This window comes from Enoplosus armatus, chromosome 22 (assembly GCF_043641665.1).
Source record: "Enoplosus armatus isolate fEnoArm2 chromosome 22, fEnoArm2.hap1, whole genome shotgun sequence".
Taxonomy (NCBI): Eukaryota; Metazoa; Chordata; class Actinopteri; order Centrarchiformes; family Enoplosidae; genus Enoplosus; species Enoplosus armatus.
In genome coordinates this window covers 15,319,871-15,446,200 of record NC_092201.1, presented here as the reverse complement: position 1 = coordinate 15,446,200, position 126,330 = coordinate 15,319,871, and the positions used below count along the sequence as shown (strand labels likewise).

Below are 126,330 nucleotides of genomic sequence, written 5' to 3'. Positions count from 1 at the left end.
GATGATAGGGTTAGAGCACACCTGTGTTATTAGAGTAAATGATAAAGAGCAGCTTTAGCAACCGCCTCCCCACTCACTGGCATGCTGAAGGACATTGTGGTGTTAGGCATGGCAGAGGTCACAGCAGCATCACTGCGCAGCGGTAACATTTTGTTTATCCAAATCCGATCTCTAAACATCTGATGTTCCCGCATCTGGTTTGCATCCGTTGCTATAGGTAACGACGCCACCCATAACTGTATGGCACACCCAGTTCTTGAATTTGCACTTCTTTCAGTGTCTTGTTTCCCCCTGCAAGATGAGCAGGCAGGGCTTTCGAAGGAAGACAGGAGGGAGCGATCGGAATCGTAGCGGGAGGGTGGTGGGTAAGTGCAGGGTTGAAACCAGTTGAAACCAGTTGAAGCGGGTAATCCAAATTTGCCAAGATAATGGTGGATCAACCAAAGATACAGTTTCTCTTCTTACAAAATGGACATTGTTGCTGCTATTGTTTGTATGCTTGGGCTGTTTACTTGGGTTTGAATGGAGCAGTTTCCTCAGGGAATAAGACTAAGAGACAAGCTTAACTCAAATAACTCTTTTTTGTCTTTTCCCTAAATTTTGTACCAAATGATCTCGTCTTCATTATTATTATTATTATTATCTGTCCAGGAAATGTGTTCCACGTCTGTGTTCCAAGATCATGACGTGAAAGTTCAGTCTTGACCTTGGAAATAGTCTCTGTACCGGCTTATTCAAGAGCGTTCGACCGCATCTCGCGGTTTACCCAGTTGTCATGGAGATGGCCATCATTTTGACGATGACTCCAAACTCCATCCACCAATGAGGACTGTGAGATGGGGTTGAAAGCTGTGGTATTTTTCAGTCAACCCAAAATCACTGTCGGGGGAGGAAACAAGTCAGACGAAGCAAAGAAGGAAACAACAAGTTAAAAGATAAATAGTTTATGTGAATCTCTCACATAGCATTTACCTTTACTCTATACACATTGTGATATACAGTATGTCATCTCATTTTTTTCTCTTTTTTTTTGTACAATTTGACATAATGTTGTTTTTTTTTCAGCATGCACTTTAGAATGCCAACAAAAGGCTCCACAAATACAGACTTCAAACTAGAATTTTCCTCACAGTAAAACATACAAAACATGAACTAGGATCAAAAGCCTGACAGTTTTGAGGACACGATGGAGAAGCACAGCATCGGACTACCAGGACTTTCACGGGTAAGAGCAATGTACTCAACAGTTAAGACACGAAAATACATGTTCTGGATTCAAAAAAATAAACACCTTATTTCATTTTTTTTTTTTTTTTTTTTCTTCAAGTCACAACGTCATCCTAAAAATACACAAAGAACGGTACCCCTTTGTCAGTCCAAAGAGTAAAGCAGCGTGTGTACTACACGAGGAGGATTGTGGGTACAGGGTGACACTTGACAGCGAGCTAACAACTGTGCAGGTCGCAACCAACATGACGCACAAACCTGCCAGTCCTTCTCCATCAGCCTGTGGAGCTGCGTTTTCTCTCCCTTTCCCTTGTCTGTTTAACGGGCTGCTGAAATCACAGTGTGGATCGGCGCTTTTTGTTTTCGGGTGCTTATTGCAAATCCGATCTGATTGTTTGGGTACGTGGGATTGCTACTGTGCAGATGCAGCCATTCTAGAAGTCCCACATTAAAACTTGGTTGCTTCTGCTACACTTTTGCTCCGGGGAAAAGTTTGGAAGAATCAAGTTATGCAGTTTTTTTTTTTTTTGTTGTTGTTGTTGTAGCTACCAGGAGTTCTGAGGAATAGTCTGGTGAGAATAATTTGGTTTGTAAAGAGACAAACATCTGCAGCACGGTAGTTGCATGTTAAATGCCATCCGGAGGAGGAGGACGGTGGGGGTGGGGGTGGGGGTGAGGGGGGGACTTCTACAACGGCCACTGCATCACAGGGGAACTCTGTCTCATTCATGTTTGTGCTAAAACTAACTGGAAGAGTGACAGCATCAAGTCCACTCATCGGTATCCGCTGACCTGGCCTTTCAAACTGCAGATCAGAACACACACACACACACACACACACACACACACACACGTATTGACACACAGCAGAGCAATTAACCTACTGAAAATTACCAAGGGAAACAAAAGCAGAGATGACCATAATGTCACATTTATTCAACTTAGCACGTTTGTCTCTCTGTACTGTATATACTGTATGTAGAATTTCACATATGAATACACTCCATTTTTAGAACACAAAGTGCCTCAACTGATACATCTTAATACACTTATTGCGAGGAGGGATACCACAGCAAGAAAAGTGATTGACGTCGAGTGTCGCGGCGCAACGTCACCAACCGACCACCTTGTTACCTGACTCGCCGTCGAAAGACAGATGTGTGGACGGAGCCGCCTGGCCCAGATGTGCTGTGTCGCTGTCTTATTTACAGGAGCGATATCTATACAGTAGATAGTCTCTTTTAAGGACGTGTCCAGTTTGCTTTGCTCTCCTTTTCTTTTCTTCCCCCCCCCCCCCCTCCTCTGTTCCAAAAGCAGGAAAACAAAAAGAGAAATCAGGGAAAGGTAAATGCTTATCAGAGTCCTTTTGATCAGTAAGTTCCTCTCCTGCTCGCTGAGCCATTGGCTGGGCAGCTGTCAGTCAATGGTTTTTTTTTGTTTTTTTTTGCGCGCCTCCTCGTCCGTATTGTCCTGTCGGAGCGGCCTTATGGCTCCAAATGGGGTCCTCTCCCACTGCAATAGGTCCTCATACTGATGACTTATCCCACCGTCATTCACATAGGAAATGAATTGTCTAAATAAAATATAAACACATCTCTAAATATCAGAAATGCATAATCTGTCTTTGTTGAGCAATTACGTCAGGAGAACCCGCCATGCACAGACTTGTCTATATGCACAAAGAAATGAACATAGTACAAATCTATGGTGCTCTTTCAGCATATATCCAGAATTATAAAAGCTCCATTGTATATTGCAGTGGTTTCAGTGGGGGTGATTCAATAATTTGGCGTGCAGACAAACAGAAATGTCTGCAAGGGCTCTCCTTTTTAATTGTCTGACTTTTTTGCCGAGCCATATGTAAGATGCATCTAGCTGCGAGCCAGTTGCTAAGCAACCATTGCTACTGGTATAGACATACTGTAGGGATGGGTGAGGCACATCACTGCGTGGTTATGTCTGCCCGTCCCACACCTGTTGGTGCACGGAGGCAATTTATGTCTGTCGCGGGGAGAAAAAGGTGAATGAATAACAAAAGCAAAGGCGGCTTCAGCTTAATATGAGATTTGATATGAGACACTCGGAAGTGTTCTAAGGGAGCTCAGGTTAGTCTGCCTGGTCTGAGAGCAGTTAATAGCCCTTGCTGATGGCTGACATGAAGAGAAACTGTGCAGTTAAAAGGGTTTGAATCATGCAGATCTGGTTTCACGTGATGCAAAATGCAAGTTTAGTTTGTCATTTTTTTCCCACACTAATTACACACATGTCTCAATATTAACGTGGCATCTATCCACAGATTAAAATGCTACAAGCAGCACCTTTTAATGGTGCCATCAGGGTGCGACCACGTACAGGCGTCTCTTCCTCGGATTATTGAATAACCCCCACTTTTACACACGAACACAGGTCTTAGATTCGTGACCAAAAGGTGTGCGAAACCGGTAAAGACAACCTCTTTGCAGTTATCTGCGAGTAAACAACCAGAGACACAACAGCTTTGGTGGCATTCCATCAAAAGACAAGAAACCATAAAGGAGGTGGGGGAGAAAGTTAATCGGAGAATAGCAGCAGACAAGCAAAGACCCACATGCAGAGAGAAACGAACACCCAGTTGGCATTCTTTTTTTTTTTAAGTCTCTTAAGTGGATTGTTGGTGAAGCCAATGGCAAAATGAGACACAAAACAAACTGAGTGTACCCTCCCAACCCCAACATAATAACATTAAATCAAAAAATACTCCTTCATATACAGTATATCTATATATATATATATATAGATATATATACACCCATATTTCCTTCAGCTCTCCTCGATGCCTGCCTCGTCCCTTCTCCCCTCGCCACATTGCTTGCAGACGATGGTTACAGGATGATCCATGCACAAACATGAGCAGGCCCAGCAGCGGGTGAAGAACGACAGACTGTACATGTGCTTGTGTGAGCCGGAGCGCGGTCCTGAAAGACGAAATCTTACGACATCCGGACACCCACCCCTCCCTCCCTCCCTCCCTCCCTCCCGTCTCCATCCCAAAAATAAAGTAGCAACCCAAAGACATAGTCACAGCCGTATGAGGTTAAAATGAAGTGACATCTCTCTTTCTTTTTTTGGAAGCACGTTTTTTTTTTTTTTTTTTTTTTTTTCTCCAAGGTATCTAAATATAGCAACATCTAATATCCCTGATTATTAATTTGTCCTTTATTAAATGTTATGGCTGCTACTTCTGAAGCCACCAGTCAGAGTTCTTTTATTGCAAGTCTCAAAGTATGGCAATATCAAACTAAAAGGAACTACTGACTAGTTACTTAAGGATGTTTGCTAAGCACATGTACCTTCAAGGAAAAGGGGGAAGTGGGGGAGTTGCTCAGGTTGCCCAAGCCACTAACATTAGTCTTAGCTACAAAGTTAAGTACTTATCCACTAGTCACGATATCTAGAACAGAGTTCAGATGTAATAGCAAAGGGAGGTGGTTTCTTTGCAGGTAGGGTGTGGGGTGGTTTAGGCCAAAGTGGCCCAGGGCTTGACGTCTCACAGGATGGAGGGGATGGGGGAGCGAGAGCGCCGCAGCGGGCAGGGCGATCCGTAGGGCGAGGCCACAGGAGACAACCTCAGGGCGTTACCAGCCAAGCCCGCTATGTTGTTTAAGCTCCGGGATTTCTCATAGCCTTCAGATGAGTGGGGCGACAAGAGAGGTGGTGGTGGTGGTGGTGGTGGTGGTGGAAGTGGTGGTGGTGGTTGTGGTTGTGCAGGAACAGGACATGAACACACACAGGCAGGCAGGCAGGCAGGCAGGCAGGCACGCAGGCAACGATCCGAGTCCGAGCCAGCCGAGTGAACCGAGACAAGACAGGAGACAGGAGTGAGACAGAGCAACAACAACATACTGTATGGTGAGTGCATGCTCAGCACACCTCCTGACAATGACAATAAGGCAGACTGGAGTCTTAGATAGGCAAGTGTTTCGAGCTGGAGCTGCTCTATACGGAGAAATAACCTCCGTGGATGAGTTAACCCAGTGGGTAGAGCCAAAGAACCGCAGTCTTTCTGGCTTAAGATGCATCCATCTACACTGGAAACTGGAAACTGGAAACCCTATCTGACCCGAAACAAAGTAAATAAGTAATCTCACACACTTGGGGGGGGGGGGGTGCTATCATTAAAATAATAAGGATATCAAATAACAGTTAGCTATTTTACTCTTAGCTCTAAAAGACGGCTGCTTAATTAGGAAACAAGACTGTAATTATGGGCAGCCAAAGGCGGAAAGTCTCCTGCTTCAGCCTTCTAGTTGTAAGTCTGAGTCAAGCTATGACTCACTCATCATTCAGCAAAGATGTCAACAAAGCGGTGGCAAAGTGGCTGCAAAGCAAACATCACTGGCAGTTATATTTAAATCAAATCCATTATTAATTCTGATTCAGTCACTTCAGATAATCACAAAGGAGCTGCACACCATTGTGTTACATAAACAAGTGGAACCTGCTCAGAAGAAGTTTTTTTTTTAGTTGTAATTATTTGACATTAGTCGCACCAAAATGTCTCTGTTTGCCATTTAGTTTGGTGCGATGCAGTGGTTATGAATGGAACTGTAATAATGAAATCACTGCTGTCATTTCTATTTTGAACCATTTCTGTTGCCATCGAGCTAACAATGGTTCTCTGGCTCCACCCGCTCACTCAGCTAATCCGACTGCTGCACCCTCCGCGGCGACTTCGCCTTTGAGGAATGCCTACAGCGTGTGATTACGGTTCCAGTCTGCCAGAGTTGAGTGTGGGACCATGTTAGTCAAATAAGTTAGCCGGGAAGAATAGAATCATAAATTAGCATTCATCCATCTCAAGGCACCATCGTTAGTATTTTCTCTCACAGGACATTTTTCAAAGACTATAATAAATGGTTTAGGAATGCTTATATTCACATTAAGGAACATAGTTCAAATACATACGACAGTCATACTGGTGAAGACTACCAACATGCACATTATGAATCAAATATCACAGACTGTTTATGCGTGTGTAAAATCAGGTTGTAGCCTGCTGATGATGATGAGGATGATCAAAAAGACTTTCATCATTAATGCTTCGATTATCTGTGCAGATTCACGCGTTGCAGCAGAGCTCAAACTTCTAAAAAAAAAAAAAAAAAAAAAAAATGCAGCACGTGATGCAACGCTGGCAAATTTGCATTGGGTCACTTGGTGCAAAACAAACAAGCAAACCAAAGCAGCCAGATCGCTGACAGAGCATGTCAGTCGGCTGGCGTAAACACTGATGAGGAGCAGCTAATGGAAACGTGGCCTCATTACCATGCTGCATACGGCGCCGCTTGTTTCACCGAGGGGAAGGGTGTAAATTAAACCGGCACTGTTTCAGAACCGGCCGAGCCAGGCAGAACAAAGCGCGGCCTGGGTCTACGCCAACAGGTAGCGGGGGACTAGAAAGGACCCAATGTTTTATGCATTAGCGCCAGTGTGGCGGCAACTGCAACCCGCCGGCTGAAGCAGCGGAGGCGGAGGCACAGCTGCTCGGCCGCCTACGTTGAAAAGACGAGACTGGCGAGGTGCCCTGCTGGGAGAGAGACCACCGTGGTGGACTGCCTTGGAGGATCTGGACCACATGTACAGTGGTTTAGCCTGCTAGTCCGTCTCAACACCCAGCGTGAAAACCATTAACAAGTTATTTTAATCTTGCCCTACAGTGCATTTTAGAACAACAAATAAAGCTGGATGATGTATGATCTCATTCGAATTTTTATGAAATGGGAGCTGAAATTCAATTTAACAAAATCCTGAATTTAGTGTGGCACCCTGATATGATAGCATTGATTTGCCTGCTGTAGAGTGACTGTCTTGCACCTGTTCTCTTGATGCCGTCCCTACCAAACTTTTCAAATTGATCTTTCATTGCTTTTTAAATGACATAGAAAATATTATTAATAGCTCCCTTGCGTGATCTCACTGCTGCCTTTGACACTGTTGATGATGACATTTTAATTTGAAGGCTTGATGTTTCAGTCGGTTTAGCAGGTCCTTTTCTTAACTTTCATCCTACCAAAAGGATAGATGTTTTTGTGTTTCATTAGGTAGTTTTAAAATCTGCTGAAACAACATTTTTCTCTGGGGTTCCACAAGGGTCAGTCCTCGGGCCACTGCTCTTCAATCTATACATGCAATATATCCCACCATTCACGTGCAGATGACACACAGTTTTACATTTCACTTTCCTCTGGTGATCTCGGTCCTGTTAACAAACTAGTAAACTGTAAACTGATGTCCAGGAACACAGACAAGACTGAGATACTCATAGTTGGTCCTAAAAGTCAGAGACAGAAAATGTATTCACGCTTAGCATCGCTGTCTCCGAAACACAGTGAGCAAGTCAGAAACCTTGACATTACTTTGGATTCTGATCTCAATTTAGAAAATGACGTTACCAATATCACCAGAACGGCGTTTTATCACTTAAACTTAGAGCATTCATGTCTCAAACTGACCCTCAGAAACTGGTTCACGCATTCATCTCAAGCTGGTTAGCCTACTGTAACGCTTTATTTGCAGGATTACCCAAACAATCAGTCGGACGACTACAGCTCATTCAGAACGCAGCAGCCGGAGTCCTTATACGTACAAGAAAATGTGAATATATCACTCCAGCCCTGACATCACTTCATTGGCTCCCAGTACAACACAGAATCACCCTCAAAATCCTGCTAAAAGTCTATAAAGCACTTTATGGGTTGGTTCCTCAGTATATTTCTGACTTGCTCACTGAATATAACCCGATCAGGCCTCTTAAGTCATCAGGTTTAGGTCTTCTAGCTCCAGTACCCAGAGTTAGATCCAGGTCCGGACAGGGTGCCTTTAGTTACTGCGGTCCTGCTCTCTGGAACAAGCTGCCTGCTGACTTGAGGTGACTTGTTTCTTGTACAGTTGGTTACATGTGCAGCTATGTGATAGGGCAGGGATTATATAACATTGAGAGCAGGACAGTTCAGATAGTCTCCTGGAGAGGCAGTTAACTTCTAATAGGAGGCAATTAGCCGAGATTTAACGCTTCCACATTAGAGTGCAGATTAACACAACATTAATGCCTCAAGATGCTCAAGATAAAATGGAGGACTTAATCTTACAAAAATGCTTTAGGCCTCAGTATTATATTGGTACGGTCGAGTGTTTTACAGAACTATTGTCTTTCATGATTTTGCTGCAGTGAACACCTATCGAATCAGCTGCAGTGTGGCCTCATTTCCACTGTGAGAGCTGCTCCGATTACACATTTTAGTTCATGACCTTTCCTGCCTTTGAAATCACGCGGAACAGCAGCGAGGCTTTCTGGAAATTCAGCAGATGTGAACTTCATGATGACCTTTAGCTTGGGTCAAAGTGTTTGGAAGGTCAAGCCCTTTGACGGAGTCTGACCTTTCCACCGATGCACTGCTACAAGACTGAAGGCGATGATTGACAGGCAAATCATCTGGACAAATCTGTTAATGACATTTCTCATTGGAAACAATATACACTGTTTGGATTTGCCAAAGTCATCTATTAGTCTTCATCCTCAAAACTACTTTTCTCATGTAAAAGTGAAGCATATTGTTGAAAATACTAACAATAAAGCATAATTCTAACCTAACTTATTGTGTATTTCTTTAGTAAACATCTGAATGGCGTTATCATCATGTCCCTTACATGTTTCAGAGTTAGCATGTGGCTTTCAAATGTATATTTAACAGCCTTTCGCAGGTCTCTAGTTTTTATCCGAGTCAGATGGAAAGATTAAAAAGTCCACCAGAAAAGGAGTTTTCAACCGATTCACAGTTAGTCAGTTAGCTCGCTGACAATCAGTCGGCAAATTCAATTAAATTGTGGCCGGTGGAAAATGAGAATCCTGCTTTTGTCTGAATTCAAGGACCCATTTTTGTTGTTTGAAATAAATAAAAAAAAAAAAAATAAAAGCTTTAGCTATTGTAACAAAGAGGGGCAGGGCTTAGCGAAGGGTCAGTAGGCTACATTTATATATATATATATATATATATATATATATATATATATATATATATATATTTACTTGTAAATGAATCCACTATGTTAGCTGGTGTTTTTTTAGCAGCAAATGAAGCAGCAGCAAATGTTAGCCTGTTACAATGTTACAAATGAAGAAGCCAAAATGTTTGTGAGCTGATGGATTAAAACCTTTTACTTTGACCATTTTAATTCCTCCGAGATATGTGAAATATCTGCCGGCGTATCATCACCTTAGGGGCAGATAATACACTGGGCAATTATATTTGGGAGCTGCAGATGGGCAATGAACCTGGCAACAGCCAAAAAAAAAAAAGTGAGACACGGGGTCAGACATTTATTCAAGTGTTTCCAGGCAACAGGAAAACATGAATAAATTGTGAAGAAAGCAACAGTTCTGAGTCAGCCGCATGGACACTGTTGCGCCTCAGAATTGCCAAAACAAAGTTGTGCTGCTGAGAGCCACAACAGCAGATCCACAGGTTACGTTACCTGAGCTGACTAGGCCTGAACAAACAGCCTTCCCCCTTCCAGGGATGTTGGTGTCCCAGTCACTATAGGATACGGATCAGCCGATGAGGATTTTGACTGATCTTTTTCTTAAAGCAAGTCGTGCTCTGACATCTGTATTGTTATGGTAAAACATATCTGAAATATGAACTGCTGACTGTGTGTTAATTCAATGAATATTTCACACATACTGAAAAATAGAACGCGTGGTCGCAGGAAATCCCTTCGAGATGAAACCTAACCCAGACGTGTAAGTGATGACTAATGAATCCTAAATGCAGTACTAATGCACAACAGCAAGCGTGGATTCCAGAATGATTCTCTAAGACAAGAAAACATTGCACGGCTTTTGAAAGACTCTACTTTTATAAAAATGACTTTATTCAAAGTTCAATTAAATCGCACTGAAAAGCACGAGCACGCGCAGTTACCTGTTTTTCGTAGCCCTCCGTCTGCAGGGCAGCTGTAGTCACTGGCAGCGAGCAGGAAGCACGTCCCCCCACTCCGGTGGTCCTGTTCCCGGGTGCTGGACCTTCGCATGGGAACCCTCTCCTCTGGAGACATGGTCAGGTCACTGCCTCCGCTGCAGTCTGCTGACAGAACTGTGAGAAAAGAAGCAAGTTGGAGATCTGCAATATTCTGACTGGCCTTCTTTTTTTTTCTTTTTAATACTGGTTCCAGTAATAAATTTAACATCCAGTTCATAAAATGTATAATATTCTGACATAAAGGGTTTTCAGCTTTCAATCCTGAGTTTATAACAGTACAATCAGTGATAATAATAATAAAAAAAAAAGCCATAGGCAATGAATTTACCACACCATTAAAGCTTCATAGTGGCATCAGTAATTCCATCATTTTCAACAGAGATACTACTGAATAATTACATAATCTGACAGTGATAAAAAAAAATGTCGTCTTAGATACAAGTCGATGGGGAACTAGTCAGTTACTGTTCCTGTTCAGTGACAGCCACCTTTCTTTGCGTCTTTCGCGTAATATTTCCACAATGACTTGATGGCTTGATTACACGACTGTTGCGTTGTAACAGCGTTGATTTCTTCCTTATCTACTACACAGATCCTGCTTTAAAAGGAGAAGTAGCGTTCATTCAGCATGCCACCAAGACCAAGGAGGAAGCTTAAACTGCTAATGTGCCATTTTGACACACATCACATCACGTAATATTGTCCTTTTTTATTTGCACCGGCTAAAAATTCAAAGAAAGAAAACTAACATTAACTAAACGCAAATGTGTTCAATTAAATTAAATCCAATCCGACGTAAATCCAAAACACCTTAAATGATTTATTACGCACAAAATATGTAATATTTCACTATTTCCAAACAATACTTTTCTGTCAAAAGAGAGCTTACATTAAATCTACCTCTCTGATGCTTCTCTGTAATAACATTATAAAGAGTACGGTCGTGATGAATGAATGGGAAATGTACTTCCCAGTGGTATATTCTCAGTGATATACAGTATAAGCAGAGAGGGGGGGGGGGGGGGGCTTGTGGATGAGGGAATAGGGGAGTTTTCAGGGTGGGGTGGGGGTGGGGGTGTTGGTGTTGGTGTGTCAGGGGAATCGCAGTCACGACGAACATCAAACAGCCCTCCACATAAAAAGCCTGCGCCACATGTCTGAAGCGCCGTCGTGCAGGTCGAAGGTCAGACGGTGTGCAGCGCCACTGGATAAGAAGGACATTAGTTGTGTTCGAAATCACACACTATCACACTATTCATACTAATCATGGCGTCAAATCCACTATGTTGTTACGGTTGCCGAGCTATCGTCGGACAATCGCTGTTTGGGGAGTAGTTCAGGGGACTGTCAGTTAGGGATTGTGTGTGATTATTAATGCCAAAAGCATCAAATAGATCAGCATAATACAGCAATAATCATAATGTAATGTCCATACCAAAATGAATTTCTGCTGTCAACAACTAAAAAGTACATTTCTTTGGGTTATAAATGGGGTAAATGATAAAGGTTTAATATTAGTTACACGCAGCATGTATTAAATGGAACCTTTCACATTGAAACATAAAGCAAGCGAGTCAATCTTGAGGACACTGAAGAGGAAAGTAACCCAGCAGACTGTGTGTTTCATATGACCTCTAAGGAAATCACACAGGTGACTAAACCGCATTGACTCTGCTGGTGCATTCAGTTGAGGCATTCTCTTTTTATTATTCTATGATTCGGAGACTTAATAAACAAATAGACTGTGAAGAGCACAGAGCGCACCTACCCTCAGGAATGTCTGCTCTAGAAATCAAAGAGAGTCAGTATATGGAGGTTGACAGGGAGCTTGATTAATTTCCATCAATATCAGATGTGTAAGAGCAAATTACTGACACGCGCCCAGAGGGAAAAACAGCCACCCACGATCTGAACAGGAGATGAACTATCCTCACTGGAAGAAAGGACTTGGACACAAGGACTTCTTATCAGCGTGAGCTATTTCACACAACCATCTCCTACTCTCAAAATCTTTTGCATTGCCTTCCTTATCACTGTGGCAACCAGAGATGAAGGCTGCAAGGCAAAAGAGTTCAGTCTTCTGTGAGGGAGCTGCTGGGGTGCTCGTGAGTCTCCAGGGGAAAGGTTTCTAGTCTCGGGGGGGGGGGGGATCTGTCAAATGAACAATGCTTTCTACCGGAGAATGAGGTGGATTCCTGGAGTCTCGCTGCTGTCACTACATAAATAGCACCATTTGGTGTAACTTGAACGTTACTTCTGAGGGGTGGTTGCTCATGACTTTGTCCCCCATATGGCCTTGGTCTGGCCATATGATCTTACCTGAGCGGTTGCGTTCTAGTACCCTGCTCCCTTTGACGTGGCACAGGTCACCTTGAGTGCTGTTGCAGGTGGTGTTGAGATCAGCTTTGCAGTAGGTTGGGGACCCTCCCTGTACTACCTGAGGGATGTGTTTCTTCCTCTTCTTGGGCAGCTTCTGCTTGGCCATGGCCAGGGAGTAGTACATTCCAAAGTTATTGACGATAACAGGCACGGGCATGGCTATCGTCAGCACACCTGCCAAGGCGCACAATGCGCCCACAACCATGCCTGACCAGGTCTCTGGATACATGTCGCCATAGCCCAGTGTCGTCATGGTTACCACGGCCCACCAGAAGCCGATGGGGATGTTCTTGAACTTGGTGTGAAGGCTAGCAGTGGGGTCATTGGGCTTAGCGCCTATTCGTTCGGCGTAGTAGATCATGGTGGCAAAAATTAACACTCCCAACGCTAGGAAGATGATGAGCAGCAGGAATTCATTGGTGCTGGCCCGTAACGTGTGGCCCAGCACCCTTAGCCCCACGAAATGACGCGTGAGCTTGAAGATACGCAGGATACGAACAAAGCGCACCACCCTGAGGAAACCCAACACATCCTTTGCAGCCTTCGAAGAAAGGCCACTCAGCCCTACCTCCAAGTAGAAAGGCAGGATAGCCACAAAGTCGATGATGTTGAGAACGCTCTTAATAAACTCCAACTTGACCGGGCAAAAGGTCACACGCACCAGGAACTCGATGGTGAACCAAAACACGCAAACGCCCTCCACGTAGGTGAGCGCAGGGTCAGTTTCGATCTCGTACTGGGGGCCAGAGTCCGGCACGCTGCTGTTCCGCGTCTGCTCCGTCTTGTTGATGATGGTGTTGAAAGCCTCATGGGTCTCCAAGCAGAAGGTGGTGATGGAGACCAGGATGAAGAACAAAGATGCAAAGGCAATAAACTACAGGAGAGGAAAAGAGAAACACACGTTATATTTCAAATCGTTTGAACCTCGAGAGTGAGCTCAGACAAGTTTAATTAACTTGCATCAATTTTGAATGGACTCCAGAGAGAGGAGCAATCTATTAGCAAGAGCAACAAATAAACACAGACCTCCCCGTCGCTCCTGGTGGGAATGTAGCACGGGAATGCAGATGCAGTGAGATTTAATTTACTGCCAAACATACCATCGCTAGTAAAACAAGGCGAAAGTGGTTAAACCAACCGAGCAAACACAAGACTTCAGAATCAGTGGGGAATTGGGAAATGGCGTTTATTTCTGAGGGTTCAATTTATGTTGTGCTTTTGCATTTTGTACATTTGTGTAAATCTCTTACTGTGTCTTATTGCCAAGTCATGCCACGTCTCCATGTAAAAAAAAAAAGTTGTGAGTGTTTTTAAACCACGCATTTAAGTAGCAGCGATAGCAATGCAAACATGAAGAACTGCATGTAGATCAGTGTAGAGTAGTTCCCAAACTGTTTGGCATGTGACTCCGAGCCTGTAAGTTCGTAGGAGGGGTCTATCTGATCATTTGAAGGACAACTAAAAAAGACAAAGTAAGTGGAAGGAGGATTAACATCCCACATCCTGGCGAGCCGATATTGGTTCTTACAAATTATTACGGACCTTGAAAGCATCACTAAATGATTTCAAAACCATTAATAAGCCATTACTTACAACCTCCGTATAGTTTTCAAGAGTTACGTGTTAGGCATGACAAACTAATCTTGACTCATGGTTCACTTACTAGCCTTTTCCGGAGCTTTTAGTAACATGTCGAGGTCTTTAACACGGCTATAGTTCGCTCGGTTGTCATGGAGATGGCTCAGTTGTCATCACATGACGTGATGTGGTGTTTGGCAGCAGATATGAGTGGCCTTCTTGATCCCTGAAGGCCAACTCCGTCCGCAAAGGAAGGAACATTCACGCTGTACTTCTCGGGTATTCATTAATCCACAGAGTCGTGTATTGATTGAGTGGCAGTTGAACAATTACGTCCAATCAATCAAAATTCAATCAAAACTCTGTGACTGGCACAACCCCACCTTTGAGATGGAAGTTTGGGAGGCAGAGTGACAAAACCTTTTCAAGCAAATGTGCCGATGCTCCCCGGCAGGACGCAGACAGTTCTCGCCATTACTAGGAACACTGTGTCACCTCCAACACTGTCTGCGATCATTTGTTTTGCGAGTCTCAAAATAGAACACAACACAGGCGTTGTAACGTTTCCAAATGAAAGCCATCTTTTCGCACTCGCCCCCCCCCCCCCCTCGTGTCGGGTGTGACTGTGTCAAAAGGCAGAGATAGCGACATATGTACTGCCAACATAAATGGAACGCATTGAAATGGGAACTTTTTTTATTAGGACACAATATATTTGCCAGCGTTTAGGCGAGGTAATAGGGCAAAGGCAAGGTGACATCATTGAGTGTTCGATTTGTTCAAATGTTATTGGCAACAAGGGAAAGCACATGAGAGTGGCAGGTCAGCGGCACAAAGAAAAACATTTACAGTTTTGGCGCTTTGACAATAACACTGGAAACACAGCATCCAGAACGCCTCGATATGACGCACGACCACCTATGCCTGTTATTGAATGAAATTCCTATTCCAAAACGGCAACTCTGATCTTCGCTTGGCAAAACGATAGCGACGGTGATACGCTGCAGCTGAATCTGTATGGCAACAGTATTAGACGATGAGTCACATCCAGATTTTATTTTGCTGTTTTATTTTTTTCTCCCCCCGCTACACAGATCTGGTTTTGTTTTGGTCTTCTCCTGCAAAGTGTTTATCGAGCCACCTGTCAGAAGCAGAGCTCGCATCCAGCTTTTCCGCTGCCCTGGAAGAAGCTCGGGGTGATTTTTTTGCAAACATCCGCGGCTTTCTCCGAGAGCTAGACGGAGCAGATTTCCACACACACACACACACACGCAGCCTACTATGCTCCTTCTCCACCTTCCTCCCACAATCCATCCACCAGTGCGCTCTGCCTACTGAGCTCTAAAGAAGCCGTTTCACACCCTGCCTTGCTTTTGGATCGCATGACTCACACACTCTCAAAATATCATTGCCACTATTTGGGTCGCCCTGCTCTCCTGAACCGTGCGTGCGCACTCACTCCACACTGCCGTTGGCGTGCGCTCTCGTCACACATTCTACACATTTCTTTATCGTCCTAGAAGTGAAGGTTTGTCCTGCTCATTCACTGGCATGTTGTTTTGTTTTGTTTTTTGAAAGGCCCAGCATGTCGCAACATCTTGACGGATCTTCGCCCGACATTTGCAGCATACAATAACACTGAACATGTTTTCAGTCTCTTTGCAGCACTGTAAGCCATCTTCCTGTTCACAAAATGCTCACAATCACCTCTACTTCCAGCCAAAAGGTTTGGCCCTGCTTTGTATGTGCCTTTTAAACACTGACCTTGTAATTTTCTTTCATATTATCCCTCAGACGCATTATGTCCGCTTGCGCTTACGTACAGAGGTGATGTACTGAAAGTTAGGTTTTCGGGTTGCTGTTAATGCAGAAACTCCTCTCTGTACTGGTCTAGGTTGTAGGCGGAAATAAACAAGACACAACGTTTCTGCCGTTGACCTCACTTGTAGACCTGTGCAGTACAGTGTACTGTATGTTAAGGACTTTTTTACTTTTATTTTTTTTTTTTTTTACAGCTTTTGCTAAGAAATATGAGCATGAGATGCTGTGGAACCTGTCACATGTCGAAAGTCAACAAAAAGCCACTGAATTATATGAAATCTGAAAAATGTAACCTTTTTTTTTTTATTTGACTTTAACAGCTTGTTGTCTTTCAGAAGAAATGATGGATTGCAAATTTGCAGATTTAGAATCACAAGCTAACAAATAACTGGCAAGGGTTTAATAACTGCGCAGCACTTTTCCACACCCATACCGTGGAGGTGATCATCTAACTAATACTCTTTCAGCGGTAGTATGTAGTATGGATTTTTCTGTAAGCTCTGATATTTCCAAGCTGGTGCTAGCTAACATGAAAGTGCCTCAAAAAGTCAAACGAATGTGGATGTCTCAGAGCCAAAGTCCGTCACACAGGGTAATCAAACCCAAATGTAACGGCTACAGTGCATGGTTTCCGACCCTTGCACAACCAACTCTGCAGTAAAAACACCTCGAGTTGTGCTATTGCTGTCAGGTTGTAAACATGGGAGTCTTTCTCATCTCCTCCATCCATTCTAAATGTACACGCAGCAGCACCAACATTTGTCTAGTTACTGACTAAGAATAGAAAAGCTTAACGCGCCACATAACAGTAACTGTTGACAGCTTTGATTCAAGTATTAGAGTTTTTTTTAGGGTGTCCCCCCCCCCCCCCCCCCACAGCAATCCTCGTCCTACTCCTCACTTCTGACTTTCTGTCCGTCTCGCCCCCTCTCTGTCGGCTGGAACGAGCAGCAGGACTACCTGAGCCGTTTCCTGAGGCTGCTCGGATGCTGTGCCAACTAATGACAACTGCCGTCTCGTGCTGGGGCTGTAATTTTGTCGCGCTCACGTCTGCAGAGCGAGCGATGTATCATCCTCCCCGCCGCACGCCGGCCTGTAACTGCTGGATCATGTCACATTAAACAGGCCAGACGCCAAACGCACATGCACACACATGCACACACATGCACACTGGCATGCGGGTGCACACACACTGATACGCCTGTTTATACACGCACGCGCGCAGCCTCACAAGGTTATTTGTGATAGACATTAAAAATGCAAAGGTGATTGCAACAGGCACATGCCTCTCGACATCCTGACTTCCAGCACACACACACACACACACACACACACACACACACACACACTCTGCATGCTAAATAAGTCCTGCACTTCTATGGATCGCTCTTTGAAGGCACCACGCAGCGCGGGGCGGATGTAGCACAGACAGTCCATCTCTGAACAATGCAGATCTAATTTAGCCCGAGGACTCGCCCCGCTTTTCGCCCATCGTTTTCATTACGTTCAAGGCAAGGTGGCTGGCGCAGAGGTCAAGCCTGTGACTCTCAAGATGAGGTGAAGTCTTTCAAAAGAAAGAAAAGAAGAAAGAAAGAAAGAAAGAAAGAAAGAAAGAAAGAAAGAACCTAATGTATGATGGACCACGGCCTTATGGTTAGATGTCCGGGTGTTCAAAGGACAGGGAACAGCCAAAAAAAAAAACGCCTACTTTTTCTCTGAAGCATAATTTCCATGAAACCTAAAGAAGAAATTCAACCTATAAGTTGCTCATGGACGCATCTGTGTCGATCCCATCCATGCCAGTCGACACGTTTTTTCTCGGAATGAATTCTGGCACTGACGCAGGAAGACGGCGTCCACGGTCTTAATCCCACCCACAAACCTCTGATTAGCTCAAATGTTTTTCCAACTGGGGAAACGGTCGCCAATCAGCACAACAGCAGACCTGTTTGATCCGTTAAAAAAAATAAAATAAAATCAGAGCTGTGGGTGAGGTCTGGAACCAGGCTAAGCGGATGATCCCTAATGATTTTGGTGACCCCCCCCCCCCCCCGATGTTTCATTGACCCGAACTTTAATCCATGGATTTCTATTAAAAAAAAAAAAAAATGCAGAGGATATTTAAGATCCCCAGAGGATGAATTCTGCTTTATCGACCCCCCTGACTTTTCCTCCTGTGCTATCATTAGACCAACATTTCCACAACTCTAACAGAGATTATCTCTAATTAGCAGATTGCCATGAAATTTGTTGAGCGTGTTCATGTTCCCAAGATTATAAACCCCTCGGATTTCAATGGCAGCATCACTTTTTCTCCAGTGCGGCCTTGAGGGCAGAATGTACATTTTTAGCACACTACTGGGAAGAACAACAAACTAGTCAGAGGAGGTTTGTTCTGTTCAGCACATTTGTATTGCAGACCGAAATGAACATTTCAGTCTCCATGGGCAACTAACAAGGCATTATACTTTAGTGTTGCTTTAAGTCAGACTGAAATATCAAGGATCTTTTTTTCTTCTCCCCCTTACAAGAAACCATTTGCTATTCTTCATTGTTATTCACTATAAACAACAACTGGCTAGATGATTCACAGCAAACACAATGAACATAAAACCCTTCATTTTGTTTTGCCAGTTTCTCCTTTCAGCATTGTTTCATTGTGCCCGAGTTGAATGTTTTCATATCGGTGCTGCATCACATTAAGCTCAGATTCCCATCAGTCACTCGGAGACAGAGGGAGAGCTGGAAGTCTCCTCCAGGAAAGGATCAATCATGAACATGTTTCCCTACGCGCGTTATTGTCACATCCAGGCTGTGTTGGTCCTCGTTAGCGAGGAAAAACTGGGTGGAATGATGGCACATGGCGTGCATTTCAAAATAGCCTGGAAATGAAAAGTAGATGTTGACGGCAATAAAGACGACACAACTCTAAATGACTGTGATAATCTTTAAATGCTGCTTTCATAAGCTCCATGTTTTTAACTAACAGGCTCTGTGTGTCTTCCTGGATGTACTGTACAAACGGAGGGATTTATTAGGACTTAGCAGATTCAGTCAGCAGCTCCATCGCCACCGCCAAACACTGATGGGATGCGATCGCTGTCACAGTCCTGAAGCAGGGAGGCCCTTCTCACAAGATGCCTCTGCCACTCCCTGGAACTGTCCGCGGCCGAGGGAAGAGACGAGGAAAATGCCAGATCAAACGGCTTCGATCACTCGATCCCCACGGAGGATTACATCTGCCATTTGGCCCGGAGCCGCCCGAGCCGGCCGGGCCAGGGCGCTGACACTGGGGCTATGCAGCCTCAGGTTGTAAACAGTAACTGATACACCGGCATTGGACGTCACATTAGAACGCTAATGGAAACCTTGCAGGTTACAGCGGGCGAACCAGCCTGTCGACAATCGGCGATAAATCAGCTGTGACGAACCTGCAGCCTCTGGTCTGTTCATGTACGCTTTATTTTGTACAGCAGATTATACAATGTATTCCATAAATAGATGGAAAAAAAGAAAAAAGATTTTGAGTATAAAACCCCCAAAACACAATATAATCCAATATCATCTTAACATGGACACACGAGGTAATAATGTCATGACACAGCAGGCAAAAGCAATGTGACATCAAAATATTACTGCAGAGATCCGGGTATTTTGCCAACCCGGAACTGGATCCAAAGAACCGGCTGAACCCAATCCTTCTCTAGCCACAAGTCCAGCTGTTTAATACCTAACCTTAAACTACTTCAACTTGATATAACGTGTGCCCAGTTAGTGGGAATCAAACTAATTCATCCCGGTGTCTGACCGGCAGCGTAACGGTGACGCTTTCCTCTCACCCCCCCCCTCCCCCCACCTGATTGTGCCTCACTGAGGAGTTTGCAACCACTTTCCTACGTGTAAAAACTCGCAATCCCAGACATTGCGATGTGCAGCTCTAAATAATTACCGCAAAGCGAATGTGCAACATTCCACCTGCCACCTGCTGAGCTGAAATTTGCAGTTAAAAAGTTCAGTAGCAACAAGTTTTTCGAAACACAGCGTATGTATTTTTTTGGAATTTTGAACCAAGCCTTAATATAGTTTGGACACAGTCTTTGGGAATAGAGATACTGAGTTTTGAAATCTTGGGGATGTATATTATAGTAAGGGAAATTAGCTGCCAAGCTGGAGAGTGATTTGCCTAAATGAATCTTAAATTGAAACCTACCAGTATTTGAAATATTCTGTGGTAAATCCTGGTAGCTCTAGCACTCTCTCAGAAAGCTAAAAACAGAACGACCCTCGTGGGTCACACATTTTTCCGTACATCCCTTCATCTGTTGGCACAGCAACACGTTGGATGGGCAAATCTTGGCACCCTCCCGCTGCAAAATCCCCCTCGCACGCACAACCAGGCAGCCCACCACTCTGCTCAGGCTCTGCCTCAGAAACCACCCTGCCGGCTCGGCCAATCGGAGTGCTCGCTGCCCCCCCCCCCCCCTCCTCGGGACTGCCACCATCTGTTTGACACTGTGAGTGGAGGCTGTCGCTCCGATCCTGGCCTGAGACCGCCTTCCACCGCCTCTGTAAGCCGCTGTGACATCACCAAGCTAAGGGGACCCCGGAGGTGCTCTCAAACACACACACACACACACACACACACACACACGTCTACACACTGTCATAATTAAACCTGTGGGGTTTGGGGGTTTGGGCTCGTATGTGGTTAGCCTTCTGTTTCTGCATGATTGCCCGGGTATAATTTCAATCTGTGCTCGGGGCTTTTTTCACTGAGTCCACACATGATGTCTGCAGACGTGTTAAACTGCACGTCCACACGACTGCAGCCAACTGCAGCACACATGTAACACTGTGGAAGGTAAACCCACCTTCAGCCTGTTTACCCAGATTTTTTAGACCAGTTAAAAGCCACTTGCTTTGACTGGTGTTTATTCCCCTCCAGCTCTTTAATTCATCCTTATATGGGGAGACTGACCCCTGACCAACGGCTGCACGGCAACTGGACCAAAACGTATGCATTAACAACTTATTGCAATTCACAGTATAACTGCAGACTGGGTGGATTGTTGTAAAAACCCTTGACTAATGAATTAGTAATAATAATAATAATAATAGCAGGCTTAATAATTGCAGACTCCTTGACTTTTGCTGCTGGTTTCTGAGAAAGTAAGAAACCAGTGGCCCTTTATTAGTGACCTACTAACAAATGTAACTGCAGACTTATTAGAAAGTGAGAAATGGTTTATTAACGTCTATAGATTTTCCATTCTTAATAATGATTTATAACTAATTTGCAACGCATTAGTAAATGATTTATTAGCCATTAATAAACGCTGCACTAACCAATATTTTTTATATCAAATGACTGCGCGTAACGTGAAATTCAACACAAAACGTGACCCTAAATGAATGTTGCCCTGAGCGTTGATTTGTTTGCTAGGTAACTTTGCCAAAACAATGTCATAAGGTGATAATGTGACGATATTAGGGGGGGGGGGGGGGGGGGCTTACTCTGCTGCCCCCCAGTGGCCAAACAAATCAATGAATGGAGGTTTAAGCTGTTAGCTACAATTTAAAAGATGACAAAGGGTTCATATTTTCATAACGCAACACGTTCTGCATCCATGTCAGCTTGTGTCAAATGATGTAAGTGACACTGAGACAAGGTCGTCCAAGGGGAATAAAACAAACATTCTTCACTGTAAAGATGAATTGCTTCATGCTGCTAAAGGGTAGCCCTTATTTGAAATGACCACGACATCACTGGATGTATGCGCAGGGAGAAGGATGCGCGCAGCCAGAGCTGTCCTCTATTTCCGTCTATGTCTCTCTCTCTCCCACAGACTCAGAGCTCGGCTCCAGCTGGAAGCAGAGACCCCCGGCAAGAGACATCCCTCCGTCTGTTGCTCTGTGTCTGTCACTCAGTACTGGTGTGTCTCTTCAAAGCGAGCACCCCCCACCACCACCACCACCACCACCACCACCAACCCACCTTACTGACAACACACCAGGGAGCGACACTGATCACCTAGTTAATGACAGGAGCATCACTCTCTCCCTCCCTCCCTCCCTCCCTTCCTCCATTTCTTCATGCTGCCTAGTAACCAATGAACCAGGGCTTGTAAACAAAAGTCAAATAGACTCCACGGCTGATTGCTTATGAGCTTTGGCAACCTATGATCCCACCAGGTTAGAGGGTTTTTGGCAGCTGGATGGAGTCAGAAAAAAACACAACAACCCCTGATTCCCTCCAGCTCTGCTAACTTTAGCAGCTAACTTCATTTTGGACAAATCTGCAAGAGGCTTCGTGTCCCATACGTTGCGAGGAAAGTCAGTGTTGAGTCGGGAACAGTGAGCGTGGAGCGAGTCCAACTTCCGTGAAGGGGACCGGCTCATGTCCCTCACACTTGTTGTTGTTTAGATCAACAACCACAGTGTTTCCTGGATCTTCGCCAAGTGCTTTAGAGTCCTAACCTTAACCCGACCTTAACCACTGAATGTGTCATTGAATGTCACTTGGGGTTTTGTCCTGTATCAACGTCTGTCTCCAGGAGAGGACGGGAACGAGGCGTGTGTGACAACCGTGGGAGCGATGCCGACCGCGTGGTCGAGGGGGGCCAACCGCTTCGACATTAAAAACGAAGTGATCCAAACTTCAACCGACCTTAAACTGAGACAACGAGCTTCTTTCGTCAAGCGTCCCTGATCAGAATGCATCGTGTTCACTGGCCTGTCTCCTGGACGTCACCATTTATAGACTACTATTTTGAAAAAGCAAATCAGTTAAGGGAGAAAGCGTAATGGGGCAACATCATTCAGAAACTTTCTTGTGAGGCCACCCTCCACTCCGACCACCTCCCAAAAAAAAAAACCTTCCAGCATGCAAGCTCCCCCTCTGTCACCTGCACACTTCTCTGACAGGGAGAGGTGAGGAAAGCCACACACACACACACACACACACACACACACACACACACACTCACACACATTGTATTAATAGGTTTAAATCCCTGGGGCCACCACTACATGCAGCATCCACACACACCACTGTGTAAATGACAGGTTTGGGTGTCAGTCACACAGGAAAATAACATCTTCTCCACCGACAGAGGCATCAGTATCCCAGAATGCAATGCAGCAAGACATGCTGGGTTGAAACACTGGCTCTATTTGAAACCGCCTACTACATACTACAGACAAACGCGCGCTGCTTTTTTTTTTTTTATAGTTGCATCCAGTATTAAATCGATTTATTTGGCAGCATGCTCTGCCAGGGAAACCGGCTAAACGAGGCCTTGAGGATCTAACATGGGTGAAGATTCAGTACCTGGGTCGCTTATTTCTCACCTCAAATTTGTTTCCGAAAAACAGATTTTCGGTGGACTGTTGAGGTGACATAAGTGGGACACAGCATGCGAGGCAGACCGGTCCGACGCATACTGGAGATTTTTTTTTTTTTCCCTCATCAGTACGACATCCGGGGTGTTTTTGACATCCTGCACGTTTTGCTTTTGTTTGCATACTGCGTACTGCATACTACATTCTGGCCAAATCAGTACGCACTGCTAGTATAGTAGGCGGCTTCCAATACAACCCCGTGAATCTGGAAGTCACGACTGGTTCTTTCTCGCTCTCTCTCTCTCTTTTTTTTTTTTTTTTGCTCTTTCACTAACTCAGCCTGCTGTCATGTAGACAGTAACAGAATAAGGAAGTCAATAACAGCACTTTTTTTTTTTTGTTTTGTTTTTCTTATTCACTTCTTTGACCTTTTTAGTGTGAATGAAGGGGGAAGTGGATGACAAGTCCTTATGTTTATTCATGCTGTTTTCTGCTGCTGCTGCTGCTCTCGTTGTAATTCACTCTGGATAGGACAGCCTGCTAAATACATACAATACAAACAAAGTGCATCGAGGAGGGGAGGATAGAAGACTCTCCTCTCGGTGTATCATCATATCTTGGGCATTGTAAAGGCTAACGTGCAGTATATGCTGTCGGAATCTTGAACCACTGAATTTAGTCTCTCGTCTGCAGAGCGTGCGTGTTCGAAATGATGGACCTCCTAACAGGTCCCGCGGGCTTCCTGAACCTTTTGATGACTGTCTTCTTCAGAGCCCGGGCCATTAGTTATATACACATCCAGCATATCTGCTCAGACATGCTGTGTGATAACTGAGCCAGCCTGTAGGAGGAGAACGGTGCATGCTGGGAAACAGACATGATGTCTGTATTTGCAAGTTCTGTCACATTGAGCTCCCCGTTCTAAAATTAAACAGTGGTTAAATCAACATTATGCAGCGTAGTTAGCTGAGTGGCTCATTTAAAGACCATCGTAGCGCATACATAATTAAACCGCCAAGTAATTGATTTCCATCTCAGCCTTATTCTATAGAGACAAGGCTGGATGATATTTCTTTTATTAAATAAAGCAGGGATAAAAATAAAGCGTGTGCCTGGGAGGACAGTGATGAGTCCCAGGGAATATCAGAGAGGGAAGACAGGGAAGGAGGCTAGTAATGAATTGCCCTACATTACAATGAAGTCCCCAAACAAAAGCATGTTTTTGTCGTACTCAGGGCTGCACTTTTTCTCTTGATCAGCCGCCACCATGGTAACGGCACCTTTTCCTTTCTTTTTTTGGGGGGTTTTTGTGACAGCTCCAGATGGTGAATCGCAAAGGGGAAGAAAAAAAACTGGGATGCGGAGGAGGCAGCGGAGGGGAAAATGAACGGTTGTGCTCGCTGGCAGGAAAAAGGGTTTCCCCCTCTTCCTCACTCCCTATCTCCCTTTCCCTTAACATGATGGGAAAAAAAAAAATCAGCTTTTTTTTTTGTTGTTGTTGCTGTTTTTAGTGCAGACAGATGACAAAACACGAGCGGGGTTTGCTGTCACTCACTTAACTCAAGGGATGGGTTTCAATAAATTGTTGTCGCCGCTAATTTAGAATCAACAGCTGACAAAGGAGCGGGCGTCGCCGAAAAACAGATGCCTGACTCCGAACCAAAGAATGAACAAAAACACAGAAGCGTTTCCACATGACAGGAGGACTGTCATGGACCCCCCCCCCCCCCCCCCCCCCCCCGCCCCCCGCTCACACACACACACAACTTCCTCCCCATCCTCATTATACGGCTCGCTGTGACATGACAGCCAGCTCACTCGGGGAACCCTTCTAAACCCATAGCTTTCGGGCAACCAACCAGATGCCGGGGCTAAAAATAGCCTATCAAAAATTACCAGGCGTTCCAATTTGAATAATTCATTGTCACTTTAAGTCGGTGAAGTCGGCGTTGGAGGGGAGGAGGGTGGGGAGCTGAGGTACAGACGGATGAATCCCTGCCAGCCACTGTCGTCTCCATTTACACAGAGACTCAAAGGGTCGAGAGAGAGAGAGGCAGATTTAAAAGTCCTGCTCCCCATTTTGCACGCTCCGACGCAGGAAGTGGAGATGTCACTGATACCCAAACAACATGGTAACGAATTGGTTGGCGGAAAAGGAGAACAATGTGTATTATGGAAGAAGAGGTGCTGGTGACTGCAAAGATCTTCTATTATCAATGGCTTGAGCAAAACGCACATCAGTCAGCTTTATCAGGCTCATGACTTATTGCTATTTATTAGGGTTTGGGTACCGTAGCTATGGGCAAGATTTTGGTCATGATATTGCTTGCTTTCTTTAAAGGGCCACTTGACTGATTTTACATAAAGGTCAGTTTGCTAGTCAAGAGGAGCCATACTCAGCTTGTGAAAACAGCTCTGGAGGAGCTGAGAAAAGAACTGCGAGGACGTCATTTACAACAGAAAGCCTGAGTTACGTAACTCGTAATCGTAGTCCAATCAAGTTGGTGTGGTGAGAAGTGCAGGATCCAGAGTTTTTGGAGTTTACTGGGGACAAAAGTCAGGAAACAAAGTCAATTCTCAAATAGTGGCCGGGGCCTTTATTTACCTCAAATGGTGCGAGCTAGTTCAGCAGCACTGCGATTCACATGTGACATGTCAATTTGGCGGTCCATTCGAGCTGTAAAAAAGGTCCCATTTCCCATCTCTCCCTCTGCCTGTCAGTGCCACTGCGGCCCTGCGTCAGTATTGCAGCCCGTTCGTTCAGCCCCACCACCACCACCACACCAGCATCCACCTGCTGGCTCCGGCTTGGGAGGTTAAGATATTTGCTCATCGCCCCCCAATGTCTCTATGTAAACACAATGAGTGATAAGTTTGGAGGCTAGACGCCAAACTCCAACACTGTTGTAGCTATTGCCATGCTGTTTTGCCCTACAGTTTGGCTGGGACATTACAAATGAGTAATCCAGAATCATATTTTCATGGTTTGTTTCAATTATTAAAATTGTTTTAAATGCTGTCCTCTTACTGCCCAGCTGTTCAAATCCAGATGACAGATTCTTTTCTATAGTTGCACTCACACAAAATAAAACTTAAGAAGGAGTGATGTGATAATTTTTGCCCTGGATCAGTCTTTGGTCAAGATTGTTTGGCTATAAGCAGCCTGAGAGGAAGCCTGCAGCCATGACTCAGGGCTGATTGAAGACCACAGACTCTGCATTTTGGGGTGTATTCATGTACAGATGACGCCCCTAAAAAGATGCTCTGTTTTTTTTGGTTAAAAGGTTAATTGTTGACAAGAATAGTAGCTTAAATGTTTTTATATGAAACATTACAACATTATTTATCAGGTCTCTATCAAGAAAGCTATAGATGATAATAAAGCATCAATAGTACAGCAATTACAGTTTGGTTTTTCTTGTATTCTGCCATTATCATGGGAAGCCTGATCTCTTGTGTGGGCAGTGTTTTGGGGCAACAAAGACACGCAACGTTCCTACTAACCATCCAGAAAGAGGGTCTGAAATATCGGTTTCCTCTCACCACCATGGGCCCTGTGTCATTAAATAGTCCCTCAGCTGCCGTTGCCTGTCAAAGCTGCCCCAAAAACATGCCTGGTAGAAAACAAAGAGCATAAGACGAGGATGAAAGTGAGCAGCGGGCCGACAGCATGTGAGCGCTCATCGTAACATCACTCAAAATAAAACAAAGGCTGCGTTCAACCTCTCCAGTCAGACAAAAATACTCCTGCTTGAAGAAACCCGGGGAGACTGTGATACTAAATATAACCAACACGCCTCCCTCTCGCTGCCTCTCTCTTTCATCTGTTCATCTGCCCATCAATATCTTGTGTCATCGACTCATGAAAGCTGATGTTCATGTGAGCACGTGTGCGGTACCGCAGCGCCAATATTAGCGGTGACTGCGCTGGTGTCGTTCAGTGAGACTCCATCCATTAGCGGCGTCACCAGGACATGACAGGACTGAGCGGAGGGCTGGTTAGCAGGCATTCAGGATGGACTTCTGAAACTGACAATAAGTTAGCATTAATGCAGTTTACTCTTCTATCTATCCTTCCCTAGCTCATTGTATTTTTCCACCTTCAACGTGGAAATATCTGAGTGAGATTTTGAGTGTCACACACTCTATGCATCCATTCCGAATCCCTCCGCTACTCAACTTCCAACTTGAATGTGAGGGAAACGAGGAGTCAATAAGAGTCAATATGGGACGATCCCGTATTATATGGGACGGGTGGCAACCCTGCCATTTCCTTTTTTTTCCCCTTTGGTCTTGACACACGTTTCATAATCTGTTAGCCATTTTCCTCACCACCGATTGTCTTCTTCAACGCGCCTAAATTGTATTTGTTTCTAAATTCTATCTTAATGATCTAATAATAGTTCCTAGTTGTAGTTTTGAATGTCTGATAACCATTTTGCTCAACTTTTGTTTTGTTTTGGGGATTTGAGGGTTCAGACCTCATTTTGGAATAAAACTTGTAGAAACTCTTTTGAATGGAAAGAATCAAATTGCTGTAAATGTGGGACGTTTTTTCTGTTGGACTGCACCGACATCTGAAACTTTGACAGCTTTTTAGCTCTCCTCTTTCCTAAACGTCACAGTGGGATTGTAGCATCCATCCATTGCCCCAAAGCCACCCCACTCTCTAAAAGAAAGTTGCCACTATGCAAATCATAGCTTATCTTAATAGCCCAAAAAGATGCCATTACACACACCCATTTCCCAGTGAGGACACTGACTGCCCATATTCCAAATAAACGATGCACTCCTTTGATTCCGCGTTCAAATCCCGCTCCCAAATCCTCGGAGACTAAATGTGACATTAATCACATTTCAAGGCTGGGAAACATCTGAGAGTCCGACATGATAATCTGAAACGGAGACGGATCAGAAAGACAAAGCTCCAATGGAAGACGAGTAGCCTCATTTGACTTAACAGCCTTGATGTTTCAGTGGCCCACAACGCGTTTGATTCGGAGTGGCACAGAGCGCCCGGGGGCCCGGCTGCCTCTTAAGTTGAGGAAGCACGGTCTGACAACAGGGTCTAGAGCTGTTGTATCGGCTGAGGTGGAGAAAGGCGGACGTGCTGAAGGTGTGCGAAACAGAATGGTTTAGTTATTTCACATTTGTCTAATGTGTGTTACTCAACACCTACTGCCTCCGTCAGGAAAAATATTGACGAGTTGAACATCCAGGTGGCTCAGACACACGCTGTGAAAATCAGACATCCAAGGGGATTGTTTTTGGCATTAAATCCCATCTTTCACTACTTTGGCTACCTCATGGAAGCAAAACAAACACAGTGACAGAACATAGCAAGTGTCTCAAAACATGACATGAAAGACGCAATATGTCTTAAAACGCAGAGAGGGAAAACAGAGATTTACTATCATCGGAGAATTACGTGTCTGAAGCATAGACTGTATAACAGAAGTGGATGTTTGCCACAGAGACGTCCCCCCTTGGTTTGTGCACTACCGTTTCGAAGCCTCGAGGTTGGCATTTTTGCCGCTGCCATCTTGTTTTTTTTGGAAGCAGAAGTGACCATGTTTGGACGAGAGGGTGGAGTTGGGGATCTGAGAACCCAAAGACAATACGCACACCTACCTATACCGGAAACTTGACTACCTGGCTCCTGGCTACACCGTGCGAAGTAGCTGCTAGCTAAGTTAGCTTGTAAATGTACTTACGACTCCTTTTCTATTAGTGCAACTCTCTGTATCGTCAGAAATTTGAACTTTTGTTCTGTGGGCCCAAAAACCTGAAGCCCAAGAACTATTTTGGCCCATTAAGCAACTTTCATAGGAATGAATAGGCCCTTAATACACCCGTGAATGCAGCCAATGCCTTGCATTAGCTTCGGGAACTGGGGGGGGGGGGTTCTGCTCAGTAACGTCGGGCCGTAAAGACATGGGTATGAGCCATGGGCTGGGGTCTTGGGCCTGCACAGAACTCTAACTTGCTTAATACTTACACTTGACATTTCAAGTCAAGGCCTGACTTGGACAACACGAGTAACATGAGCCAACTTTGACTACTGAGAGCAATCACAGGCTAAAACATGCAAAGCCACCGGTGAGGCCCTTTAAGGCGCCAACGTTTGCACAAGTGAGACCTGTTTTTTTGGCCTCTCTGGATTCCAGACTTTGTGCCCAACACTTTGCGAGCGCGTGTCGGTCCATGTGACGGGCGTTTGGAAAGGAACACACTGCACAGTAGCGTATCCAGCTCGGTAAAACGCACAGATTGGAGCGCTTCTTCCTCCTGTCATCCATTTGTAGATAAGTGGAGAGGAACATATGATTTGTGTATGTGCCCGTGTGAACGTGTGTGTCCCTGTGTGTATTTGCCTCCGTGCTGGAGTGTAAAAATTGATGTCAGTATCCGGGCTTTTTTTTTTTTTCTTCTTTCTTTTCCTCCGTTGTGATTAAAAGCCTAGTTGGCAGGCATTTGCTCAGCCCTCCCAAGATTTCCTGAATACATGAATACATTATTGTCATTTAAAAGAAACAAACATGCAATTATATGGAGAGCAGGAATAAAGGAGAGTAACAAGCCCAGGCAAACCGCTATACGTACTCCCTCCGTGTGTGACCGAGAGCACACACGAAGACTCTCAACACAAACGCACCACCTCCTGCTGACTTCCGCAGCCCTTCCCTTCAATCGCAACCAGCTAAAAACAACATGTACCTTCTCCAATAAATGCGCCTATTATCTGTCACTTTGCTATTCTCGGTGTTCTGACGGGCTTCCTGCTCCAGATTTCGTCGGCTTAATTCAGCCAAAAGCTGCACCGAAATGGGTCACACACACACACACACACACAAACAAACACACACACAAATAGCTGGGCTGGCAGGGTCCGAAGCAGAGCAGTCTGGGTGCAAAGTCCTCCTCCCTCGCCGTGGCGCAGGTTGTACCAGACTATTGAAATTCAAACCCAATGTGAGCTACACGCATGTATGCCAAGTCGGCCTGTTCGCCCCCAGGCTCTGATAAATAAACTATGGGGTGAGACCTCTCGCACAGTGGTTCAAGGTCAAAGCTGATGCCTCTGGAACGGCGGTGCAATTTTATGCGGTCTGGACTTTTCAGTCTGCACTCAGAGTGAATTCAGAGTTAAATAGCCTTCGCTGAGCAGGGAGACGCGAGGCAGACGCACGGACCCAAAATGAGGATTTACATGCAAAAGGGGACAGGACTAGAAACTGGAAGTAGTGTGGCCATGAAGCAGAGGGTGGAGGTCAGGCGGTGGGTGGAGACTGTTGCCAACAACTCGGACGATTGAGTTCCTGATGCGCGCAGAGGATTTTAATCCCGTGAAGAAAGTGCACCCAGAGTCGGTCATCTTGCCCGGCCATTCTTTTCAGGGTGAATCGCCATTTTGTTTCTCCTTGTTTCACACTCGAGAACGAAACTGTGAAGCATATTTCATGGGGGGGGGGGGGGGGGGGGGTGATGATGATGACGGTTTGGTTACACTAAAGATTAGACTTGCTTAAAAGTCTCGACGTGCCTCTGGTGAATAATGGAGTCTTCAAGCTGTCCGGGGATTGAACCTGAGGAGTTATAGATACTCTGCGCTCTCCACAACACAAGAAACCCTGCATTCAGTTTTACCTTTACTGACAAATCGTGATTGAAATTCAAATGAACACTGAATCCCACATGAACCCACGTATGATTAAGCAACTGTAAAGTGTTATTAAAAGTAAAAGTACTGTTCCTGCTTAATGTTTACCTGCACTTGTACTGTTTCCCTGTAGAGGATAGTAAAGTTCCTATGCTTTTGTTTCACTGTTTCAATTCACAATGTGAACTTCATCATGTTGCATCCTAAAAAAAAAACCCAGAGGATCTAATCATTGTGTTGTCATTTCCCCCAACAAAGGGCTGAAATCACTTGCTATCAACGGTGAATCTCGCATTTCGCAAGACAAACTCCTCACCCCTGTGTCTGCTCCGTTCGCCGGGCTCACGCGGCAGACCGGCGTTATTCAACATCCTCAGGGCCGTGGCTTTCACTGAGAGACGAGGTAGGGAAAAAGCCACTGTTGCTATGGCGATGAGGAATGTGTAAGCGGCGGCAGAGGAGCGCTGTGACAAAAAAGGACGAGGCCAGATCCGACAACGCCCGCACCGATCGGCCCTGAGCTGAATGCTGATGCGCTTCGACAACACGACGCGCTCGAACCAACATTCGACTCGTACCTGAGACTCTTTGCTCTCATTATGTCTGGCAGCACTCAGCGCCCATTACAGGCACTGAGTGCTGCAGGCATTTACACATTCAGACACCGAACACAGGGCGAAGTGACAGTCTGCGCCAAAGTGAAAGCAAATACAACTTCTGCAGCCCATTGTTGCGGCCTTCACTGCTCTGTGTAATTCAGTGACAAAACACTTACGGGGACGTTTCACGTCGACATAATATATTGTGAAAATGTTGGGCTCATTTGAATTGGCATACGCGCTGCTTGCCTTTCAGCCCCTACATCAGCCCGCGAAGCTACCTGCCTTCCAAAGTGACCCATGCAACCGCTACAAAGGTGATTCATATGACCGCCACCATTGTAAGGCTTCGGTTAACGTGTTCATGGTTAAGTCAGACATGATCAATATACCCATAGCAACAAGGCCGACACCTCAGGCTTTGCCAGAGGGAGAGGTGGCTAACGTTCCTCACATGAAGTCAGTATCCATGACAATTTAAGACCAGTCCAAGGCCAAGACTAGTTTTAAGCTACGTTTATGTCACCTGGCCCCTGAACCTCGTGGTGAGACAATGGCAGCGTCACTATCTGCAGGCGGATTAGTCCCTAAACACATGTCAGAGAGTTGCATTTGTGCTTCTTCTGTACTTCCCTCATGTGGTCGAGCGGAACAAGCCTAAAAGAAAACAGCGTCCTTTACCAATCAGTCCGATGAAACCTCTCGCAGCAGGACTTCTGTTATCACCTTGCTCCTGCATGTATCTGTCCCCAGCTGGACAGCAGGGAGCCCCCTTCTGAAGTCTGATTGCAGGGCAGAGCTGGCTCCCGTGTAGCCCCCCCCCACCCCACCCCTTCAGGCTACTTGAAATTGCAGGTCCCACTTTGCTATTATGCTCAGCAAGATGGACGCCCACGGGCAAACTGTGAGTGAGTATAGCAGCAGCGTGCCATGTAGAGTAGTCCGTCCAGTGATATAATCCCTCGTGGGATCTACTGTTGACCTGCGAAAGGTCACAGAGAATGTAATACAGGCGGGCTATGGAGTGTCATGATGGGCTGGAGCTTCAACAGCGATGCCTGGGTGAAAATGGTGGTCGGAACAACTTCCAACATTTGTGCGAAAAAAAAACAAAAAAACAAGTGAGGGTCTGGTGGAAGCAGACGTGAAAATATTGTGTGTTATACATTTTTAGCTTAGAGTGTTTGGTACATAAAATCAACCGATAAAAACACGACACTTGCAGCAGCCCTGCCATTGAGCTCTAATTTGGCCGCTTTCTCAGTTTTTGTCCCAAGAAAGAAGTTACAACGAGGAAGCCATCTGCTCTCCGAACGGCGCGTCCAAATCCTTCGTAACACATGCAGAACAAGACTTCAGCATGTTATGCAACATAGCACGCACATTTAGTAGGCCGATGTAAACATACGACCTGTGGTCACCAGTCTGCACCATCTGCTCCCATATTTCTATGAGCCTTGTCATTGCCAGAGAAACAACCGCATCTTCTGTATTTAACTAACACATCCTCCAATGTAAACAACAACAAAAAATGCCTTTAAAAAAACGGCACATAAGAGTGCTTTTAAATTGAACGCCCCTGTTAGCGCAATCACATTGCTTGTCAGCATCGTTATGGCCGTAACGCGAATGAGAAATTCGATGAGATTAAAATGTTATCTCTAAAATTAGCAAGAAAAACTAGAATGAGCTGCTCTTTTCCTACCTGACAGAATGCGTGACCCTATTTATAACCATATTTACAGTGTTTCATGGTGTTAGTTCGTTAGGGTTCAGTTTTTATGGCTTTTGGTTCGTCAGTTTTTATTGTAAAGCACTTTGTGACTGTTTATTCAAAGGTGCTATAGAAATAAAGTTTATTATTATTATTATTATTATCATTACTGTCCAACACTGTTCGCGACAAAGCTCCTCTTTCACCTACAGCGATTTGAAGGTGAGACAACCATTAGTCTGATCCGAATTTTTGACACCGTGAATCACGTTTCCTCTAAATCAGAATTTGATGTCTCTGCCAAATGGAGAAGACCTGGGCTGGTTCTACGAGTCCCCCGGGTTTGACAACCTCAACAATGAATAAATTCATGTATGATGTAGCCGTAGTCACACTCCCCTCTCACCTCTTACCAGCTCCACACACACACACACACACACACACACACACACACACACACACACACACAGAGGCAGACAGGGAGCCTAGAAACCTCAATGTTAATGCAAATGAAGGTCAAGGTAGAGTTTTTTTTTTCCTATCAGGCCTGTGCTGGTCTGGGATCTGGGACTTGTGACTGATGAGTGTCCTGCGGCTAAATGTGAAACACCACCTTTTCAATCCGACACAGATCGTTTCCTGTGCCACAGGAAAATGTAGCATTTAGTTTGTCTCCACCCATTGGGGGCTACGTGCAAAATAATTGGCCTGGGGATGAATTATTTACCTGTTGTGGTGTCTTAGGGCCTTGTACTGACAGTGCATATAATTATTTTAAAGGCTTGGCAGAGTTTTCCACTGGTGTTTACTAGCTTACCACCTGCTGCCCGTTCAAGTGTAAAAGACCGTGAAGACGGGAATGAATTGAAATGGATGACTTTCAGCCAGCATTGTTTGGAATGCATTACTGTGAACGCACGTTTGGTAGCAAAACGTTGACAACGCCCATCAACGAGTGTCACAAATCAACCCCCCACCCCCCCCCCTCGTATTCTGGTGAGATGACCTCCACCCGACAGCGCTGCTAATCTGCTACGCTGCCGGCTGTCTGATGCAACAACCGGGAGGCTTTTGCAGCCGTTTATTCTTCAGAAAGGATCAAAGCCTCACGTCGGCTGCCACTACAGTAAATCTATTTGCGGCTCGCCTGCTGAATTATTCACGTCAGATGTGTATTCTGGTCCTGACTGATCACTCAGGTAACAGTGTCACGTTGGAGCTCTCGCTGAATTGTCGAGGCGTGGAGGTGAATTTCAGACTTTAATTCAAATCCACTTGTATTCAATAGTATACAAGTGTAGCGGTATAATATTCAAATTCAATAGTAAAATCGCTTCATGTCTTTCGAAACATATTTCGCCTTTAATTTGTTTCAGCCTTTTGATATTTTATGCTTTTTCCTTTTGACGATGCGCGCAGCATCTCATGTTGGATTTGAGTGGAATCATTTGCTCCCGCTCACGTCCCACTGTTGTCAAGGAGGTCCGGTTTCAAGTTGCCCATTAGGAGTAGTGGAATTATGACCGAAAGAGCGGCGGAGAGACGCCATCGTATAAACGACTCCATCACACTAATTACTTGTGATGATTGTGCTAATTAACGGTTCCATTTCTTGACCTCTTGCTGTCGCGCCTCACTGTGATTGGCACAGTGTGTTTCAGAGCGATGAGATTGGCTGGTGGTGGTGTGATTGGCTGAGAGTGTATTTATTAATCCCCACACCCTCACATCTATATTCACCTTAAGCCCGCCCTTTTGCACTATTTTTGCGCTGCCGGCACCTACATGAACCAAAATAGCAGGTGGAACTACTGGGTAGCACTTGCGCGATTAAAGCAGGGCCCTTCGTTTATTGCACGATGGATCTGAATTTGGAATACTCTACATGCCTACAACTTGTTTATGCCTAGGTATCATGGCAGTGCGCCAGAAAGCTCTCTGGAATAAAATATATCATTAGTACAATAATTACATTTCTGTCAGAAAGCTGATTAGATACAAACCCACAGGGAGAAAGAGACAGAGATAAAGAGACAGCCAGTGCGGCAGGGAGTAACGAGTGATGCTAAAAGGGAGGCATAAAGAATGGAAGAGTGAAGGAAAAACAAGATAAGAGAAATTATGAAAGAGGAGCGAGAGAGAGAGAGAGAGAGAGAGACAGAGGGAGAGACGAGGAGTGATGATAATGATAATGTGGCTGCTCGCTGTGGCTCACACGCTGCGATCCTGACCATCCATCGTCCAACCATTCCTCCTTAAATAATACAGATAAGATGGAAAAGCTCTCATCATCCGCATCCATTTAGCCAAATTGCACTCTATTGCAGGGAAAAAAAAATGTGCTTAATGATTCATGAAGCAGCTCCCATTACTATCACGCCGACTTCCAGAGGAACCGTGAGCAGCTCCGACTCTCATCAGGACAAAAAGAAAAGCTGAAAAGGGAACGAGGCTGTAGCGGACAGGTGGACAAAGGTGCACACGCCGTGGACCTGCCAGGTCACGGACTTGAACCCAGCTTTTGACCTTCAATCCCCGACTCTGTTGTGCTGTCCAGCTACGACACAGAAAAGGTCAGGGGCCGGTATTGCGCTTCAAATGTAATGCAGCTCAAATTTCCCGGGCAGCGTGGTGGCAACCGTAAGACCAGGAGGGAGAAACGTTACTTCTGATTGGTGGACACGGTGGTGGTAAGAAAACGGCACGTTCGCAGTCAAATCCCAACTGAGCAGCGGCGTATGTATGTAACGGTAAACGCACCATTAAGCATCACATGAACATTCAGGAACAAACACTCTCCGTGAACTAGTGTGTTCTCTGAGATTCACTTGGTGAGGACAGAGCAACCATCTGCTTCTGTTGAAAATCAACATTCCGCTGTGTTTTGGCTGGGTTGACCGGCGGCGACCCCGCTTTCCCGTTACAGCAAATAAACTGTGCTAACTAACTGACGCTTCAACTGCTTTCACCTCTTACACTTCAGCTGACAGTTTAACTGCTTTCTGCGCGTGCCCTTCAACTTTTACTTCAATTACTTCCAGCGCTTAAATACAAACTAACACACCAACTTCCTACAGCTTTTAGCCCTAATACTGCCACTGACACCTCAGCTCCTTTCAATGCTGACAACTTCAACTCCCATGCAACATTTCAAATGCAAACAATAAACAGTTTAAGACATTTTAACTTTGCGTTTGCACTTGCAATTTCCAGCATGAGCAAGCACATTTAATTTTTGTAGCAAACTTTTATCTTCTAGTATATATATTTCTAGACCTTTCAGCTGCATATACATATATATGTATACATATAAATATATATATACATATATATGTATACAGATATATCAGGCACAATAAACAAAACAATAACAAATTTCACACTTGGGGTTGTTTCTTTTATGCCACTTAACGTAAGTATACGCTAAGACAGTGTAGGCGGACTGAGTGTTTCTCACAGCTGGAGGTAAATATTTATTTATCTGGTGGAGGCTGATGGAGCTCAGTGGTGAACTGAATTTTTTATGAATAAAGGTCTGTTAAACTGTGATGAGGTTCATGATATCAGCAGCTGAGATGACAGTTGCATTATTTTGAACTACCCCAACTCATATACCACCACTGGTCTTTCTGCCTTTCAGCACACATCTTGCAAAATCTCGACTAAAATGAAACATTGTACTTTACAAAGGTAGGAACAAAAATCCATTTATGTTTTAATGTTTTTTCTCACACCCATATAATTAGTGTTCTATAGCATTATCGGTCACAGTGAAGTCTTTAGTAAAATCACAGCAATGCCCACAAAATCTTCAAAAGCCTCTGCAAGGCATTTCTCAATTCCTCACCGACTGACATTAACCTTTCCACGGCGATGTTGTGCCAAACAGCCGACTGAGACGGCTCCCAGACTCCGGCAATTACAATAATGGGATTTATTATTTCCAATATTAAGCTTGCATAATAAGGTTTGGAATTATGATAATCTGGATAAAGAGTGAGCAAATCTGCATCGGTTTCACTACAACGTGGCTTCTCATCAAATTAGCGTGTTCGCTCAACCTCAACACGCTGCCAGGCAACCTGCGCAGCACAAACTGACATTTGGGAGCAGCCAGCGCTCGGTGTGTTAGCACTGTACCATGCAGACAGTCTGGCACGCAATTGTAGACAGACACACACACACACACACACACACACACACACACTGAGACTGGTGCACAAATAGACACACATTCCTACTGCTACCCCCACTCACCCCCTCACTACCCAAACACACACTCTGTCTCACACACACACACACACACACACACACAGGCAGAGAGCCAGTTTTGCTGAAACACAGAAGAGCAGCCCCCAGTGGATGGATATCAACGCTAGGCATTATGGGTGAACCTATCTGCCGTTTCAGATGGAGTTAGGGCCAATTAGCCTGTAGGGAGCGAGAGGAGCCGTCGCATAAAGAAGCTGCCGCGAAGAACAGCCTGAACTGGAGGACTGAAGAAGCCCCACAGCTGTGATTATAACAGACACACCAGCATCCCATCAGCTACTCAAATCCTCATCTTCTAACCTAAAAAAACAACAACCTGGAACTAAAAATATAACACTCTGCAACACTCTCAACAAGTAAACTTTATGCCTAACATAACACTTAGTCATCCCACATTTAGATCGGATCAAGCTTTACGTTTGCTGATCTAAAACATCCCAATACATGGAGAGTCTCACTCCCTGCAACCCTCCTGCTGCTGTCAGACAGGGTGAAGCCCCGGTGTTGAGAGCACAAAGGTCATGGAGGTTTTACGACTAACTGTGTTTAAGGCTGATTTGGATGTGTTTCATACTCGGGATCTTTAAACTGGATGTTTTCGGAATAAAGTAAACTGAGATAAAAAAAAAAGTAAACGCACAGGGCAGTCTGGAGACCACGTCAAAGTGTCCTTGGGCAAGACCCTGAACCCTACGTTGCTCCTGATGGAGGTCAGCACCTTGCGTGGGTGAACGAAACCAAGCCGGGAAAGTGCTTTGGGAACCATTACTGTATAAAAGAATATGTGTTTTTCTGTGGGCTTGTCAAAAAAGCTCTTGGGTGTTCTGGGGTAGTTTTTTTTTTTCCATTCGTCACACAACTACTTCTGTCACTACTAACACGTCTCCGTTCGAGTTCGAGTGTAGCCATTTCAAACAGGTATAAACGCGTCTGCCTTAAGACATTGTTGGGTGACTCTTTCTACGCGAATTGTTGACAATGTTTTGTCTCAAAACATATGCGGTAACCATACTTTTATAAGTTCAAATGCTACACTGCAATCCTTTTTTTTTTTTTTTTTTTAATTTGGTTGAGGATGAGGGGAAGTGTGTTGCTCAGGAACACTTCAGCAGGACAGGTACAGCACTTGCCTACACATACTGTACTATAGCGCGAACCAGCCGGCGTCGGTGCGGCGTGTAGGGATCCACAGACACACGGCGAGGTGGAGGTGATCTAAGCGGCGAGGCAGGACGGATATAAAAAAAAAACAAAAAAACAATATCGTTTGTTTTCTCTGACGGTGGCTGAGATAAGCAGCGCAGAGATGGACTGATGTGCGGAGTGAGAGGGCAGCCCTGCAGATTGATGTTGTGTTAACATGAAATGAATTGCCGCAGGGAGGGAAACTGTACGGCGTCCTGGGATATGATAAGAGATCAAGCAGCGATGGAGGATGAGGGGCGTGTGTGTCAGCGTTTGTACGTGTGTGTGTGTGTGTGTGTGTGTGTGTACAGGTATTGTTTGTGAATGAGCAGCTTGGAGAGTGAGTGGCATGCTGTCGCGTAGCAGTTTAATGGTAGTATCTGAACGTACCGCTGCTGTATTTGCGGGAAAGCAGTGACAGAGAAAAGTGAAAGAGATTCAGAAGGACAATGGCATTGCCTTTGACTCTCTGTCTGTCTGCCCCTCTCTCTCTCTCTCTCTCTCCCCCTCCAATGGGTCTGGGTATCACCTTCTGTAATGAAAGCACACACTTCCCCTGCTCCAGCTCCCCAACTTCTAAATGGCCTGGGATCTGCCAAGAAAACCATCGACATCCATCCCTCCCTCGACTCTCCAACGGGTTTGTGATTTCCAAATTCTTCGCTGCCTCAAGGTCACTGCCATCCATGGCCGGAGACAGAGAGGGGAGGGGGGGGGGGGGGGGGGGGCAGAGGTCTGTGTGTGTGTGTATGTGTGTGTGTGTGTGTGTGTGTGTGTGGTAGGGTTATAATGATTGAGGAGATGCAAGGCTGAGGAAGATAGACAGGACTTAATTGGCTCTGACTCATCTATTCTCCTTCAGATCCATCCAGATCAGGGCAAAAACCTTTGTCTCCAGTGGAGCTAAGGTCAGAAATAACAGTATATATATATATATATATATATATATATATATATATATATATATATATGCACATTTTGTTTGTAGAGCAGACGCCTTAGCCTCAATAGAGAGGGAAATAAAATGTGCACCAACTCAATTTTCCCACAACACAGAGATTGTGTCCAGCTAATGTGTCACAAGAGGAAGTAGTACAGTAGTAGTAGTTGGACAGTAGGGACAGCGGTAGTAGTCACGGGAAAAGTAGCAGTATTAATGGCAGTAGTGATTAAGTAGTGACCAATTTTGGCAGTGCCAGCAGTAAAAATAGTACAGTGTGTAATACAGTGTGTTATTGTGTTACAAAATTCAGCTGTACACGCGAATGACTCCAAGCACACTGTAATGTAATGTAATAAAGAATCTCAGTTTAATGTCCGCTTACTCGGCCACATCCAACGACATTCAGCAGCCTAGTATCTTGTTATCATGGGACCAAAGTTTCGTAGTCTACGCAGGATGTGTTAACTCCGCCTGCCGACGAAGACCATGAGATGAAACTGAAAGCCCCCTGAAAGCTCATGAGTTGCCCTCGAGTCAATGTTGTTTTCAGCCCCTGTAGAAACAGTAGTAGTAGTTGTGGTTGCAGTAGTAACGACGTAAGCCATGGTAGAAATCGTAGTAGCAGTACTTATACTAATGATAACAAGTAACAGCAGTGAAACAACTTTCCTGGCAGCAGTAGTTGTAGTCATAATTAGAGTACTTGTGGGAACAGCAATAAAAGTGGTAGTATCAGGAGTAGGTGTAGTAATTGCAGTAGTGAGAGTAGAAATACTACAAGTGGCAACAGTAGTGAATGAATAGTGCCTGGTAGTATTTGCAGCAGTAACAGGAGTGGTGCCAGAGGACTCTTTGTTATGGAAACTGCTTCAGCACCAGGTTCCATATCAGTCACAACATGATGAATCCCCGGCGACCGATGGACTGTTTTACGAGTAAATGGTGACCAATGAGGCTGTCTGTCGGCGTGGAGTGGACGCTACGCTTCACTGCACCCGGAGTGGAAAAACACCTCACACATCATCCTCATCCTCCTCCTCCTCCTCCACCTCCCTTTGGCTTTCTGTCCAATCACAGTCGGTTCTTTAACGCAAGCCCTCGGGGAGACGGAGGACTTGTTGTCAAAGAGAAAGGCTTTTTTTTCGATGGACATGAAGACTCCTGTGCCGTTTTAAACCAGTGGCACTGTGGTGCTGCCCCTATGATGTTTGGCCCACGGGACGGACTGTGTCTCCTGAGGCAGAAAATTGGCCTGTGACTACACACTCACCCATAGCAACCAGGGGCCATGTCAGCAGGCACAACGCTCTGCCTCACAAGCATCTTTAATTGTAACGTGTTAATTAATGATGCACTCTTAAATGAGGAGAGCTGTGTTTCACCCCTGTGAGAAGTGTTCCAGGTGGCATGCATGCGGATTCTGTTTTTTTTATCATAATACATGACACGATGCAGGGCTCAATTAGTTAGGGACATTTCAGAACTTCCCTCATCTGCACATTGAAACTCTTTAAAAGTTTAAAAAGTCCAAAGAGTTTCAGTTGCAGACTATACTGAACATTGTTTCTGTGCAAGCAGATTTCCTTCTACATAGGAGCTTGGTGAAAATAGACACAAGTAACAGTAAGTAGGCCTGCTGGCGTGAGTCAGGTGCAGTGAGTTAATAATCAATGAGGGGCATGCAGTGAGCAAGGCCAACATCTTGCTGTCTACTGCTTTAGAGCTTCTTTAATGCTCACTGCAATTACATTTGTACATTTAACAGATGTGTATTGTGTTCCCCCCCCCCCTTTACTTCATTACATTGTTGGAATTTTCCATCTGTAGTCATTCAAGCAACTGCACCTTAAAGGAACAGGTTAGCATTTTGGGATATATGTTTATTTGCTTTGTTGCCAAGAAAGTTGTTAAATATGTATCTACAGCCAGGAGACAGTTAGCTTAGCTTAGCATAAAGACTAGAAGCAGTAAGAAAGAAAGTGAGACTAAATCAATCTCACACGTATTATCTTGTTTGTTTAATCTGTGAAAAACAGACGTGAAAAAGAATTACAAGCTGAGGTTTTGTGGAGGGTTATGTGCTGGACTATTTCTGGGCGAGTGACTTCCTGGAGTCTTAATGCTATGCTTATTCATCATATTAAGCTAACCAACAGTCTCCTGGTTGTAGCCTCGGAAGGCAAATACGCAATTTCTCAAAATGTCTAGCTATCACTACCTTTAAGGTAAATCCATGATGGCCTCAACATTCAGTTTTGACAAAAGGAAGTACTTTCTACTGAGGTAGTAGACCTATGAAAACCTTTGACTACCAGAGAGAACTTAGTAGCGTGTTCTGTGGATTATCCAGAATAATGACGACACTGTTCATATAAAAACACGTCTTTTCTTGAATGTTGAGATATCCACAAACAAAATTCCATCCACCTCCAGTGTATTAGGATGGAGGCAGAAATCTCAGCGATACCGCAAAACATGGACGAATAAAACTGAATCTATTTGCCCCCCCCAGTGTAAGAAAATGTGTCTTTTATTTGTAAGTTGGATGAACACACCCTTTAATGCAAACCATTTCATCCCTTTATAGAGCTGTAAATAATTGTGGAATTGGAATAAATTGTTACAGGAAGGAAAAAGGAGCTGTGGGACAAAAAGGAGACATTTCTTTTGCCGGAGGCTCCTTACACACCGTGGGGACTGAAGGCACTTTATATACACTATTGTACAATGCTCACAGGCACTATTAGGCAGTTGGGAGAGACATGTTCTTATGGTGGAGGATATTTATGTCTTTGTGTTTGGTGGACAATGCCTTAGAGCCATGTGTGGCAGGAAAAGATGAGGGAGACCCTGGAAGAGATGGAGAGCCTGGCTCACCAATCTGGCCTGCAAACTAGTGGGCCCTCTGGTTCCAGTAGATTGGCTTGAGATGACTTGGCACTCCAAACAAAGCTATTTCCGTCTTTCAAGCTCGCTTACTTCATCCCGGTGACAAATGACCAGTGTCTGACCTCCCGTGGCAGCCATTTTACACCTTAACTCAATTCATTAATGTTCTAAAAATACCTGCATTCAAACAACAGCACACCTCCAGGGGTGGGAAGGTGGGAAAACAGCGAAACCGCGTGAGCAGGACAGCTTTGCTGTACAACAAACACCTGACAAAAAAGCATTTCTGGATATACATCCAGAACTCATGCTGTGTGCAGCAGGAGAACATAGCCAAACAGGCCCTCTCACAGGGATCTTTGGTGTTTTATGCGCCTGTGTGGCCGCGGAAGCAGAGCTACGCTGTGTCGTTAAAAAGTGTGCAAAAGCTTTTCCCTCAAAGGAGACTAAAGAACAGGCTCTGCCAGCAGGATCAATGCCAGGCAGACTTGGAGCAATGCGGCCACACATCTCGTCTTACCCTGCTTGGTGAGGGGATGTGTACCATTTCGGTGGGGATTATATGGGAGATAAAGAACACCGGGAAAGAATAATGAGGAACGAAGGAAGTACAGAGAAGAGAGCGCAAACAAAGTGGATTTACGTCTGCCAAAACAACAGTTCAGTCGAAGTGTATGGGTAAGATGGGTTTTGAATAATATGCTACATACAAAGCTAATAATGTGCTTACAGATGCAAGCAGACATGGGAATTGTCTAAACTGCCCTTAATCTTCTAAGCACAGAAAGATTTCGAATGTATCATGACTACGACGTATCAAAATGACCATCATTAGCAGTCATTCACTGATTAGGTCATCCAGTGTCCAGCTTTCTTGCATTCAAAGACAATTCTCTCATCAACAAATACTTCCCAAGACAATGCCGAAGAGTCCAGCTAACTAGAGAGCGGGAAGTACAGAAGGTTCGACAAAGTTCACAAGTACATAAAAGTTGAAACTGTAATTGTGCCAGTGGGAAAATTGGGTCCCCACCCCAAAGAATGATGTTCTAAGGATAGTCCGCATCTAAGAATATCCTGCTTATGGAAAAAGGTTGTGAATGTAGGCCAAAGTCAGGGAGACACACATCGTACAGAGAACAGCAGGAGACTTGCCCAGGCTTAAGCCGGTCCCCAGTGTGTCTGTGTTTTCCGCCGTAGTGTTCTTCCTGTTCCTCACTGATCACCCCCTGCTTCCCCTACAGGTGAGACTGCACGCTCTGCTGCTCTCACCGGTACCTGAGCTGGGAATCCATGCCGACTGGAGAGCCGGAGAGTGAGGCGAGCTCCGAGGAATGGAACTCAGACGAGGTGCGGCTACAGCAGGGCATTAGGGAGCAGGTCTGCACACGGTAATGAGTGAATCTGGTGGAACTAAAGGGGAGACTTCCAGAGCAAGAAAGGTCACTTCTCCAGCCAATTTCCTCCTGAACTTTAACATCTCCTATCATCTCCTTCCATCATCCTGATAGTTCTGACAAACCACTTTGCTTCATAATGTAATAACATCTTGCTTTAACGTCCTCCTTTAACTTTCATACCAATTAAAAGGCCATGCCAGTGGTTTTGCAGGTTTTAGTCCATTAACTTTAAATCAGGTTTTATTTCCCCTACGGCAGTGTATTTTCCTCAGGCTTTTTAAGTTTTCTGAGAGCTTCTCTGCCATCCAGGCAGGCTCTGGTTTCAAAAAGCGCATTGCAGCGACTTAGAAGACAATTGTTTGAGATGGTTGATCAAAGACAGTAAGCATGAAATTGATTTGTTGTTTTAAGCAAGTTGATTTTCATACTGCACTGGAATAGATTGACACAACTGACTGTTTGCTAAAACTGTGATTGTCCAATCATAAAGCAACCTTAACTAAGCACGGCACACCTGTCAAGCTTTGATTTCTCAAATTGCCTAAAATATCTTCATGGGGTTGTAGTTAGAGTGATACTAAGTATCTAAAGAGTTTGGTGTTTTGGTCTTTTTTGTCCTCTTTCCACAACCAAAAACACTCAAACCCACCCACACAAAAGTGTCAGGAATGGATTAGACTGATGTTTGCATGCCTAGATTAGTGTTACTTTCAAATCCATCATTTAGCATACTTTAGCTCTACATTATTGACCGGGATTCTGATTTTCACACAGGTCAGGCAGAATCAGTAAAAAGTAAGTAGTAGACAGAGTTTTCAACCAGCTCACGGAGTTAATGTTAGATCGCAAGCTATCTAGATTTTGACCTGACAAATATCTGACTGGGACCGAAATGTTGTCCATTTAAATACAGTGTGCAGGCATTACTCTGTTCATCAATATTGGTTTTCCGATCGCCTTGCACCTACATGCGACGTGTCGTCCTTGTCCGTCTTAGTCAAGGACCCATTGTTCAAAAAAAAAAAAAGGACCACAAATTACAAGTGGTAAATCTGCCACCATTGTCATTGTGAACTGTACACATGAAATGCCAGAATGGAAAGCTTGACAGGTGCAGCAACAGTAACTAAGGGGGGCAGGGCTCAGCAAAGGGTCAATTGCTGCTGGGGAGGTAGAAAAACAATCTATATTTAATAGACAAAAATACAAAAGCACCTGTATTGTCTGTAAATGTAAGCCCTGGTTACAACATGGCTTTCTACAGCTGGTTTAGTTCTTACTCATAACAAACTGCACAACAGTTCAATTGGAAGAGGCCCGATATATTGTCTTTCATGTTCTTTTCCAGCGTTTATTGGCAGCACCTGAGTTTGAATGGGATTATTGTCACATCGGATAATCTGCATTTAACATGCTACTAAATGACTCCATTAGATGGGCTTTTGGCTGCCTCAAGGTTGAGACTGAGTACGTTGTCCAGTGGCATCAGAATTCCCTGGTGGCATCCCCACACAGTTATTAATACACGCACACACACACACACACACATACAAGAAGAGGACATCCCGGACTGCTTGGAATGCATCCAGCTTCCTCAGTCCCAGACAAATTCATCCGTCTTGTCACAGCAGCGTAGATTATTCTGCAAATACGTGGCGACGGGTGCCTGTCCCCAATAAAAATTGATCCCACTGACGAGCAATCATCATAGGCCCGTGGCTTTCTCTTTGTGACCGCTCAACCCTTTTCCCGCTTTACTGAGGGCGACGCGTCCCCCGCAAAGCGTGGAGAGGTCATGATAGACAGCATCTTCCCTGCGTTCTTCCCCAGCACCAGGCCTGTAGCTGGCTACACAGAAAGGTGCCGCCACAACGAGTGCAATCGTTCGGGTTCATGCCACTCAAAGCTCTTAAACATCAGACGTTCCACTTTAACGGATATTGATTCAAGCGTCTTTTGTTCACACGGCTTCAGATGTCGCAGAGGTTCCACTCATTGCCTTATGTTTGCTGAAACGTTGCTGCACTTCTATGAAATCACCAAAAGGACTCATCAGGTTTGCTCTTGTCAGCCATCAGAATTCAGTCAGGTGTGGTGATTAATGAGTTAGGAAACGTTGACATTTTGTGTAAAAACCAAATTCTGTTAGATCTTTGTTCTAATTAACTACCTTATATCACTAAAATCTCAAGACTTTTTTTGCCCCTTACGGGCCACCATATCTCTGTAGTTCTTACTGGTTGTCAACACAGGTCAGTAAATCACCCCATGATTACCTCACGCTACTTTCATCTGCTTCTATTGTTTGACCTACAGGAAAATATTGTCTGCAGCACTAACACAGGCTAAATGCTGCCAATGTGGGATTAAACATAAAATGACCCTGAATTAAATGGAAAGGCCAGAGGGCGAGTTTAGAAGCAGCTGACAGATGAGGATTCCAGGAACGAGATCGGGGTGAAGAAAGACGTATTATTCTGTAGTAGCACTTTGTACTTGGCACAAGTACACAGTGGCTCAGATGTGGTTCGGATCCGAGCCCCTTGGTTATCGTTCTCTGTCCCAGTGACAGGAACTCCTCGTATTCCATCCCTTCTCTGCCTTAAAATCCAAACTTATCCTTTCTACTGTGGCCTGCTTGAAATAGAAAATCGAACTGAATTGACCTCCCAGATAACTCTCTGTCTTTGAAGAGAGGAGTTTGGTTTCAAAGTGAACTATCTACTTCTTGAGAAAATGATTACACAGTGGATGTTCTTCTACAGAAAGCGAATGATGAAGGTGGAGGACATTATCATATATGTCATGTCAGGTATGTTCAGAAGTACAAATCTGTTTGGCACAAAATGACAATTTCTTTAGTTTGTTCCCTCAATATGATATGAATCTCACTTATTGAAAATCTCTTTCTTTGAGTACAAATGTCTTTTAGTTACAGATATTGATTTCAAAAAAGTAAAAGAAAACACTGGTTCAAATTTCCTGTAGAGAAACATAATCTCTGCTTGCCGTCCAACATGCCAGACAGGCTAATTGCAGCGCGCCTCAAAGCAATGACACACTGGTATCAGTTCCTTCTTCCATCCATATCTGATAGCAAAACAAAACTGGTTGTCCAGTGGAGATGCGTCATTGGTTTTGAAGACTGAGGGCCATGAACGCTGTCATTCATTTGGGAGCCACGAATGTCACGGCAGTACAAGGCTGCATGACTATTATTATAGGGACATCAGGTTTAGAGGGAACACAAGGCACTGTGACAGGACAGTAGGTCAGTGGATATGCGCCCTCCTCCATAATCACCTCTATTTGGAGGGGTTAAAAGAAGAGCCCATAAAGCATGACCTTTTCCTAGGCTATAATCGCTCTTCTCGGGGGCCAGGCGCCTTCCATTCCCGACATGACAGTTTTACAAGTCCCTTCTGACACCATCACCTATGTTCAGGGACACTAAACACGCATAAGTACAGACTTGGAAAAGCCAGGGGAAGAAAGGAAGGAGAAGGATGAAGGGCGAGAGGAGGATGTCCTGACACATGGTCAGTATCGGGAAGATCAAGAGGGACTGAGAGAACAAGGCCGTGTGCTTTTGTTAGCTTTAATCTCATCATTAAATAAACTAGTATTTGGAGGTAGAGCAGCTGTTGAAAGAACAACCTGCACCTGAAGCCGAAACCTAAATGCTAAATGTATCCAACACAGAAAAAGCTATCATAGCTTATTAGGCCTTATTGGTCTATCCAATATGTCTACATTTTGGTGAATGTAAATTAGCACTTCCCCTTTGCACTGTAACCTTGGATGTACAGACAGCATCTCCTGGATTACTTTTGATACTAAAGGAGACATCTAAACATGATGATTACTTGGGAAGACCTTAAGTTACGAGGTCTTTCTTTCTATGATCAGATACATAGACAGTTACCTGCAGTGTAAATAGCAGATTATCGTCTGCATTCCAGTGGTAGCAGTATCTGTCAGACAGTGAGTCTCGCTAATTCCAGTCCATACCCTAATATCTAACAGTAATGTCTCAGCTTGCCCGCAGAAATGTAAACATTTTAGTCTGTAAGGAAACAGAAACAGAGTGACCCCAAAACCAGAGAAAGATAGGCCCAAAATCGAAGTGCACCGAAAAAGGGAAAATGATGAGGCAAATGTCACAGAGTGTATGAAAGATTGAGGTTGATGGGTCCTAGCTCCACTCAAGCCTAACTGGGTCTGTGGGTTCTCTTTTCTTACATTAGAGAGATGTTCCGATTCATCCCTGCGGCTCCCTGTCCTCTTGCACTACTTTACCATAACCTTTTAGACCTACTCCCAGTATAGGTTCCTTATAAATAATTCCCCACCACACACATACACACACACCTGTGATCAAACACATATTAGTCTATCATACTGTCTGAAGGACAGTATGCCCCGAGGCGGAAAACGTCCTCCTCGTGCTCTGCTACATACAGCTGCTGTGAGCGGTTATGTTCTGTGTTGAACCAGAGGGCAGCAGCGGACTTCTGCAAATCCGTCTGTCACAACGATTGGCGGCTTCAACAGCGACGTGAACGGTCGGTGTGACACTGAAAAGTGAAGGGTAACATCTATGCAAACTCTGTGATATTTCCGTACACGTGAAGGATCACATGAACATGAATTCTACGGAAGTCTCAAGCCAGTACTGGTATAACCTACATTAAAAAAGTATACACTGACAAGAAAGCAGCTGTTCTGTGTAATTGAGTGTAGCAGGGTTTGAAACTGGTGAAATAACCGACTCCTTGGATGGCCATTAGCTTATCAAGAAATCTCTGTAAAGCCTACAGGTTGGAGTCTCATTCAAAATAACAACCTGCTGAGAGTGTTTCAGATGGCAACCATTAATGAAACTACAGTAGAAATGCCCAGATCCAATGATTCCCATAGATATCAGCACTGACACTGACCTAAATGGCCTAATTGCACCACTTCCTGCTAGTACTTCACAATTAATACATTCTAATGTGAAGCCAGTGGTAGGCCTTTACTGTGAAACAGAAAGTCAATGGCATTAGCGTTTAGCGAAGATTTAGTTTTTCACTTAAACTAATTCAATTCGATTAACAAAGCGTAGAGAAGAGAGAACAGACTGGCAATACATCTGATTAACAGCAATGTTTTTGTGACTTTTTAGCAAGGAGGAGCTACGTTCTTTAGCAGGTTGGTTTTAGTTCGTGAGACAAGGCCATGGACAAGTGAGGTGTTTTGGTGAAGAGATGCAAAACAATAGAATTGTTAGAGAAATTATGAGATTTTAAATTTGGAGGGGGAAAACACTGGTATTGGATTGGTACAATATAATACAATACAATACACTAATGTCCAATAGCTATAGAAAATGACAATGAGCTGAAGCATCGAAATGACCGCCAAGTCAGACTTTGGTGCTTGTCCAAGAGCCCTGAGGCTGGCATCTCATTGGCAGAACTCAGGAGACTAAACCTTGTTGGAGCTGTGGGGTCTTAAAGCAGTCTGTGGGCAAAACACCCTTCCTTTCCTTTGCCAGCTGAGTGGGTGGGCTGTTAGGGTGTTAGGGGCGCTCAGGGCACTTCCCTGTTCCCACTTTCTCCTGAGTAACTTCACACGTCACCACCCTTAAACAACAGCTTTGGACTTTTCTGTGACAGTTTGAAACTTTTGGCGCTAAGTGGCTTACACAACCAAACGACCTATAAAGATTTTAAAAAGGGGCAACGGGGCAACGATGTATTGACCTGGCTTCTGATGTGTCCCTCTGTTTGGTTCAGAGAACAGTGTCAGTCAAACCCCTCGAATAGCTTTTACAAGGTTCTTGAAAATCCAAGTCACAGTCCTTTCCTCGAACTTTGGTACCCTTTGTTAGCAGAGCCGACGAACCAGGAATAACAACAGGAACGCCTCCAAATTGCCAGGGTTTATGGGCTCAAGGAGAGAGATCTTTACATGTGTCAGCCTGCAGTTTCTCACAGTTGGAAAGCCAAGCCTAAGAGAATGAGCCGAAGTCAAACCGCAGATTGGACTGATACTCACACAGAATCGGAGGTCTGCCTCTTATAATCGAGGTACTTGCACGTAGATGTTTAAGAGAACTTTGTGGACACGTAACTGGACAGAGTGATTCTAATGAAACAACTATGGATGAGACCAAAAGTCTGATTGATTGCCACCATTATCATCATTGGAAACTGCACTGTTCCACACAGCAACTCCATAATATCCATGTTATACTTGCCGCCGCCTCTGGTTTGGTTTCAGATGCTGCAAAAACATTACGGATCAGTCAGGATCCAGAACAAAAGGAGCCAGTCTGACAGATTCAACCAAAGGGAACCTCAGATCTGATGCAAACATTTCTGTATGGTGTCTTAGATTTTGGTAGAAAAGAAGACAATAGAAAATAGTTTATTCATATTTTCTCGTCTTAAAGGATTTGTAAGGATTTGTGTGTGGAACACAGGAGGGTAATATTGATCTATCATTATTATTATATTTTACTATTATCTATTATCTTCAGATTGAAATTGCTGACAGTCATTTTCATGCTGAAGCGTTTAGTGTTCCCTGCAGAATTGTATTCTTGTCAGGGTGGAAACACCTCCAAGACAGAATTTTGACTATTATGGGACACTAAAACTGAGTCATACTTTTGAGAGTTGGCAAGGCTCGGATGGTGACTCACCCTGCATACTCACTGGTAGGGAAACTCTGGGATAGATTTCACCTTTCAACAAAGAAATATTGGAGACACTTTGCGAAAAAGAAAAACCTTCATTGCATGTTTTGTTCATAGCGGGTTGACTTTGAATACCCATGTCATATCAGCAGTGGACAAAAGCGAACGGCCCATATCAAATATTTGTTTAAGTAAGGGATCATTCACGCCAGCGGTACAGTCACTGGGATACAACACAGTAAGCAACAGCTCAATACCCACTGATACAAAGGGGAGAAGGGGTTATTATTCATAACTCTCTATCTATCTAGCTATCTATCATGTCCTCTTGGGATAAATATAGAGTATAGAGAATACCACAACTAGGTCGACTTGATAGACATCTGCTGTATTGTAGCACCCTTACACTTACAGTCAAAAGTCTACAGCATCTTTCCTTCAATTGAGTGTTGCTTTAATCATTAATACGGTACGAAGTCACTCTGAAAGTTTGTTTGCATAAGAGCATCTGCCAAGTGTTGTTAATGTAAATGCAGTTTATATCTACTGTAAGCGTGTGTGTGTGTGTGTGTGTGTGTGTGTAATGTACATGCATGCCTGCACGCCTGTCTGTCGCTGCGGGCGGCGCGTCGACGTTAGCGTCATCATGCGACGGTGGGCGCGGAGGGCCCGAGCTGCACAGATGGTGTAAAGGCAGGGCTCCTCCAGTGTCACGGCCCCCCTGCCGCCTGAGCTCACAGACAGGGAGCAGAAGATCAAAAGGCAGAGCAGAGACGCTTCGCATGATGACATGAGACAATGACTGGACTCGCGAACAAGGCTCCCATTCTCAGTTCATCTCCATAAAACAAGGGCAGCGATGTGAGTCAGCCGCAGTAAAGATGCCGTCCCCTGACTTGAAACTGGTCTTTTTGGGCAAACCTTAAGAGCTGATGAAGGTTCGTGCATTTGTTTCCTGACGCAAAGCTGCGCTCAGGATCAATTTAGGCAGGTCTTTGGTACGTCCAAGCATTACATTCCTGCCCAAATGAAATTAAAACATGCCTGATGAAAAAGAAATGCAGATTCATTTGGAAGAATTCTGTATTTTATCCTTTTTAGGTTTATAGGATTTTGCATTCCTTCCCGAGTGAATGCAAAGGTTTGAGGATCATTAAATCGGAGCTTACTGCAGCTGAATTCACTTTTGCAAATTACGAAAAGCTACACAAAGGTTTTTGTTTCGTAAAATATGGTCCCAAGTTTCTTGCAGACATAACATGCATTCTTCTGCAATTCCATAACACCTGTTTGTGCCAGAGCTTTAGCAGACCTTCTTCACTTAGGAACACCCGGACAGCACGGGGCGCCATCAGTTCGGGCTCTTCTCCGGTCCGTCAGAGCAGAGACACCTGGTCATCAGGTCCGTGCTTCAAAAGCTTCTGAGAGAACGCCTAATACGTGGCATCATTTCCTTGCCCGTTAATGAAAAATATCACCAGCTTTGATATTTGAAATGCTGTCCAATAAAGCGGTGAGGCTACAAACAAACGTGTTCCAAAGCTGCGAGGCCCAATCTAATTTCACCTTTCAGAGAGCATCACCTGTTGGCCACATAGAAAAAAGCCTATTAGCTGCTTTTGCAACATGGCTGCACATCTGTTGACTTTATCATCAACAGCCCGTCAAGCTAACCTGCTCCTGAATTGTACACGTCACAGTTTTATTATTTCTGGGTGAGTTTAAAAGTTCATTCTTGACCTTGGGAGTTTTGAAAAAAAACAAAATAAATAAATCTTAACTCACGGTCCACTAACAAGCTTTTTCCGAAGCTCTCAACTCGCATCTCACGGCCCTCTTTAGCAGAGTTTGTTAAGTTGTCGGGGTCTCATTTAACATTGATATCGCGTTGACGTGCACAACCATTTTCTCCATGGCAACTGTGCAGACTGTGAGATGCAGCTGAAAGCTCCAGAAAAGACTAGCGAGCGGACCGATCATTTAGTTTAAAGCACGTTCAAACGTTGTCCTTCCATTAAAGCAAACATTCCCACCAGTGAAAAGTGTCAATATAGGCATCTGCAATACGCTGGCGCTGTTTCGGATTAAAACCAAAGCGTGTATCACCCTCCACTAACCGGCGCAGGTCTGAGTCATCACAAATGTGTCATGGCTGAGACTCGAGTCTGCAAGCGCCAAAGAAGCGGAGCTCATACGGAGTGAAATCATGTTTATTTGGATTGTTTTGTTTTCTTTTGTTTTTTTTTGAAATATCATGAACTTGACAGCAGGAGGAAGTAGACATGCAAGATACCTTCAATCAAACCAGGTGCTGCGAGCTGAATCGGGGTGTGAGGGGGGGGGGGGGGGGGGGTTGACAGAGGATGAAGATGGAGCCTCATCTCCTCTCACTCACAAGATTTCTTAGTGTTTGGAAAGCCACTTATGCGCACGCTCGTATAAGTACGCGTGCGCGCGGCTTGCTTATGAAAAAGAGACCCTCTCCACAACTCCGCCAGCCTCCTCCAGCACGCTGCTTAAGTGACTTCTAATGGGAAGAGAGTCATGGTTCGAGGCAGAGCTTGGCAGAGAGTGAATAGCATAATTGCCTGTGTCTGAGGAGGGCGGGAATACGAGGGTGCTACAGAGGAGAGGGTTATATTTACATGCTGGGCTGTGAGCGCGAGCAGACACACCACGGCATTTAAATCTGACACCGCAGCCGGCGGTAAACCTGCAGATCTCACGCGGCGCCTGATTGTTTTTACTCCCGTGTACGCTTGTTGCATAAATAGTGGAATGATATTGCGGCGCATGGCAGATACTGTGCATGTAGCACATTAGAGCCGATGAGCGAGCAGGCAAAGGTTTAGCCCCAGTTTGTGTCTTAGCATTACATTTGAGCTAAAAAAAGGAAAGCTTTGAAAACCTCAAAAGACCCCAAATTCTGGATGAATAAATATTCCGTCTGTTGTTGAAAATATAAAACACCAATATAACTGATTTAAACACGTTTTAAAATTTTGGTTCACATTGTACAAATTGAGCAATCGCTTCAGGCAACAGTTGGATTTGGATCGGGGGGGGAAAAAGAGGTTAAAAACCTTTTTATCTTGCAATTGTTGTCTAGATGGTTCGAGTCTGACCATTCTGAAAATACAGCGCTAAAGTGCTGCTAAGTGATTTCCTGGGTCTTTCAAAGATCGCCGTCTCCTCGCAAGACCAGACCAAAATTCCTGAGGTGTCATCCGTTGCCATGGGAAACACCCGCTCGGAGGCTTGTAGCTTAGTTTTCTATATATATATGGAAATACATGCACAACAGCTGCAGTATCGCTGTGATTAATAGTTCCTTACTCAAAAAGCGAGGAGGATTGAAATTTCATTTCATCAATTTTGAGCAGGGCGCCTTTCTGATACTTTGAGTTCAGATCAGGTCAGTATTGTTCATGTGGAACAGCCATTTGAGCCCTTTGACTGGGAGCAGCATGTTAACTTTCACTTCTGAGCAGTAGCCGTCTCAATATCCCCCAACTTCCTTGAGCTCTAGTCTCAGCGACTGACACTTGAGTGCGGCTTAGTCTGGCAACAGCTCGGGCTTTTTGCTACCGCAAGCTCAAAGTGTAATCCTGCCAAAGTCGAGCCGTTTACCTCCAGATGAAACCCAGCTCAGCGTCTGGGTGAACGTGATACCCGAGGTCACTTAGATGAAGCTCAAGACACACAGTGACTTTGCTGTTTTTTTCTCTTCGACATCGGCTCCCTTTCCTGCGATCTCCCTTCCTTCTCATCCTTCCTTCTCGCCTCCTCGGCGCTCATGACGTAAGCAAGAAGGCTGCAGGTATTTTAGGGTGGGGTCTTTTGACTGCGCCCATGACATATCTTTCAAATAAAGGCGGCACCTCTGGCTGACGGGTCACCAAGGTAACAAGAGAGAACACCGATTTCTGCATCAAAGTCAAAGCTTCTCAGACTGACCTCGGCTATTACGGAAATGGACATTTCTGGTAAAAAATAAAGTGAATTATATGATTAAACATGCGTCATATTTTTTTTAATAATTTACATGATTGTCAAACCTTCTATGATTAAGATATTTAGCGCAGTAAAGAGCACGTTTTCCAGAAAGCTTAGTGACTTCTGTTTCAAAGAGAATCCCTTCCTTAGTATCAGAGGCTGAATCCAACCAACGTCCCTCCAGACATGCGAACGGAGCCCTCGATTGCCAAACCTCTTCTGCAGGCTCTGCATGAGTACATCAACACTAGGATGTTCACACCCGAGTCAAACTTTTTTTAGCTGCGTCATTGTCCCCAGAGTAATGCAGGAGAACAGCATGGCAGGCTGTAAACCTTTACAAAACGAGCCTCGCCTCAGAATGTCATAAACTCAAAGAAACAGGCAACAGATGTCCTCCGACACGGATTGGACTACAGGTTGTTCTGCTTTTATTGCTAGTGTTAGTAGAACACCGTCACATCCATATTCCTAGGAATTGTGGGAAAATCTTTCTCGAGTCTGCGAGTGGACGGAGAGGTCTGGACATTTGGATTCAGCCGAGGGAAACATGGAAATCCATCGGCCCCATCTGCAGGTGTGAAAACCTCAGAAAGCTCCGGTCAGTGTGCCTCAACGAAGCAGCCTGACATCACCATGTCAGCTTACTATTCACTAGTACTGCTCAGCCTGAGGAAACCGGCGTCTTTAATGACTCCGGAAGAGACACGCGACGTCGCCCAGGTATGTCGGCTTGGATGGATCTTCGGTAAGCATGTGTTACACACTGGGGTTTGAAGTGGTTTGATGTGGCTATTTTCCCGGCAGGCAGAGTCTAATGAAAGACACTGTCCGATTGCATCACGGTGTAGGATCCAGGGTTTTTGGGGCTTGACCCATACTAATGACAGAAATGTATCGCAGCCTCTACTGTACTGATTTGGACCATTCTTTTTTTTTTTTTTCTGAAATCTGTCCCTTTCAAGTCCCCCAACTTAAAGGTTTCCAGTATACAAAGGAACGGCGTGGTTGTCAGCGTTCTTAGTGACGGTTTGCGTCATTTTTCCAACGTCTCGCGACTAATCGATGCTAAGACGTGACGGTGCATGTGGTGAAATTCTTCAGTTCAGCTGGCTTCTACAGGGTTTCCATTTCAACACTGCGTGCCGTCGTGCCGCTGCAACGTGTCGTTTTGACTGATCTCCACTTGCTCTTGTTTGAATCGCGCTTTTACCACAAGCAGCCGTTTGCCACAGACGTGTGAGGTGGAAACACCACTCGAGCTGCGCTGAATTGAACTGTGGAGCCTGCTGGTGGATTAAACGACCATTTAGCCGAGACACACGCGCTGACTTAAAACACTCCTCTTTCCTCCTTCGGACGGCGAGCAGCGGTGGTAATTTAAGATATATCGCACGCCAGGAGGCATTAGTGGCCGGCACACGCATGTGGCATGCATCTGCTCCGACGAAGGCTCTCTCACACACACACACACACACACACACACACTGTAGAGCATCCTCCCTCAGCACAGCAGAGCCCGAGAGAGACGCGCCGCTTGTCCTTGGGTAGGAGCCGGCGTACTGCTGAGGGGCTGCATTTGCTTGCGCTCGAGCAGCGCAGGAAGTCAAGCTCTTAAAATGGCTCCTCAGCCCGCGGGGGCAGACGCTCGGTTACCCTTTTGCGGCGAGACGATCGGATTCCCACAGAATTCAGGTTAGCTGTCACAGAATAGCATTCAAGGAACAGGTGGGAGGGCCCGGACTGGAGGCGAGCTTCTGTTGACATGTGGTTCGAGCTAATCCAGAGCTGCTGTGTGTACATGAGTTACACCTCCTGTTTGTCACACTTTGAGTGTCAGGATGTTTTTTCCTGAATCAGTTTAGACCGTCAGCCTACATCTTGTCCACTCATGTGCTTGTGCTGTATATACATGTGCAGCGCCACACAGATGCATATCTCTGTCTAATGATATTTTCATTAGAAAAAGCTACTATTGCATAACCCCAAAGACCGGGGTTTCAAAAGAAAAGCGCGACGACGATAAGATTTTACCGCTGCGCAAGTTTGTACAGACTCATCCAATCATATCTTCGCCTCCACCGCCATGCTAAAAATCCCACTTCTATTAATAGGCAACAAAAAAAAAACACCCCACAAAATAATGAATTAGCAAACAAACACATCTGTCTAGTCTGTGGTCAAACATTTGCTTTGCAGGAAGGTGACTCGCTCATTATAAAACCATGAGCCAGGTGGGACCAGTCCGTGAAATGACCTGCAGCAGCTCGGATCCCTCTGTGTGGCACATGGTCAGACGTCACCGGGTTAAGACGGAGGCATTTGTACCATAAATGACTTTTAGAGTATTGCCACCAAACAGATTAAATTAATGTTGGAGTCATTTATAGAAAGGGCCCCGGGGTAATGTTCTCATCCCAGCTAGATTCCTACAACGGTGAGGACGTGCGAGTCAATGACAAAATTGCCTGTGTGGGAGTGAATCAGCTTTGTACTCTGACACATGCAAAAAAAAAAAAGAAAACAGAAAAAAAGCCGCCTCTCTTCTCTACTTGCCATCACTTTGGGTTGAGAAATATTTACACTGAGACAGGGGTACGCTCAAAAGAGCCGTTTTAATAAACTGAAGTAATTCAGTCTACATGTTTCTCCCACTCATGTTTCGAAATGAATGATTTTACTCAACACCCACTGAGGGCTTTCACCAGCAAAAGGCTGATATTAAGGGTGATATTCATTTGACAGACTAATATGAGTCATATCTGCACATAAACAAGACAGATGTGAGAAGTAATAAAGACCAGAATCACTATTTGGACGGTTTTTAATGTGGATACGAATCCATTCAGAGGCGTTTGAGTGGTCCATCCGCAGTCTCGCTGCTTTCCTAACCCCGACTTCATGTCTTACCTCAACTGTAAACGCTTACGGGATAAAACGAACATGTCTGCACGCTGCTTTTGTCAGTGTTTGTGAGTACAGTTGAATCACTTGCTCCAGTAACACTGGTCTTGGGGACAAGAAGCAGGTCACTTTTTAATCACACAAACTGCTGCTGACCCAGTAATGTGAGCTATTTCAGTCACAGGTTCGTGCAGAAACTGGCTGACAAAATGTGGACACGCACTCACAGCTGGAGTGTTCCTCGGGCAAGGTAATCACTTTTTTGACGCATCTTTTGCTATTTCCTACTTAACGCACGCATTGTCAGGCCTCAAAAACAAATTATAAATCATACATTTGGAAGGTGTGGCCCCCAAGTTGTCAATCAAAGCAATTTGTTTGGCTCCACCCACTGAGGTTTAACTTAACCAATTATCTTTTTCTGATACGTATATGCGTATAACTTTTAATTCACACGTTTTCCCGCATACCAAATGTTACTATTCAAGGATGACAAAATAACAAAAGTATTCAATTTACTTGCTGACAAGAACCAACTCCCAAAGTAGCGCTGGACTTCATTCACCGGTGTTAGCAAGTGTTGAATTTTTGCGACACTCACTTTGAGCGGACAAGCGCCGACTGCAGAGTCAGTGGTGAGCTGATGTCGCTCTGGGGCAGCGGTTCAAAAGCGACCAGAGGTGTTAAAATAACTCCCGATAGGTGCAGACTTGTAAATACTGGCGTAGTGTTGTTTGTTCATTTTCACGCCCTTAAGGATGAATGAACTCTGAAAACACAACCCTGACATCCCATCAAGGGCCGGAATAATGAATCAGACCCCGCCGGCACAGCCTCGTCCTGTGGGAATATCAAGATTTAAAACACACCTGGAGTCGGACGATCGAGAATAATTTTACATGTCTGCCCCGCTAATTTCTGCAGGAGGCTGTGAGATTGATTGGTGTGCTCAACATTCACAGCCAGCGGCAGGTTATACATTTTCGACAGACTCTCAGCTTACACTGAAGGCATCACAAAATCATTTAATACCAAACATGCGCAAAGTGTTCCTGTCCATCTGCCTGCCAATTTCTCTACCAATTCTGTTTAATTTTGCTTCCATTTCCCAACTGCTGTTTCTGTAAGGGCCCATCTTTGGCAAACCTAGTAGTCATTGCGAAAGTGTCTTAACCGCAGATCATGGTCACGTCAAATCTCAGCCTGATGCATGGGACCTGCATAATAACTTGTGTTCAAATGCTTGAAAAATTGTTGACCACGCAATGGCAGTAAGTGAACTGTATGTCGTTTATAAGGTGCCACAACCAAGCACCAACCTCTGGGTCTGAAAAGTGAAGCCAGTGCATTCTTTTCAATGGCCAGCAGGGGGCGACTCCACTGGTTGCACCAAAAAAAAAAAAAAAAAAAAAGTCAGATTGTATAGAAGTCTATGAGAAAATGACCCTACTTCTCACTTGATTTGTTACCTCAGGGAACATTTTTCCTAATGAGTTTATGGTCTCAGTCTCTAGTTTCAAGTCTTCCTTAAAACAGCATGATGCTCATTTTGTAAATTATGGTCCCATTTAGAGTGCAATAAATGGGATGGGAATCTTGTAAAATAGACAATAAAGTAGGGAATGCTCTACCTTGTGATTGCTCACGAGCTCTGAAGGGTCATATAGGTCACATAGGTCACCTTAGACGGCACTAACAAATTGCATTGTTGAGAATCACACTACAGAGAAGTCAAACTCACAATCAAATGACTGCCACAGGATCTCTCCAAAGGTCTCGTTATGACCGTTTCGGGAAGTTGTCTTCTCAAGACCTTAATGAGACAAGAGTTCTCGCTACTCAGCCGAACGTAACTTTTCTACTGACCTACCAGAGGCATCTTCTGTCTTATCTTCAGGCATCATTTCTCCTATCAGAAGTCCCAATAGGCGGAGAGAGGAGCCATACAGCTCATGCTTTTCAAATACTGACGTTAATTTGTCCTGAAAAGACACACATGGACGGCTGGTGATATCTCTGGGCAATAAGACAGCGGGTGCAAGCCTCTTTGACCAAATGGATTGGTTGCTGTGTTTGCAAACATGGGGAACATTTGCACAAAGTTCACATTTTCCTACCCTGGGTGGCTTGATTCGCACTGCAGGCTATCCCATGTGCGATGAAGCAAAATCATCACTTCTAGTATGAAAAGCATGCGAGAGGGATTGGACACATTGCAAATCGTGTTCAGCGGGGGCTTCCCCGTCAGACAACTGTGGAAAAGAATGTGACGAAAATGTCTAAAATGTCTGTGTTGTGCCTCAAAAACAGCTTTGAGAGTTTTTGCAAACATACAGCGAGAAAGAGAGAGATCTCCTCAGGCGTGGGCCCTTTAACCTCTTCCCTAAGAGACAGGACTCTTTGCACCAGCACAACCCCCTCGCGGTTCTTACTGAAGAACAAGCGCACCCAGGCGTGAATATCCTGCGAGCCCGGTGAAGAGGAGGGGGGGCGCAGAAGACAGAGGGCTCCTCCGGGTCCCCAGGAGCCTGAATCCAGTAGAGAATTACTAATAGGATTGGTTCGGTATCAGTGAACCATAGAAGAAGACTCAGGCAGACAAAGACTCCAGTGCTGCGGGGTTGGGGTCAGCTCGGGTCGGCCCACGAAGGCAATTCAACAGAACAAGAGACGACTCGCTTTTCTCACAACCGTTTAGAAATGTGATTCTTAGTCTTCTAATACGAGTGCTGGCATTCACCTGTATACACATTAACGTCATCTTTGGACAGTTTCAACTTTGAAACAACCATTTAGAGCTTTCAAACTTGGCTGGAGGGGTAAGGTTATTGTTTCTTTTCTAAATGGTTGTCTGCCATTAAAGGAAGAAGAGTCGCACCGCGGCTCATGCACCGCAGCTTGGTTTCCAAGGACTCAGTATTCACAGAGAACCACGTCACGCTTGTATTAAAAATAAATCTGAGGTATATTCTTTATTTAATATGTTCAGCACACACTGTCCTCGTCTGAGGGGCCCCGATCCCCACATGAAGAATTCAACTCCTTCACTGATGCACTTATAGTTACTTCTTAATACGAGGACTTGAGGCCAGAATGAGAGTTTACCATTTGAAAAAACGGTGCCCTCCACCTGAATTGTGGCTGGTTTTGTATCGTAACGCAGCCAAATGCACCTTCTGGATTGATTTCATTGGCTACTTTGGTTACTATAAAGATATTGATTAGTGCAGCTTTAAAAATGTATATTTCAACTGGAGTCCACGCTGTTTAATGTTTAATGAAAGTGACCAGGCCGCTTTTGCATGCTTACTTAGTGCCCATTAAAAATAATTGTGCATGAATAAAGCTAGTCTTTATGAAACCACTGTAGGTAGTCATAGCTGTGCAGTATTACCTCAGTGCCAACCAATGGCACAAGTTCAACCTGGACTTCCAAAAGCGACAACAAAGCGGATCATCTGCATGATGATACACACGGTAGCGTTTAGAAAGTAAAAGCCTGGATGCAGTAAACTGCACACCACAACCGACTGCACGTCACCGTGTGAAGGCAGCTTGAAGGGAGCGGAGGATTGTTCAGCAGAGCGTGAAGTCTACCCAGCAAATGTTCTCCGCTTCAAATCAAACAAGCCGCGAGTCCCACGAGGAAAACTGTGAGGCAGGCTTGACTGGAAGGAGTTCACAGTTTGTTAAAGGTTCATCAGCAAAGGCAACTGATGTTTGCGGCCTCTGAAAGCGAAGAAGGTCTCCTCACTGCGATTCACGCAGAGATTTGAGCCTCAGCTCTCCATCCGAGTCCTTATTTACACGTCTGCAATGGTGTGTATTCTAATCAAATCCCCTCTTATCCTCAATACTATTAGCTAAAAAAAAAAAAAAAAAAATCAAGTCTACATCTCGTCTACGTGCTTCAAAACCGAACATTTTTCAGAGTCTGGACTGTGTTTTTGCGCCAGAGGGCGGAGGCAGTGCGCCGACCCTCTTCACACAGTTAACTTTTCTTTCCGAGAGGCGACCTCCTGGGAGGTTTCTGTTACGGACCGCAGTCGATATTAGGCTGGCAGAGCATGCATTACCATATGTCACCATCACCAGCCAGAGAGACCCCTGACAGCTCTGAAGGAAGTTACATTAACGGGATTTACAATTACAGTTCCACTGACGAGAGGCTGCGTTTCTCTCTGAGCCGCACAAATCGATGTGAGAAGCAAGAACAAACAAACACAGGGGAGACTTAACTTCTTGCTGGAGGATTTTATAGATATCTTACATTTTTTTTGTTTTTGAGCTGGTCCTGCTCTTAACGCTGCAACACGAAGGCCCTTAATCCCAAAAATTCGACACCGCGAGGCAATTGCATTTGATTGTTGACTGTGTACGAATGGAACAACAGAAAGATGCCAAATCATGTAGTAATGTGATGTACGATCGGGAGTCTGCACAGGGTGTTTTATTTTGATGGTTTAACCGGAACGCCCTATGCCGAGCTCTATCGAGCGCTATGCCGGTTCAGACAGGAGGCGGAAGCGCTGCCCCGCACATTAGCACCCCCTCCGTCTGTCCACCTCTGTTTCTTGGTGAGCTGATTTGGCACCGCATGTCCTCTGATTGAGCCCTGCTTGCTCAGATGTGGCTGTGCGTTGAACAGCGGACAGAGCTGAGAGCCAGTGGCTGGTCCAGCAGGGTAGCCAGGCACGCTATCGGCATCAGACCAAAGTTACCAAGAAAACGGCAACATTCAGTTCGTTAACATGCCTCGCTCTGCACGGACAGAACAAATTGACACCTTTTACAGCTTCAGCCGCTGCCAAAGCTGTCAAAGAGGGTCAACTCTCTCTGTGCACCCCAGGCCCCTGTCATCTCCTAGGTGGTGTGACATTTTTAGTTCGCAGCCTCGCCCTCATCTAGGAGTGCGCTTTGGGATGGCTGAGTCATCTGCCGTCACCCCAGAGCCAACCGTGCTATAAGCGCGGCCATCGGCAGTTGAATAAAATGGCGCTGAGGATTGGGTAAACACCTCTCTGAAACTGTGGCCCGACCTTTGCCCGTGAAGCCTGGAGGGCTGTGTGGGCGCGTTCCTACCCACATTAATGTGAGTTAATCTAAGCAGTGGGAAAGAGTTTCTTCAATAGTTACTCTGCAGCTCAAAGGGAAAGGGAAAGGGGGGGGAAAAAAGGGTTTTGAACGCTGTGCAGCTTATTAGTTCGCATCAGCCTTCAGTTGCTAAGTGACGGGACATCAAACCCTAGACAGAGGAGGCAGACGGACAGGAATATTTTTTTTAAGTGAAAAGCATATCAATGTCAGCTGTTCATTTTTGTATTTAACCAATTATTTTTAATCAGCTTAATGGGGATTTTCTCGCACGTTACGAATTCATGATGGGGTTTTTTTTACATGTTAATGTAAAATAATCTTGCGACGCTCAAACCCGTAGAATCTCAGTTCAATCCAGTAAACTTTGATTTGCTGTGTTGCAGGTCAAAAGACTACAGTTAAAGCCGGATTATATTCGCTTAAAAAGGACATCTAGGTCACATATAACCCTATTTTCAAGAGTTTAAATGACTATATTTCAGTGTGAAGCAGGTTTTAACTATATGTCGGGTACCACACCCGAGTTTTGGACTTACATTCGTCATGTGGCCAGAAACACAACTCAATATGATGGTGATAATATGTCAGCGTTGTGTTTGCGACTACCCCCAAGTGGCAAGTTTAACCAAAGAAGCCCAAGTCCTCAAATGTTGAATGCCACGTTACACTTAAGCATTCACACAAGAACTCTGTCCAAATGATGTCGCCTAAAGCTGGCAAAACTCCGACTATGTGATCAATCATCCATACTCTGTGCTTTGTACGCATTTCTGTTGTTCAGCCTTGGTTATAAGTAGCTTTTCACTTTTCAACCAAAGTCAGTCACGTTTTGACCTTGTCTGGGTGTTGGACGCTTCATTCTTGACCTTGGAAAGAGCAGATGACAAAACAATCCCAATCCAAAATCAACTTGCACCGAATGTTTGATCATCTACACCTACGGTTCCATAACAAGCGACCTCCACCTACGCTGATGAAGAACGTGTGACATGGCCGACACCTCCACAGTGTCCCCTTTGGGTTAAAATTGTTTCGTCAACTGTTTGGATGTCTGTTGACCCCCGCAAAATCCCCCACAACACTCTGTGCTTGCTGGGAAAATCTTGTCAAACACGCGTGCCAAAATTACATGGGAAAACATCATCACACGTTATTTTCTTATTTAAGAAACTGCAGCAGCTATATTAATAGAATTCGATTCTGAAACACATTCAACAATGTGGTAAAAAAAAAAATCTAACTTTGAAGCTATTCAAGAGGTTGAGGGAAGCAATGGGAACATGGAGGTTCAGTTGGTTAAACCCTGTTGAATTCGCGCAACTCGGGCACAGAGTCAAGAAACACAAATGAGCCTGAAAGTCTGATTTATTAATTACCTTTTAATGCATGCGTGTCGGGGCTGTGCAAATGGTGCCAGACAGAAGGACTTTCAGTAAATCCATTGTCCTAGGGAAGCGCTCAATCTTTTAGAGTGATTGGGTGAGCATTAATTATTCAAGCGTTAAGCCCAAACTAATGGCACAGCTGCATCAGGGCCCCTGGTGGCGGCAGACTGGCGGCGCACGGGAGACGGGGGGGGGGTGGAGCGCACCTTCAGCATGCCTGCCATCGCATCCATAGATGCATGGCACATAACTCTTACCTCACCCGCTCTGAAGCGTATCTATCTGCTGTACAATCCGGTGTCCGGCTGCTGAGGTGGACATCAAAGGACAAGACCTGTCTCCGTCTCTTTGATCCGTTCCAGTTTCAGCAGCAACCCCTCGCAGTCTTCTCACTCACAGTGATTAGTTTCCGCTTGCAGAAAATTGAGCAACAAAGCTGGTCACATTTGGCCAACGTCGAGTCATGTGCATTTTGTGAAAAAACACCACCATTTTGAGGCGACCGTCACACCGAGACCTCCGTTCCCACACATTTCCACTACATACACACAACATTTTAACACTTTAACACGATCTGATGACTAACCCTTGTGCTGTTTTGTCTTTCTCGAGGCGCGCACCTGTAGAAACCCGGCCTGGATATTGTAGGAAGAAGGTGGGTGGGAACGAATGCACCACTCGTGTCAGATGCTCTGTTGAATTAACACCTGTGGAAACCTTTAACAGGACAAAGAGGAGCGCTGCCGTCATGGAAAGTCTGCTGTGCATGCACTCATGCTTCAAAATGCTTCATTCATAGTCAAATGCACATCATGCCGACGGGTGTCCAAAGTCATCCCAAATTTGCAAAACTGAGCTTTCTGAAATCAGACTGAAAGCTTTTGCTAGCTACTCCATCACGGACGGAGAGATCTCCATAGCAATGGTCACCCATAATCCATTGCTCTTTCATTCTTAAAGGTGTCGGCACGTCATCCATCCAGCCTCTCCCCTTTTTATATAGAGTTAAACTGAAGGCAACACAATGGCTGGTGGACGTCAAAGATTTTTGAGATATAAAAATTCAAAGCCATTTGAAGCAAACGTTTAAAGAATGTTAGTCTTGCTTAAAGCTTTCTAATGGCCCTATGAATATCCTACAATTATTACAAAGACTCGAAAAGGCCACACAAAGACCCAGTTTAAAGTCTCCCAGTAACACCGCCATCATGTATGCCAAATCTGGCACTTTAATCTACTGCGAAATAATTTAAAAGTCCCTTTGCAAGAGAGAGAGAGTGAGCATGTTCTTCATTTCGGTAGGGAGTGTGTAAGCGTGTGTGTGTGTGTGGGGGGGGGGGGGGGGGGGGGGGGGGGGTGGGGGTGAGAGAAAGGGTGAGACCGGCAGACAGACAGAGAGAGCAAGGCCTGATGGGATGATGTACATAGCAAACAACTGTCAAGCAAGGGGTCCGACCATGCATACAGAGCGAGTCTCTTTCATTAACTATCCAACAGGCCTCTCTCTTTCTCTATTGTGTGCACACAAAGACACATTCCTGCACTCTTATCATTTTTGTTGGTGTGTGGGGGGGGGGGGGGGCTCGCTCACTATATCATCGTGTGAATACGAACACCTGCTTTGCTGGTCTTATTTTCACAAACTGATGAAGCACAATGGTGATGACACTACATTACATCCCGCTCACAACAGTTAGCATGAACAACAGTTTCTGCGGTGGCGAAACCAAGCAGCAACCGCCACAGCTGAGTGTTCAAGTTCAAACGTGTGACTTCAAGGACCATTCCTGCTTACAACCTATCCCATCGTCCGATTGTGCACAGTCTTTGCCCCGTCTGGGTGTCAAACATTCAAAAAACAGAAGCAGACATCTCACGCTACACCTATAACGGAACCAAAGCTGCTGCGAAAGTCTTCCTCACACTAACCTCTCCCTTCACGCTGCTCCCGTACACTGAGCTATTACAGTCGACCAAAGCGGCCCAGGAAGATGATTGGCGGGGCTGATTAACGTGACTGGCAGCGGCTACAAACATGCCCAGCGGCGCGCCGTCACCGCCCACGCTCGGGCGGCCATTTGCCCCGCTCTCCTTCCACAGCGTCAGGTCTGCTGCTGTTTACACGTCAGACTCTGTTTAATCAGCGAGGCCTTTGCCGCACGTTTGAGGCGGATCGGCCACATTTCCCCGGGCCTCCCACAACCTCAGACTGGGCACAATATGTAAACGGGGGTTTTCTGATGGGGCAGGCGGGCCCTTGTACACCTGTAGCTCGAGTAGGACAGGAACAAAGAGGTACAGATGCTAAAGCACACCACAATGTGTCACCTCTGATCTGAACCAATGAGAAAGCAGTTAAAGAGACACCTGGTTCGGTTGTGTTAGTGATGCTCCAACACTCCTTTTCCTTTTTTTTTGCATCGCCGCCTCAAAACTAACAAGCTAGCACGCAAGGGGTTACTGAGCAATAAGGGTTCATGGTCGAGCAGGTTTCTGAAGTCAATCAGTTTCACAGACTGGACGGATCTGAATGAAAACAGGCCGTGGTGATGAGCGATGATGTTGCCATGACAACAGGCAGGCTGAGCGTGCAGCCTGGCTTTGGTATCTTCAGGCGTGCGGCAGGCGGCAACCAGACGGTTTGGGTTTTTAACCTCTTAAGTGGAAGAAAGCAAGCTGCAGTCTCAGATGGGATCATGGGAGGATGGGGAGGGGGTGAGGGTGGGGGGGGGTATGTGTGTGTGTGTGGAAGGTGGGGGGGTGGGGGGGGGCTGTGGGCTAAACCTCTGCCTCAGAGTGCAGACATGGGAAATGGAAAAGGTGGTGGTGGTTGTTACCATCCCAATCCAGAAAAGGCCAACTACAGAGATATGAGAGGGACAAACAAACAGGTTAACACATAGGAGAACACATACACCTACACACAGATATACACACACACACACACACACACGCATAGAGAAAAGAAACACAATCATAGACATAGAGGAAAATCTATCACAAACTCTCACTCTCTCCGTCTCCCACAGACAAGTGAACGCATCGACAGCCGCTGTTAAAATACACTGCATGCAGATTAAAGAGGCAGCATTGAGAGTGAAGGAGAGCGTGATGGCTACAACAATAGCAACAGCGTGGGGGAGCCCAGAGAAACACGCCCGCCACTGCTGACTGCTGGCACATGAACACTCGTGGACCAGTTGGTTAAAGGGACAGATGAGACCCCCCCCCCCCCACCCCCCACCCCCCCGCCTTACCTGGAGAAACAAACTCATGGAGGGCTTTCTAGCAGCCACAGACAGCTGATCTGATGTCAGTCATTATGCTGCTCGTGGAGAATTGTCATCTTGGTGGGGATACACTGCAATTACTGTAAACAACTGACGGGGGGAGGCTCGGCGCCCCGTCGTGCTGTTTGTGCTTCTGCCTCCCAAAACCACAAAGACCACAAATGCTTTCCCATAAACCCTGCCGAGGTCAGGAGCTGTTAATTGCTCAAATTATTTCAGCAACATGCGTTTACTAAATCCACCATGAGCTAGCATCAGGCAGTCCGAAAGTTTCGCCCTCCTCCAGTTTTCGTTTCGTGGAGCGACAGAGCACATTTGTGGCTCAGGTTTTGCATGAAGGCACTGCAGTTTCTGCAGGGAATGTTGCATAAAATACATGACGTGGTTTGCAAATTCTCCTGAAGGTATCGTGGGTCGCCATCTCGTTTGTTGGTTGTGGGTGACGCGACACACCGGCTTGTATTTGGAACTATGGAAAGCAGCCACCTGCTACATACATGTAGCAGGTGGCTGCTTTTCATAGTAGCACCCAATACGAAACTGTCCAATCGATTCATTCTGCAGTATGCTCGGTTAGATTTAGCCGGTTTCTGTTTTGGAAAGCGGCAGTGATAATCATGCAGGTATTCTGACCTCTGCCTTACGAAAGTCAGAACAAACTTTTAAACGAGGCCTTGAGGATCTAGTGTGGGTGAAGATTCAGTAACTGGGTTCAAATGTGTTCAGAAACACATTTTGGTGGACTGCTGTGGTGAAATACGTGAAGGTTTACGCAACGTTAATGGCAATCCACCGCCAGCGCTTTGCATTGTGGGTCACAGTTGGCGAGGTAGACCGGTCCGATGCATGCTGGAGATTCCTTCAGAATCAATATCTGGGTGTTTTTCACATACTACATGCTACATTTTGGCCAAACCAGTACATACTGCTAGTGTAGTAGGCGGTTTCCAATACAGGCACAGTCCAGCCAATGGTTCACTATTCCACTGATCCCCAGTAGGCAGTAATGCACCAGCAAAGGCATAGAAGAAGAGTGTTTACCAGTAAACATGGATGTAAACAATGCTGGGGTCAAACTTTTAAGAGAAGGTCAGCTTTGCAATTGTTGGAAACGATTGAAGGAAATGAATCGCGTGACCGTGCAAACGTAACCTTTGTTCGTATACAATGAAACTACACACGCTACCTTTCATGTTTCCGTTCTTGTCATAAGAAGATACTCGTTTACTTCTATATTATAATTTAATAGCAATGTCTCCTCTATTCAAACATGGGCTCCCTTTTAAAAGTCTGCGTGTTTATTTCTACTGTTTAAGAGCATTTCACAGTTAATACTGTCACCTCGGCGGCGTCGGGGTCAAAGGTGAAGTGTGTTCCTCCAGGCTGAAATCACACCTTTCATTTCCATGGAGGATAATTCCACATTACTCTCTCCTAACGCCTTGTCAGGGGGTGGGGGGTGGATTAGTGCCCCCTGGGGCCATCTTTTAGACACACACTCGCTTTCACACTACACATCACCTCTTCTTTGTCTCACACACATATGCAGAGCCTTTCCCTGTGCATGGGAGTCGTACTTCCTTATCTTTCGACAGACGCTCCCGTGTGGTGGCAGGGAAACGTGGCGTGACTTGATTTCTGTGTGTGCACACCGGGCGAGTGTTGGTGCAGGGAGACAGACGCATGCGTGTCGTAAATGCAAGCATTCAGCTCCATCAACTTCCCTTCTGCCAGTGAAGCGTCTCTGAAACTAACTCAATATTTACCTTTGATACATCCCCGCTAGTTCCTCCGCCCGCAGGGTAATGAGCAAATGAAATTACCGATGAAATTTGATGGAAGTACAAAAAGAAGTACCAGGAGCCACAGACATCGCATCATTTGTAATCACTTTTAAAATGACTGATTTAAAGCTGTGGCTGTAAGGCTAACTGCAGTGTTAATGCTAATGTAACCTCAAAATTGGAATGATACCAAGGTGTAATATCAAGTTGCGGTATTACACTCTGAAAGTACTGAAAGTATCTTGTATTTATAAAGTACACATCCTGTATCAGTGTTCCAATCTCTGTCCACACACACACACACACACACACACACACACACACACTCCTCCAGCCCTTTCATGAAAAGTCTAGATGGGAGACTCGACGGAGGAAACAATTAAATATTGATTGAATAAACAGGTGAAACTGATGTCAGTAACAGACTCATCTTATTCTCGTCTTATTTCCCGCCATGAAGGGGGAGGAACCACAGTAGAAATGAAACCAATGCTGTTTTTACGAGAATTACACTATGCTCTCTCTTTCGCTGTTGGTGCTAAGCAAAAACAGCGCTCAAACCCGCGGATGGCCCCTTTCGCAAAGTAGTCAGAGGCTAGATCCTTTCAAAGGGGATGCTGAAGGGCAACCTGCCATGAACTAGAAGTTAAGACTAGTTTAATGGGCTAATATCAGCTTCCAGGCATCAGCTCATAAGAGGATCATTTCGCTGTAAGGCTTCGGGCGTGATAGTCAGATTAAAAGCCTGCGATGAAAAAACTCTATCTGATTTTGGATGCTTACAAACTGTCTGGGGCGTTGGTCTAAGTTGCTACAGGATACAGGTGGTCGAACACGAGGACGCTGCTTTTATTTCCCAGAGCCTTCTGCGAGTGTTTTTTTTGCCGCGGTGTCATTGTTGGTGTGACGGCGCCCTTAAAGCTCCACCTATTCCAGGAGAATTTTGATCACTCCGGCTTTAGTCGCGCGTTTTAGTGTCCTCTGCTGGTTTAAAGGAATACCTCTACGCTACATCTAATCACATGTGTTGCACAGCGGAAAGCGGCTTCAGCACTGCTCTCCAGGGAATAGAGAGCCAATGTCACCTCTGGCCACACCCCCATCTGTGATGTCACAGTAGGACTGGTGTAAGAAGTACATCTTTCACTTTAAGTACTAAAAGTAGCAATACCACAGTGTAGAAGTACTCTGTTACAAGCAAAAGTCCTGCATTCAAAGTATACTTAAAGCACCAAAAGTAAAAGTACTCATTATGCAGAATGGATATTTCAGAATAATGTATATTATATTATTGAAATATAATTCCAAGAGGAAGCTACGAAAAGTCGGGGGGTGGGGGGGGGGGGGGCTTTGAATGATCAACAGATCCTACTCAGTCAACTTGAGTAAATGTACTTTTTTTTTTGTCTTTTTTTAAAACCCTCATCAGTCAAAGCTGAACCAACTGAACACTTTGGCTTCACCAGTTGCGTGTTAGCATCACCAGCCGGCAGCCACTACTACTCCTGTAGCACGTCAAGTCTGCCAATGAGGGAACGATTTTCTGTCCGTTACCCAGAATCCACCAGCAGCCTAAGGCAAGCTTAGCAAAGCTAAGTCCTTCACTGACAGCAAGGTTCTAAAATGAATTAGTCCATTCAACACACTGAAATGTTGATGAGAACTCATGTTTGTTACTTTCTAACAGCTGACCTCACGGCGTTAACAGATTCGAGGGAGAAAAACACTCCTCGGTTTGGCCCACTGGACTTTCAAATCTCAGCATGCTTTTCAACCTGCACTCCATCTGTATGACAACCTCAGAATTGTGATTATGATGTGATCTACACGTTGACACCTCTCCTGCTCCCAGCATGGAGCACTGGAAAAGATGTAAAAAAAAAAAAAGGTTCATCATTTGTGAGACGCCCTTTGTTTGTTTGTTTGTTTGTTTGTTTGTTTGGAGGAGGAGGAAGGAGCACTGGATTACATCGCTGTGTGCCAAATCCTTTGCAACAGTGAACAACAGAGTAAGAGCAGATATAGGGCGCAAGGCAAAAATAAACAAATGTAGGCTATAGCCTCTGTTTGGCACAGGCCCTCACACCTAAAACACACCGCTGCTATGAATATCCATCCTGGCAGAGTGTTAACGCCTTGTTTGCTTATGACAAATAGAGAGGGGGGGGGGGGGGGGGGGGGGGGCTTTTGCTGAGGAGATAATTGCACCTGTTCCTAAGTCAGGCTTTTAGGAAGCAAGTTTTTGAGACTTTATACCAACTTCTAACTAACTTTCTTGACTCTTTCTGGGAGATTTCGGGGCTAAAATGACTTGTTCGGATGGGCATGTTGTAGAGTGTGTGTCCTTGAAGGTGAACAAGGTGGGGAGTGTGTAAAAGGAGGGGGGGGGGGTTATTGTGTGTGTTTGGAGAGAGCCCCAGACGCAGCGGTGCGCCCTTACCCTCGCCGCCCTGGAGGAGTAGGGATCCTCGAATAGATTCCAGATCACCGGCTGCCACTTCCTCCACAGGCTTATATTGCCGTCGGCGGCCACGTCCTCAATGCCGAGCCTCTTCCCTATCTCGTCGTCCTCGTCCCCGTTGTCCACGTTGAGCTCGAACACGTCCAGAGCCTCCTCCGCGTCCCGGTGCTGCCGGTATGTCATCCAGCAGCAGGGCTCCACGTCCGTCTCATCGATGCCCCAGAAGGAGAGCTCCTCCTCGAACAGCGGTCCGCACACATCCGCCGGGCAGTGGAGTTTCCCGGTGCGGTAGTAGTTGAGCACGTAGGCGAAGACGCCCGGGTGGCGGTCGAAGAAGTACTCGTTGGTCCGCGCGTTGTACTCGATGAAGCCGGGGACTTGTTGCAGCTGATCCAGCACGGAGTCGATGTCCGAGTCGGAGGCGAGCAGGGCCAGACGCGTCCCCGGCAGGGTCTTCAGGGTGGTTTTGTAGGTTTCGTGCCTGGTGCCCCCGACGTTGAGGATTATCCTCTCGTTGTCGTCAAACTTGCCCATCGCTCTGTATCAGACATGACTTGATGGAAAGCGGGGGAAGTTGGCGAGTGCAGTCCGGAGGTAACGGCGAGCCCGACGCGCACACACACCCACAGTCCTGTTCAAAAGAGCTCCGGGATTTTGGCCGCGGTGCGCAGCATCTCCGATCCCACTCATCCGACGCTCTCGTGGCTATTTTGGGGGCCGAGTAGGACGCCCATCGTTTGTTTTGGAAAAGATTTTCGGGGGAGGTGGAGGTGGTCGTCGGATTTGTAGCCCACAATCCGCTCGGGCAGCCAGCGCGAGGAGTGTTGAACGTTCTCAACCGGTGGCTCCAAACAGACTGCGCCGCCGCCGCCGCCGCTGCTGCCTTTGCGCGTCTCCGGCGTCCCTGCCCTCTCCAAGACGCACAGCCGCTCGTCAGCGTCGGGCTCGTTACTCCCAAAACATGTAATAGAATACCCGAGATACGGCTATCCACTCACCCCCACCTGGGGGAGAAAAGTCCCCCTGTACACGCCTTCTCGGTTACACTCCAATGCTCTTCTTCATTTGCTTTACAGATGGAAAAAAAAGGTCAAGTTTAGCTTCCAGAGGAATGAATCATCACGGTTTTGGCTCGATAAAACAAACTAGGAGGGGAGGGGGGGGTGTTTGAATCCTGATTGAGGGGGTTTTGTGTTCTCGTTTTAAGCATGCCTTAGTGAACGACAACAACCAATCAGGAGCCAGATTGCGGGTGCTCTCAGCTGCCTTAAAGCACTTCGGGGGGGGGGGGGGGGGCCCAAGAATAACTCAGCGTTTTATTTTCAACAGGTCACAGGCAGCTCCCAGCATCCTTTGTCGCGTTTTCGTCCTAAAGTCGTTGCAGGGGTCGTGGCTACTACCTGGCACCGCAGCCTTCAATGGGATGAAGTGAGTCTTCTGGGGGCCATTTCACAGCGGCACCGCCTTGTGCTGCAGCATCTACACCAGGTGACGTGACCTACGAAAGGGAGACTTCTGAGCTCTGACTGGACGCCACGCACTGTTCCATCAACACTTACGGAAGTAATAGTAGTAGAGGCCAAAGCAAAAGTAAAGGCAATAGTGTCCTAGTAGCAGGGCCAGATTAACCTGCTGGGGGGGGCCGAGGGCAAAAATGAACACTGGTCCCCTATTGATCCCCACAGTTTCTCCCACTCACTTGTTGCCTTTCATATGACATTTTTACATTGACAGTTTTTGTTGTGAACCGGCCACGTGGGAAGATAAAGTCAAGATAAAGACAGATCATGCGCGTGATTGGTTCAGGCATCATCTCTCTCTCTCTCTGTCCCTAAACACTGTGTCCTCTGAAAACACGTAAATGAGCTTTGATAGGAGTTAGAAAACGTGAGCGAATGAGAGATGGATGCCGAAAGGAGACCTGCACTCTTGAAGCTGTAAAAGCTTCTGTGGGTACGAGCAGAGACGCTGTCTACCGCGAGGCCCGTCACCTGAGCGTACGAGAGGGAAAGAGGGACATCTTTAGGGAGTCTGAGCACAGCTCAATCAGCGAGGAGACACAGCAGGCGGCTCGCCTATAATTACATGCATCATCATTCCCCTGATGCAAGGCTGCTTGGTAAAACTTGCAACCTCTGAGTAACCTAATTACTCGTTACTCGTCTTGATCAAATCTGCCGAGACGGAGGCCATCTTTCTGGTCTGAAATCCTGGGTTCAAAATTGGACATTTTTTTATTCCTTCTTGTTTTTTTTGTTTTTTTTAAATAATCATTTTACATTTCTGATTTGTATAAAAGGACGAAGGAGGATTAAATCCAGGGTTAGGGTTACTGGTGACCAACAGAGGTCACTTCAGGTCATACAGTACATAAACTCTTTGAAAACCCTCTGCTATGGTAACATTACTCATTTTCCACGACCCGCTGCTTCCCATTTCAGTGACCAGCTGGTGAATTTTGAAATTGGGGTGTTGAGGCTTTTTAATGTTCCGCTAATGAGGCCATTCATCACAGAAGATGAAGTATTCTGGACCTTAGTGGGTCAAGGCGGTCCTTGCCTATAAACAGCCATCCTTGCACTGACCAATACAGGCAGCATTCAGAGTCTCCCCACCACCGCCCCCCCCCCCCCCCCCCCCCTTCTCCCTCCCTGTAATATCTTCACTAAAAATAGAGCAGCCAGATTGCTGATCTTTATCGGGAACTGGAGAGTAAAGAAAAAAGAAAAAAGAAAAGTCTATTGGAAAGCCAAGGTCCTTGGCCAGTCCGTTTTCCCCAAGTAGAGTCACAGGATCGGTCCCAGAGGGGGCTGAAGGCTAGACAGGCAGCCTTGGCTGGTTTCACAATAACGTCAATCAGAAACGTGAGAATAGGGTATGATATGATATGATGCTCAGTGTTTTCTAAGTAGAGGATTTTGTGAAAAGAAAAGCCAGTTCTAATGTCCCATTTCAAGTTATATTAAATAGGAAATATAAGAAAAAAACTAAAATTAGGCCACAGCGGAGGACAGGATCCTACATATTCATTCCAAGAAGCTGGAATTGATGTGAAAAAGCTATGAAAGAAATTTCAGTCAATAGTTCAGTTGATACTATTGACATGTCAGAAAGAGTTTTCTACCCGATCAGTCTGAACTCTCTGTACCATCCTTGTCCTGCGCAGGCTGTCTGCTGGGTTTATATCTGATGAAGCACAATACCTCTGTCTCCCTCCCAGAGGTCTGACAACACAATCCTGCTGACTTTGAAGACATCCAGGGACCAAAAGGACACTTCTTTGGCTGAAACCTAAAATAAAAACTCGGCTATTTCAAATGCCCCTTCAAATAATGACAAACAAAAAAAAACGGAAATGCTTACATGTTGAGATCTTATTTCTATCACAGGGAACGGGCAACAATGGGCACGGTGCACTGCATTTGAGGGAATACTGACATTTTTCCGACAAATAAGTAAAGAAAATAGATCACTTTCAATTCTGACCGCTGTCTCGTCACATAACTACTCCGGTGTTTTAGTATTGCACTTCCATAATGTTGGGAGACTCAAGAGAGACGGATAAAACAGAGAATGGTCAAAATCAAAGCACCGTTGTAACCCTGAAAACCCGGGGTTACCTGGCTAACCCCAAATCCTGCTTCGTGTTACAGGCCTCTGGCGATGCCAGGCTAGCTCAACTCTGCACGCTGTTGCCTGATTACATTGCTCCGTTGCTCAGCGCTACGTTGCGCGTTTCGTTGCCCTGATTGGTTGTTGGTCTATCTAATTGCGTCCAGAAGCACTTTGGTCTGCGTCCGTTTGCGAATTGGTCTGGCGATGCCAGGCTACCATAGCGCTACTAGCAATAAAAAGCTCCACAGGGTACCTTTGATGAGACGAGAGTACGACGAAGAACCACAGTGGTTGGGTCCATTTTTCATACATGTCTCATGATAAACGGACAAAAAAAGAGAGAGAATTTTCTGTAAAAGCAGGCTCACAGTTCAGCTTGGTGATGTCCAAGTCCAGATCACACATTTCTCCAATTTACCCTGCTTTATTCGCCAACGTTTAAATTTACACTGCCCTGATTAAGGCAAGATAACCAAGAAGAAGTTTGGGGAATAAAGCACGGTGTAAGTCCACCACAGAGGCAATTACTGCAGTTAACAATTGCAGCCAAGTCATCAGATTGATCAAAGAGCATGTAAACTGTGTCAATAAGCATATAAAGGACTGCTGAGCACCCTTTAAACATTTCAATCCTTACACAGAAAAACAATCCATACACACTTTAACACCCTAGAGTGTTATTTTGGTGTGATTAGGAGTCCAGTGTAGCCCTGAAGGGAGTGGTGGAGGGAATTAGGGTATTTTTTGCAGCACTTTTACCTCCATTCACAACCACTGGGTACAATAAAAAAAAAACACATTATCCTGCTAACCACGGGCCCTTGGATGGAATTAGGCAGAAATCCCAGAGGAAGAAAATTGAGCTGATTAAATGTTTTCCTAATTGAGGGAGCCAAACTAATTTGCGACGAATCCCAGATCTTTCTTCCTCTCCCGCATGAAAGAAAGTCATTAATAAACTCTGTATGTGCAATTATAAGTCACGATTAGAGAGGGTGGTTTACTTCAGCCGGGAGACTTTGGAGACGTTCTCAAAAAATACTTACAATTGTGTTGGAATTTCAGTTTTTCTCAATAGCTTTGGCTCGTTTCTTGAAAAAAAAAAAAAAAGCTCTAGGAGTACACTAGTACTGTGTTCCCCGCTGAATATCTGGATAATTGAAGACACTGTAGCGCAGTTTACAGTAGGCTGCACTCTGCGACCAGCCTCTGCCATTGTAAGGCCATGGTTAACTACATGGTCCACAATTGTGGCCCGCATTTCATCTGGGACAGCTCTATGTCTTTGTACCCTTCTGCCTCCTCCTCTGTTCTGCTGTCTGCCCTTCACTCCCCTTCCTCTTCCTCGAGCCCCCGTTCATTAATTATCTTGCCAGATGATGTAAGTTGTGAGAGACTTGCAGCGTTACAAAAAAAAATCCATATTACTGTAACGACATTCATTGTATATATAGAAGATTAAATGGACTGCCTTGCATGCGATGCCTTACACAATGAAATAATTCATACATGTTTTGGAGAGCACGGCTCTTCAACTGAGAAGCAACATAATCCGTTTTGACCAGCAAGATATGTCGCTAATTGTACAAAGTGCACACAATCGCGCTCACTCATTTTCACAGATGTGCCAAAATATTTGCAATGTGTTTAGAAGAATGAGAAACTCAAATCTGTAGTGAACAAGTGCCCAGTGGTTTGGAGGTTTGCCCATGTAGATTGTACTCTAATTTCATATCTAAAATAAATGAAAACTAGGAATTTCATAACTTGCTCCATCTTATCGACAATGTGCCTCCGCCACCCAGTGAACAGCATTAGACCTCTTTCACCTCTTTGCCTTTGCTGTGACTGTGTTCCTGTGGCGCCATCTGCAGGACACAAAGGGAGCATCAACACTTCCTCCAGCTTGGATCCAATGCAGGGATCACTCACTGCTGCCGACTGTGAATCTGCACATGCAAATAAGAGGTGCGACTAGTTAGAGCGAGCAGGGGATAACAGCAAGACGTCTTATTTGAAAGCCCCGACACACACCCGTGTTTCACCCTCACAGCGTCTGCTGGATGTGTAAATTAGCCATGTCAACGTAAAAGTTATATATACACGTATTATTAGGCTATATGGAAACTTTTTCTAAATTTCTCAGTTGCAATTACAACATGGATGCTGATATGTTGGAAACTCCCATATGACACACATGGCAGCTTTAACTGCGACCAGAGCAATGGTCTGATCAATCAGATCAACTGAAAAACACCTTTCTGGGTGTCCACGACCTTGACATTTCTTTGTAGTATGAATCCTTCCATAATGTTTATGGAAGGATTCCATACAATTCAGCAGGAAACACAGGATGAAAAAGCTCAGATCCAGACATACTTGCATACACTGTCCGTGGCATTAGTATCAGGCCTCAGTTTCACAAATTCCACGTTGGTTGTAATGCCATTACATTTGTTGTTGTTTTATTTTCCACTAAGGCAAGCCGAGTTTCCTCACTCAACACCCACATGAAACGTACAGCATTCAACACAGAAAGGTGACTATGCATAAAGGGGGAATGACGGCTACAAAACATTTTCAAAATAAACGGAGGCAAAGATTTGTGGTTCCCAAGATGGGGCAGTAAATAGTATGCGCAAAACTTGAATATGTAAACATCCTGCAGTGTCTACCGGTCAAATGCTAATAAAGAATGAATGCTTTGATCTTATAATATGACACAATAAATGCTATACATCTCGTTTTGGCAAAAATGATAATTACTATGTTTTTTTAATGCAAATTTGACCAAACCTTTAGCACGTTTTATTACATCACCATTTGGGCTACTATCATGTGCCGAAAAGATCAATGAAATGATTAATGAGTATTTGTGGTGACCCCCTGGTGTCCTCTTCTGCAGGTGGCTGATGAGCGCGATGGGGAACACTCCTCACCACAGGCACGCCACGTTGCGGTTTCGGTTCCGTTGCCTTGCCTTAGTTTGGCTTTATGCTTTGTTTGGCACCCACCCTCCTTCACTCGTGCACCGACCTCCACACCTTGTGAATATTTGACTCGCTACTTTGACGTGGTCTAGTTTGTGTACTTTGATTTGATAAAATATTCTTTAATTACCCTTGGAGAGTCTCCCTCTTGTTGTGGCCACATATGATCATACATACTGAGATTAACGCTGGTGCTGTTGTAGCCATAATTCCAGTAAGATTTCTTGACATTTTTTTCTTTAAATCCAAACCTGAAATTATTAGTTGTATTTGGAAATGCAGAGTTAAGGGCACCCTGATGCCAGCTTGACGTATGTTTCCCAGCCAATAAGAGATGAGTCTACATAAACTCATCTCATCCAGCAGCACTAGTGTCAACCCCTTTATGATTTGTAAGACTTCTATGGATTTTGCCATGAAATCATCCATCTCTGCAATTTTCTCATAACCAACAGGGGTACGGGCGGCAGCACAGGACGGTGCAGGTTTAAGGTGGCCCCCGCTCATGTCCCGTGGTATTCATCACATCTTCACAGCAGACATTTTTACTTGTCATAGCAGGAAAAGCTACGACTAATGCCTTTGTTCCATTTAAGTGTCCCAGTGACAAATCCGGCACGTTTAAAAAGGTGATCATTTGTGTTAATAAAATAAAATAAGACAGGAAAGGAAAAAGGACATTTTGGGCTCTATTTTCATGTCAGCACAAAGACTAAAACAAGTGGGAGGAGCAACAAGATGGAGATGGGAGTCCCAAGCAGATGAGGCATCGCAAGTGTTGTTTTTTTTTTTTTTGGGGGGGGGGGGGGGGGGGTGACATAGCTCTGTGAATGTGTGTCTGATGACTCCTGGGGCCAGATGTATAAACAATTATGTACGCACACATAAACTGGTGCTCATTAAAAACACATTGTGTGGCGAGAACGTGTGCACAACCATGCATATTGAGATGATAAGGTGGGGATGCAAAATTAGGTTATTTATGTTTCGGTTTATTCCGTTTAGGTTGTTACACTTACTTTAACACAAAGTTTTATGCACCTGGCCCCTGGTCTGTTTTCAGCACGACGTCACTCACCTGATTATTTGGGGATTCCATTGACAGAAACGGGACTACAGGACGACTTAGAGCCGGGGCATTCAGTCTGACTCTGTGCTATTATGAGCAGATGCAACAGGAAAACAGAGCCCTATGTGTTTACTGTTATAGAGCTTCTTGTTTCTTATGAATGCAATATATGTTTAGGATGAATATGTAGACAGCCTTTCAGATAATAAATATTCATAATAATCTTGTCACATTTCTGTACAGCGCATTAAGTCCTGCAGCAAGTTCATTCAGGCCTGTTGCGTCGCCTGAGGCCCGGCGCAGGCAGCTTGGCTCCCACCTGCTCAATGTTTGTTTCGTATGAGTCGTCGGGTGAAGGCATGAGCTCAGAGTCCTCCAATCCCTCCTCCTCTTCCTCCTCCTCCTCCTCTTTATCGTCGTCCTCCTCCACATTCCCTTCTTCCTCTGCTTCCCTGTCAGATTCCTCTGGTATGAGCTCCTTCATCTCTTCGCCTTCCGTTGCAGCTTCATCTTTGGCTTCTAAACTCTTTTGGTAGACCTTTTCAGAAGCGTCTGCTGTTCCCACAGAGGCCTGCTTGTGCACCAGAGGAGCCTCCGCTGCCGAGGTGCCGTTGGCTCCGAGAGATTCAATGAGCTCGTCCAGATTACGCCCGCAGGATGCCTCTGAAAGTCACAAAACGAGGGATATGAAGTGAACCACATATTTTATTGACAATCAAAAGTACAAGCACCTGCATAAACTCTCTACTTAAAGCCCGTACTTAGATACAGTACAGTCCAAGTCTCAAAGAATAGCCGGACACAAACAAATTAAAGCCAGATGCTTAAAAGCGAGGTTGCGCTTCAACAAAGGGATTCTCAGTGGAGTTCTAGACCTAAAATCCAATATTCCAAAAGATTATGGAGGGGTGGCACATTCCCGGGTCAGGGGTCAGCAAGTATACAGGTTACAGGTACAGGTAACACATTAAAGGGCAGAGTTAATACACACGCTGGGAGTTGGAGCCAATCACTTTTCTCATCCCATGGTTCTAGATACAGGGACCAATCAAGTCGAATTTAAAGCCCATTACATTCCATACTGGCCATCACTGATTCACTACTATGACCATACACTAGATGGCACCAAAGGGACATCTGAATTGTGGGATGATCTTAAGGTTGATCCAACATTCTTAAGTGGTTGCAGTCAGAGTTTGCGGGTTTCAGAAAGCATTTTAAGCTGAATCATTAAGTCCATTTGGTGTCATAGTAAACATTTCTCTCTGGGCCACCTCCTCTCCATCATGACTCTCTCAATCCCACAGAATGTTAATGAAGAGGGTGTGAGTGCTGTTTGCTTAATGTTTTGCAATTGCATTGCAATTGCACGGTCCATATGCCAGACCCACAGAGGCGTAACAACATGTAAATCACATGAGTCGACTGACAATTAATACATTCCCGAATGGGGATTTTTCCCTCCCAGCGAGGGGATGGTCGAACAAGTTCCTCTTTGCTGTGTTGTTGCACAACAGGCACAGTCACCACAGCTATACTGTCTTTAGCCATGTGGGCTCATTTTGCATCATATTTTTGTACACAAAAATCTCTGGGGGATTTGCATAAGTCCTTCAAAGATTGTTCTTGATTGAAGCGCAGGCCAGTGCCTCTTTTTTTTGCATATTAGATAGGAAGTCAGGGCGAGAAGTGGCGTTGGCACGATGTATTTCTGAACAGAGTCGGAGGCATAACCTCTTTCCTTGAACCGAGTAGCCATGGTGGGTTATTTTCTGGAGTCAAAGTCATCGAGATCTGAGCAGTTGCGTTTGAGCTTCAAAAACCGGCCATTGGATGTTTGGGATGATTGCTAGTGTCATGCAATTTGTGTTCCATATCTTTTCGGTAGATAGAAGCGTGAAAAGCTCTCTTTGTGCATGGGTTGCATCCAAATAACCGACTTTCTCAGTGCTGTGTTCACAGGTGAATTCAAGATGGTTGGAATTACCTGCATTCTAATAGCTCGCATATTACACATTTCCACATCACACATCCATCGGGACAACAGTATAAAGATATCATACTCACACTGCTCTGAGTTTCTCTTTTCATCAATTATTTAGCAAACAAAACAGGAGCAGATAAGAAAACAGGAATGCTTCACAAAACCGGGGAACTTAGGAATGACAGCCTGTCTCTAATATAATCCTATTTCAAATGAAGGCCTGGTTCTCGCTGCACCTCAGATGAATAAAGGCCACTATTTGATAAATGTACAATACTGCATTCTGTTGAACTGCACTGAAAGGGAACTTTGTACCCCTGTGTTTGTCGATATGTTAATATTTTCCAGCAGGCCACAGTCAGCCCAACAACCTTGCTGATATATTTGCACAAGTGTGTGTGTGTGCAGAGGGCGGGGGCGGGGGGGGGTCTCCACTTATTCTGTTTGAATAAATTTGCCTTTACCTTATCCTCTGATGTCTGCGGTCTTTCATGTGAAAATCTAAAATTTTCCTCAACCAAGCTGTAAGCTGTAAAGACAGCCTGAACAGCTGTCCCACACTATTGTTCACACTATGAAGGACGCCTCTGCCTGCACCCTCCAAAAGAACAAACAGGTGGGCATAACATGACCATGCTATTAAATGATCAGGGTGCTGATTTTCTGATCAGTAAAATCAGCAGCTGTAGTCTTTGCTTGAAATGAAAACCTGCAGATTCTGATTCTGAAAACCCATAAAAGCACCACAGCACACATCCTACAAACAAACAAAAGCTTGTTTGTATAACGGAGTAAAGTTGTTGCATCTACAATACAGCTGATTCATATCGGCTGATATTAGTGCCTCAATGTGGCTGTTGTTGAATTGCAAATTGTGGTTTATCACAACAAGGTGCGCAACACTGATGCCACAGCAACGCAGTATGCGATTTATTGGGAAAATGCCCCATCAGTTAGCATACTGTATGTATGCAAGCTAACACTGTTACTGAAGGTTTGTCTGAGTCCAAAAAGATCACTGGCGAGTAACAGCAGGAATAGTAATTCCTAAAATCAGATTTGAGAAAAAAAAAAGCCTTAGCACTGCAGTGTGAACACATTCAAAGACAGTCGTTCAGCCCACCGTTGATGTTCAGGGGTGGACAGTCCATTCCTCTCTTCTTCATCAGGTACCGGATGGTCTGGAGTTGAGACATGATCTCATTCTTCTGCTCCTGGGCCACTGATTTCACACTGAGGAGACAGAAGAGGTGAAAACTACACGAGGACGAAAACAAACATATCCCAGAGGACATCCTCTGGGCATATCGTAAGCCCGCAGCCCTTTAACTGGAGGAGCAGTTTGCTGGTTAGCTTAGCACGCTGTTAGCATGCTACTAGGCTCAGAGGGCTAGGTCCCAGGCAAATTCTGCAGATGTAAGGAGTGTCTTTTTTTGTAGGATTTCTGAGCAAATGCATGGATGATACGTCTTTATGGTGCAATTCCCAAATTTTAAAAGAACTGGAAATTATCAGTTTTTTTTCTTTCCAGAAGCTCATCAGGCAACATTTTCTAATGTCTCAAGCTAAAAACAAAACACAAAACAATAAATGCCACAGGTCTGCTAAAAGAAAAGGGACAGGGACAGCAGGGGGACAGTAAAATGAGCATCATATTTCAGAACCACAACTGGCATGGTGCGCACACCTGGAGACCACAGCGCGTGACAACTCATCACTCACCAGTTCGTGAGCGGGTCCAGCTGGGTGAGGATGGAGTTGAGCATCCTCTCTGTCTGCGCTAGCCTTTGTTCCAGCTCGTTCAACTGGTTCTCTGCACAAAAACAAACACACACACACACGACACATCTGAATTTGTCACGGTAACCAAATATGTGCTTGACCAAAGAAAACCCACATATGCAAATAGAAATCCCAAATGTATGTGACACACACCTGCCTCTACTGATTTTTTGGCTCCTTTTGAAAATTTGTCCTTTTGTGCCTGGTCGTCCGCAGATTTGATCTGCGAGTTGAAAAGAATAAAGCCGCACAGACTTACTGATCACCTTTCAAAGTTGTATATTCTCCCAGTGTAAACTGGCGTTGCAGGTGTCTTTGCCTACCTTCAAAAACTTGTAGGCCGCAAACACTCCAACTCCGATGGCGTAGAGAGGCATCAGTGTGAACACGTAGCCCTTGTTGCTGTTGGATTTGTACTTGTCACTCTTCAGCTCTTGCTCCATCAGCTTCTTCATCTGCTGCATGCTCTCGGGGGTCTGAGGGGTACCGGGGGAGTTCATGTTGATGGGCTGACCTCTCACTGCGCCGGGGCCCGGACCTGCTGCTACAAACACGTCATGGAGGACAAACACATGACAGATGCTCCGTGGAGAGGATGGGGGCTTTAAGATCTGAGCTCATACCTCACATCTCCACAGCATTCCAGTTAACATTTTTTAAATGAACTGCTGTTGAAATAAAGCTAGTAAACAAAAATAAACTACTCATAGAGTAAGTAGCATTTTTACCATTTCCTCTTTATATGCTACTTAAACAAAATTAAATAAACAAAAACACTGCAGTGGCAAGACAGCCAAACAGTATGATCACCATATAGAGGCTGTTACGTCACTTGTCACAATCAAACACAGTTGTAGTTTCTACAAAATGCTAATCATCTTTCTTGCTAAGAAATAAATGTTCTCCAGCCTTTGTCAAAAAAATCCAGGGAAAACCCTGATGTTGGACTTAAATTCATCAGGCAGACAAAGAACAAGACTCCGCATTAATGCTAATGTTGCTTCCCCTCAGTTTGCTAACAAGTTTGCCATGTCAGCTGAACAGGTCAATATTGTGTTTAGATCCATCAATGCAGGTGGTAGCAGATCGGTGCACAGTATCGGAAGACACCTCGCTATCGAGGTGTCAGCATCGGTACTGAGAGATCAGTACATCCCCACTCTAAACCCTGAGATAGAATTTGATCAAATGCAAATAGATACAAGTGTATAAATACAAATGTGTTAGCAAAAAATGGGGATACAAGTTAAGGCAATTTGGAAGCAAATGAAATAACACCCTTGTGCAACATAACATGTATAAGGCTAAAAATCTGGTGTGTGTGTGTGTGTGTGTGTGTGTGTGTGTGTGGCCTATGAAAGGAACAAAATCTAAATTGAATTTCCTCTCCTTTAAAGTGTGATCCAGTCCAGCTAATGCCCAATATAGCTTAGTGCAATGGTGATTTTCTGCTGACCCAGACAATACAGCTCTGTAACTTGAATGGGGTGGCCAGTTCGTCCCCTCTGATATCAATAGTGCCCCTGTGAGTTTGACAACAGGCAACAGATGAACAACACCTGGCAGAGAGGAACAAACCCATGCCGGGGGGGGGGGGGGGTATTCCTTTACTCTGAGTATGGCTTCCTCTTTGCTACCAATGCCAGTGTTGGACTAAAAAGTACAGATTATCTAAAAAAAAAAAAAAAAAAAAGTAAAACGCACTAAATCCTCTTTGAAAGGAAGGGGGGAGTTGGCTGACATCGCTGTGAAACGAGTCCAATGACATCATCTAATCTTGATGCTGATTTCCACCTTAAGGAGAAAGATGTGAATGTTTGTATAACACTGACTTTACTGTCCTTTACTGTCACTTGAACTGTACAGTGCAGCGTGTGTTTAACAGCGCGTTGTGCCTTTAATAGGCGGACTTTACTGGACTTTTGTAACGACACGTTGAGGCGTGGTACCAAATCCCTTCTGTTTCGACCATAAACTGCGCCTGTAGTCTTCTGCCATGACCGTTACTTTAGGGAAACCTTGTCAGTGCACGCGATAGCACACGCGAAGTGGAAAGACGAGTGCGCTCGAGGCAAAATGACAGGGGCAAGCGCTCGTGAACCATGTCCCCCCAGTCGTTTCCCTCTGCGGCGAGAGACATGTCCTACCTTTCCTGGTGTAGCGAGGGTCAAACCGAGTTTCCTTCGTCCCCGTCCCGCCGCCGCCGACGCCAAACAACCTCGGCAGGACGACGAACGTGAAAAGCACGGCCGTGAAAGCCAGGGCGACTTGTTGTGATGTTGACAAGACCATCCTCTCGTGAGCACACAAACCAAACTGCGCGTGACACCCGCCGAAAAGGAGCAACGCCAGCCGGTAAAAGTTGTGGCGGAAGACCGTCGGGACACGTTCAGCTGGCAGGCTAAATATCCAATGAAAACAATGCGATATGTGAGCCCTGAACCAAGGCTGTTCAGCTCAAAACAGCTGCTCCACTGGCTGCGATAACATGAACAGGACTTCCGGGAAGGACGTTTTCAGAATAAAAGCGTCAACTGAAAAACTTAGGGCACACAAAAATGAAACTGTCTGGGACTTTTTTTTGGAGGGGGGGATTTTTAATTGAATATAGTATTAATAACAAAAAACTAGTGGTGGAGGTAGCATATTTTACAATTTTAACAATTTGCAGGAAACAATGGGAGTACAAGGACTTTGAGAGAGCTTGTTGTGCATGCTGGAGTGAGTTGGACCCTTGAGGGTTTCCCAGAAGCCGTGGGTTCTGTTAATGTCCTCTAATGTTGGAAATTGTGGTTGAGTGGTTTTGACCACATCCCTTCTGTCAGTGCTGGGGCAATAAGAGAAAACATTCGTCTCTGATAAAAGTATTCCCAGGGCGTGGCACACCAATAAAGGTTAACAAAGGAGCTGATGGAGGGAGGCACGTTTACTCAAGTGTCTTCTCAGGAAGTCTTTGCTGCGATATGTTAAAATACCATGTGGAAGTTAACAGACCATGTGAAATCCAAAGTATTGGGAACACTGGGGAACCCCTGTCTCCATAGATGAGGACATGGTGTTGGGGGCTAGGTTGCTTGCAGAGTACCACCTTAGGTTCTGATCTGGCTGTCTGTGGGCTGACTCATTGTCGGCAGAGATCAAACCTGTGCTGGTCGTCTGCCATATGCAAACACTTTGTGAAACACACTTCTTTGCTTTCTTGACGAGAGTTAGATGAGAAGATTGGTACCACTCTCAGCCATTGTCTGTTCAATATGAAGCTACATCCAGAAGATGGTAGCTTAGCATAAAGACTGGAAGCAGGGGGAAAACAGCTAGCCTGCCTCTGTCCAAAGGTTAAAAACATTTGCCTAGCAAAACAATGAAAGCTCAACAATTAGCATGTCATATCTGGTTTTTGTAATTTACATTACTCACTGTGGTTTCCAGGCGACCAGCAGAGACTCCAGGAAGTCTGCACCTGGCCAAGAAATTAGGCTTGTTTCGAGATGAACTGCGCCTCGCCTGTAAAATAGACGAGATCAGGCCGCAAAATCCATCTGTAGGCTGCCTGAGGTTTGCAGACCACTTGATTAATATTTAATCTCACAAATGTAACAAATAGAAAAACAAACTTTGTACCAATTAATTGATGATACTTCTTAGTATAAAGGTTTTGAGGTCATAAGAAGTGGATTTGTGGACGACCCACTGTACCCCGCTCTACCTCCTGTGCGACCGTGCTATCCACTGCACCACCTGCAGTCTATTTAAAGATAGTTATGCTGCTAATAGGTCCCACTTTAGTCTTTACATACTTATTTGTACATTATGTGCACTTAAACTAATACTTACAATACACAAGTTGGTTCAGTGCCACGTTACAATGAGAGGGGTCCCCCAGTCCAAATCCTGCTTAGGGCCCCCAAAAGTCGAGGGCTGGCCCTACTGTAAGGTTCTGTATCCCTAGTCCCCAGCTCAGACTTGATAACAAAATAAGAAAAAAGCCACAAATGTATTGTAGCCTACAATCCTGTTGTACATGCCTGGAACAAAACATTATTATACATTATGGATCTGCATTGAAAGTGACATTTAAAGAAAAGAGCAGATGCTGTAGTCCTAGCATCTGCTCTTTTCTTTAAATGTCACTTTTTATTCAGGATGGCTGATGTTGAGGGCCTGCAATAATATTTTTTTTGCAAATACTAGGGAGTAAATGTTAATCCACTGAGAAAAAAAAAAGGAAAGTACACTGGGTGATTTGACACGGACCTTGTGGAGTTGCAATAACAAATCTGTAACCCATTTATATGATGCAGTTGATATGCAACCTATAACCCCTTCAGTTTAAAAAGTTACAAATATAATGGCAGTCTCTATTTTATTATATAACCAATTAATCTCAGCTTTTGGCGGGTGTGACCATAACAAAAAAAAAAAGAAAATATTTTAAATCAACTTTTAACAAACGGAGAGCTGCTGAGCTTTTATTTTGAATGGTACGTACCCAAACCGGGACTTACTCGATTGACGTCCTGTCTCGCAGTAGCACAGCAAGGAAGGGGCGCCACTGCCCCCTGCCGTTTTCTGGGATACACTACATTTCTGTGTTAATAGCGAAGCTTTCAGGATTTGAAACTGTTTGGGGTTTTTTTTTTCTCCACACCTCTAATGATGATACTGCTACGGAAGTCGAGGTTTATGTGACCTTACTTTGACACAACCGTTGACTGAAAGCAGAAGCACAGCACCTGCTCATGCTCTGAAAACTTGCCTACAGACAATGCAAAGACCAGAGGGTAGGTGTCTCTTAATATGCCATAATAATGTTTTACATGCTGCTGCATCTCGTTCATTACCCCCACGCTTCTTTGCTCTACGTCCTTGTAACATTACTGAGCCACAAAAAAAGAACAGTTGCCGTTTCCCAACGACCCATCACTTATTGCGCTGCAATAACTGACAAGACCTCTGTTGAAATTGCCGCTATGTGGCCTCCTCCGTTCTCCATTAACACGGAAAGTCACCAATAAACATTTTCTCAGGAAGTGATCGTTATGAGGTTTATAATGGACACGAAAAACAGAACTAAAGAAAGATGTATATATTTTTTTTGCATTTTGTCCTGCGCAAGGTGACGTAGCATGAGCCATATTTGAAGACGTGCATTCAAATCACATCACTTCAGCCGACCTTTAACCGAACATGCGGCGTGTATTTCGAGCAACAAGCAGGTGCACGTTTTTGGAACGATCACTCGCTTTCCTGAGCGAGTGGCGGGGGCAGTATCTCCCACTGTCCTCGGGTGGACACAGTGAACACTCCTTGCTCTTTCCTCGGAACTAAAAACACATTAACCCTGTCACGCACCCATCTCCTCGCTGACGGAGGAAAGATCAGCTGAACAGAAAAATGATCATCAAATGAGTACATGAAAAGATTATTAATAGAAATGTAGCTAGCAATGAGGAAACGAACCTTCTGGTGTGGTCTGGTTTTACAGAAACCACAAACTACAGGAAACGCTATATGAACTCGCTTCAATTAGCCTTCCTGTCACTAGGCCACTTCTCAAACCTTCACACCAACCTTTGCTCACTTGTCCCTCATTATTTCACAAGTGGTTTATTTCATATATATACACATAACGGGCAATTAAATACAATAAAGCAAGGTACAATCCTAGTCCCGTGGAGTATTCTATCATTCAGAAGGGTGCACTTGAAAACAGGACTTTGTGTCTGCACCCGTAGTTTTGTACATTTTTTTTGTAAATTTTATGTTTGTGTCCGTAACCATGGGCTCCCGGTTATAGTTAAAAATGGGGGTGCAGGGTTATTGACAGGCAAGGGTTGGGGGTTAGGCAGAAGGAGACTGTGTGCAGGCCTTACAGGTTCCTGTCACTGATGACGCTAGTAATTGCAATTCTGAGACAATGACGACGAGAAAGGCAATTCTGTCACATATGACTATAATGATGAGGACAAAATATGATCCGAGCCCTGCGTCTGAATTTGTTACCCAACACCTTTGAGCGGACTCGTATTTCCAGTACCTCAACACACAAAACCGGTTGGATTCGACCTCCTGAAGTTTCGTAACAATCATCTTTTTCTGTCAGGGCCCCCGCGGGATGGGTGTGGGCTCGCTGGAAATGAGCTGCCCGAGCCCCGCGCATGTGGGGGTGAAACAAAAAAAAAGGATGCAAAGTGGAGTAGTTTCGTGCAGTCTTCAAAGAGCACAGAATACACAGGAAGAGACAGAAATATTTACATCCTGTTGGATCTGTGGGTGGTTCACCTGAGGTTTGCAAACCAATTGTTTCAGTACTTTTCACAGTGGTTTGTCCACCGTCACTTTGTAGAAGTTTTAACGATGCCTCTGCTACAATTGAGGAGAGAATCATGTTTTATTTATTTGTAATTATATATATATATATATATACAGTGCTTAACAAATGTATTAGACCCCCACCCAGTGTAAGGTGTTTGCCACCGCTGCTCTAAATGAACAGTATTGCTGATGACCAAAATATTTCATGTTTCTGTAATGGTTAATCCACCAGTGTGTGCAAGCCAAGCTCTTTAATCAAAATGATATTTTTAATGCTAAAATATAATTATTGTCGTTATCCATGAATTCTCAAATTTACTGTTTTACAATAAAGCAGAAGAAAATAATAAATCACGTTATTATTTTTTGATTGAGATGCCGAATGACAGTTATTTACTTGCGTTCCTGAACAGAAACATTTGTTTTGTGGTTGCAAAGAATGCAAGCTGCTATCAGGGCCAAAAGGAGGTCGTACAGAATATTCAGATTTCTGGTTAATACATGTGAATAAGGACAATTTAGTTGTTCCAGTTTGTTAATAAATAATGCACAAGCACATCACAAACTACAGGAAACGCTATGTGAACTCACTTCAACTAGCCTTCCTGTCACTAGGCCACTTCTCAGACCTTCACACCAACCTTTGCTCACTTGTCCCTCATTATATTTCATCAGCGGAAATACACCACTCTTCACAAGTGGTGTATTTCATATATATGTATATACACATAACGGGCAATTAAATACAATAAAACAAGGTACAATCCTCGTTCATTGTTTATCCGGCAGCCCCCCCATCTTAGCTATGCCTTAAAAAGACATTTTGTCATCAGGGGCTAAACCCAAAAGGTACACTCGCTGTTACCTACACTCTACACACATCCGCAAATGCCGCCATACAGCCATTAAACGTCACGAGGGGCTTGTCGAACCTGATACTACAGCCAGTTGTGAAAGATGCAACCACAGGCTAACCTGTGAGCCTACTGGTGTGGAGCTCTCTCTCTCTCTCTCTCTCTCTCTCTGGCAGGTGTGTCAATGTGTCCCCCTCTTCTTTCCCGGGGTGTGGCGTCAAGGGAGGTCGCGTGCACGCCCTCACTTTTGTAGCCAGGCGGACGCGCGAGCGACGGTCTTCTGACGGCCGGCCGGTTCCGTGGCTTCACGCGGCTCCACGCTTGACACCTTCGCGAAGCGGGACGACACAACTCCGCAGCGCTCCTCTTGGGACAGAACGGCGGGCTTTTCGGAGGTGAGTCAGGTGTATTTTTTCTCTCGTCGAAACACGGGTCCCCGTGACAAGTGTGACAGTGTGCGATAAAGAGCTCCGTCCGTGGGCGCACAGGTCCATTGCACCCCCCCGTCCTGCTGTCTTTAATGAAGTTGGATTGATTGTTTCAGGCAGCAGAAATTCTTATTGCATTCGAAGGGGGGTTCAAATGGAGCTCGACGTGTTGGCGGTTTACCCCCTGTCTTGAGTTGCTGACTGAATACTACATCAGTTGTCAGACTCGAGCGCTCTCTCTCGCTCTCTCTCACGTGTCGATGACCCGCTACAACGTGGAGTATTCTATCATTCAGAAGGGTGCACTTGAAAACAGGACTTTGTGTCTGCACCCGTAGTTTTGTACATTTTTTTTGTAAAATTTATGTTTGTATCCGTAACCATGGGCGCCCGGTTATAGTTAAAAATGGGGGTGCAGGGTTATTGACAGGCAAGGGGTGGGGGTTAGGCTATGGCAGGAACCTTTTCCTTACTCATCTGGGCACATTGCGCGTTTGGGAGCTGATTCCATCACATGCACATTTAACTTTCCAATCCACAGAAGGAGACTGTGTGCAGGCCTTACAGGTTCCTGTCACTGATGACGCTAGTAATTGCAATTCTGAGACAATGACGACGAGAAAGGCAATTCTGTCACATATGACTATAATGATGAGGACAAAATATGATCCGAGCCCTGCGTCTGAATTTGTTACCCAACACCTTTGAGCGGACTCGTATTTCCAGTACCTCAACACACAAAACCGGTTGGATTCGACCTCCTGAAGTTTCGTAACAATCATCTTTTTTTGTCAGGGATGGGTGTGGGCTCGCTGGAAATGAGAGGTTTTAACGATGCCTCTGCTACAATTGAGGAGAGAATCAGAGAAAGACAGGGCAGCAGATTTTAGCCCAATATTCCTTGAATAAGTATAACCCACAGAGAACATTTATACTGTCATTGGGAAAACACACGACCCTAACTACTGACTGAACAGTCCGGCCGCTCTCACAGCTGCAAGACATACGCTTCCCTCTGTGACAGACATAATGAAGATATTCCAAACGTCATCAAGTTGTAATTAGGCTGTCTTCTCATTTTTATTTATTTGTAATTATATATATATATATATATATATATATATATATATATATATATACAGTGCTTAACAAATGTATTAGACCCCCACCCAGTGTGAGGTGTTTGCCACCGCTGCTCTAAATGAACAGTATTGCTGATGACCAAAATATTTCATGTTTCTGTAATGGTTAATCCACCAGTATGTGCAAGCCAAGCTCTTTAATCAAAATGATATTTTTAATGCTAAAATAGAATTATTGTCGTTATCCATGAATTCTCAAATTTACTGTTTTACAAAAAAAGCAGAACAAAATAGTAAATCATGTTATTATTTTTTGATTGAGATGCCGAATGACAGTTATTTACTTGCGTTCCTGAACAGAAACATTTGTTTTGTGGTTGCAAAGAATGCAAGCTGCTATCAGGGCCAAAAGGAGGTCGTACAGAATATTCAGATTTTTGGTTAATACATGTGAATAAGGACAATTTAGTTGTTCCAGTTTGTTAATAAATAACAATACAATTTTTAGTTTGAAACAAGTTTTTGACAGATTTCTAAAATATTTGTGTTTTCTCATTTTTATGACAGGTGGTCTAATAAATTTGTTAAGCACTGTATATGTGGAAATGTGTGTGTATCTGGCATTGTATCTCTATGCTTTGTTCTTTTTATGTATGCCTTGAAAAGTACCTTGTAATTGCTTGTTTTGACAAGTGGTATAATATTATTATCATTATTATTAACATTATTATCAACCACACAAGGACTGAAAAGTAGGCCTGGACCCAAACGCAGACCATGCAGGTGGGGCAGTAGAAGTCAAAGATTTATTTCGAATAGATGGCATACAGGCAGGTACTGGCAGGCAGGGGAGGATCGCAGGGGAGCAGAGGCGTGAAAAGCAAAACACCAGGCAGGACAGAAACATAGCAACAAGGCACATGGCAACTAAGGGTGAACCAACAACAACAGGACCAAAGGATCTGGGCTGGTATATGGTGGCGAGTGGCTGATGAGGGAGGTGAGAACAGGTGAGCAGGTGAAAGGTAAAGGTTAAAATCAATGGAGAAAAAAGGAATATGAGGACTGTATAAACAGTATAAATACTGTTTCAATGGAAGACCCTGCATTTTATAATGTAGTTATTTTTCTATTGGTCTGACCCCAGCTCTATTATTGAAGGTGCCTGGCCTGCTACTATACTACTAAGATTACAGGTATTTTATTATTATCTTATAGCAGTAGAAGAAGCAGTCTGAGGCGGAAACAGATAAAGGTCTACTTAGTAGAATATATATTCCACAAAACAAGAAATTAAGTAAATGACGTCCAAAAGCTATATACATTATATGCACTACAACACTTGGATAAATCTGAACTACATCATTTTAATTTGGCAGATTGCAGTAATTTACAAAATTGGCATGGTCTTACAAGATCTGTTGTTGGGATTGGTTACATTTGTGTTAAGTGTTTGCATCATTCTTTCTTCTTCACACATTCTTGGAGGGACTGTTTGATGTTCAAGATGTGATGCATTTCAGTGCGCCGTTTCCATGACATATTCCTTAACAGCTTTCTTGATCCATCCATCCATCCATTAGCTATGCCCGCTTTCCCTTTAGAGGGTCACAGTGGGGCTGGGGCCGATCCCAGCAGACAACCATTCACGCTCACATTCACTCCTAGTGTCCAGAGAGAGAGATTAGAGTCCAGTCGGATGTGTGATTCCTGGTGATGTGGGAGTGTTTTATTTGACTTGAACTTTGCAGTCCAAGCTGTATTGCCTATGCAGAGGTATAAAAACTCTAACCCTAAGATAAACATTCATCCACAATGTTGTCATCCAGCCAAAGATTTATTGTATGGCGGCGCAAAAACTTCACAAGTGTCTTGGAAGAGGCAGATACAGATACACTTTATCTTAAAAGCCATAAAGTGCTGAAGGACATGTGCCACTTTGCAACAGTAATGGGAATTGCCGCTCTTTATTCCAACTTGGACATCCCTGCCTTGCCTTGAATGCAATTCATGCAACACTGCGACTGGCTAGTTCTCCCTGTTCACGTAAAAAGGGGGAGTGGGTTCAGAGTGGGCAGTGAAATTTGGGATGACAAGAACGGCTCTCACCAAGTGCGACTCGGTTCCCTTCGTTCGTACCGAGGAGCCGTTTAAAAGAGTCGGATTGTTTTTGAACGTAACGTCACTCCTTGACAAAGATGTTTGAAAGTTTTGTAACAAGTGATGTAACTGAGAGGACAATGAAGCTGGATCATCTGTGTTTGAACCATAAATGTTTGAAATTCTTATATGGTTGTTGTTAGCTAAACCATTGATGATTTTGACGTGAAAGTATTGTTTTCTAGTGAATCAACATATCAGCCAGCAGATTTTAAGGTGGTTTAGATTTTCAATAAGCCATAATGACAAAGGACAAGGTTAAATAAATATGCACAAAACTGATTACATCCTGTTGACAAAAAGCAAAATGTTCAGTGACATTTAAATAGTTTCCTACAATATCCACTCACTTTATTGTCGTATGACCTTGTTTCAGAAGTGTGTACATAATTCAACTGTCTTAAATTAGCTGGCTCTGTGCTAACTTTCCTGTGCTAAAATTCCTAGCTCAAATAGAACTTGAATGTCTATTCGATCTGCTGTCTTTAGATAAAATGGACACTCAAATAGCAAAGGCGGTGCTGTCACTGGACGCTGAAGCAGTCGGCTCACTCAAAGAGGGAGTCAATTTCAAGAAAAACCCGGAGGACGGCAAATGTTACATCATATACAAGACCAACGGTGACCTTAAAGCATGCAAGAACCAATGCAAACACCAAGGAGGGCTATTCATCAAAGACATCGAAGACCTGGATGGCAGGTGAGGTTATTCTCACAGAAGCATGTATCAGGCATTATGCAAGTACAATCAAACCTTTCATTATAAACAGGTTGCTCTGTTTTCGCAGGACCGTTAAATGCACTAAACACAACTGGAAGTTAAATGTGTCAACAATGAAATATGTGAATCCACCTGACAGCTTCCTGCAGGACGAGCTGGGTAAGTTCTGCCACTATCACTGCCAAGTTTTGTTGTTATTGTGTTACAAAACAACTTAAAGGGGCACTCCACCAGACTATGAATGTATAACACCCTGCAATGCAAACTGGGGACATCAAGTTTGAAAGATGTGGGAATGTCTAATGGAGGAGGCTTTTGCATGATGGAAATGTAGGATCCAGTGTTTTTTGGAACTTGAACCATACCAGGGACTAGTCAGGATATCTCGGCCCCCACTGCTTCAGTTTTAACCATTCGTTAACCCACATACACAAAAGCAAAAGTGTAAAGAATTGTAAGGATTATGCACTTAAACTTGATGGTTACTGAATTAAAACTACTTTTGTGGGTGGCATGGGTAAAGCAAGAGCACGGGGACAGCGTCACCCATGTTACTTGGTCCACTTTAACGTCCGCTCCAACAGTAGGACAACTGAACACTTGACAACAAACCTGACACATCACTTCACTGTCTTACACCACCCCGCCAACCTTAATCATCCCTGACGTTACAGGAAAGAATGATTTAGTTCGATTATCGTACTTAAGTAACAGAATGCAACATACATATATATATATATATATATATATATATATATATATACTGTTGCGTGTGTTCACCCGGCATTCAAAGTGTCAGGAATGTCAGGGCTGTCAAAGCAAACACTCCTCCTTTGTTTACATACTTTTGTGTATCACAACGCACATCATCTCATAACACACCCTTGCAAGAACCTGACAACAGACGTATACATACCTGCTTTTACACGCACATCTACACAGACAAAAAGTTCCCAAGCAGGGCTATATTTAGCCACTATTCTTTGATTCTTATTTGATCAAAAGGCTTGTAGGTTGTTGTATGCTCTACAGTAATATGTGATACAGGTTGGTAATAGAGCACCAACAATAACACATCAATATGAATCTTTTCAGTACACATTTGCTATGTATTATGTATATGCTATGATAATGTAGTGTAGCGTATAGTGTAGCGCATGAACACATCCATCTCTTGCAAAACTCGACTGATCTGCGTCGTCAGGAATATGCGGCTGTGGGTTTGAACAGGTTTGACGAGACTGGATTTTTCTCACGTAACTTCTTGCATGTGAAAGGACTCTTTTGCCCGTTTCCAAGCGTCTTTAGTGTCTTTCAGCTCATTGTTTTGGTTTTGCAGCCCACAACTTTTACTGTTTTGGCTCAGTCTCACTGCTCTCACCAGAGTCGTTTCCAGCAGCAGCAGGCAGCTGCATGTCTACAACTACCTGTCTAGCACCAAACAGCAGACAGACAACGTCAGACAGTTAGAGGCTACCTGGTGAACATAGTGGCGTATTTAGCAGCTAAAGAGGCAGACATATTTCTTTGGAGTTGGTGAAAAACAAAACAGAACTAAAAGGAGAGTGAATATTGAACCTTTTCCCCAGGTGGCCAGAAACATGATCCCAAATGAATGCTAATGTTGCTCTCTAACTGCTGGATGTCTAAGAAGTTCACCATATCAACTTAAAAAGTGATAATATGTCAATGTTGTGTTGTGCAGCTTGTTTTCAATGTTGCCAAGCAGCCAAAAATCTTTTAATGCAGGTTAGCCAGTGATAGACAGCGATAGACAGATGGCTCATCCAATCAAACAAACAGTGTCCAAGGACGACTTTGCAGATGGTTCTGCGTAACAAACCATCTGGCTTAAAGCCCCCCTCAGCACATACACCTGCTGTAGTAGAACAATTTAAGGTGATCAATGAAAAACAGGACAAAGGCAAAACATAGACAGTTTATAAAGTTGTGTCAATGAGGTATTCATTCACAGAAGGATCAGGGAAGTTCCGGGACACTAGAGGCGTCTGCAAACACATCGATGCAGGGTGTAGCAGGGACAATTCAGAGTCCCTATTCATCTGTGTAAATGCATTTCCTTTAATAAGTGACATATGGAGTTGGTGTGGAAGAGAAAGAGTTGCTTGTGTTCACCTGGCATTGTTTCAAAGCTGAAATCTTTCTCTCCTTCTCTCCGTGTTTGACTGCTTTTGCCATGGCTGTGCATGCTTACCAGCATTTTAAAAAAAATGTGTGAACATGATAAACAAACAAATAATAAATACAGAAAAAGATTAAAAAAACATCACCAGAAGTCCTGTAGGGCAGCATCAGTCAACTGGAGACAGAGGTGGTCTGTGATGCTGTACAGATACCAGATGTTCTGTTGTTCCCTTTTGTGGAGCAGTGAGCAGGGGCAGACTGGGATAGTAATACAGGCCAGGACACAGCCCAGCCCAGGCCACTTCCTCACAACAGATCGTGTTTACTGTAAACATTTTTACTGTGTGTGCCAATAGCTTATCTTTTAGTTTCATTGGTACACACAAAAACTGAACGTTGTGTCGATGCGTACACGCGTGTGATGACAGGCAGAGATCATAGTCAGGTGAAAAACAGGCAGGAGAGCTGGTGGTGACTGTAGCTGTCGTTTTCGCTGTGATTCATCTTGAAACTTTAACACTGGCCTGACACTCCCGGGCTCCCGATGGCCAGTCCGGGCCTGGCTGCGAGTCGAAATGAGATGAACTCGTCATTTCATCTCTTAAAAACATTCAGAGACCTGCCATCTTCAGAGGTTTTCTGATGACTCAGCAATAATTGGATGTATTAGTCAGGGTGATGAGGAGGAGTACAGGGCTGCTGTGGACAACACATGGTGCGAGCAGAACCACCTACAGCTCAACGTGACAAAGACAAAGGAGCTGACTGTGGATCTGAGGAGGACCAAGGCGCCGATGACCCCTGTTTCCATCCAGGGGGTCAGTGTGAACATTGTAGAGGGTTACAAGTACCTGGGAGTCCATATTGATAATAAACTGGACTGGACGAAGAACACTAACGCCCTCTACAGGAGGGGCCAGAGCCGTCGCTATTTTCTGAGGCGGCTGAGGTCCTTCTACATCTGCCGGACCATGCTGAGGATGTTCTATGAGTCATGAGTGGCCAGCGCTATCCTCTATGCTGTTGCATGCTGGGGGCAGCAGGCTGAGGGTGACGGACTCCAGCAGACTCAACAAACCGATCCGCAAGGCCTGTGATGTTGTTGGGGTGGAGCTGGACTCTCTGACGGTGGTGTCAGAGAGGAGGATGTCTCACATCCTCTCCATAATGTACTGGCCAGACACAAGAGCAGCTTCAGTGGGAGACTCATTCCAGAGCGCCACAAGAAGTCATTCCTGCCTGTGGCCATCAAACAGACTTTTTTTACCATATATATATATATACGTACATATACACGGTTATTGTATTTTTTTTATATTTTTCACTTAAATATTGTAAATGTATATATTTTACTTTTTATTTTTAGATCTTTATTTGTATATACTGCTCATTTTTAAATGTATGCTACTTTTCGACTCTTGAATGGGAGCACCTGTGACTGGTGTAATTTCCCCCCGGGGATCAATAAAGTATTTCTGATTCTGATTCTGAGAACAATGTAACCAAGAAATCCTGATGAGCATTTATGTTATGTCACACACAGAGATAGAGATTTTGGACGATGGGGGGCTTCAGTTGGTGGAGTTGAGGCCCGTTGACCCCTGGCTGGCTGACCCCCGAGAGCCTCTGGAGCTCCAGGAAGGAGAAGTGAAAGTATGTATGCTGCCACCTCTATTCAGAGTAGTTCATGGTAGCATTCTCAGATCTGTCCATTGTGACACAACAGAATCATCAAGGTAATAATGTGACATCCGCCGCCTGTAAAATTGTGAACTTCCCTCCTAGGTGACGTACATAACTCACGCCTGCATGGAGCTGCAGCTCGGACAGAGGCGGTTCATGTTCGACCCGTGGCTGAAGGGTCCTGCATTTGCTAGAGGCTGGTGGCTTCTCCACGAGCCCCCAGCAGACGCCATGGACAGACTGTGTGCAGCGGACCTCATCTACATCAGCCATATGCACTCTGACCACCTCAGGTAAGCTCTGTCGATGTTGTTCAATAATATCTTGTCATCCACACCACAGCTTCAAAAACGGCGTCATGTATTGTCACTAACACTTCCCCTGAGAAGCTGACACCTGACTTAAATCTGCACCTGCAGGGTTGGCAACCTCATAGTTTACTGACACAAGACACAGACACTGGAGCCAGCTGAGACTCCACTGACAACATGAAGTTAACACAAGCAGCAACTTGAATCGGCAAAATAAAGCAGCAAGCTTTCTAGGGAGCATTGTAGCAGAGAATAACGACCCTTTTAGACATGCATCTGATGACAATTTAACATGTTGGTCTCATGTCTGGGTGAGTGCTTGCGTCACTCTAACATAAAGGTAATAAGTAATCTTACTAGGTAAGACATTTACTTCCATCAAAATCTCCAACATGGCACAAGGCCACAGCAGCAAACATGCAGAGATCAAACGCATTTCTTGTTGGCCTTGTTAAGAACACTCATTCATAATACTCTTTGCACAAAGCAAATTCAATCACACCACAGTAAACAGTTAACGAACCAATTTGGAGTCAGTCTGTAATCAGTCTATTAAAAAAATATTTTCCCCTCACGATGCGGGGCAGAAGAGGTAAAAAGACCTTCATAGCTTACAACCACAGCATCTCTTGCACTCATGAGGGTAATTAAACAAGGCTGCAATGGCAAAATAACTTTTAAATACCATTACTGACGCAGCCTGTGGGAGAAAATAAAACATGTCATGTCTTTTCAACTCACCCAGATTCTCAGCCACCACTCCCTGCCACACACCAGGTGCCAAATATCACTCAAGCATTGTCATTCCAAATGTAGATGTCATGTCTACACAACACACAAAGCAATGCAGAAACAGAGTGATTCTACAATGTGGTATTACTAGTTCTACTTAAGTAGTACTTAAGTATTTCTTCCACCTGCACAAAACATGTAAGCTGATTTCAGACGTAACAGCTGCTGCCAGCTCTCTTTCTCTCACTCCTCACTTATACACAGAGACGAAACAGGGAGGGTGGGGGTCTGATCCTTTTATGGGGCCTTCAGGCTTTCCTCCACAATCTGTGACTAGCCAGGGGGCGGTACGATGACCCTCAATCCCCAGATAATGCAGCCATCCTGCAAACTCTGTTCTGTCTTGCGCTTGCCATAAGGCCATAGTTCCTCTCAACAAAAGGGCGTTTGCAGCAGCATTGTTTGCAGAGTAGGAGGGCAGAGGGACTGGCAGAGCGAGACAGGCAGTGCATGCCGGGTTCAATGGGCCACCCTTAACGTATGATGGCCTTCTGGCCTGTTTGGTTGTGCCTTGTTTGCTCTTGTTCATGTTGGCGGGGCTGTCCACCTGTGGCTGACTGGGAACACCTGGGCACAACGTTTCCAGTCACTATGAAAGCTATTATTGTCCTTCCTCTGTGCGCTTTGTTTAGTTTCTTTATCGTTTTTCCCAAACTTTGGACATTTGTCATGACCCTTGGAGCCGGTCATGACAAATGTTTTCCTTCATAATAAATGAAATAGAATTAGAATTACGAAGAACAAAAACACTATTACTGAGTTTTGTTTTTCTTAAAACAGGGTGTACCTTTTAGCAATGGTGCTTATGTATGTGTTTGTATGTGCATGCATCTACCAATGGCCACATGCTGGACCAAGCAGGTGCAAGAGATGCAAATACTCTGAAAAGCAAATTTAAGGGTTTCATGGGAAATGAAACCAGTTTAACCAGTTTTGAAGGGAAACTAACTAACTATTGATAGGGCAAAAACTGTACAGACTGTTAATGGTTTAATTATTAAATTAATTTTTGTCGCTTTTCTACAGTTTGTAGAGGAAGAATGTATAATGCCATGTATGGATCTGACCTGTCCTGTATCTTCTCCAGTTACCCCACACTGAAAGTCTTGTCAGAGAGGAGGCCAGATGTCCCCATTTATGTTGGCGACACATCGAGACCTGTGTTTTGGTTAGTAAAGTGATGGAACTCAGTTTAATCCATTCCATCTATTGTTTTAAAACGGACATTTTCTGCGTGTTTTAAGTAACCACTCTTCCACCATTCACGTGTCTGTCTTGATGCAACAGGTATTTGGAGCAAAGCAAAGTCAAGCTGACCAACATTAACGTTGTTCCTTTTGGTGTCTGGCAAAATGTAAGTCATGGCTGCTCACATCTGGTCCAAGGGCAATGACAAAAACTCTTTCACAATGACACCAAATAATCAGGAATAATGCCGCAATGAAATAAACATGTTTTAAAAAGGACATTTTTAAAAATAAACTATAACTATAATGAAATAGAAATAAAGAAAATTTGCTACAGCAAAAATAGCTATACTGTAATTATTCACTACCCTGTCCCTTGGTCTCTATTAGATTGACGAACACCTGAGATTCATGATCCTGATGGATGGTGTACATCCTGAGATGGACACCTGCATCATTGTTGAATACAAAGGTACATGCTTTTCAATGCTTTGAACGTTTGAAATACCATCGCTTGAGCAGCTAGAGTAAAAACATGCACATGGCTGAATGTGTTTGGATCGCAGGTCACATGATCCTGAACACTGTGGACTGCACCAGGCCAAACGGGGGCAAGCTGCCACAGAACGTGGACTTAATGATGAGTGACTTTGCCGGGGGGGCATCTGGATTCCCCATGACCTTCTACGGAGGGAAATACAGTGGTGAGGCTCACTTCAGTGGTTGGGAACTTCACCTCACTGCACCCCACAACATAGTTAAGTTAGAATATTTTAGATACATCAGGATTTAAATTTGATAGTTTAGTCTATCCACTTTGGTCCTTTTAACTACTGAAAAAGAAATGTATACCCTAATGTATTTTCTTTCTCGCAAAATTAAAATTCCATACAATGATATAGATTTATAAGGTTGTTTATTACATATTTTATATTATAAATGTTCTGAGACCATGTTCAGGTATATTTGGTGCCTACCACACTGCTGACATAAAGACTGATGGTGTTTGTCTGGCCCAGATTCCTGGAAGGAAGGGTTTGTCAAGAATGAAAGGAAGAAGCTGCTGAATTACAAAGCTCTGCTGGTGAAGTCCCTGCAGCCGAGGATCTACTGCCCATTCGCTGGCTATTTTGTGGAGGCTCATCCATCAGACAGGTAGAGTTTGTATAATATCAGCGGATGATAAATAATTAACAGCCAAGGAGAAATGGGTTTGAATAGCCTTCATATTTCCCTCAGAGTTGATGGATCTGATATGTTTAGCTCTATTTCAGATAATAGTTAAGAGCTGATATGCAGTTTATCTTGAAAATAATCTTTAATATGAATAAACAGTAAGAGGCTTATTGGTAATCTTGGGTCCTTCTGTTTGTCTATGTCTCTACTGTGTGTGTGTGTGTGTGTGTGTGTGTGCAGCTACATTAAGGAAACAAATGTTAAAAACAGTGGAGAGAACCTCAATGAGCTCATCAATAAGCAGGCACCAGACATCAAGACATGGACGCCCAAGCCAGGCGCTGTGCTGGACCTCGGCCTCGCTCTGAAAGACCCCACTAACAGGTTGACTACCCCTCAAGCACTGTGTGTCTGTGTGTGTCTGTTATCCCATGTCTGACAGTGGTTTACTAGTACATTACAACCGGATAAATCTCAAAACTTTAAACATACGTGTCAAGGCAGTGTTCAAACAGGCCGTTTAGTTTTGGCTATCATTTCTACTTGTAATAATAACACTCAATTGAGATCATTGTCATCGCCACAACGTGAGGAACACGAGCAGTCAGATGATTGGACAGGTTGTAAACAAGCCAACAGTTTATCCAGTTCAAAACATTTATTCTGAAAGTCCCAGTGACTGGTCCTGCCTTAAGGTTAGCCAAAATGTCATGTTTTTGGCACTCAACATTTTGCTGCTTTATGATTTTTGATTTCAAAACGCTCCCCCAGTTACAACAAGCCCCATTCAGGACTGGTACATCCACTATGTGGTATGGCTTGGATTTGGAAACCAAAGTTGTTACCCGCAATAGCGTTAATGTTAGCCTCGTTCTAGCCTTTTCTCTAATAAATAAAGCATAAATCTAACCTGTTGCTTGCCCAAGTATGGGTTGCTATAGTGAACTAAGTATCCAAGCAGAGGTTACGTTAGAACGAAATAACAGTCTGATCTCACATTTGTCCTTCTCATACTCTGCAACAAGAACAATGCTGTTTCTTTATTGTCAGGATGTTGATTTTGTTCTTGGGACATGCAGCTTTAGCCTCAATCTTTTAGCACAATAGTATGTATGTAGCAACTGCATATTTAATTACATAATCACAGCATTAATTAGCTAGCTAGCTACAGCTGATAAAAGCTGCCAGAGACAGTTGTCATTTCAACCAACAAAACCGACATTTGCTGGCTAGAAATGAGAAGCCGCTTTTGTCTACCTCTGTCGGAAATCCATGCATTGTTTGAAAAAATACTAAACATTTTGAACGGTAAATCTGTCACTGTTATCGCATGTGAGAAAGCTTGGCAGATGTAGCAACAGCGTCTAAGGTGCGCTGCGCTTAGCGATTACTATGTTATTATTTCCAATAGGAATGATGGCCAAACTACAAAAAAAGATCCATGTTGTAGCAAACCGAAATTAGCCTTAAAACTGCACATATGAAGACCTATAAATTCTAAGTTTAATCTTTTATGTGGATATGTCCTTTACTACGCTACCAAACATAGTGAGGCCATCACCAATCCCCCAGCCAGTGCAAAAATCTACAAGGACAGTTGGGATTTCGACTTGTATGTGGATGAACAGAACAGAGCCATCAGCTGTGAGATATTTAAACACCAAAGCTGGATCCAGTTTTATTACACCTGGGCAGGCTTTCAAAACTACAACCTTGTTGTGCGGGTAAATATACTTCACAAATGAGATCCTCTCTGTCCTTTTGCAACATCTATTGCGGACACTTTCGGCTCTTCCTTCGCTTTAACTTTCCTGAGCCCTGTAGCATATGGATTAGCCTTTGGTGGGACATACTTTGCTCTGTTGCTTTCTTCTACTTGTGGTGGTGCGGAAGAGTCCTGGCCTGGGGGTCTACGGTGCCGTGATTACAACACAGCCACTGACTTTTGTTGCATGTCATCTTTCTTCTCTCCCCTCATTTCCTGTCAAACCTGTACTTTATGCAATCAAAAAAGGATTGTAATCATAGTGTGTAGTTTCTGGAACCTAAAAAATTAGATTTCAAATATCACACCCAATACACCGGGAGAGATTTTTTTTAATTCGGGTGAACTGGCCCCAGCCAGCAAAAAGACACAACACACAGGAAGATGAACTCCAATCGAAGCTTCATGGTGCAACATTGACCTCTGGGTTTGATACATGTTCTTCAGGCATAATTGTTTTTTGTTTTTTTTAGCTTAATTCTGTTGTCTTTCAAAATGAAGTGGGAAAGAACTGACTAGCTTTGAATGGTTTACATTTTTCTTCTAACACCCTGAGAAAGAGAGAAGAAAGAAGAAACTGATAGGATGTGTGGAGTTCAGTTCGCTCTGGTCTGTTTCCTCATCAGCTCTTTCCTTTCCTTCCAGCTTTGAGTGGTCCTCCTCAGCTGCTTTCTTTCAAAATCCCCAGTCTGTTTCCTTGGGTACTGAGCTTTATTATGAACTGAAAACTGGTCCTATTGGGTGACCCCCTCTTCCTTTCTTTCTGTTGCCAACTTGCTCAAAGTGGATGCCTGTTTGATGAAATGGAAATGTCCCCACATGTATATTCAAGGTGATTGAGACAGATGACAACTTTGAACCCCATCCTGATGGCTATGACTACTTGGTGGACTTTGAGGATCTATCGTTCCCCACCAAGAGGCCTGACAGAGAGCACTCCTACGTAGAGGTGAGACGCTGTAAACCACCAGGCCAACAACACACAGCAGCATAATAGAGCTAATAGAGTTGGAAATACTGACTTTACTACCTAAAAATCACACATTAGAAGATAATAAAGGAAGTAGAGGGGTAATAGATCATAAGCATAAGTTAAAAATTAAAATACATTTCCATTATCAATGGATGATGGATTGAAGAAACACATACAATATCACTGTGGCTGACAACCTCGAAGTTGACTGAGCAGCATTACCTACAAAGGAATTCGGGTGCTGTATCCCTAAAATTAAATAAGCTAAGTGAATGTTTGATGAGTAAACATACTGCTTGGTAAAGTACACATATTAAGCAAACTAAGGTGGCTGAGCAAAGAGCCAAATGTACCAGTATAAGCACTGTTGGGAGGCCGGCTCTGCAAACATATCTCTACTGGCAGTGTGATAGCTGGCAAAACAAATTATGTGACTGTGCTTTCCAAAATCGAGTCATGCCTTGAAGACGTCATGAAAACTGCTATGCAAAGCATCTCACGCACCTGGGGCCGGATGCAAAAAGCTGTATAGATTCAATCTGTGTGTACGCATCATAGACTATATAAAAGAAATGGACGTAGCCACTGTGATGTCACCCATTAGTTTGTGGACTACTGTTTTGAAGTCTTGAGTTTGGCATTTTGGCTGACGCCATCTTGTTTTTTTGGAGCCAAAAGCAGAAGTGACCATATTTAGATGGTCACTTGGCATGTTGATCGCATGTTTTTTGTGCGTACACATCATCTGGCCCCTGAAGTTTTGCTTCTTGCTTTGACAGAGCAGTAACCCTGATGTTTCTTGGTTTCCTCCCTAAAGATTAAAAACAGGATTGGAGTGATGAGATACATGGTGCTGAACGGCCGCCTCTGGGATGACCTGTACATCGGCTTCCAGAACCGCATAAGCCGGGACCCGGATATCTACCACCACAAGTACACACTCTTTTTTTCATATATTCATAATGTCAAGTTTCTGTTAAAAAAAACAAAAAAAACAATAGCAGACATTTGCTACTGATCACAGCACAATATACCTTTCATTATTTACGTGCAGGGTTGGGTTGAGATGAAGCATTACCAATACAGAAATGAAGTATCTATATTCAGTACATACATCAGTATTTTGAACAAAGGGAACCTTTTTAGAATACTTAAGAATAACACTCCTACTCCTAAAAATCTATTTTTATTTACTTCAAAATAAAACAGCATTCACACATGTAGGCTGAATCTACACACACTAAGTTCCCAACAAAGTGGTGGAGGCGTGGTGACCATGGCGACAACATATCAAATTAAACTAGACATTGTTTTGTCTGGCTTAGCTAGTGTCACTTCCCTCTAGTGTTGCCAACTTCTGGAAACATTAGTAGTTGAAAAGCATTGTAAAGCATTTTCATTATTTCTTGCTTCATACCATTTGACAATTGCACTGCTTTCAGTGGTTACACTTCAACTCTTACTCTTCAACTGACAATGCAACAACCCTGTGCTTACACTTCAGCTCAGAGTTCATCTGCTTTTAGTTATTACTCCTCAGCTGACACTGACAGCTCCATTTATCACACTGGCAATTTCACTTGCTCTCAGTGCTTAACCTCAAGGGACTATTTCACTCCTTTCAGCATTTTCACTTCAACTTTACTCAGTGCTTAATCTCAGATTAACACTTTAACTTCATTCAGTGCTAATACTTGAACTGAAACTCCAAGTTCTCTCAACTTCCATTTCAACTTATTTCACTAACTGTATATTGACTTCCACTTCCTCTACTTTCAGTGTTTCAACTACTGCAAATGTTTCAACAGCAAATTCTCAACTGAGCACCCTTACATTTTTTGCTTAAACCTATTTGAAATATTTCGTAATAGGTCATGTAAAATCTATGGAGCCTTGTTATACTTATGATACAGGTTTTATATCTGATCAGATTTTCCTAATCAGTCGTAGATAATACGGAACACAATACTGAGCGATGGAAGCACAATGGACAATGTTTACTGTTGCTTTGATTGATTGTGATGCCCATTCATTGTAAATGTCCCTAATTTTTAATCTGTCCTGTCGGTCTCCAGGTTCTGGAACCACTTCCAGACAGAGCTACCAGTTCACAGGCCAGACTGGGACCAGTTCCTCCAGGAGACTTCCATCCAGGAGCCTGACACACCACAAAAGCCATGGGCATGGAGCTACTGTGTGTTGTTATGAATATGGATTACCAGTGTATGAAGATCATGTAACTGTTTTTTGTTCATGTTTAATGAACAACAACTTTCAAGCCAGCCAGGCAATTCCAACTTCTTTTCATTAGATTGTAAAACAAGTGCAGGGTGAAACAGAAAGAAGAGATGAGAAAAAATAGTGGCTCCATCAAGTCCACCTGTCTTTAAATGACCATACCTCAGAAATCACTTAACAGACTCTGAAAACTTGTTTGAGTTATGTAATCTATCACAGTGAAAATCTAGTCTATATCAATGTTTGCCAAAATGACATTATCATTGTGCGGTGATGCAGTTTAAAGTGAGCTTATGTAACTTTTGAACTGGAACTTCTCTTACAACTGAAAAGTTGAATTCACAAGCAATAAGACGCACCCTTGACCAATTTGGTACACTCACGCGTATCATTGCTGCTTCAGTCTTATTAGGTCTGATATGACCAGTAGCTTATAGTGGCTAATGTTAGCAAACTTTAGCAAGATATTGCTGTGTACCTGACATTACTGAGATCAGTTTGCAGACTTTATGACTGTTCTCCACTAAAACATTTAAACGTCACGCCGTCTTTTTCACGAAGAAGTAAACACAGCATACCTCACCTAGAGACACCTTTGTTGTTTGCTGCTTTTGGTCAAACTAAGTTTTTGTCCAACTGATATTTAAACAAACATTATACATATGACACTGCTCTGTAAGCTTCAACTCACCAGTTAACGGTCAAGAGTGGTTTTATGTGATGGGCAAGGTCACGTAGTCACCCCAAATCACATTTGATTGGATACATGTATATATACACCCCAGACTTCAAGATAAGTCATCAAACATTTTACAGAAAGAGAAAATCTGGATTTTGATATACGAATATCTCATTTTTGTTTCACTGTATTAATGTAGTCCACTGTATATAATGTATTAATGATACACTTTAACAGCCACTTATAGCCACAGCTGCTTTCAGTAGTCACATTTATATAAGTTACACAGTAGAACACATGTAGGAGTTACATTATCTCGCTTTAAATTCTGACAGACTTCCATTTCATCTTCTTTCACTGACTAAATATTAACTTCTGACTGATTGAAGTCTGCACTGTGTTACCTCACAACAATAATGCAGTAGTGAGAATCAATAGCAGCTTGGAACAGTGAAGTATGCATGATATGTAGTTCATCAGCTAAAACTATATAGAACAGTGGTATGGTGGTATAAGCGTAACAATGAATAAAACTTTTTAAATTTGTAAAGCCTAGTTCCACATGAAATGTCTTAACGTGCTTTACAGGCCCTAAGTATGAAGGATTATTATTTTTGATAACCAGGGTGGTGTGGTGGTATGGATCATGTATGAAGTATGATGAGGTATGTATGGGTCATGCTATATTATATGTACTGTATATGGAAACTTGGTGTGGTATCTGAGCAAACCATGAATGTACAGCAGTAGACGAGGACACGGGTGACTTCACAAATGTTTCCTGGAAGTTAAACTGAATTGCTTCCAAAGAAGAACTAAAACACTTTTCTATTGCAGAGCTTTATTTTGTTGGAGGTCCTGGTTCAAGGTCCCTTATCAATCAGATGAATTAAGTCTTTGGTAGCGGAAAATGAATAAATCTTTGGGGAAAAAAACGTTTTGGTTTCTCTTTGTAGGGTTTAATGGGCAGTGTTTTTAATCTTGCAGTTTGACTGACATCCATATCCTTTCTTGTCAGTAAATAATAAGGTTGATTTGTTGTATAGATTACCAACTGCAAACACAGATTAGTGTACAGAATATAAATTATACAATTAGAATGTATTGTGTAAATTCCTCCAATAATTGTTGTAAGACGTTTTACAAAAAACGAAACACGTCAACCTCATTGTCGCTTGTTTTACACAGAATCTCTCTCTAAACTAGCCTCTCAAAAACAGCACATACATCCTGTTCCTCTCGAGTGAGTAATTTCCTGTTAAAGTTTGAAAGATGCAAGTCTGTTTCACAAACCACAACTTCAGCGCCTTCACTTGTGGCGTTTTATCCTTTGAAGCATGGGGAGCATGGTGGAGATGTTACTGTGGGCCTGGATTATCCTGGACTCGGGGGTGTGTTCATTCTCACTGCCAGAGATCACTGATGGGAAGTTCATTGATGAATGTGTGAGGGAACACAACACGGCGCGGTCGTCCGTCAGTCCGCCTGCAAGTAACATGCTGTACATGGTAGGAATGATGGGCACTTCCTTTTCTCACTGTCTTTCTCACTATTATAAACAAACAGACAAAGGTGCAGCAGTAAAACGACCTCGCCAACACCACAATAGGTCAACAAAATAATGTGAATCATTGATGGGTAAAGACGTAAAGCTCTGAAGTAACATTACCCAAATCACCCAAATTACAAAACCTACAAAATTCTTACCTCTTGTGGTGTCAAGCCATTTGGTTTTATTCGTCCAGGTTTTGCAATATCCATCTCTGAGGTTTGTGTTTCCAGCATGAAGTCCGAGTCACAACAGCACATAAAATGACAACATTTCGCCGGGAAGTTGATTTATTTCAATGAAATCTATGTTATCAGTTTATGCGCTCGCAGGCAAAGTAAATCCGCACAAATCTTTCGCATTAGGTTAGACAAAAGTGAACGCCGACACATTGAAAATGCAGACCTTTGCGGGAACAAAGAGCCGGAGACTCTTAAATAGAGGAATCTATCTTAGCTTGTTAGCTGTATTGCACCCAGCTGTTCCTGGCCTCTTAGCATGCCAGCTACTACTACTACGAGTAGTTTTTCTCTTTCGTGAAGATGTACAGCGTGACCTGGCCGCAATGGAGGTGAATGGATTTTCGTTCACAGGGATGTCTTTGGATTTTCCCAGACTCAGGGAACGTACACTGCTGTTCAGCTTTGCATTCCATTCACCTCCATTGTAGCGGAAGAAATGTCAAAACCTGGACAAATACCACAAGGAGGAAGCGAGAGGACTTTAAAAACTTCATTTAAGAAGAGGCGGTGACAGCTGCTTCATATTCCTTATCCCTGCTTGTTCAGACATGGGACGAGGGCTTGGCCATTACTGCAAGAGCGTGGGCAAGACGCTGTGTGGTTGAACACAACATCTACCTCAACGATGTCCGCCGAGTGCACCCTACCTTCTCCTCTGTAGGAGAGAACATATGGACAGGCTACCCGCCATCATCATTCAGTGTGACGCAAGCCATAAAACGTTGGGTGGATGAGGAACAATACTATGACTACAACAGCAACCGCTGTACAGACGTCTGTGGCCACTACACACAGGTGTGTGTGCTTTCTACTGTTAATATACTATGATAATGAACTTTCCCTCTGCGTTTCCCTGTGTGTGTTAAAATCACAAAGTCATAAAGAGACGAGTGCCAGCAAAAAAGGGGAACTGCTGAACTGTTTTATATTTGATCTGCATTGCACTATTTAACCCTTCCGTTGTCCCCAGGTTGTGTGGGCAAGCAGCTACAAGGTTGGCTGTGCTGCCCAGCTGTGCCCGAATGGCGTCAGTAACGTTGTTTTTGTATGCAACTATGCCACGGCGTAAGTTGAACACGTCTACAAATACACTCCAACTCCGAGTTCACGACTGTTTGTTTTAGATTTAAGGGTGTAACTGGCAAGGCTCCAAAAAACGTTGGATCATTGTGTACATTAAGTGGCACATTTCTCTGCTGGGGTTTAAGGTTGGGTTAAAAGGTTAGGCAAGCTGTCAGTCCTGCTTTTGTGTGAAAGTCGCACACTGGAACGTGTACACACATATGATGATCCGATAGAACATTACTCATTGCTGTAGATTAAACTACCCAACAGTATATAAAGTAATTAAGATAAGCACAACCATAAACATCTACAGCAGTAGTGCAACATACACATTAATGCAGCAATGAATCCCAAAATATCATATATGACAGCAAAACACTGACAGGGATCATTTTTCTGCATGCAAGTACTTTTACTTTTGATACTTTAAGTACATTTAGCTGATAATACTTACATATTTTTAATGAAGTTAAGTAAGGTTTTGAATGCAGGACTTTTACTTGAGGTGGAGTATTTTCGTTAATAGTGGCTACTTTTACTTAAGGATCTGAATATTTCTTCCACCACTGCTGACAAATATTGTGTGTAAAGCTAACACTGTTGCCCGGGGTGCCATGTTCCTTCATTACCTTGAACACACACCATCCTGCTGCCATGAATACTCACTAGAGCATCAAATGTGTATTAATCCACCGCTCAAAATAGTCCCTAACAAATTCATGATTTCCTCCTGTTTGACGAACGTCTCTTAAAAGTAGTCAGCAGGAACCAATGGGCTTGGAGCCGAGTGCCACAGACAGAGCAGGGAAGTCGAACAGCAATGAGAGACTGACTAACACATTGTCTATTCATTTGTGGACAAAATGAAGGATAGACAAATGCCAGCCCTTATCCTTTTCAGCTTCCCTTCTTAGATTACCACATCTCAAAACAGACAATGTGACAGACGTAGGCTAGCTGCAATTTCTCCATTTGAAAAATGACAGAAAAACAATAGTAAGGAGATAAGAAGCTGGAAGGTTCAGAGCAAAGATGACCCCAGAATGAACAAACATTTGCTACCTACAATATGGGAAACTAATTTAACTGAGATGATGGTTCCTGGCGCAGGGGTAATATGAACGGAGGGAAACCATATCAGTCTCAGAGGGGAGTCTGCTCTGGATGTAAAGACACCTGCGAGGAGAATCTCTGCCGTGAGTATATATTCATTTCTTTGTGATAAAAACAATCCTTTCTGTGCTGATTTTGAATCAAATTTGAGTCTTACAGGCATTTTATTTCTTGGCTTTTTGTGACCTCTGAGATTCTCACAGTTCAATCATTTCAAGACTGGCCGAAAACCCCAAATCTAAAAAGGCTAGATCTTCGATGATGTTATTCAGTCATAGATGTTGTAAACATTATTACTGACACAGACTTTAACAAGCCACTTGAAAACATGAGAAATAAACATAAAGCGTTTATCCCTGAAAATAATAGGAAAAAAAGAGATATATCTGCTCAATAGGAAGACAAAACAGGAAAACTTTTCTTAGGAGTTAAAAGTAGGCATTTCTAATGTGTCCTAATGTCTTTACAGGTAGCCAAGAACGAGATTCACAGGAAAGTGAGTGACGCCACATAAGCTGGAAATAGTTTGAAGCAGAGATGCAATCCAGCTGAGCTACAAAATACACACACTTTGCTTAAACAGTAGTTGTGTTGTCAAACTGGGTGTTGTTGAAGAAGTGATCAATACATTCCACTGGATAAAATCAATAACTAGGTACCAGTACAGAAACCACTCGGTCCGACTTCATTTGTTTTTTCAGGCTACAACTGGACCCCCGACTGGGACCCTGCCCTGGCTAGCAAGGGCTCCAACTATGTGACCATTCTGGTTGTCCGGCCCGTTGCCCTCATCTTCACCTTCATCACAGCGTATGCGGTCCACCACTATTTCCCCGATGTCTTCTGCTATGAATAGACCACCTGTGGTGACCTGAAGGACATGGACTTGAAGATGGAAATTCAAGTTTAATTAAACCTTTTATTCTTTGTTCTAGCAAAGCTGTACATAAACTGTCACAAGGTACTTGCATTAAACCCACCAGCTTGTTAGTAGAGCCACAAGAGACACAGCTAGCCACAGTTTTAAGTCATCACAAGGAAACTGGCAACCGCGTAAACCTAGAAAACTAAAGCAAACACACCCAAAATGTCCACCAGTTCTATCCACTATTAAATTAAAGCTGCACTAATCAATGTATTATATAATATTTTTATATGAATTAATCAGTCAAATGACTATGTGAAATGTAAAAGGAGTCGCTCATGGTGATGAATAGTGATGAGTGTTATCACACCTCAGCTCTGTGGAGTGTTTAAGCATATTTCAGCACATTGTTTTGGTGGTTTAAGTTCAACTGGACTTTAAACCTGACTGACCACCCATTAATGTGGACTCTGCTATAAACCTGCATCTAGAAATGTTGCCAAAGCCCCCCACCACCCCGGTACCTCTACAATAAAGTTGCTGGATTCTGATTCTGAAAAAATGTTCTCATGACCAAAAGGAATTAAAAGGCAAACATACAAAAATAAGACTTGTTTAAAATCCTCCTTTAATTTTACACACACCAGTCTTAAAGAAAGAAAAATATATTTTTGAAACATAAATACTGACAATGTGAAAAGCTAGTAGAAGACAAACGAGGCAGACAAGAGGTAAATGCGTGACATCACTCACTGGTGGTCTTGTTCATCTCCTTTGACTGAGAATTGGTCTCTAGACAGATGAAAGTTATACAAGGTAATATGAACAGGAAATCCTCACAACTAAAGTAGTTCAATAAAAACGTCCATGACAGTTTGCAATGGAATTCATTTTGATCCAAGAACACACGTCCGACGTCCAATCCTCCTGCGTCCTTACAGAGTCCTTATTCTGTCCAATATGACGGCCCAACAAATACCGTATCACATGGTACACGTTCCAACAGAGGTGGCGCCAAGTCTGTTCTTAGCCTTTGTTTTTTGTTTTGTTCTTTTTCTTTTTGTCGGTGGTGCTACTGGGGGGAGGAGCAGGGTTCGCTGGCGGAGCCCCCAGTCTCTTGGATTTGGCTTTTTTAACTTTCTCCTTGATGGCCTCGATGTCCAGCTTGCCTTCTGTAGGAGCTGTGACAGAAACCAGGTCAACAAGGGTTAGCTGTGCTATTAAAGTGAACAGTTTCAGACATATTTGCTTTGTTCTCAGGTGAAGGCTTGCTCCTTTATTTCTACCTTTTGTGGTTTTCTTCATTAAAGGCTTCTCTTTAGGAGGAATGAAGGCTTTGTTCCGCTCTTCCTGCTTCTTGGTCAGTGCCTCTGTCTGTTTCACCTGAGAAAGAGGAACAATTGCCAGTTCTCAGAAGATGATGCAAATCTTCCCCCCTGCCATCTTTCTGCAGTATTTTACAGAGACTCCGCAAGCTTAGGAAGTTTCAGACTTTTATGATGCTACCTGGAATTCGACCGCTCTTCAATGAAACCGTAACTAAGCAAAAGATGGCAAAATGGCTGGACTTCATTACTGTAATATCACTCATGTAAAGAGGAAAGGCAGCCCAGCAGGTGATGAATCCAGTGCTCACCTTGATCGCTTCCATCTTCTTCCTCTTTTTCACACTTTCACGCAGGAAGAATTCTCCTGTGGCCAGTTCCAAGTCAACCTACAAAGATGACCCACAGAGTTAAAATCAACGTTAAAATAAACAGTCTCAATATGCAAATTGGTCCTTCTAATCTTTTTATCAGAATGGCCTTTAAAATGCCTGCTTTTAGCGTAGCTTTTCATAATATAGAAAAATGTATAAAATGTGTAAAAATGCATATATGTGAAGCACCACGTGTCATCTTTAGCTCTTGAAGCAAGGAAACGAATGTTACTGTGTTCTCCATAGACGAGACAGAGAAAGTTGTTCAACTGTGAATGTTAAAATATGCGTTTTCAAGCTAACTTCTGACCTTGCTCTCTGGCTGTGATGGAGGGAACGGCGTGTACTCCTTCTTCACGCTCTTCTTCTTGGGCTCCCGGCGCTTGGCCAGGTTCTTGTGGCGGAACTTGGGCAGGAAGCGTTCCCAGCTCTGCATCCGCAGGTCGGGGTCTTTGGACAGCTCCCGTTTGATCATCAATGTCTAACGGTTGCAGCCATCAGATTTGGAACGGTGTGGTAGGGGGAGGGTGGAGTAAAAGTAATAGAAATGTGATACTTTGGTATTGACTCGCCATCTGCCCTGTGTGAATCCCAGTCTTACAAACTGCCAGGATAAAGACAGACAGACAGCCAGCGGGGCAACTGTTGCTTCAAGGCTCACCCGCTCAATTGTGCTAGCATCCCAGTGGCAAATTAATAGAAACTAGTTTGTTGAGTCCAAATACTGATCACGAAACATGTTTGATACCAAGGGTTTCACAAACTACTCAACTAATCGTATAGTCAACCGCTAAAACCACAAGTGGGCGCTGTCGACAGCTCATGGATAATACATGTTTAGTAACTTCACCAGATCGACAGTAGTTGCAGTAGGGTACTCCACCTATTTAGAATCACACTCATGTAACATTGGCACTCACAATGGAAATCAATAAAAAAAAATGGACCAAAACCAGAAATATCATCTTTCTTATTCCATGCATTACTATTCCTTGTCAAAACCTTGCACCTACATTACCCACAATGCAACTCAACTTGCGCCACTGGTTCGGAGATTTGGTTGTATATTGCTAGTAGCTGCCACAACAATCCCCAGTGCACTTCATTGCCTAATGTATCAGTATTGACCAGCGTGACGGGTACTAGGTAGTCCTGAAAGCTCTGCTTTAAAAACAGAAAGACTGCTGCAGAGCATCTGTTAGTCTCTCATGCCCTCAGCTCCAGGCTGAGCCAGCCTTGGCGTACAAACCCAGAGAGATGGATTTCAGTCAGGAGATCAAGAACAAGGATGGAAAACATCGTCATTGGGCATGAGTGCAGTCTGTCCCAAACATTTTGATCCATCTAGAACTATCGCTTTTGAGCTGTGGCCTGGCAGAAAGCTGCCTCACCAGCCAGGTTTCTGTCTGCAGTTTGAACGTACCTTGATGTTGTAGATGGGGTGAATGTTCTTCATCGTGTCCATCACTACTTTGCGTACCTGAACAGAGAAAAATAAAAATAAAATGCTTCTACATTCTGTGTATTTGTGTAAAATGTTACTCTGATTTGAGTATTCAGGCGTAATTAAGATTTGATCATTTAAAAAAATACATTAAGAATGTACTTTCATTAAATCTCAATTCACTATAAATGTTACTTCATCACACATTTTAATTATAACTGAATTTGGATATCATTTTTGTTTCGGTAGAGACCATATTATTTCAAAATGCCCTTTTTCAAAAGCCTTTTTTAATTCAAACTGGCATTTTTCCCAATGACACTTTTATTTCAAGTCAAGTTAAATAACATCATAATGCCACATTTCATAATAAGATATTTTATTTCAAAATGTCACTTTTCACAACAGTGGTGTTGTCAGTCCATCACGTACCCCACTGCCTCTCTTAGGCTAAACAACTGCTACCAAATGTAGCCAGGTAGCTCCTGTTAGCTAGAGCAACAACAATACCAAAATTACTCTGAATCAACCAACTAGAGGCTGCTGCTGTAAAGAAGGACTAAACTGGCTTACAAGCTAGGCCGGTTTGTGAGCTTGGATAATTACTGGGTGTCAAAGTGAAGCAGCAGGGGCACTCTTGTTAGCTAAAGCTCTTTCTTCTCCCTTTGTTTGCTGGATACTACCATTTGCTGCTGCAACCACCCAGATTCCCAAACTGGCGTCATTATCACAAACCGGTTTGTGTTGCACCTCAACACAGGCAGCGGGGAACACACACCGTATACACAGAGCTCACATTTCAGATGCCAGGTGTTCTTTATGTTGGTATGTCGTGGAGGGTTAGCACGCATGTGCTCAGTGTAGACACATATTCCTAGGCAGAATTTTTTTGAGAATGAATAAAAGTGAATTTGTTGTTGTATCACACAGTGAATTGTGTTTACACCAGTGGATCTTGCCTCCTCACGATCACCTGCTGGGGGGGTCCGTTTCTCCACCCTTTATATTTACCACTAGACTCCTATGACGTTCTTACCTCCTTCAGGCCGTTGTAGGGCCCCAGGGCAGACACCGTGTTGCCCTGCACCATCACATAGCAGTTGGTCAACAACTCTAATGCCTGGAGAAAAGGGAACAGGACAGCAAAGCATTTAACTCATGACATGCTGCCACCTAGTGACATGTATCCCTAAATGCACCTTAGCGACCACAGACACTGTCCAGGGAGAATACTCAGTAAGCTCAACAGTCTGAAGCTTTGTTCCCACTGTAGCTCAATGTAACTCACTTCAGACCTTTTACTCCTCATATTACACTGGTCTGCAGTTTACAACTGAGTATTAGGGAAAGAACAATTCTCAAAATATTCTGACTTTACTCTCAAAAACAATTTCCTACAGTCAGCATGCTCAACTTTTACATCAGCAGTGAGTTACTATGAAGGTTTTTCAGCAGTACAGCCTTCTTTACCATGTCCAGCAACAATGCACCAATTCCAAACCGTATACAAATTAGATTACATGCTATGTTGAATATTTTGGGGTGCCTGTTTGAGCCACAATGTGATGTGATTGGCGAATGGTATTCATTAAATTAGCCTTTAATTGTATTACATTACTACATGGTATCAGGTGGAAATGTTCTCATACTTTATAATTATGTAAGTGCACATCGCCATCTTTCTCAATTCACTTGGGAATCTTGTTATGGAAGTAAGTTACCTGAGGTAACAGTCTACATTTTTAACAATCAACAATGAAAAGAAAGCAGTATCTCTGCTGCCTCCCAGCAGGTATGAGATGCGGATTTGGGTGTGGAACTGACCTTTAGGGTGGAGCCCTTGGGGCCAATCAGCCGCTGTCTTCGCTTCACAAACCGCTCTCTGTTCCTCACCAGGGTCCCGATTTTGATGATGTCACACGCTATGTCATCCTGTAATATCCGCACAGCCTGGAAACAAAAGAAAAACAGTATGAACAGAGAAGCAAAAAGATCAGAAATCAGTATCACTCCTGTGTTTGCAACTGCTGTCATCAATAAAATCTACATACGGTAACATATATGGTGACAGTAACCAACAGACAACAACCCTACATGACAGCAGTGTCCTGTGTGTGAGCACAGTGATCATTACCTGTTCGAATGGGACACTCCTGGCGAGCAGCTTGATGAGATCTCTGGCTCTCACAATGGCATATGGGTCAAAGGTTTTCTTAGTGGTGCAAACCGTGACGCTTCCCTCGATCAGGTCCAGGGAGGCCTTGACATGCTGAGAAGAACAGAAATACATGTTACACAAGATTAAGGAACTAAACTGCACAGTACAGGTCTGCAATTCAGCCTTAAAAGATAGCCATGTAATGCAGCCAGGTTCAAGCTCATGTGCTTAAAAATACATATTACTTTTAAGTGTTAGTTTCAATGCGTAACCTACGATGATACTTTGATTACAACAAATATCTTCCTTCATCTCACATGCACTATTATGCAGCAACAATATTAGTATCGCTGAAAGTATAAATGATTAGATTAACTAAATGGTAAGGATTTGTTTGCTTTTCTGTTTCAAATCATCATAAATAGAATATCTGGAATGTTTGGATACGAGTGTTAACTATGACAAAATGTCTTGAAATTGTTATCAATGAATAAAAACAAAACAGCGATGTGAAAGACCTGCATGCATTTGTGGAATTAGTTAAATTGTACACTCTTCACTGGTAAAACGTATCCTCCATCACCCAAAAATATGTCTTCAGAAGGTAATTTAGCAATTTTGCAACACTAAGCAGCATCTGACATTTCAGTAACGTAATGACTTTGCAATGTTTGTTTATGTTACAGGTAGTTGGAAGGAAAAACTAACCTATATGGACTAAACGCGTCCACAGTCCCACTGAAAGTAAGACAAGCAGCAGCAACAAAGATCTTTATTTTTTTGTGGAATAAAACAGGACTAAAATGAATGAAAATCTAACAGCTAAAATGTAACTAAACCTAATATACATTTTAGTCCAATCAGTTGCCAAACTGAACACTGTTTTGGTCTCTGTTGACAAAACAAAATTAGCCATTCGAAGACATCAATTTGATATTTTGTAGATGACTGAAGGGATGTTTTCAGCACTTTTTGTTTCAGGAAAAGGCTTGTGCTGAATCAGTGAACTTACTGCCTCTCCTAAGGCCTTCTCCACAAGCGGCCAGCACTCTTTCAGGTAGGCTTCTCTGTATTTGGGGAAGAGGGTGGCGAAGCTGCTCTCCTCCAGCAGACCGCGGGGGTTGTCGTCTTTGGTGAACCCAGGCTCTTTCCATCCATCAGGAACAGTCAGGAGTTCGGATTCATCCGCTGCATGACACAGACATCAGAACCATTTTGTTTTTTCATACAACTCTTTAGACTGTCTCCTCCGTAAAATTATCAGGAATATTAATATGGAGGAAACCAGTGTACAGTCTCCAGCCCCGTGTTGTATTGTATTTTGGTTGTTTTAAGACTGACCCTCTCTTAGCTGTAGGACACTGGTGTTTGTTTATATAGCACAATGTACAGACAAAGATTAAAAGATGTAGTTTTCCATGGAACAGTGCTGGATGGTAGCTGACAGCCAACTAGCTAGCCAACAGTAAGAATCTACTATTCAAGAGGGATGTTACGTAACATGAGACTTAATGTATTTCTTTTCTTTATCGACATTGAAAGGAGAAAAGATACATGGACAAGTAGATAACACGCAACAACCTGTATAACAGCCATGTCTGTTCTAGAGGTTAATAACTAATTTAGCTTAACGTTACAGTAGTGCTTTAAGGTATGCTATAAAGTTCTTAAGACGTTTACATTAAAAATATTAACAGTATACAAATTTAACAGAACCTAAAATGTTTTCTTCCCGTTGTTTTCCTTGGTGTGAACACCAAACTAAGCCAACGAGAGGAACATATATTCAACAAAACCTTCAACAAATGTTTACAACACAGGAGAGCTCGCTTGCTAGCTCAATGCTAATTCATGCGTGCCTGGGCGACTGACATGTTCAACACGCCAATTGGCCGACAGACCCCGGCTCTGTTTCACAGAATTGGCGCGCTGGGAGTCGCTTAAGAGTCTTCAGCTCGGCAGCATCCATAACTCACCTTGGTTTTTAGTCTTTTTCGACTTTTTCCCTGTTTGTGCTTCACTCACGCCGTCTCCCGTCGCGGAGGACGCCATTGTTGAGCTTACACGGAGGTGACGTAGGGGCTTTTCTTCTTCTCTATCCGGCAGACCAGGCCCAGTTTAGTGCACTACTGCCTCCCATTAGTGTGGTAGCGTCATTGTTACTTTTGCCCTGCGACGTACTGTAGATCTGTGGGTCTGAGGAAGTGTACTACTTCCCAAGCTCCCTCGCCCAGCAGTGTTCTACGGGAATTTTAATTCCCAGTTTGCCTAATTCTATGAATAAAACCCTCCGTGCTCTGTGCTTCCCCACTAGCATCTTTCCGAGGCATGTTCAGTCTATTGCCCGGTTTAACTGATGGTTGGATGTTGTATAGCTTTAGCGCCCTCTGCTGTTTGCATCCATGCCAAATGGCACCTGCACATCTACACTTGCCCCCACATTGCCCTCATGACATCCATAGAAAACCCACACTACATCCCTGCCTCTCCAGTTAATGAATCAGTGCATTTGCTCAGTTTCTGCCTATATCAATTTTTGTTCTGTTAAATTTTAAATACAGAGGTTGTTGTATTTTATTGTTATTCAATAAACCGTTTAATTTACATTTTCTGTAAACTTCATTCTCCGTTATGAGGGTCTGAATACTGTTTCAAACTAACCCTTCTGCACACTGCCAGGAAGAGAATTAAGGATCTTTTCGATGACTGATTATTATCTGTCAGGTCTGTCTTTTTTTAAATACTGTTCTGTGTCATTACAGTGAACTGTCTCCATGATTAACGCAACGCACTCGCAGACGATGTCCCAAACACTTTATTGCAGTCGTAGTCGTTCATAGTAAGTCATGATCGCTTTGGTTGCGCTCACTGACAGTGCGGTTACTACCAAAAACCCTATTGATCCGGCCACAATGGAGATCATTGTCATGTGCTCTGCCCCTGCAAAGAGACGGACACAAGTCATTTCATTAACTCTGTATTCAGAGTGCACATATACACCACATATTGAACTTCACGTTAGACTAATGATGAAACGCGCACAAGGTCAATGAGAAAGTACGAGATATTTTGATTTTTATCATAAACTCACAGTGAGACGGTCGGACTCCTGACTTCGCCCTCTTGTCGACCACCAGAGGTCCGGCAGACACGACGGCAGCACGTTTCCCCTTTCTGCCCGCCTGGCTCGCTGACCTCTTGGTGCGCTGCTGGCTGGTGCAATTCTATTACAGAATCAGGGTCGGCTGGTGATTTTCACTCCTCTACACGTATTTGATTTGAGTTATTTGATGTGAGATTTCACATAAGGAACCTGGTGAGCTTTTAAAACATGATGCATTTTTATAAAAGCACATAAAATAGTCAAATAGCTCGACCGACGACAACAGTGAAATGTTACTTCCGTTAATAATAATCCAATAATAAGATATAATAACAGAAGTAACACTCACAGGCACCTTTTTTGTGTTATGAATACTTTTACTTTTGATACTTTTTGCTAATTATACTAATGTACTTCAGACATTTTCAGTGCAGTTACTTGTAATATTACAAGTATATTATAAGTATTTTTACACTGCAGTATGGCTAAGTAAAGGATCTGAATACTTATTTATCGGAGACAGCCGGACTTATTGTTGCCTGCAAGGAGGCACAGCCTTAAAGCCTCAAGTCAGGGAGCCAAGGTCCTCCATTTGCATTTAATGCCACAGATTACATGACAGACTGAGACATGACTGGCTGCAGCCTTTAACTCTGCAAGGCTTGCACCGATGCATATCTGTGGCAGGTATATGGTAAACCGCACCACTACACCTCGAGAGTCAGCCAAACATTAGCCTTATTCATGACCGGGAACCTTTAAAACACTCCTTGATTATAGCAAGGCCAGCATCAAGACAGCAGGTTTTACATCTGGAGGCTTTTTGGGCAACATCACAGGTAGAGTCACCAGTATCGCACACCAATGCAGTGACCAGTAGTTGGCATCAACCGATGGCTGGAAGTGCTGAAAATATGTCAACAGCTAATTGGTCCAAAACATTAGCGGGTCTATCTCAACCTTGAATCGACCCTTCAGTTTACCTTCGTACAGTCCTCGTCATGTCCACATATGTTGGCCAGGCAGTGAATGTAGATGGGCAGCCTTTTGGGCATGGTGAACATCTGAATGGAAAATCTGCTTTTCTGTTCCAGGCCGTTAACAGAGAGCCAGCGGAAAGTGTAGTCAACAGGACAGCTGCGGAGAGGATATTCATTATCTAAAAAGGGACCCGCAACCAAAGATGGAAGCAGAAGCTACACATTTTATGATGAATACAAAATATGTCTAAACATCAGTCCATCAGAGTCACATTTTCGCCTACCTGTCCCGCAGAAGAACCCCCTGGACAGAGTCCTGTGGGTCGGGGCTCTCGGTGGCCCAGCATGACTCCAATTGCAGGAGCACGTCTGAAGCCAGAGAGTTGTTTGTCTGCAGGGCCACCTGGAAGAACAGGGTGTCCTCAAGCCCCAGGACTAAGGCGTCCCTGTAGCTGTAGGCGTGGGTGAATGAGTCATCAGTGTACAGGGTCATTGTCAGGACCAGCTGCTGGGATGAGCTGAACTCCACCAGGGAGAGGGAGGAGAGCCTACAATGAAAGAAATCATGTCTTCTGATGTGTCCAACTTTCATTAACAACGCTTTCTTTTTGAGTTCACACACTGTGCTCAAGTAGCCTGGCGTCACTGACGTCACCAGGCTACTGGAACCTCTCAGTTCATTTTCAGTTTCCGAGGGGCGTTACCAACGGGCGCAGACCAAAATGCCTCTGGACGCTACAACCAAGCAGAGCAACGAAACGTGTGATGCAACAGCAGACTGCTAGGCTAGGTAGCTAGTTCCAACATCCAATTCATGTGGCTTCTAGTTCACCATAATACACAGACGTTTGGCATGGCATGGCATGATTTAGAAGCCAACACTTACCATTTGACTACCGTCCAGTTTGTTTAATACTGATGCGATAGCGGATTCACAACGCTCCACATCAGCGGCGGCCATCTTGGTCGTTTACGAAAATGCCTCAGCGCTGCTTAAACCCGCCCCATATTAGTTAGACAGTAGTGACTGGCCCGACCTGAATCAGGCCGGATCGAAATCTGTCTGAACGGGAGGGGGGCCAGATGCATCACACACTGTACTAAAGAATCGAGGCCAGAGAGGCAAAGAGACGAAATACGAAGACGCTGGTCTCACCACTCCATATCCACGCTGACTTGAGTGTTGCGGACATAATGTCGCGGGTAGACACACTTCCAGACAACTTTCAGATCCCGCCGGCTGATGGTTTGCTCTCTGGTCAAGGTCACGGTCAGAGTGTTTTGGAACTCAATGTGGGTTTTGTTCACCTGTACAAAAACACACACAACTTGTTATGCTAAACTCATACATCGCACTTCAAAAGGGTAGAATAGACTGAGAATTACACTTGTAAAAAGGTGAGGGTTATTGTATTCATATTCATATCTGTCCGTCACTCACCCGCCTCTCAGTTCCACATTCAGAGGCTTTTCGTGACGTGCGGAAGTAGTAGAAAACCTCACTCTCATCCGCAGTGCACCGGCCATCGTTCAGCTTCACGTCGACCTTCCCCCCGAGGTAAGACGTCAGGTAGGGTTTGGCTATTCCACCAGTCACCAGTTTGTCCAGACACTGGCTGAAAAGGCCCTTTTCTGTTCAGAGTCAAAGCAGTGAGAAGCCAGAATCACACAGAATCTGATAACACAGAAGAAGAAATGTTCGTTGTTTTTAAAAAAAGGAACAGCCATCGCGGTGCAGTGGGAGCACCTTAACACGCATGTTCCTCTGGTGTCCACTGGACGCTGGCTTCGAGAGAAAGCCCCCCACTTCTCTCTCAAAATGCAAATTCAATACATTTTTCATAGAATTTAGCATCTTAATGACTAATTCAAGTCTGTTATGTTTCTTGGTGGCTAGGGTGATAGGGGGCCTGGAACACAGCACGAATATTTCAGAGAGGGGTTTCCAGGCAGACCAGGGGTTACACCAACCAATCTCTCGACTGTCACTATCAAAAAGAAGCTTTAGTATTATAACTCTGAGGTCCAAATTCACTAGATATAATGGACATAGTCTTAGTTAGCTGTTCCCCATAAAAACAGACCTGTTGACCTGTGAAAAGGCATCATGGCTTCCATTGGATGAGATATGCAACGTGAAAACATTTACCATTGCAGACTGCATGTGAAGCCACAGGAGGCTCCATGATAGAGCTCACATCGTAGTAGCCATGCTGGCAGACACAGGTGTAGGAGCCCAGAGTGTTGATGCACAGAGAATTACGGGGACACAGAGTTTGTTTGGTGGCGGCACACAGATCTGGACCTGACAAAACAGTCAAAGCAAATAAGCTAAAAGGTCAGAAAGCAGAAGATTTTTTATTTTGAATTCTATGACAGACCGTAGTCACCTACCGTCCCAGTGAATGACCCCATCTGTGACTGTGACGTTGGCCGTATTCAGGGCGCGAATGTAATCCAGCTGATCTTCAACAGGCAGGGGCACGTCTTCTTCAGTTTCCGACGCATCAAAAGACATAAACAGAATCTCTGTTTTGTCTGGCTCGTCTGCAGGTTCGAAGGCGGCCAACTCGATGCGGGCAGGCTGATGAAAGTCTTTCAGCAGCTCCTGCAGCTGAAGGACACACACACACACACACACACACACACACACACACACACAAAGATAGGATGCCTCAAGAACGCTAAACTTATTTGGAAGAAAATATGCATGGCTGAAATGTATTAGTACTTCAAACCTTATCTTTTTATGAAGAGGAAAAACATATTTCGTATAAAACACAAGGTGCACTTTCACTAGAGTATAAATCCAATGAAAGTACCCCCATATGTGAATATAATAAATATATACAAAATGTCATGGAAAACCTTCCAATAGAAAATCACACAGAAACAAGGGGTGTACTTTTACACAGCACTGTATAAAATGAGGAGGAAAACTGGATCTGCAGCCCGTGATCACTGATGTGAACAATGAAGTTCCTTCCCACCTTATCTTTGAAAACCTTCCCCATTTTAGCTCTTGGTTCTGACACGTCGTCCTGTAGATCCTCAGGCAGGGACCAGGGCACGACCATTGAGAGACCTATGCCGGAAAAATCAAACTGCAGCTCTACAGAAGCCACAAAATGGAGACGCGGTGGGTTAAGTTTATCATGAAAGACAATTAACCAACAAATCCAGTAAAAAATAACTTGTCTGGTAACTTTTCTACTTGACATTTTCCTTTTTTTTCTCTTTTTATTCCAGCTTTCTTGAACACTTCACTCGCTTGGTCAGAATAACAGGCTGCTGTTTAACACTGTCACAAAATGTTCAAACAACAGCACACAACTACAGGCGCCTTGTTGGACTAACGGTGCCTCAGACTGACCTTGGTCCAGAGCAGGCCCAGCGGCCCTCACAAGGAGGCCTAAGGATGAATTGGCTCCCTCAAAACACACGTGAGAATGCTCCGACTCCCACTGTCCGTCGCATTCCTCCCACACGTCGAGGACGTAGGCCTTCCCTTCCTCCAGCCCTGGCAGTCGCAGCTTCGCGTCAGTCACGCGGCTGCTCTGGATGGTGGTGCCGTTCTCCAGGGACAGTTCATATAAAAAGGCCACAGCTGGTTGGTGCGTGCTGCCGGGTCTCCACAGGGCGGTGGAGTCGTTCGAGCGATACCTGAGCTCGGACACACCGCGCAGTCCTGGATTCACACAGTACGCATACAGACAGACGGGGCCACATGTGAGAGAAGCTAGGTAACAGGTGAATAACTTCCTGCATGTATTTTACAAAAACACACACTGACGAAAAGAGAAAGATTCAACTACACAATCATTTAAACTTGCAGTGAGAAACCTGTGAAGCCAAAAAGTGACAAACATCACCAGATATAATTTTCCTAATAAAAGAGGAAGATGATACTTAGGAGCCAAACCAATAATGTGAAGATCTGCCGCAGTAAACGTACCGGACTTTCAAGGGCAGAGTTATATACCTATGAATAAACAACTGAATTCATGTTGGACTGCAGACATCAGTGGATTTGCTCACGTGTTTATCCCTATCTGGCCCCCATACCCTTACCACATCCTGTGTTGTCTTATACCCACGTTTGCATGCTCGTTCGGCAGCAACACTGCCCAACGAGCAAGGAACCCATCCGTATCCATGGTGATGGATGTCTCCTGGTCACTACATGAAGAGTGTCCTCCACACTTGCCAGCATGGAGGCAGGAAAACACAAACCAACATCTTACAGGGGCTTTAATCTAGCTGCCCTCTCCTCACCGTCTGCATTTCTTTAACAATTTTGCTATTTGACACTTTCTTATGCAGCCGTGGGACCCAGCTGTCGTTTATCTTTTGATCAAGTGTGAATACAAGATTCACTGAAGATTGCTTTGTCTGGCACATTTCACATCAGACAGGATTTCTTTTTTAGAGGGAAACGATTAAGTGAGTGAGCCATTTCCTTTTTGATTTCAACCACGACACTAACCACCTCAGAATAAACCCCCGTAACGTCATGACGTCACTGTCTGTCCTCAT

General features: G+C 44.2%; 5 protein-coding genes across 10 annotated transcripts; 2 read left to right on the top strand and 3 right to left on the bottom strand.

Moving 5' to 3' along the window:
* Positions 1 to 4,753: 4,753 nt before the first annotated feature.
* On the bottom strand, positions 4,754 to 72,161 carry kcnc2 (potassium voltage-gated channel, Shaw-related subfamily, member 2). Of its 5 annotated transcripts, none has more exons than XM_070928850.1 (4): positions 71,607 to 72,161; positions 12,564 to 13,497; positions 10,176 to 10,358; positions 4,754 to 4,890 (listed from the first exon to the last, which is right to left on the bottom strand). In XM_070928850.1, exons 1-4 carry the CDS (start codon positions 72,159 to 72,161, stop codon positions 4,754 to 4,756), a joined length of 1,809 nt encoding a protein of 602 aa, XP_070784951.1. The 5 variants fall into 5 exon arrangements, with proteins under 5 accessions (XP_070784951.1, XP_070784952.1, XP_070784953.1 ...); XM_070928851.1 differs by having other exon boundaries at positions 10,188 to 10,358; XM_070928852.1 differs by having other exon boundaries at positions 10,230 to 10,358.
* Positions 72,162 to 79,053: 6,892 nt separating this feature from the next.
* On the bottom strand, positions 79,054 to 85,359 carry LOC139305259 (resistance to inhibitors of cholinesterase protein 3). 2 transcript variants are annotated; one of them, XM_070929206.1, is made up of 6 exons: positions 85,215 to 85,359; positions 83,391 to 83,611; positions 83,221 to 83,290; positions 83,008 to 83,098; positions 82,409 to 82,518; positions 79,054 to 79,964 (listed from the first exon to the last, which is right to left on the bottom strand). In XM_070929206.1, exons 1-6 carry the CDS (start codon positions 85,357 to 85,359, stop codon positions 79,567 to 79,569), a joined length of 1,035 nt encoding a protein of 344 aa, XP_070785307.1. In that variant the 3' UTR covers positions 79,054 to 79,566. The 2 variants fall into 2 exon arrangements, with proteins under 2 accessions (XP_070785307.1, XP_070785308.1); XM_070929207.1 differs by having other exon boundaries at positions 83,391 to 83,608.
* A 4,949-nt stretch (positions 85,360 to 90,308) lies between these two features.
* cmah (cytidine monophospho-N-acetylneuraminic acid hydroxylase) lies at positions 90,309 to 106,941 on the top strand. The gene is made up of 15 exons (XM_070929102.1): positions 90,309 to 90,631; positions 94,396 to 94,606; positions 94,695 to 94,786; positions 98,316 to 98,425; positions 98,558 to 98,748; positions 100,646 to 100,726; positions 100,846 to 100,912; positions 101,136 to 101,217; positions 101,312 to 101,449; positions 101,765 to 101,900; positions 102,162 to 102,305; positions 103,471 to 103,645; positions 104,519 to 104,635; positions 105,477 to 105,592; positions 106,735 to 106,941. Exons 2-15 carry the CDS (start codon positions 94,401 to 94,403, stop codon positions 106,865 to 106,867), a joined length of 1,788 nt encoding a protein of 595 aa, XP_070785203.1. The 5' UTR covers positions 90,309 to 90,631; positions 94,396 to 94,400; the 3' UTR covers positions 106,868 to 106,941.
* Positions 106,942 to 108,913: 1,972 nt separating this feature from the next.
* glipr1a (GLI pathogenesis-related 1a) lies at positions 108,914 to 113,018 on the top strand. Its single transcript, XM_070928999.1, has 6 exons — positions 108,914 to 109,084; positions 109,914 to 110,162; positions 110,338 to 110,432; positions 111,543 to 111,628; positions 112,015 to 112,041; positions 112,247 to 113,018. Exons 1-6 carry the CDS (start codon positions 108,914 to 108,916, stop codon positions 112,399 to 112,401), a joined length of 783 nt encoding a protein of 260 aa, XP_070785100.1. The 3' UTR covers positions 112,402 to 113,018.
* Positions 113,019 to 113,020: 2 nt separating this feature from the next.
* krr1 (KRR1 small subunit processome component homolog) lies at positions 113,021 to 119,763 on the bottom strand. The gene is made up of 10 exons (XM_070928998.1): positions 119,688 to 119,763; positions 118,724 to 118,899; positions 117,688 to 117,822; positions 117,378 to 117,503; positions 116,590 to 116,673; positions 115,533 to 115,589; positions 114,420 to 114,590; positions 114,047 to 114,124; positions 113,697 to 113,793; positions 113,021 to 113,591 (listed from the first exon to the last, which is right to left on the bottom strand). The coding sequence occupies exons 1-10, from the start codon at positions 119,761 to 119,763 to the stop codon at positions 113,437 to 113,439; spliced, it is 1,155 nt and encodes a 384-aa protein (XP_070785099.1). The 3' UTR covers positions 113,021 to 113,436.
* Between the last annotated feature and the right edge of the window lie 6,567 nt (positions 119,764 to 126,330).

Excerpts from the sequence above, each read along its gene's own strand:
- krr1 (XM_070928998.1), bottom strand. The coding sequence starts at position 119,763 with ATGGCGTCCTCCGCGACGGGAGACGGCGTGAGTGAAGCACAAACAGGG. Across the intron at positions 117,823-118,723 it reads AGAAGGCCTTAGGAGAGGCA|CATGTCAAGGCCTCCCTGGA; the intron begins GTAAGTTCACTG and ends TGTTCTTCTCAG. Across the intron at positions 114,125-114,419 it reads CATCACAGCCAGAGAGCAAG|GTTGACTTGGAACTGGCCAC; the intron begins GTCAGAAGTTAG and ends TCATCTTTGTAG.
- glipr1a (XM_070928999.1), top strand. The coding sequence starts at position 108,914 with ATGGGGAGCATGGTGGAGATGTTACTGTGGGCCTGGATTATCCTGGAC. Across the intron at positions 110,433-111,542 it reads GTATGCAACTATGCCACGGC|GGGTAATATGAACGGAGGGA; the intron begins GTAAGTTGAACA and ends TTCCTGGCGCAG. Across the intron at positions 111,629-112,014 it reads CTGCGAGGAGAATCTCTGCC|GTAGCCAAGAACGAGATTCA; the intron begins GTGAGTATATAT and ends ATGTCTTTACAG.
- LOC139305259 (XM_070929206.1), bottom strand. The coding sequence starts at position 85,359 with ATGGTCTTGTCAACATCACAACAAGTCGCCCTGGCTTTCACGGCCGTG. Across the intron at positions 83,612-85,214 it reads CCCTCGCTACACCAGGAAAG|CAGCAGGTCCGGGCCCCGGC; the intron begins GTAGGACATGTC and ends ACGTGTTTGTAG. Across the intron at positions 79,965-82,408 it reads TCCACCCCTGAACATCAACG|AGGCATCCTGCGGGCGTAAT; the intron begins GTGGGCTGAACG and ends TGTGACTTTCAG.
- cmah (XM_070929102.1), top strand. The coding sequence starts at position 94,401 with ATGGACACTCAAATAGCAAAGGCGGTGCTGTCACTGGACGCTGAAGCA. Across the intron at positions 101,218-101,311 it reads CATCATTGTTGAATACAAAG|GTCACATGATCCTGAACACT; the intron begins GTACATGCTTTT and ends TTTGGATCGCAG. Across the intron at positions 103,646-104,518 it reads ACTACAACCTTGTTGTGCGG|GTGATTGAGACAGATGACAA; the intron begins GTAAATATACTT and ends TGTATATTCAAG.
- kcnc2 (XM_070928850.1), bottom strand. The coding sequence starts at position 72,161 with ATGGGCAAGTTTGACGACAACGAGAGGATAATCCTCAACGTCGGGGGC. Across the intron at positions 10,359-12,563 it reads ACTAGAACGCAACCGCTCAG|TTCTGTCAGCAGACTGCAGC; the intron begins GTAAGATCATAT and ends CTTTTCTCACAG. Across the intron at positions 4,891-10,175 it reads AAAAACAGGTAACTGCGCGT|GCTATGAGAAATCCCGGAGC; the intron begins GCTCGTGCTTTT and ends ACTCATCTGAAG.